Raw genomic sequence first — 144179 nt, 5'->3', positions numbered from 1 at the left:
CTATCCTAAACTCTGTTGCCCGACTAATCTACCTGTCCCCTCGCTATCCCCTGACCTCTCCTCTCTGTCAATCCTTTTACTGGCTCCAGTTCAAAACCGTAATCTTGACATGCAAAGCTATCCACAACCTGTCTCCTCCATACATCTGTGACCTAGTCTCCCGGTACTTACCTGCACACAACCTCCGATCCTCACAAGATCTCCTTCTCTATTCCCCTCTTATCTCCTCTTCCCACAATCGCATACAACATTTCTCTAGTGCATCCCCCCTTCTCTGGAACTCTCTACCTCACCATTTCTGACTCTCGCCTACTCTAGAAACCTTCAAAAAGCACCTGAAGACCCACCTCTGTTGCCCGACTAATCCACCTGTCCCCTCGCTATTCCCTGGCCTCTCTTCTCTGTCAATCCCTTCACTGGCTCAAGTTCAAAACCGTAACCTTGACATGCAAAGCTATCCACAACCTGTCTCCTCCATACATCTGTGACCTAGTCTCCCGGTACTTACGTGCACGCAACCTCCGATCCTCACAAGATCTCCTTTTCTACTCCGCTCTTATCTCCTCTACCCACAATCGCATACAACATTTCTCCGGTGCATCCCCCCTTCTCTGGAACTCTCTACCCCACCATTTCGGACTCTCGCCTACTGTTGAAACATTCAAAAAGCACCTGAAGACCCACCTCTTGCGACATGCATACAACCTGCAGTAACCCTCGCTCCACCATAGCGCTGCACGATCAGCTCTATCCTCACCTGCTGTATCCTCACCCATACGTTGCAGACTGTGAGCCCTCGCAGGCAGGGTCCTTTCCTCTCCTCTCCTGTACCAGTCACTGTCAAATTTTTGTTCAAAATTATTGTAATTGTTTTTGCGATGTATACCCCTTTTCACATGTAAAGCGCCATGGAATAAATGGTGATAAAGTAATAATAATAATGTGGTTCAGACTCACATCTACTGAGACTGGATCATGTGGAACACAAGGTGGTGGTGGTGGCAATTGACTGGAACCTTTATCTGCTATCCAACCTACAACCTTTTCACACTGCTCTGGCTTCAATAGTGGTGTTCCGCGGCCCCCTAGAAATTGGGACAGCAAGTTCGACATGACATGGGTGTATGTTGCGCTCCCTCAGCACAGTTTCATCTTGCTCATAGTCCTTTGTGTGAACTATCACCATCATCATAACGTCCACTTCCCCGTCCCTTGACACACACCTTGCCCATTTTAAATGGAGTTTAAGATTTGTCACGTTGCCAAAAATGTCTGCATTATTACCGCAGTAATATAGGATCACGTCTGATGAGATGACCACAGTTTTAGGCACTGCTCTGGGAGTCAGAGATGCTTCCTGGGGTCTTCTCTGTGTTCTTCCCATGTCACACACCACATGGCCAGATAAGTTAGTAAAATCTTAAAATGACATTTCCTGGTGAATGCATTTTTCACGGATGAAAGCAATGCAAAAGTGGAAAAACCCATCAAAAACGCTATGTGTGAACATAGCCCAAGATGTGGAGGAGCGTTTTTGTTTTTGGTTATTTATTTTACCTTATATACAAGTCATTACCCTGAAAAGGATGTTCCTTAACATATTTCCCAGGAAAATCCATTTTGGTTTAGTTTTTGCATGATTTATTGTGAGTCCGTAAAAGTGGCGTAATACCTCTGACAACATTGTTGACAGCAGTGACCTGAGAGTCAGAAATGCTTCCAGGGGTCTTCCCCATGCTGTTCCCATGTCATTTGAGCACTGTTCCCATTGATTTAGGCAATTTTTAGTCCCTCTGCAGACCACCGGGGGGAGTCGCCGGAAAAATGCTCGACTTACATTGGGCTCGTTACTTGGATCGAGCACTCGAGCATTCCAATTTGCTTGACTCGAGCAACGAGTACCCGAGTATTTTAGTGCTCGCTCATCACTAATAATTACCAAACACTACTGGACTAACACCAGTATTACCATCAATACTGGAATATGAGACAAATAATACCTCCAGACCACATCCACATGTTAAAAACACAAAGTTAGAGATAAGACCAACATAATGACCATTAACCAAAACTACTGTATTAAGACTTAAATTACAATCATACAGTGAACATATAATGCTAGATATTAGTTCTACACCAGTGCTCTGCAGATCATATAGTGTATATTCTGTAAAGATAACTCCAGTGACTCACAGGTCTTGTTCTTGCTGATTATAATCATTCAATTAACTTTTCTTTTCCTTTTGGCCCTGATCACAATGAACACTGCTTCCATCTATAACTCATTTTTGCAGAATATAATACATAGACATCTTTGGTTTATCGCTTTTTCAGCTCCCTCCTTATGTTCACCCAACTCTACACATTGTGTCTGTTTAAAAAAAATGCCACACATTGTGGCTCTGAATTGTAATAATACCCCATTGTACCTTATAATAATGGCCCACATTGTGCCTCTTTATAATAATTCCTCAATTTTACCTTCTTATAATTCCCAATTGTACTTTTTTATAATAATGCCCCCCATTGTGCCCCCTATAATAATGCCCCCAATTGTCCACCCTATAATAATGCCCCCCATTGCGCTTCCTTATGTTAATGCCCATATTGTATCCTCATATAATAATGTACTCCATGCCTCATTATTATAATAATAATGCACCGCTTTGAGCCTTAAAATAATAGCCCCATTGTGTCCTCTTCTTCCCTTATAGTAATATATCCTCAATGTATCTGTCAAAAAATAAAAATAATCTAATACTCACCTCACCCAGCTTCCACGCTTAATGATGATGCACTCCTTCTCACTGCAGTTTATGGGATGTGCTTCCACAAAGTAACAGCAGCCTATTTATGTCTCCTTATAATAATAATGCCCCCCTATGCCTCTTTATAATTATACAGCCTTTCTATAGTAGTAATGTTCCCCTGTGCCTCTTTCTTATAATATTCCCCCTGCTGTAACTTATAATAATGTTCTTCATTGTTCCTCCCTATAATAATGCCCCCCACTGTACCCTCTCATAATAATGCCACCTAGGGGCATACTGTCCATAGCAGAACCATGGCAGAAGCCAACGCAGCCGCAATGGGGCCTGTGAGTCGGGGGGGGGGGGGTGCCAGTCAGTACTTGGCTCCCTCTCCTTCCCCCATCATCACAATTTCAATAATACCCTCATCTCCAGGATGAGGATACTGTTGAATTGAATGGTAGATCAGGGAGCTGAAGGCCCTCATATTGACTAGAGAGCATTATACTGACAAGCCATCATGCTGTGTAGGGCTAATGATATTGTGTGCATGGGAGGGCTATGGGAATAGTCATAATGTAGGGAGGCACTTTAGGTGCATCATGCTGTGGGGGTATTATCCTTGTTGGTGGCACTGTGAAATCCACATTCTAAACTGTACTTGTGGGGCGAAATTGTGGAGGGGGGTATTCACTGTGGTGATACCATGCTCTATGTGTGTGTGAGTGGGACATTTTTGGGAGCAATTTAATCTTTAATGGCAATAAAAGGGATTTAATAGGGTTTAATAAAAGTTAGAAACAAAAGACTGTGTGTTTCAGTCTTTTGGTGGTGTGAACACTGTCCTACAGACTAGTTCACTGTGTGCATGGCCCATGTGTTTGTCTTTAATTTAATAAAAGTTAGTAGATATGACCCCACCAAATGTGGATTAGTGAAGGCACTGAATGACATGATGTCATTTATTTTACTTAGAAATTCAGTAATAAAGAACTTGCAATACTGTAGTAGATAGCTTTGATAATTGACAAATATTTACCTGTTCTGAAGATTTGTATATGCAGACGAAAAACATATAAGAGGAAAAAAACATCTAAGAGGAAAAAAAGTTGATACTGTGTAAATAATTAACATTTTTATAGGTCTCCATACACATTAGATAAAAATTGACTGACCATTTAATCTATATGGCGGCCTCCGAACTCTCTCCCAATGGATCAAGTTGTTGGAGAGAAAGATCCAGCTTGTTGAATTTTTATGGACAATCCTTGTGTTTGGAGTGGAGATAAAGCACTGTTAGAGAAGTCTGACATCGGCTCTTTCATAGAATAACACGTCAAGCATTCCTGTGTAAGGACGAATTAAGAGAGATAGATTTTTGGCCGACAACTATCCATTGTGCATGATGGCCAGCTTGAAGAAAATCATCAAGATCATCCATCATAAAGAAGTAGAAAAATAAATGTGCTTGGGACAAAAGTAAACAAAAAAAGGTCCAAGGTCTATGAAATTAAACTGTCTAGAAGCACATGACTGTAAGGCCACGTTCACACATTCAGTATCTGGTCAGTTTTTTACATCATTATTTGTAAGCCAAAATCAGGAGTGGGTGAAAAATGTAACAGCGGTACACGTAAAGTTTCTATTATACTTTTCTTCTGATTGTTCCTTTCCTGATTTTGGTTTACAAATACTGATGTTAACCCCTTAAGCCCCGAGGGTGGTTTGCATGTTAATGACCAGGCCAATTTTTACAATTCTGACCACTGTAATTACTCTGGAACGCTTCAACGGATCCCCCTGATTCTGAGATTGTTTTTTCGTGACATATTGTTCTTCATGATTGTGGTAAAATTTCTTCGATATCACTTGCGTTTATTTGTGAAAAAAACGGAAATTTTGCGAAAATTGCGAAAATTTTGCAATTTTCAAAATTTGAATTTTTATGCCCTTAAATCAGAGAGATATGTCACACAAAAGAGTTAATAAATAACATTTCCCACATGTCTACTTTACATCAGCACAATTTTGGAACCAACATTTTTTTTTGTTATGGAGCTATAAGGGTTAAAAGTTGACCAGCGATTTCTCATTTTTCCAACAAAATTTACAAAACCATTTTTTTAGGGACCACATCACATTTGAAGTCACTTTGAGAGGTCTTTATGACAGAAAATACCCAAAAGTGACATCATACTAAAAACTGCACCCCTCAAGGTGCTCAAAACCACATTCAAGAACTTTATTAACCCTTCAGGTGCTTCACAGGAATTTTTTGAATGTGGAAGAAAAAAATAAACATTTAACTTTTTTCACAAAAATGTTACTTTAGACCCAGTTTTTTTTATTTTCACAGGGGTAACAAGAAAAAATAGACCCCAAAATTTGTTGTGCAATTTCTCCTGGGCACGCAGATACCCAATATGTGAGGAAAAAACACTGTTTGGGCGCACGGCAGGGCTCGGAAGGGAAGGAGCGCCATTTGACTTTTTTATTGTAAAATTTGCTTGAATAATTAGCGGACACCATGTTGTGTTTGGAGAGCCCCTGTGTGCCCAAACATTGGAGCTCCCCCACAAGTGACCCCATTTTGGAAACTAGACCCCCCAAGGCACCTATCTAGATGCATAGTGAGCACTTGGAACCCCATAGGTGCTTCACAAATTGATTCGTAAAAATGAAAAAGTGTTTTTTTTTTCATTTTTTCATTTTTACGAATCAATTTGTGAAGCACCTGGGGGTTCCAAGTGCTCACTATGCATCTAGATAGGTGTCTTGGGGGGTCTAGTTTCCAAAATGGGGTCACTTGTGGGGGAGCTCCAATGTTTGGGCACACAGGGACTCTCCAAATGCAACATGGTATCCGCTAACAAATTGAATGGAAAATCGGCTCAAATTGTTAGCGGACACCATGTTGCGTTTGGAGAGCCCCTGTGTGCCCAAACTTTGGAGCTCCCCCACAAGTGACCCCATTTTGGAAACTAAACACCCCAAGGCACCTATCTAGATGCATAGTGAGCACTTGGAACCCCCAGGTGCTTCACAAATTGATTCGTAAAAATGAAAAAGTGATAAAAAAAAACCTTTTTCAAGGATTTTATTAAGGTGTATAGTGAACATTTTGAACCCAGAGGTACGACACAGAATTTGTTTACATTAGGTCATCATATTGAATAAGTTGTCATTAGTCTTGAGCGCAAGTGCTCGCTACTTGAGTTTGCATCGGGTACTCAGGTATGCACCATGTACAGCGTGTGCTCGAGTGACATGCTCGAGTCCCTGCTCCGCATGTTTCACGGTTATTAGACACCCAAAAAAAAACATGCGGGGATCGCTCGTGCATGGCAGGCCATCCCCGTAAAGTTTTTTTGGCGGTGAAGCATATGGGGCAGAGACTCGAGCATGTCACTCAAATACCCACGATACTCAATGCATACCAGAGCACCCGATGCAAACTCAAGTAGCGAGCACTTGCGCTCAATACTAGTCGCCATATCGTCATTTTTTTTTCTTACTTTTGAAAAAAATCCCAACCTCATCACAACCCTAACCCCAACCCTAACCCCAAACCCAGCCCTAACCCTAGCACAACCCTAACCCTAGCACAACCCTAACCCTAGCACAACCCTAATCCTAGCACAACCCTAACCCCAAACCCAGCCCTAACCCTAGCCCAATCCTAACCCAAGAGTTTATTTTTGACGCCGTTCCTCGTGCGGTATAAGTGATTAGACGACTTTATTCTTCGGGTCGGTGTGATTACAGCGATACCAGAATCATATGGGGTTTTTATGACTGACAGCTGTCACACACTAAAAGACGCATTTTTTTGTAAAATCTAGTTTTTGCATCGCCATATTTTGAGAGCTATAATTTTTCCAGATTTTGGCAGATAGTCATGTGATGGCTCGTTTTTGCGGGATGAGTTGACGTTGTTATTGGTGCCATTTTCAGGCACGTGACATTTTTTGATCGCTTTCTATTCCGATTTTTGGGAGGCAGAATAAACAAAAACCAACAATTCAGGAATTGTTTTTTTTGTTTTTTTTTATTCTGTTCCGCGTGTGGTAAAATTGATAAGGCAGCTTTATTCTTCAGGTCAGTATGTTTACAGCGGTACCACATTTATATCGTTTTTCTATGTTTTGCACTTTTACATAAAAGCAATTTTATGGAAAAAAATATTTTTTAGCATAGCTTTATTCTGAGAGCTATAACTTTTTTATTTTTCAGCTGATGGAGCTGTATGGTGGCTTGTTTTTTGCGGGACGAGATGACGTTTTCAGCGGTACCATTTTTATTTATATTTGTCTTTTTGATCGCGTGTTATTCCATTTTTTGTTTGGCGGTATGGTGATAAAGGATTGCTTTTTGCTTCGTTTTTTTTTTTTTTTTTTTTACCGTGTTCACTGAAGGGGTTAACTAGTGGGACAGTTTTATAGGTCATGTTGTTCCGGACGGATGTTGTTCTGGTTTTTTTTATAATAATATTTATTGATGGGTACATTATATTTTAATTTTTGGTGGATTATTTTTTTTATTTTTTTTTTTTATATATATATATATTTTTTTTTCACTTTCTGAAAGTTTATATACTTTATTACTTTGTCCCACTCTGGGACTTTCACTTTTTTTTCTCTGATCGCCTGCATGGCACAAGAATGCAGCACCATCCCTGTGTCATGCAGGCTGTCAGCGCCGGACAGGGAGAAGATTGTTTGGAGATGCACTGCGCATGTCCAAACAATCTTCCTGCTGTCTGGTGACCCGGATGTTGTCATGACGACATCGGGTCGTCATGGCAACACCCGGGAAGCCTTTGCAGACAGCGCTGGAAGCAGGAAGAGGAGGTGAGTATCTGCGATCACCTCCCCTTGCCCCCGCAATGCTGCGATCGACTTCGATCACAGCATCGCGGGGGTTAATGTGCTGGGAGCGGTGCAGGACCGCTCCCTGCACATAGTATCGGGTGTCAGCTGTGACAATCAGCTGACACCCGGCGGCGATCGCGCCCGCACAACCTGTGTGCGCGCGCGATCGCCATGACGTACTAATACGGGTCTGGCTCTTAAGTCCCAGGGCACAGATGCGTATTAGTATGTCAGATGTTGTTAAGGGGTTAAAGACTGACTAAATGCTGAATGAGTGAACATGGTCTAAGAAATAGGTGAAAAGAAGGAAATCCAGAAAGACTCAGATAATTTTGCAATGTGGCCATTCATTCACTTTGTATTAGAACAACTAAGCTACATGAGTACTATAAACCTGTGTAGTGCAGTACAGTAATAGCTAGCCAGCAGTTTCTTAACGCTTGCCTCATCTGTAATGCAAATGTGGTAACTGCTGATACACCCATTTGTACTGGGGATAGGCTGGTGTGATAACTGATGTGTCCAATTTGTTCTAGGGATTGGTAGAAGTCCCAGTGGCTGTGTATGCTTCATATGCATTACTCTCCCCCATTTAAGAAATCCTGCATACACATTTGCATATTTATTTATTTTTCTCTCTTACAGTGGAAAGCAAAAGTTTGGGCACCCCTGGTCAAAATTACTGTTATTGTGAGTAGTTAAGCAAGTTGAATATTAAATGAACTCTAAAAGGCCTAAAGTTAAAGATGACACATTTCCTTTGTATTTTAGGCAAAAAAAAGAATATTGTCACTTTTTACATTTTAAAAATTACAAAAAGGAAAATAGGCCGATGAAAAAGTTTGAGTAGATAACTTTCACCAATGTTCTGGCTCATTATTCTCCTGCTCAGATAACTTTCACCAAGGTTTCTCACCTTAATTAGCCTGTTAGGGTTATGGCTTGCTCATCTTTAGGAAAGACGATGTGATGCAAATCTCCCAGCTTTATAAAAACCCAGCTTCCTCTAACCTTGTGCCAAAAAACAGCAGCCATGGGTTCTTCTAAGCAGCTGCCTAGCTCTGTGAAAATGAAAATGGTGGAGGCCCACAAAGCAGGAGAAGGTTTTAAGGAGATAGCAAAGCGTTTTCAAGTTGCCCTTTCCTCAGTTTAAAATGTTATTAGGAATTGGAGTTAACAAGAACATTGGAGGTCAAGATAAGGTTTGGAAGACCAAGCAAAATTTCAGTGAAGTCTGCTCATAGGATTGCTAGAGAGGCAAATTAGAACCCCAACTTTACTGCAAAACAACTTTAGAAAGATTTAGCAAACTCTGGAGTTGTGGTACATTGTTCTACTGTTCAGAGACGCCTTCACAAATATGATCTTCATGGAAGAGTCATCAGAAGAAAATCTCTCCTCTGTCCTCACCATAAAATTCTGCATCAGAAGTATGCACAAGAACATCTAAACAATGCCTGATGCATTTTAGAATCAAGTCCTGTGGACCAATGAGGTTAAAATATAGGTTAAAATAGAACTCTTTGGCCAAAATGTTCAAAGGTATGTGTGGAGGAAAAAGGGCACAGAATTTCAGTGCATCAATCATGCTTTGGAGTTGGGTTGCAACCAATGGCACCAGGTACATTTCATGGGTAGAGTGAAGAATGGATTCAATAATATTTCAACAAATTCTTGATTCAAGCATAACCTCATCTGTAAAAAAAGTTGAAGTTGAAAAGAGGATGGCTTCTACAAAAAGATAATGATCCTAAACACATGTCAAAATCCACAATAGACTACCTTAAGAGGCGCAAGCTGAAGGTTTTACAATGGCCCTCATAGTTCCCTGATTTGAACATCATTGAAAATCTGTAGCTAAATCTCAAAATAGCAGTGCATACAAGATGACCATGGAATCTCACAGATCTGGAAGAATTTTCCAAGGAAGAATGAATGAAAATCCCTCAAACTAGAATTGAAAGGCTCTTGGCTGGCTACAAAAAGCATTTACAAGCTGCGATACTTGCAAAAGGGAGTGCTATTAGGTACTAAACATGCGGGGTGCCGAAACTTTTGCATCGGCCCAGTTTCCTTTCTCTAATTTTTAAAATGTAAAAGATGAAAATATGCATATATTTTTTTTCTAAAATACAAAGGAAATGTGTCATCTTTAACTTTAGGCCTTTTAATAATAATAGTAATATTTTTATTTATATAGCACCAACATATTCCGTAGCTCTTTACTACAGACATTATCAGCATTGTCCCCATTGGGGCTCACAAGCTACATTCCACATCAGTATGTCTTTAGAGTGTGAAGAGAAACTGGAGAACCTGGAGGAAACACAGGGAGAACATACAAACTCCTTGCAGATGTTGTCCTTGGTGAGATTTGAACCCAGGACCCCAGTGCTGTAAGGCTGCAGTGCTAACCACTGAGCCACCATGCTGCCTTTTAGAGATCATTTCATCTTCAACTTGCCTAATTGTTCACAGTAATTTCACATGTCCTGATATTTCTGGTACTAGAAAAAAACAGTAACGGTATTTTCCATGTCCATGTGCATTATCTGTATGTCATCCGTGTGTACCGTCCATGTGTCACATACTGGAATAGAACGCAGAATAGAAATGGCAGAAGATTAGGTGTTAAAGATGTGCAAAGATAAACATAGATAGATGTGCAAAGATAAAGATAGATAGATATGAGATAGATAGATAGATAGATAGATAGATATGAGATAGATAGATAGATAGATAGATAGATAGATAGATAGATAGATAGATAGATAGATAGATAGATAGATAGATAGATAGATAGAAAAATATATAATTAGAGCCGGATTGTGTAGTTTAGTGTACATATATTAAGCTAATAAATAATAAATGGAAAAAAGGGCGTGGGGTGCCCCCTATATTTTGATAACCATCAAAGGTAAATCAGACACTTTTAGGCTTATATTATCAGGCTGGGAAGGTCCCTGGTTATTGGGCCCTTCGCAGCCTAAAAATTTCAGCCCACAGCCGCCCCAGAATTGGCGCATCACATGATGTGAGCCAATTCTGGCACTTTGTTTCTCTCTTCCTCATTGCCCTGGTGCGGTAGCAATCGGGGTAATGGTGGTTGAGGTTGATATCAGTTGTGAATTGTCAAAGATCACAGCTGGCATCAAGCCCTGGGGTTAGTAATGGAGAGGTGTCTATCAGACAACCCCATTACTAACCCAGTAATCAAAAATAAAAATACACAAAAAATTGTTCATTTGAATAAAGACTCTCCCCACACTGTCCCATCAGATCTGCCATAATCCACCAAATCCAAAGTAGTCCAGAAAAGGATACCTGAAAAATATAAAAAGAGGGAAATAAAAACAAGAGTCTGTCCCTCGTTCACCAATTTATTTCTAAAAATGTTCCAATGCAGGTCCAATGTAATCCAGCGTTCCCTGAATCCGGCTCCAGTATCTGTGAATAGCAGTAAAGTTGCAGCTATTCACAGTCTCCAGGTACTGATGACAATGCTCATCAGAGTCACTGGCTCATGATGCGCTCAGAGAGACCCTGCAACGATAAGTGTCTCCAGTACGTGTAAAAACTGTCACCACACGTACCGGAAATACTGACTTGTGAAGGGGGACTTAGGTAGCATTATTAATTGGGGCTCATAATCTAAATTCCTTATCAGCATGCCTTTGTAGTGTGGGAGGAAACCAGAGAACCTGGAGGAAACCCATAAAAATTGAAATAATCTATAAAATCACTGTTTATATTTGTCTCTGTAAATAAAAATATTAAGAGCTAGTTTTTGTCTCACTTCACTTATAGTCTTACTGCATTACGCCGGGCTTATGTAAGAACAAAGGAAACTCCCAGGCTTATCCATCAACACAGGTTATTACATCAGTAAATGTTAAGCATTGATCCTTCTTCATGCAGTATAGACCCAATTTAACTCATGCGCAACATCGATAGACTGCTAATTATCTGACCCTCCATCTTACACATAACTTACAAGAATGTTGTGAATCCTTCAAATATAAAAAAGAGAGAATAACAAATACATATCAATTATTGAGTTCAAGGGTGAGTACATATATTCCCAGTAGTACAGACACACACATATATTTCATACATGCAGTAGATTGTATTCTTCATGGGCTCAATAAATAGTAAAAGAGTCTGTCCATTTCTACTTTCAGCCTATAGTTTTTACACATACAAGATTAATTAATTTTCTGCGTCATTACTTCCTCCAATAAGCAGAATATGACAATGAAAGTCTTCATTAGAGTGTAAAATATTTCCTTAGAAACCACCTGATTGCCCTGTTAATGGGAAAAATTATCTTTCACACGTGCATGAGGTCCTATAATTGAAATAGTCAGCCTGATAGCAGATTTTTCAAATTTTGCATAGGTATAGTATTGTGATTGTGCTTTACCATTTTTGAAGCAGCATCAGAAACAATAAGGCTGTGTGCACACAGAGGTTTTTTTGAGGCAGTGAATAAACTGTCAGGAAACTCTTTCTTTGGAGAGGTTTTGGGGTAGTTTTTAATTTCTAGAAGTGTTTCCAGAATCGGTTTTAAAGAGTTTTTATAGCATTTTGGAAGAGTTTTTTTTTTCTGAAGCATTTTTTTGAAGCTTTTTAATTGGACAGTGTATTGTTTGAAACAGATTCTATCAAGAGCTGCTTCAAAGTAGTGACAAGCGCTTTTTTTTCCCACCAGGCATTTTGTAAAACCAAAAGCAGAAAAGACACTCAAAAGACTGAACTTATGAACAGCAATAGAAATTAATAGCAAGCAGTTTTGAAGTGAAACTTTAGGCAGCTTTTTAAGTGGAACCACTCCAACAAAACTCTGTGTGCACACATCCTAAATATAAAACTGAGTACCACTCACTGACTATTACAGCTATACTGGCTATGTGTAAAAACAACATGAACCATAGTTATCTCTTCTACACCAGCTCTGTCTGCTTCTCCTGGAGTTTGTTAACATGGCTGCAGAAATTAAGTCACAACTGTAGCATGTGACCGCTGCATCCAATCAGTGGGCTCAGCAGTTATCCTCATGAAGTCAGCATAGAACCACTGAGCCCAGTGAATGGTTACACTTAGAGAACAGAGGGCGAGAGGGGCTGAAGGCAGCACTTAGGCCACGTTTACACATTCAGTATTTGGTCAGTTTTTTACATCGGTATTTGTAAGCCAAAACCAGGAGTGGGTGATAAATACAGAATTGGTGACGTGTTTCTATTATACTTTTCCTCTGATTGCTCCACTCCTGATTTTGACTTACAAATACCGATGTAAAATACTGACCAAATACTGAACGTCTGAACTTGGTCTTAGATACTGGGCATTGAAACTGTATCAAAGTCAAGAAGGACTTGATAAGGAAAATTCCAGCAGGTTAAAGAATGTGTCAATGTTACGGGTCCGGGGGGTGGAACCTCTGTGCTACGGTGCAAGGAGGGACCCAGAGGGGCGTAACTAAGTATCAAACCGGACCGACCCTGGTCGTATGGCGGCTAACGACTCCGTGACCAGGGAGGGACCAAGCCGAGGGACCATGTGCTACTCTGGGGACGACCTTGTAAGGGATCAGGTGACTCCCACGGTACAGATGGCAGGGACTGACTGGAATAGCAGGTAGGCACAGCAGGCAGGCTGGCGAGCGGAAGCCTCCAGGTAGGCTATCAGGTAGACACGGCAAATGACAGCTGGAGTCTCTAGGTGGGCTGGCAGGTGGTCACGGCAAGTGACGGCAGGAGTCTCTAGGTGGTCACGGCAAGTGACAGCAGGAGTCTCAAGGTGGTCACGGCAAGTGATCCCAGGTGAGCGGGCTGGCAGGCATGGCAGGTAACAGGCAGGCAACAGGCAAGTGCTCCCAGGTGAGCAGACTGGCAGGCATGGCAGGTAACAAGCAGGTAACAGGCAAGTGCTTCCAGGTGAGCGGGCTGGCAGGCACGGCAGGTAACAGGCAGGTAACAGGCAAGTGCTCCCAGGTGAGCGGGCTGGCAGGCACGGCAGGTAACAGGCAGGTAACAGGCAGGTAACAGGCTGGCGGGCAAGACTGGTAGTCAGGCAAGCAGCGGGACCTGAGGGCTGAAGCAGAGGTCAGAAACACTGTGCAACAACTTTTCTCGGGCCCCTCCATTTTGGAGGAGGTGCCTTATATATGGGAGGATCCTCGGCTATTGGCCGGGGATTCCTTAGGACGGCGCGCGCGGCTCCTTTAAGAGGGAGGGAGCGCGCGCACGCGCCCTAAGCACAGTGCCCGGGGAGCTGCGCGCGCCAGCAGCAGGAAGAGGAGCGCTGGAGAACGCAGAGCGGGGAGCGAGGAGGTGAGTGGGACTGCGTCTCTGCCTAGCAGGGGGCAGATATGCCGATGCTACAGTCAAAAAGTGCAAGTGTTGTTATACATACAAATTTTCTTCCGCTGTTCATGCTGTTTTCCTTTCTGAGATTGTCTGTAAACATCAAGAATGTTTGTGAGTAAATTTGTTCCTGATTTGTCCCCTGTGTACATTTGCATTCCTTCCTCACCAGAAAGGCCACTGTAGGACCTCTATTTAAAAGACACCACTACCTAAAATACCACCTCTAAGGGGCGTAACTACCGCAGCCGCAAAGATCGCCACCGCAACCGGGCCCGCTGATGTCAGCAAATACTTCAGTTGGATGTTTGACCCTCTGGGTCCGTGCACGGGAATATACACTGTTGGCCAATCAGAGGCCGGCAGCTGACGTCAGCGAGCACGTGACTGGGGAGGCAAGGCAATGATCTCATGTGCTCCCGGCGCTTGCACGCGGAAGTCAGCTGCCTGCTTCAGAAGAGGACGCAGCTCAGCTGGGGAGCGGAGGGAAGGTGAGAATAATGGCTTATTTTTTTCTATACAATAAAAAATCAGCATCAGAACGGGGGACATATACCAGGATGGGACCCAGGATTAGGGACATATATACCAAGATAGGGGATATATATACTATGATGGGGCTCAGGGTAAGGGACATATATACTAGGATAAGGCCAGGATGAGGGACATATAAACTAGGATGGGGGCCCCGGTTCAAATCTTACATCGGGGCCCATGATACTCTAGTTACGGCACTGCCACCACTCTTACAAGGGCTCAGCAGGCCTTGATTGCCCTGTTTTAGCAATCCTGAAAGAAGGAGATTTGTCGCTTTCTGGGTTGAAATTTAATCAGTTGTAAAAGCAGTTTATCTGTCAAGGTCAAGAAATCCAGGAAAGAGACAATATCACCTCAACTAATCAAATTCAAAATAAGCAGTGTTTTTAGAAGTTTGTTAAAATTACGGGGACATTTTCAAGTTTTCTCCAATTATATAGAAAAACAATAGTACAGTAGTATATTTTTGCTTATGTAGTAGATTTCCAACTAAATAGCAACATAGAACGCTGTAGGCCAAGCCATGCAGTAGATGCCATTTTCTCAGCTCCCGTATGTAGTAAGATAGTCAGCACTGTAGGATCACGTTACATTCTACAGCACTAACTGCCATACTGCATACAGACCCCTGTCTAGGAGACCGCAGAATGCATTGTCTCCTAGTGCATAGATACAGGATGAGCAGCCGCATCATGGACCACAGGGGGTCTATACAGGTATCTTGAGGCAGAATCTGCTATATATGTGATTGTCATTAACAATTGTGCACACTCCTGCAAATTAAAGGGTCTGTCCTGACATAAGTTACAAGTCTGCATTCATTTTATGTGACATACTGCTGTGAGCATTCTCTGGTGCGTGACTGTAAGTATGTGATTTGTATATATGTGGTCATGTGCTGACTAGATCGGTGCAGCCTCACCCAATGTAAGTATATTGCACAAAGCCAGATACAGTCTAGTCAGAATGTGGCTGAAAATATGCAAATTGCATACTTGCGGTCACATGACCACCCGCTCCTGGCGTCGGTGAATCCTTACATCGCGCAGTGTGCACAATGTGAGGAGTGACTGTAGACTTGAAACTTGGACTGTATTTTTTTTTTGTATAATTGCAATGCTCAGATTTGTAAATGTCTGGATTGCATGGAATTATGTTACACATTTTGCTAAGTATTTTCATTCATGTAAAATTAATTGGAAATGAAGCGGTAACTAGCTCCATATTCATCGTATAACAGAGGTTTTGAAAATCCTTACAAGAAATGTGAAACGGCTGTGATATCCCAATATTAAAGAAATTAATCCAAATGCTTTCCAGCATTATTAAGGCCCCCTTCACATGTACGTGTCTCCGGTAAATGTGGCATCCATTTTAAGACGTACCATAGACGTGTATCCACACCGTGTGTCTGTGTGATCCACACGTAGACATGTCTATATTTTACCAGAAGCCAGGATAACAAGGGCCAGTAAAAGACTATGGGTCCATGTAAACAGGTACAGCACATGGATGACATCCATGTGCCACGTACCGGAATAGAATAACAAATAGAAATTACTGATTTTTATGTGTTAAAGATGTGCAAAGATATACAGTAAACAGATTGATAAATAGAACAATTCTGAGAAAACCATGGAGCGTTACTGACTCAGATAAAAGCAGATTTTATTTAACAAAAGTTAAAAATACAAATGACACAATATGCAGAAAAAGACAAAGCGTGCGTTGCCCTGTTCCAATGATCTGCACTCCTTCAGGCGTCTTGTTCTGCCGCGTGCATGAGCAGGTGCAATGGTAACGCGTCCTGCTCCTGCGCATGCGCATTGGAAGTGACGCCGCCGGGGGACTGCTGGGTCATGGGGATTTGGGCGTGCATGCGCCAAAACGTTTTTATCTAAGTCAGTAACGCTCCATGGTTCTCTCTGAATTCTTCAATTCTTATATGGAGTTTGACGGTGGGCACTCATTTGGCACCTTCCATGTGAGTGTCTTGATAATGGCATTTTTGGGGTTTTGCCTGCTTAGATTGATAAATAGATAGATGATAGATAAATAGATATCCATCACATATATAATTTGGGCCTTGCATGTGTATCTTACTAAGCAATGTGAACTGAGGTCTAAGATGGTACACATGCAAGAAATAGGAGCATGTTCACACTAGCAAAAAGAAGCAAAACCTACAAAAGACAAAAAATATATCTCATATCCTACCATCATTATATATAAATGTAAAGCAAAGTTGCATATTAAATATAGGGTACTTAGTGAACTATTTTTGATCAAAAAAAGTATACAAGCCGTCCCACCAGCGACAAGGTGACCCTAAATTGGTATATGTGTATCTTACTGTACATGCATTAACCTAATAAATAAATTTAAAAAATTTTGTGGGGTCCCCCCATTTTTGGCAGCCAGCAAAAATAAAGCAGACAGCTGAGAGCTGATCTTAGGCTGGGAAGGTCCCTGGTTATTGTACCCTTCCCAGGCTAAAACTACCAGCTCACAGCTGCCCAAGAAGTGGGCTCCAATTCGGGTACTTCACCTTGGCTCTTCCTGATGCTCTGGTGCGTTGGCAATTAGGGTAATGGGGCTTGGGGTTGATGTGAGCTCTGAATGGTCCAAAAACACAGCTAACAACAAGCCCTGGTGTTAGTAATTGAGAGGTATCTATTAGACACCCCCATTGCTAACCAAAGAGAAACAAAACAGAAAAAAATACTTTATTTACTTTATTTAAATAATCACCCCCAACACTTTTACAGAAAACCACATGGATATTAAAAATGGAAAGTCTAACGCATATGTTTTTTTAAGTGGACGTGTGAAGGGGGCCTAAAACTGCTTAGTTTTTTTTATTTCTTCCAATAAAATGTTTTCAGTGTATCTAAAGAGACTCCGGCATGAGTTATCAGAACCATAGTCCTGTCATCCAATGAGTTTTGAATGCTCTTTGCATTTACACTCTGCAAGGTTTCTGCATCTCTTGGCAGCAAAAACGTTTTGCCTTATATTTGCCGTGTTTTTGGTGCATTTTTGCATGCGTTTCTTTTAGCGTTTTTGTACAGCAATGAATGCTTTTTGGAGCTAAATCAAGATATTTGAAAAAAAAACAAAACGTGGGACATCGCTTTAACCCTTGGATTACCATCGGACCTGGGGTGAGTATATTGAGTTAATTTAAATGATTAAAGAATGTGTCTGTTTTATTTGAAATAAAGTGTTTTATTCTCTGTGTATGTGTTTATTTAACACTTTATTTACAGGTTTAGTAATGAGGGTGTCTGGCTGACACTTCTTCATTACTAAAGGTAGGGCTTGGTGTCAGCGACACCTAATCCCATTATCCCTAATCCCATTACGCTTAATGCCGCACTTGTTTTGTCAGTACATGCGGATCCACCACATGTAATGACATTTCCACTCTGCTACAGAAATTGGCATGCTGCAGGTGAGTTTATGAAATAAAATGAAGAATTAAATTAAAAGAATGTTGTGGGCTCTGATGTCATTTTCAAACCAGGATAGGGAAAGTCAACCACTGGGGGCTGATATTACTAGCCGGGGAAGGGGCCATTAGCCAAAAATGTTCCATGGCTATTAATAACAGCCCACAGCTGTTTGCTTAGCATTTACTGGCTAGATTATAGGGGGACCCCTGAAAAAAATTGACATAGTGTCCCCCTATAAAATCTAACCAGCAAAGGCTAAACAGACAGCTGTGAGCTGATATTAATAGCCAGGAAAGCGGCCATGGATTCTGCAGCAGCAGCCATAGGCTGATAGGAGGAGTAGTCTCCCACTGGCAATTCTTTGTGTGTTTTTGCCGTGTTTTTGACCCATTGACTTCAATTGAGTCAATCAAATCCACAGCAAATCCGCAAATATTTTTATACCTGCATTTTTGCTGCGGATTTGACTGACTCAATTGAAGTCAATGGGTGAAAAACGTGGCAAAAACACACAAAGAATTGACACGCTGCAGATTTAAACGCAATGCAAATCCTGACAGGAAAATTCCTGATCATGTGCAGAGCACTTAAAGATTATTATTGCATTAGCTGGTAGAAGGATTCCCTAGCATCTTTGGCCCATTTCCGAGCAGGAAAAAACAATGCAAAAACGCACCAAAAACGAACAGTATGCACAGAGCCTTAGGGCTCGCTCAAACAAGTGTATATATCTGACTAGTGCAATCCGATTAGAAATCGGATAGCACTCGGACCAATGTTATACTTCGGGCAGTGCAGATCTGCGATTATTTTCTCATGTCAATTTGGCATGAGAAAACAATTGCAGCATACTGTGAATGCATCCGAGAGTCAGACCGCACTCACCCATATAAGTCTATGGGTGCTTGCGAAACATCGAACTGCACTCGGATGACATCCAAGTGCAGGCCGCTTACCGTGGTTGCCGGCAATGGAGAAATTTCTCCATCTCCTCGGCACCTGTGATTCTCTCATGCCAGAGAATTGGAGCACAGTGCACTGACACTCAGCTCAAACTCTGACAGAGTCAACTGCATAATTTTTACTTGCGTCTATGAGGAAATTCTGCACAGAAAACTTAGCATACCCACAAGAGAAATTGACATGCTGCGGATTTTACACATGTATCGCAGGTGAATTTACGCTGCATTAAAAAGAAGCACAATGGGCATGAGATTTCTATAAATCCCATCCACTTTGCTGAATCTGTAAGATGCTGTGTTTTTGATGCAGCAAAAATGTGAAGAGTCAAAAACGCACTAAAAACTCATTGTGGGAATGTAGCACATTCACGCTATCAGTATTTGGTCAGTATTTTACTTCAGTATTTGTAAGCCAAAATCAGGAAAGGAACAATCAGTGGAAAAGAATAATAGAAACACGTCCCCACGTTTGTATTTATCACCCACTCCTGGTTTTGGCTTACAAATACTGAGGTAAAATACAGACCAAATACTGAACATGTGAACGTGGCCTTAAAATGATACTGACTCTGCTGAAGGCCCATTTTGACCGGTCAATATGTTGGAACCAGTGGCATACCGCCAATGGAGGCAGGCCACATGACTGCTATGGGGCCCATGGGGCCCGGTGTCAGTGCCTGCACCATGCACCCCCCGCATCGGGCCCCCATTGCCCCTACATCGGGCCCCCCTCCTGCACCCCCACTCTGCATTCAACTGTATCAGCAGATGCCGATACAGTTGAAAGCAGGGCCGGTGTCAGCACCCAACCAGCGTACTCAGGCAAGTGCCGGGGCCCTAGACCATCAGGGGGGCCAACTCGCTGTTGGGGCCCAGGCCGCTCCCCCAGCATCTCCGCAGGACCGCCGGCGCTGCTTGATTGCTGGCACTTCACAAGACATGGCCGCGTGCTCTGCGTCTGTGTCTGGTAGTAATAACACTGCCGGGTTGGCACTGAACCTTTAATTGTGCTTGTATGTCGCCTCTGCCACGTCATTACTACCAGACCCAGCCACACAGCGCACTGCGCATGGTCATGTCTGGTGAAGTGCCGGCAATCAAGCAGCGCCAGCGGTCCTGAGGAGATGCTGGGAGAGCTCCCCAGGCCCCGACGGCGAGTGGGCCCCCCTGATGGTCCAGGGCCCCAGCACACCGGTGGCCATGTACAGCCAAATGAGGATCTGGACGAGACACAGGCCGGGGGCAGGTGAGTGAGGCTTGTTGCAATCTTCCCCAATCCCCATATTAAAAATAATTCTAATGTGTCTGTGTGTATGTCAGTGTGTATGACTGTATATATATATTTATGTCTGTTTTATGTGTTTTTAAGAATGTGTTCAAATATATACGTATGTCTATATGTGTATGTGTCTGCTTATTGTATGTGTGCATAACTGTGTACCATGTGCATGTGTGTGCATGTCTTCATACTGTGTGTGTGCGCATGTCTGCTTACCGTGTGCATGTGTGTGCGCATGTCTGCAGATTGTGTGTGTGTGCATGTCTGCATACTGTGTGTGCGTGTGCGCATGCCTGCGTACTGTGCGTGTGCGCATGCCTGCGTACTGTGTGTGTGCGCATGTCTGCATACTATGTGTGCGTGTGCGCATGCCTGCGTACTGTGCGTGTGCACATGCCTGCGTACTGTGCGTGTGTGCATGTGTGCATACTGTATATGTGTGCATGTTTGAATATGTGAAGGATAAGGGGGCAGCCTGGGACCTGTGTTGTATACTCATATTTCTCTGCCATATCTGTGCATCATGAATCGTGTTATGTGTTAAAGGGTCCCACTAAGACTTTTTCGCCCGGGGCCCATGAAAACCTGGAGCCAGCCCTGGTTGAAAGCAATGATGGAGGAGGGAGCATCATGTGACACTCCTTTTCCTATCATTCTTCCTCTGCGTCTGACACAGCGGTGTGATGACACGCCACGCTGTGTCAGACAGTGGAGCTGGCAGCTGCTGAGGTGATGAGAGAGACGCGATGGAGAGACTGAAGCAGCAGGGAACGGGGAGCGATAAATGTGTATTTATTTATTTTAAATCAGTGTGTACTGATAATACTGGAGGACTGGGGCTGCATTTTACACTATGGGGGGGAGCTGCATTTTTACCCTGAGGACCATGGGGAGTGCATTATACTGTGTTAAGCATCATGGAGAGTGCATTATACTGTGTGGAGGACCATGGCGAGTGCATTATACTGTGTGGAGTAACATGGTGAGTGTCTTACACTGTGTGGAGGACCATGGCGTGTGTCTTATACTGTGTCAAGGACTATGGCGAGTGTCTTATACTGTGTGGCGGACCATGGTGAGTGCATTATCCATTCGTTCCTCACCTCTTGCACCTTCGCTAGCAGTTTTTCTGGTATCACCAACCCCCCTTGATCGCAGTGAACCACCCTCCCTTGGCACCCTGAGATGTCCTCTGTAACGGGTCTGGGAGGTGGAACCTCTGAGCTACTATACAAAGGGGCAGTCCTTGTAAGGAAGCGGATGGCTACCAGGGAAGGCGGGCAGGTACTCACGGCAAGTTACAGGAATAGTCTCTGGGTAGAAGGGCAGGAGGTTACGGCAAGTGACGGGAACAGTCTCTTGACAGGCGGGTGGTCACGGCAAGTGACAGCAGGGTAAGAGTCTCTAGACAGGCAGGTGGTCACGGCAAGTGACGGCAGAGCCTCCAGGTAGACTAGCAGGCGGGTAGCAGGCGAGCGCTCCCAGGTGAGCGGGTAAGAGTCTCTCGGCTGGCTGGCAGGTGGTCACGGCAAGTGACAGCAGAGCCTCCAGGTAGGCTAGCTGGCGGGTAGCAGGTGAGCGCTCCCAGGTGAGCGGGTAAGAGTCACTCAGCTGGCAGGCAGGTGGTCACGGCAAATGACGGCTGAGCCTCCAGATAGGCTAGCTGGCGGGTAGCAGGTGAGCGCTCCAAGGTGAGCGGGTAAGAGTCTCACGGCTGGCTGGCAGGTGGTCTCAGGCAGGTATCAGGCAGGTATCAGGCAGGTATCAGGCAGGTATCAGACAGGTGCTTCCTGATCCGCCGGCGGACTGGTCCATAGACAGACTGGCGGATGCAGGTAGACAGACTGTCGGACCGCAGGAATGCAAGCAGGTAGACAGAGCTGGACAGCAGACTGGCAACGGGACCTGAGGGCTGAAGCAGAGGTGAAAGGCTTTGCAACAACTTTGCTCAGGCACCTCCATTTTGGAGGAGGTGCCTTATATATGGGAGCTCCACCGGCAATTGGCCGGGGACTCCTTAGGACGGCGCGCGCGGCCCCTTTAAGAGAGAGGGAGCGCGCGCGCGCCCTAAGCATAGTGCCCGGGAAACGGCGAGCGCTGCCAGTAGCGCAGGAAGAGGGCGCCGAGGACGGAGCAGGGAGGTGAGGGGAACGGCGTCTCTGCCTAGCAGGAGGCAGGGACGCAGACGCTACATCCTCTAGTGTATGACGTTAGTAACAGAAGAAAGTATTTTTTTAGTGTGGATGAGGCCTGTATAACATACGAGATATTCTCCAAACTATTCAAACTGAGATGTCCCCTGCTGTATAACGTTAGGAATAGTGTTGAGCAAATTTGTTCGGATAATGTTCGAAACTTTCAAATTCAGCACAACTATGGCATATTCGGATTAGTGATCGCAAAGGCGAGCAAATTTTCTTAAATTCTGAAAAGTTTGACAAATTTGCGCGGGACCGTAAATATAGGGCAACCACAGCGTATTGAACAGTTTTTATTAGTGCAAGTGTATGATGAGCAGTGACAGGTGAGTGTGGGGGCTGTGGAGAGCTTAGAACAGGTCAGAGGTCAGATCAGCAGCACACTGCTTTTGTTTTTTTTTTCCTGTGGGCGGTAACTTTAACTGAGGAAAGCGCAGCCAGCCAATCATAGCGCAGGAAGCATCTACACTGTCCAGACATAAGGGCTTCTGCAATTGGCTGCAGAAATCATATGTCCTCTTAATATAAAAGTGGCCATGTTCACTCAGCGCCATTATATCCATGTCACTGCTGGAGACAAACGCAGCTCAGTGTTCTCCTATGTAATTAGAGATATTAGCTAGATAGATGCGCACTTGTGTGGTAGTCAGATAGTGTAGATGATTCCTGGCCTGTGTACCTCTGCAACCGCTGGTGCAGCACATTTTTGGTGTTCTTGTGCAAGTGCTAAGATTCTGACAGAAACAGAGGGCCCATGCCATACAATAGTGCTGTGCACCGCTGGTATAGAGCTCCATGTCTCAGTATACCTTGAATCTTTTTTTGCACTTGCTAATGTGATCAAGCAAGCGCAGTGCACCTTTTCATTTAGTGGGGTTAAAATTGTGCTCTGCACAGTCTGCAGAGCTTCTTATTGCAGAGCACAAAAACTGATTTTTTCTGTTGCTATTGTGATATTGAAAGCTGTGTGCACTAAAGTTTTTTCAGTGTCAGATGCTATTTTAGTGGAGTTGAACTTCAGGTGGTTACAGAGTAAAAAAATACATTTTTTCTCTTGCTACGCCTAGTCCAAAAAATATATTTTCCTGTGCCAAAAGTCATACAGTGCTATAAACCAGCTACTATGTCAGTGGCGGTCAAATTCAGCTTGTACTCACAGTCAAACCTATGTATATTTTTGGTTGGCAGGCAGAGTCCACCAAAGGTTTTTTACTGTGGCAAAGTTGATCCAGTCTGCTAAAATGCAGATCCTATTTTAGTGGCATTGAACTTGTCCTAGTTTCACAGTAAAAAAAAAAAAAACTTCTCTTACTAGGCCCAGTCCAAAAAATATTTTTCCTGTGCCAAAAGTCATACAGTGCTATAAGCCAGCCACTACATCAGTGGCGGTCAAAGTCAGCTGGACGCAGAGCTTTTGCAGAGTAAACCAAAAATATTTTTTGCTCTGAGTAAAGTGATACAGCTGGCAAGATCTGAGTTTGAAATATTTTGGCGCATATATTCTATGTCATACTGGCCTCATCCACATTCAAAAAAAAATTTCTTCTGTTCCTAAAGTAATACAGCAGGGGACATCTCAGTTTGAAATTGTTTGGAGAATATCTTGTAGGTTTTATCAGCCTCATGCACACTAACAAATTTCTTTTGTCTGTTAGTAAAGTTATACGGCAGGCCATATCTAACTTTGTCATTTAGCGTCGCTGAAATTCAGGTGTGTGCTGAGCGATTGCACAGGAAAAATAACTATTTTTCTGACTAACATGAGTGGGAAAAAGAGAGGGCGTGGTGGAAGGGGTAATAGGCTTGGTGTTCAGAGTGTACATGGGATACGTGGTAATGTTAGTGAAAGCACTAGTGAACCAACACAAACAGGTTCTATCCAAAGACAACTGACAACTTATGTTAGTGGACGGCCTACTGCACTCCCTTCCTTTGGCAGCCGCACAGCGATGCGCCTTGTTGATAAGGTCCAGAAAGAGCAGGTGCTCCAGGGGATGGCAAGCTCTGCTTCCAGTGGTCTCTCCTCTTCTTCCTCCACCTCAACATCACATGCAGTACAGTACAGCTGCTCCAGTGGATGGCAAGCTCTGCTTCCAGTGGCCTCTCCTCTTCTTCCTCCACCTCAACATCACATTCAGTACAGTACAGGTGCTCCAGTGGATGGAAAGCTCTGCTTCCAGTGGCCTCTCCTCTTCTTCCTCCACCTCAACATCACATGCAGTACAGTCTACAGAGGTTGCACCCCAATTACCCATGCTTTCCCCCACGTCACAACTGGCCAACTGCCCAAATGACTGTAGCAAACCGCAAATGGGCAAGTCTGTAGAACTCTTCACCCATTTTACACCATGGGCATCAGAAGTGTACTCCAAACAGTCACAGAGACAAGGGGAGGAAAGCATCTGCACCGATGCCCAACATTTTTTAGCTTGGATTCGGGGCAGGACAAAGTAGGGTCCGAGCAGGTTCCTGACCCTCGTCACCAGACGTTAACCGCAGGGGAGGGAGGTGATCCCGATGAGACTCAGATACCTGAGGCTCATGCGGACTGTACTATGCTGTCAGGGCAATAAGAGGAGAGGGGTCACTCTGAAGGCAAGGAATGGGATAACACATTGGATGATGACGAGGTTGAAGGAAGATCCTACTTGGTGTGTACCCAGAGTCACACAGCCGAGTAGCTCATCTGAGGAGGTGGAGGAGGAAGACGAGAAGGTTACATTTCGCCCTACAGTGCAGACACGGAGTGATGAAAGCACGAGGAACACTGTATCCATAGCTGTGGCCAGCAGCGGTCATGGGTCTGCAGCTCGCAGGGGCAGCAAGGGTTGCCTAGCATGGGCCTTTTTTGTCACTGCAAAGGATGAACCAACTCCCGTTATCTGCAAACTTTGCGATTAAAACTCAGTAGAGGGAAAAACTGCAATAATTTGACTACTACATGCATAAACGTTCACATGCTCAAGCAACATTCTTTACGCTGGGAATCTTACCGCAATGAAATGCGGACCAGCGCACCTCAACAACCATCAGCTGCCCCATCAAACGCATCCGCTGCTTCTTCCTCCTCCTCCTCTGTTACCGTGCCAAGTAATGTCACGCAGGGCTCCCATCGCAGAAACTCCGGTTCTTTAGCCGCTCCAGTCAGGCTGAGTGACAGACTGTCAGCTGTAACAGAAGTGGACACGCCTGCTGTGTTTGTTTCACCGAGCACACCGCATGTTTCTCAATCCACCGTAACATCTGCACCTCAATCACGCTCCACAAGTTTTTCCGGTTCACCATACTCCGCCCTCTCTCAGCACCTTAGCCAGCCCTCGGTCGCGCAGTTGTGGTCATGTAAAAGATTGTTTCATCCTACGCATGACAAAGGTAAGAGTTTGAACTCCACCATCTCCAATCTGTTAGCCATGGAAATGCTGCCTTTCCCCCTGGTAGATACAGACGGTTTTTGAAAACTGATGTAGTCCCCCAGTACCAGTTGCCCAGTCACCATTACGTCTCTAAGAAAGCTGTGCCTGCGCTACATCAGCATATCACAGACAACATCCTCTAGGGCCTCCACCTGTGCACTCAACCTCTGCCTTACGAGAGACGCATTCCCAGGGTGCGGAGCAAATACATGCCACCTCCGTACTGCGCAGTCAGGGCTCACCGTAATCAGGTAGTCTTCAAATTAATATGCCTTGGAGATCGCAGTCATATAGGTGAGGAGTTGTGGGCAGTTCTCCTGGCTCAGTTTGAGCAATGACTGTCTCCACTGAACCTAAAGCCAGGGAAGGCCATGTGCGATAACGGTGCGAACCTGTTAGCAGCCCTAGGCCGAGACATGCTTGCACACGTGCCTTGCATGGCTCACGTCCTCAACCTGGTCGTTCAGCGATTTCTCCACCACTATCCCGGCCTGGATGAGCTGCTTCACAAAGTACGGAAGCTGTGTGCTCACTTCCGCCATTTGCACCCCTTATGTCATCGATTTGCATCGATACAGAGGTCTTTGTGCCAGTTAACAGGTTGATCTGCAATGTGCCAGAGTGGTGAAATTCCACTCTGCACATGTTGCAGCGACTGTGCCAGCAGCAACGAGCTCTGACGCAGTATGTCATGACTTATTGCTTGGGGCAACGCAGTACGGACTTGGGGCATATCACGTTTGTGGAGTGGGAACAGATTAAGGACCTCTGCACCCTTCTGCATGGTTTTGAAATGGCTACAACAAAACTGGTTAGTGCTGAAGATGCCGTCATCAGCATCAGTATTCCAGTCATATACATGCTGGAGCAAACTTTGAATAACCTGCAGCAGGAGGTGGTGGCCCCAGAAGGAGAGGAGGATGAGGAAGGGATACCAATGTCTCAAATTTCCAGACTGTCGTCACACAGGCGGATGCCAAGTGACGGTGGATTACAGCGATCGAGGGTGTTTGGTGATACCAGGGAAACTGTTAGTGAATGTGCAAGAGCCGAGGAACTAATAGAGGAGGAAGAGGTGATGGGTGAGCAGCTGTCAGAGGATTAAGAGGATAATCATCACCTCTCGTTTAAACGTGGTTGGCAGAAGGGTACGGAGGAAACAAGCATCAGCCCACAATACAGCCTGGCTTTGGACCTCCTGGAAGAGCCCGACAAATGAGTGCCTTCTTGATGCAACATGAACTGCGTATAGTTAGGATTCGAAATAATGCTGACTACTGTGTTGCCACTCTGTTAGATCCACGTTATAAAAGTCAATTTTGCCAGATGCTTCCCGCCCTGGAAAGGGACCCGCTTATGTTGGAGTATCGGAACAAGCTTTTAAGCAACCTTAATAGAGGTTTTCCCAAGATAACAGTGAGGCACGCAGTGTGCATCGCAGCTGTAGTCTTTCAACCTCCAGTACGTCAGTTCGTCAACGCCAAAACATTAGCAGCAGCAGAGTAAGTGGCAGAAGCAATTTCTGGGAGTCCTTTCACACATTTTTTGCACCAGCTCGTGCACCAGCATAACAGAGTACAAGTCTGACATGTGGTGAACGACTAGAGAGGATGGTGGAGGAGTATCTAGAGCTTAATATGAATACCATCAGGGAGGATTTTGACCCTTTTACATTTTGGTCTTCAAAAATGGATGAATGGCCTGAGCTCGCTTCTCATGCCTTGGAGGTTTTATCATGCCCAGCAGCCAGCGTTCTCTCTGAACGTGTCTTCAGCACTGCTGGTAGTGTCTTGACGGATAAGCGCACCCGGCTGTCCCCTGAAAGTGTAGACCACCTAACTTTCATCAAGATGAACAAGTCATGGATCTCCAATGACTTTTGCACCCCAATTGCAGACTGTACAGAGTAGGCGTTGTTGTCGTTTTGAGTGTGCTGCATTGATCTCTTGAAATTGCTGTCTGTGATATGGCTTCTGTGCATGCTCTTGCTGCTGCTGCAGGTTTTAGGCCCTAATTTGGGGAAATGTGGAGAATTCTGATTGTGTCTCCATCCATTGGGTTGGCTGTAGTGGGACAAGTTTGGGTCTGCATTAAACTACTTGTAGTCTGATGACATTGATGCCACTTCGGTGGTGCTAGGCCCTCATTTAGGGCAATGTGAACACTCCTGGTTAGGTCTCCATCTCCTGAGTTGGCTGTACTGGAAGAGGTGTGGGTCTTATTTACACTATTTCTACTGTAGTGAAATTGATTAGACATTGCTAGTGTCTGCCACAAATTTTTTGAAATGTGGAGAATCATGATTGTATCTCCATCTATTGGGTTGGCTGTAGAGGAACTGGTTTTGGCCTCCTTTGCAATACTTATACTCTAGTGAAATTGATGCCACTTCGGTGGTGTTAGGCCTTCATTTAGGGCAATGTGAACATTCCTGGTTAGGTCTCCATCTCCTGGGTTGACTGTACTGGAAGAGGTGTGGCTCTTATTTACAATATTTCTACAGTAGTGAAATTGATGCCCCTTTGCTGACGACGGCCACAAATTTTTTTAAATGTGGGGAATCCTTATTGGGCCTCCATCTATTGGGTTGGCTGTAGTGGAACCTTCCTGTTCTGCAGTCTTAGTTGTGTAAGGTTGCGTACCAGTCCTTGCAGCACTCCTGATACAGACTCTGCCTGCTGAACTCCTGATACAGACTCTGCCTGCTGCACTCCTGAAACAGACTCTGCCTGCTGCACTCCTGATACAGACTTGAAACATGGCCGCTCCTTATATAGAGAGGACATGTGATTTCAGCAGCCAATGGCAGAAGCCCTTGTGTCTGGACAGTATGGATGCTTCCTGCTCTCTGATTGGCTAGACACACTTTCCTCACTTAAAGTTACAGGGGAAAATAAAAAATATTACAAGTGCGCCGCTGCACTGACCTCTTCTGAGCTCTCACCAGCCCCTTAACTCATCTAACATGTCCCCCAGCTCATCATACACAAGCATTATTCTAGTCAAACTGTTAATAATGCTGTAGTTGCCCCGCAATCAAATTCTCGCACTTATTCGCCGAACGTTGCCGATTTTCGAGAATTTAAGTAAAAATGCTCGCCTTTTTCCGATCACGAATCGAATGTGACACATTTGTGCCAAATTTAACTTTTGAGATAGGATTTCGAACAAATTCGCTCATCACTACCCATAGATTTGAATGGGTCTGTGTGTGTCAGTGTCTCCAGTACATGTGGAAACTGTCACCACAAGTACTGGGCACACTGATGTGTGAAAGAGCCCTTAATCTGTACAAATAGCAAAGCATAAAACAACTATATAAATCTGGTATTGCTATAATCGTACCTACCCGACGAACAAATCGGTCTTATTACTTTTACCTCACAGTGAACGGCGAAAGAAATAAAAACAATAATTGAATTGCTGGTTTTTGTTCATTCTGTGTCTGAAAAATCTGAATAAAAAGCAATCAAAAATTGCTATGGGCCCCAAAATCTGCAACTTGTCCCGCAAATAATAAGCACTTATACAGCTCTGTTCACCAAAAAATAAAAAACTTACAGTGCTCAGAATATGGCAACGAAAAAAACTACTTTTTACAAAAAAGAATTTTACTCTAGGATAGCAACAAAACCTAAAAAAAAACAATATAAATCTGGTATTGCTGGAAACTCTCTGACTCCAAGAATAAATCCGCCTTATCACTTATACCGCACGGTGAAACACACAAAAATAAGGACTATTTTTGTACTGCTGTCTATATTTTCACTGTGCCTCCCAAAAATCTGAATAAGGTTCTGCTCAAATTTATTGTGCACTCTCTGCTGAGCGCTTACGTCAGGGATTCCCCAAAACCGCAATTCAGAAAAATTTGTCTGAATCACATTATTTTGTCTGAATCACATTATAGTAGGATTTACACGGAAACACCTGACATAAGTGCTCAGCGTAGAACACAAGATTGGGATCCCAACCTTATTCTTGAAGCGATCGAAAAATATTATGTGCCCCAAAATGTTACCAATAAAAACCCTAATTTATCCTGCACAAATCCAGCCCCCACTCAGGTCCATCATCTGTCACTGAAACTATGGGAGGTTCCCACATTGCGGGTAGAACAAAGACTCTAGAAAAGCGACAGCTCCCACCCCGTCAAATAAAATCCAGTGAATTATGCGTTCCCAAATCCAAATGTTCCCCTCCTTCTGAGCCCCACTGTGCCTAAACCACTGTAAGCGGCCACACATTTGGCATTATTGTAGTGGGGAGTGCGCTCTTAACAATTTATGGGTTGGTTATCACCAGAAGCACAAGCTAGGCATAATGTATGGAGCACTACAATATATGGTGCCACTGCACTGTATGGGGGCACAATGTATGGACACTAAACTGACAGATTTTCAATTCTCCAGAAAAAAAGCATTGCATGTAATGTTACAAAATAGTCACTGCAGCCATAGATGAATTCATTGAGATTTGCAATTTCTACAATGGGGTCACTTTTGGTGCTTTTCTGCTGTTCTGGCACCTTTGGTGTTCCGTAAATGTCGCCCGCAAACTATTCTAGCAAAATCTGTGCTCTAAAAGCCAAATAGCGCTCCTACAACATAAGTGGCATCACCGCGTTCAGGAGAAATTGCGCAATAAATGCTGAGGTCCAGTTTTACCTATTAACCCTTGTGTACCTGACAAATTTGCAGCAAATACAAAAATTAAATTTTTACCTCAAAAATGTCATAATTCCACATCCCAATGTTATAAAATTCTGTGTGATGAATTCCTTAGGCAGTGAAGTTTCCAATATTGGGTCACCTGGTGGTCACCTGGGGGGATTCTGCTGTTCTGGTACCTCATGGACTCGGCTAATGGAACCCACAATCTATTAAAACAGAATCTGCCTTCTAAAAGCCAAGCAGCACTCCTTCCCATTCGACCACTGCTGTGTGCTCAAACAGTAGGGTTCAACCACATATGGGGTGTTACTGTGTTTGGTAAAAATTTCATAAATTATGGAGTCCATTTTCTCCTATTACCCCTCGTATAAATTACAAATTTGGTGCTAAAACAATATTTTAGTGGAAAAAATTTAAATTTTTTGTTACCACCTGTAGGTTAAAAATGCTCAGTACACCACTAAATGAATTCCTTGAGGGGACTAGTTTCCAAAATGTGGTCGCTTGTTGGGGGTTTCTGCTGTTTTCGCATGTTAGGGGCTCTCCAAATGCGACATAACATTCACAATCTATTCCAGCCAAATAGCGCTTTGTCCTTTCCTAGCCCTTCCATGTGCCCAAACAGAAGTTTTTGACCTCATATGGGGTATCATCGCATTCAGGAGAAATTACATAACAAATTATGGGGTCTGTTTTATCCTATTATCTATTGTGAAAATTAAAAATTTGGGACTAAAACAGCCCCCCCTCACTCCATTACTTACAGCCCCCCCTCACTCCATCACTTACAGCCCCCCCCTCACTCCATCACTTGCAGTCCCCCTCCCTCACCTATTTAATTAATTTTAGAAAGAAAAATGAAAAAAAAAAGTTTGATCATACTTACCATCACCTGCAGGTGCAGCTCGGCTTGTGGTGTCCTGACAACGGCGCTGTGTGCTTTTTTTCCGGATCTCCGCAGCCACGCAGCTCCTGCTCCCTAATACATCTCCTGACTTATGGTCAGGTGACGGCGCGTATGTGCTGTCACCTGACCAGAAGTCCGGAGAAGTATGAGGGAGCTGCTGGAGCTGTGCAGCTGCGGAACTCCGGTAAGGCACTTAGCCCTGAGGTGTGTGCTGTCGAAGGCAGTGTCCCGGCGCTCGGCACTTTGTTACAGCATAGGGCCCGGTGAGCAGAAGAACAAGAGGGGGGCCCTGACTGGGACCGGGCCCTACCTCTGTACTGCTGCTCACCGGGCCCTATACAGCAGTAAGGACAGTAATGCCCTGATGGCGGCCCTGATGACACCCACAGACCATTCCATCAAAGTCTGCATTCCAAAACATCACTGCTTCCTTTCCAAGCCTTGCCGTGCACCCAAACAATAGTTTTCCCCTACATATGGGGTATCGCCGCACTCAAGAGCAATTGCACAATAGATTTTGGGGTCCATTTTCTCCTGTTACTCTTGTGAAAATAACAAATTTTGGGCTAAAATACACTTTTGAGGAAAAAAGTAAAATGATCATTTATTTCCTTCCACATTGCTTTAGTTCCTGTGAAGCACATGAAGGGTTAATAAACTTCTTGAATGTGGTTTTAAGCACCTTGAGGGGTGCAGTTTTTATAATGGTGTCAATTTGGGATATTTTCTGTCATGTATGCCCTCCAAAGTCACTTCAAATGTGATGTGGTCCCTAAAAAAATGTTTTTGTTAATTTTGTTGTAAAAATGAGAAATCACTGGTCAACTTTTAACCCTTATCCTTGTCCTTATTTGTTATCCTAACAAAAAAAAAAATTGCTTCAAAAATTGTGCTGATGTAAAGTAGACATGTGGGAAATATTATTTATTAACTATTTTGTGTGACATATCTCTCTGATTTAAGAACATAAGAGTTCAAAGTTTGAAAATTGCAAAATTTCCAAAAATTTTTACCAAATTTCCATTGTTTTCACAAATAAACGCCAGTCATATCAAAGAAATTGTACCATTATCATGAAGTACAATATGTCACGAAAAAACTATCTCAGAATCAGGGGGATCCGTTGAAGCGTTCCAGAGTAATTACCTCATAAAGTGACAGTGGTCAGAATTGTAAAATTTGGCCTGGTCATTAAGGACATAATTGGCTCGGTCACTAATATTACTAATTACATGTAAAAGACAAATGATATTAATGTTCTGCTCTGTTTTTGATAGTGGTATGGTGTGTTCACACTTGGCACTGGCACATACACTATGGATCCTGTACAGATTTGTGAGTGGACAGTCTGTATGTGAGTATTACAATAGAATTAAGTCGGACAAGATTTTATCCAATGTTGCTGGAAAGAATCCACAACACACGTAGATTTTGTTACAGATTTTCTTGTGTGTAAGCATACCTCAAGGACATGCTCACACATCGCATTTTGATGCATACAATACTGTATGTGAATTTTTTGTTGTGTTTTCATTTCAATGGGTGAAAAATGCTGTAAAGACATTGAAAAAGTTGACATGCTGCTTCTCGGCAAAAATGCAAAAGGGTTCAAAATACAACGCAGCAAAGGATTTCAGAAATCTTCTTGATTATGCTGCTACTGTACAATGGTTTGTACTCTATATACCAAATATGCTGCATAAAAAACGCCATGTATGAGCATACCCTAAAGTATTTTTTTATACAGTTTGTGGGGCAAATGCTAGGAGAACTTCTTAATGTGGGGGTTAATACATAGGAAAGATTCTGTTTTCCCAGTTTTGAAAACACTACTTCAAAAACTGTATCAATATAAGGCATTACAGTGGCACATGTGAAAGTATTCAAAGTGCTTGTGAAAATCTGGGTCAAAACTCAGATACCATGTTCATATATTTTCATTTTTTTTCAGTAAAGTTTAAAATGTGTATTTATTTGTCTGAGAGTGTAATAAAAATATGAGCAATCATTTCAAGAATTACCGTTTTTAGGTCTTAAAACATGGACTGTATTGACTTGCAAGACCGGGGCCGACCACTGGTCCCCTGACCTAAACTAACTGCCTCATATGTGCGTATTAGTGATGAACGAGCACCAAAATGCTCAGGTGCTCGTGGCTCGGGTCGAGCAAATCGTAATGCTCGGGTGCTCGACCCGAGCAACAAGCCCAATGTAAGTCAATGGGAAATGCCAGTATTTTTCCGGAGCCCCCTTCCCACTGGAGGTCTGCAGGGGGCCTAAAAATTGCCCTAATCGTTGGGAACAGTGCTCAAATGACATGGAAACAGCATGGGGAAGATGCCTGGAAGCATTTATGACTCCCAGGTCACTGCTGTGAACAACGTTGTCAGAGGTATTACGCCACTTTTACGGACTCGCAATAAAACATACAAAAACGAAACCAAAATGAATTTTCTTGGGAAAAACCTTAAGGAACATTGTTTCCAGGGTAATGACTTGAATATAAGGCAAAATAAATAATCCCCCCAAAAAATGCTCCTTCACACCTTGGGCTATGTTCACACGTAGCGTTGTTGATGCATTTTTGCACTTTGGCATTGCTTTCAACTGTGAAAAATACCTTCACCGGTAAATGTAATTTTAATATTTTACTACCTTATCTGGCCATGTGGTGTGTGAGACATGATCAGACACATCCTGTTTAATTTATGAAGGAGGGACTCTGAAAGTCACAAAGCCTATTTTTATAGGGCCATCAGATGGCCCTTACTATTGTTAGAGGGCCATCAGCTGGCTATGCTTTGTTGTTCCCATTATTAAGGAGCGGGTTCCCTATACTGTTATTGCATATGCAGTAACTGCAAGGCCTGCCCAAAATTTGGAAAAACCCCACAACCCCTTTGAAGACACAGAGGGACTGATTTAAAAAAAAAATCCCATTATTAAGGAGTGGGTCTCTTATAGTGGTAATGCCCATGCAATGACTACAAGGGCTTTCAAAAATGTGGACATGCTCCAATACCCTTTTGAAGAGACACAGAGGAGGGCCTCATTAAAAATATTGCTACCATTGTTAAGGAATGGGTCTCCTATACTGGTAATGCCAATGCTGTGACTGCAAGGGCTGCCAAAAAACTGGATGAACTCCAATACCCCTTTGAAGAGACGTAGAGGAGGTTCTCATTAAAAAATTGTTACAATTGTTAAGGAATTAATCTCCTCTATGGTGTGGTATAGCGACAAGCTCGGCTGTATTTAGAGGTAAAACACGGGATACTGTCTCTTTAAATTTTCAGGTTAGTTTATTTAGCAGTCATAAATAGTGTTGAGCCACCCCCGTAGTGTTCGAGTTCGGTTCGGTTCGTCGAACACCCGTGTGTTCGCCGAACTGTTCGTCGAACTGTTCGTCGAACACCTTCGAACACCGTTAAAACCAATGGCAGGCAAACAAAAACACATAGAAACACATAGAAAACACCTTCAAAGGTGTCCAAAAGCTGACAAACTGCTCAGAAAACACAACTAACACATGGAAAAGTGACAAGTACATATAGTCATGCGAAAAGAAAAGAGGTGGAGGAGTAAAAGGAGGGGGAGACACAGATATAGGCATGTCATGCCCTTCTAAAATCCAAAAAGTGAGAAGCCGAGACGGCCAGTCCGCTCCTGCCCGTGCCACCTCCGTGTCGCCGGGTTTGTGCCAGAGCCGCGGTGAACCCTGACGGCCAGCCCCCCTCTCCCAATACTGGTGCCTGTCCGCTGGTGGGTCGAGAGAGCCCCCCTGTGGTGGAGGCAGCTCTAAGCTTTTTAATTTAAATTGTCCCTCTAATTTGAATGAATACACTTTAAATCCATTTACAAGGATCTATTGGAGGGCAAGTCTCATGCCAGCAGCCGCGTAATTCCAGCTCCAGTAGCGTCCACTAAAGCTGCTGCAGTTAAAAAGCTTTTATAAGGATCGAGCTCGGCTGTCCACCCCAAGGCATCCTAGTGCCAGTCCCAGCCCCTATGCCTTGGGGTGCCTCCTGATGCTCTTCACTAAGTATCCCGTGGTCCCGAAGCATTTCCTTTGAAAAAATTAAGTGTCCAAACTACAGGTGGTGTAGCTTGCTTAACAGCCGGGATAATCCGCTGACTAGCAGACACTGCTACTAGGCACAAAGTATTTCCTGGGCTAGATGCAGTTAAAAATTTGTAAGTAGATACTCTCGTTGGATGCTGAGAAAGCATTCCATAGAGTCTCCTGGCACGCCATATATGATTCTCTTAAAAAGCTTGGGGTAGGGGTCTAGGGGACCCTTTTATAGCCAAAATCACGGCCCTGTATCACAATACGTCACCTAGGCTGAAGATAAATGGAACTGTAGCACCGAGGGCTCGGTTGCTACAGACGTATTGCACCTCACCCAGAGGTGTGATATCTCACTCTCAGATAAGGATGGAGTGTGGATCAGGACCCGACACCTGCATGCATTACACCACATTGCCGTGGGGCAGGGCGACCAATATGCCCCTGAGATGGGCACGACAGTCCCTGTCCCTGGCTGGAGTGGGGGGAGGGAACACTGAGGAAGGGGAACCCTGCAGTGCAGGAGCAGGGAGGAAGCAGTTCCTGGGTGCATTGAGAAGGGAGTATAAAAGGTGGGCACCATCTTAGTTCAGTGCAGAGAAGTCTGAGCAGAAGTGGCAGGGAGCAGGGGCTCTGCATGAGCTCTGCTCCGGAGGCAGGCCTAGTAACAGAGGCCCAGGCCTGCAAGAGGGAGAAGGAAGGAAGAGGAGCGGAGAAGGCTCCAGGAACGAGGAATGAAGGGATCCCAGGGGTGCGGACGGGCGAGTCGCCACCGCACGCCCGAATCCACCTGCGTGGAGGGGTCAGGCCAAAGGGGGAGACCGGTCCCCGAACTAGTGGAGGCAGGAAACGACTCTCAGCTAGAAACCGGAGGCTCTGACATTTTATGTGGCGCAGCCCCTTGCTCCACCCGCTAGGAAGGCACCACATAGGGTCAGGGAAACTGGCGCCAAGTTTACCAAGAGGAGGCCCGAGGCAGCCGGACAGAAGTGTTGGTAAGAAAGGCCAGACAAAGGACACACAAAGGGGGTCCTGTGAAGCGCTCCAAAGTTATCTGGGAGTTGTCTGAGCCCCTCACCTGGTGAGCACAGTACGACGTGGGCAGCCGTTACCTGCAGACGTGGTCTGGATAATAAGAACTGTGAGTAAAGGCCCTGAACTGCATCACTGACTCCGTGTCGTTACTGCTGCTGCCCTGCACCATCACCCCCATCCTCCGCATACACTGCCCTGAGGCTATACTCCTCCCGTGGGGAGTTATGCTACGCTCTGCTGCACCCACAACACCAGCCTTAGCGGTCTGCCCTGTAGCGGCGGTTCACTCTGACCGCAATCCACGGGTGGCGTAGTCGGACATTTAAACATCAAAACCACATAAATAGTTCCGCCACTGGTTTGACCGCCCTGAGCCACGGAACCGGATCGCCGCCACGAAGACTACAACCACCAGCATCCACCAAAAAGGGTCCGGCTCCGGGTGTCCCAAGGCCCAGGGGGTGCGTCAGAACATTTTCATCACCTTTCACAATCACCAATGGGACAAGGCAGGGATGTCCTCTGTCCCCTCTCTTATACATCCTAGTGACGGAGCACCTGCTCTCATCAATTCGCCATAACCCCAATATTAGGTGGATTGAGGTGGGAGGCACCGAGTACAAGTGCTCTCTATTTGCTGATGATGTCCTAGTATATATCACTCAATCACATATATCCATCCCTGCTGTTATGGCTGAAATAGATCACTTTGTTACATGGTAAAATTTTAAAATCAATGCAGCGAAGTCTGAGGCCCTCGATGTCTCCCTCCCTAAATCCATATAGGATTCCATCCAGTCCAACTTTCCCTTTGCCTGGCCCTCACAGGGTATCAAATACTTAGGAATTCCTATTCATAGAGACCTCTCCCATCTATGTTATCTTAATTTTGGGCCCTTTATTGAACAATTCCATACAGACCACGGTTGGCAAGTTAGAACTGTAAGATTCACTACGTGAACCACTGGTGTTTTGTGGAAAAGCACATGTACACCGCGTTCCAAATTATTATGCAAAAAGTGTTTAGGAGTGATAAGGGAAGAATTTGTTTGTTTGTCAGTTAAACTCATTGATGGTGATGTGTGTCAGGGCTCTTTATATCACTGTAAGCAATTGCAGACACCTGTGCTAATTAGTTTGGCAGGTGTGTCCAATGAAAGGCAAGACTACTTAAGAAGGCTCTCTCACATTATTAAGCAGCCTACATTTTCTGCCAAAATGGGAAAGAAAAAGGATGTGTCGGCTGCAGAGAAGCAACAAATTGTGGAGTGTTTAGGTCAAGGCATGACTACAATCAACATTGTGCGATGATCAGGATGAAGTGTCTTGGCAATCAAGAAGTATGTAGCTGATTCACAGTACACACGTGTGCGTGCTGATAAGGGCAAATTGAGGACTCTTTCCTACAGGCAATTACGTCAGGTTGAAACAGCAGCGGCAAAAAAGCCTTGTCATAGCAGCAGACAAGTTTTTGAAGCTGCTTGTGCCTCCAACGTCCCCCGAACAACAAGATGCAGGGTCCTTCAGAGGTTTGCAGCTGTGCATATGCCATCCTGTCGACCTCCTCTATCCACTTCACACAAGCAGAAACGGCTCCAGTGGGCCAAACATTACATGAAGACTGATTTCAAAACTGTTTTGTTCACGGATGAGTGCCGTGCAGCGCTCGATGGTCCAGATGAATGGAGTGGAGGATGGCTGGTTGATGGACACCCCACGCAAACACGGCTACAGCACCAACAAGGAGGAGGTGGAGTAATGTTTTGGGCTGGAATCATGGGGAGAGAGATTGTCGGCCCCTTTAGGATCCCTGAAGGCGCTAAAGATGAACTCCATAATGTATGTGGATTTTCTCAAACAGCACTTCCTGCCATGGTTTAAGAAGAAGAACCGTGTATTTCACAGCAAGATCATTTTTCTGCATGATAATGCACCATCTCATGCTGCACATAAAACATCTGCATCTCTGACTGATATGGGCATAAAAGGGGACAAACTTATGGTGTGACCCCCATGCTCCCCTGACCTCTACCCCATTCAGAACCTTTGGAGCATCATTAAAAGGAGTGTCTATGATGGCGGGAGGCAGTTCACATCTAAGCAACAGCTCTGGGAGGGTATTCTGTCCTCATGCAAAACAATTGAAGCAGAAACCATCCAAAACCTGACAAATTCAATGGACGAGAGAGTTCAGAAGCTCCTTTCGAACAAGGGGTCCTATGTAAAAATGTAACATCACCTAGAATAAAGTTTTGAGTTGAAAACTGTTTGATTTCAGTTTCTAACAACCTGCTAATGCTTATAATTTCAAAAATGACCATTTTTTTGGTCTTTATTAAAATGAAAAGGTTGATCGAAAAGTTTGGGGGATCTAAGAGTGTGGCAACCCAGTAGTCATGATTACTTCGAATTCTGACAATATGAGGGTCATGCTGCAGGTAGTGCAGCAAGAAGGCACTTATGTGTCTTGCGCATCTCGGAGCCCCAAAATTATTTTCCGGGCTAGATGCAGCTAAAAATTATTTTTAATTTTAAATCTGGTGAAGCTTATTATAGATGGCCTAATAGGATCAGTGCTGCACACTGCTACAAAGCCCAAATTATTTTCCAGTCAAGATGCAGATAAACATGATTAGTAATTTGAAAGCTTAAAACGGTTGGTAGGGTGATTTTAACCAATCATCAAGCTTTTACTCTCCCCAGGATGACACAGGGGTAGAAAAGTCGTTTCGGATCCATGATTTGTTCATCTTTATGAACGTGAGTCTGTCTACATTATCAGTGGAGAGCCGCGTGCGCTTATCTGTCAGCACACCACCAGCAGCGCTGAACACACGTTCAGACAGAACGCTGGCTGCGGGGCATGACAAGATCTCCAAGGCGTAAGTGGCTAGCTCCGGCCATTTATCCAGATTGGAAGCCCAAAAAGAGCAAGGGTCCAGTGACACAGTCGTGGCTTCAATGTTTACTTGGAGACACTCCTGTACCATCGTCTCTAGGCGTTGACTATGTGTCAGACTTCTTGTCTCCTGTGGCCTTGCAAAGGATGGGCTAAAAAAGTGGTGAAATGATTCCGCAAAATTGATGTTACCAGCAGATACTGTGGTTCTGTTACGGTTTGAGTGCTGAACACTTGATGGTCCCACGGTTGGCAAGTTGGAACTGTGAGATTCACTACGTGCCCCACTGGTATTTTGTGGAAAAGCACATGTAAGATTCTGCAACAGTCTCTGCTGATACTCCTGCATGCGTGCATCCCTTTCTATGGCAGGAATAATTTCTGCAAATTTACTTTTGTACCGGGGATCTAACAGTGTGGCAACCCAGTAGTCAGGATTATTTCTAATTCTCACAATTCGAGGGTCATGTTGCAGGTAGTGCAGCAAGAAGGCACTCATGTGTGTTGCGTATCCAGGAGCACCAAGTCCCTGTTGTGTTGGTGGCGAGGTAGCAATCATGCTTCCTTCCTCTGTCCTCTCCCCCCAACCTCGCACAACAGAAATGTGATCAAGGTCTCCCTCATCTGATGAGTCTTCCATCAGTTCGTCCTCCAATTCTTCCTGGGCTCCTGCACCTTCCTCACTAGTTTGGCTGCTACCATGCGCCCTGGTAAAATCATCTCCCCCACCCTCACATGCCTGCCGCCTTGGTGCTGCCGACCGTCTGGACCTTGCAGATGTTAGCCCTTCCGCATACAACTCCTCCTCCTCTACTTCCTCCACCTCCTCTTGTGCCACCACCTGACTCCGAATTCTGTTTAACATGTGCTCCAGCATGTAAATCACCGGAATAGTCATGCTGATAATGGCATCGTCAGCACTAAACATCTTCGTCGCCATTTCAAAACTGTGCAGAAGGGTGCATAGGTCCCTGATCTGAGACCACTCCTCCAGCGTGATTTGCCCCACCTCTGAATCTCATTGGCCCAGGCTATACGTCAGAACGTATTGCACCAGGGCTTGTCGGTGCTGCCACAGTCGCTGCAACATGTGCAGAGTTGAATTCCACCGGGTAGGCACATCGCATTTTAGCCGGTGAAGTGGCAGGCCCAACGACTTCTGTAGAGATGTAAGTCGCTGAGCTGCGGGATGCGAACGGCGGAAGTGAGCACACAGCGACCGTGCCCTCTGCAGAAGGCCATCTAGTCTGGGATAGTGGGCTAAAAATTGCTGGACAACCAGGTTCAACACGTGAGCCATACAAGGCACGTGTGTGACATTGCCCCGGCGAAGGGCCGCACCCAGGTTTGCAGCATTGTCGCACACGGCCTTCCCTGGTTTCAGGTCCAGTGGAGACAACCATTCATGAAATTGGTTCTCCAGAGCTGACCACAACTCCTCAGCTGTGTGACTCACATTTCCCAGACATTTCAATGTAAAAACCGCCTGATGACGTTGAGCCCTACTGCCAGCATAGTAAGGAGGTGTGCAGGATCCCTTCTGCGCAGTTAGAAAGCTTGTGGCATGACCAGACAGGCTTTGGGTGCAGGTGGAAGACCGAGAGGAGGTTGAGGAGGCAGAAGCAGTGGAGGAAAAATGACATAAAGAGGATTGACGCACAACTCGTGGGGACGGCAAGACTTGGACAGCAGCCCCTTGTCCTGCTGTCACCATAGTTACCCAGTGCCCAGTCAGCGACATGTAACGCCCCTGTCCATGCCTACTCGTCCAAGTATCTGTGGTGAAATGCACCCTGTCACACACAGAGATTCTCAAAGAAGCGGTGATGTTGTGTGCGACATGCTGGTGGAGCGCAGGCACACCTTTCTTTGAGAAGTAGTGCCGACTGGGCATCTGGTACTGGGGCACTGCGACGGACATAAGGTCTCGAAAATCCTCTGTGTCCACCAGGCGGAAAGGCAGCATTTCTGTAGCCAAGAGCTTGCAGATGGTGAAATTCAACCTCTTAGCTTTCTCATGGCTAGGAGGAAATGGTCTTTTACTTGTCCACATCTGAGGGACCGAGGGCTGGCTATTGTGCTTAGACGGGGTTGATAAGGGTGTCCCCGGCAAACTGACGGTCTGTGAGGAAGATGCAGGCGGACATGTTAGGTTGCCTTGATCCAAAGGTGGTGCTATCGATGTCGGACAGCGCTCAAGACCAGCTGGTGTTACCACCTCCAAAGAAAATGATGACCTGCCAATCACGCTGGCTGTTGCGGGTAAAGAGGTGGCAGGTCTGCGCCCCAAAACAGGTGTGACTGCTGTCCCCCCAGTCACAGAGGATGAAGAGGCCGCGGATGCACAAGATATGGCAGACGGTGGTTGGCCCGGCCGGCTAGACCGCATTGTAGCACACTGAGCTTCCCACTGCAACTTATGCTTCATGTCCATGTGCCGGTTCATGCATGAAGTACTCAAACTATGTATTTTTTGGCCTCTACTTAGCTTTTGCTGACAAATGTTACAGATAACACGAGTTGGGTCATCTTTATCGATCTGAAAAAATGCCCAGGCTATGCAAGGCTTAGCACCCATGCGACCTGAAGAGCCACCACGACTTGTGGTGAGAGGCAGAGTTGTGTTTGAGGATGCAGTTGTTGACGTGCTTCCAGTACTACGTCTCTGTCCAGGAAGGCGCAACCTGACCTCGTCGTCACTAGCATCTTCCTCCACCTCCTCTGCTGACCTCATCTCTTGGCTGACTGTGGGTTGACAGTAAGTGGGATCTCCGACCTCATCATCATCACCCTGTGCGTTATCACACCCGTCGTCCTCAGAGCCAACCTGTTCCTGCCCTGACAAAAAACTAAAGTTGTCACTCCAATCAGGTATTTGAGTCTTATCATCGTCTTCCTCATTGTCTCCACCAACAGGAGTTACAGTTTGGGAATGAGGGTCTACATTATGGTCAGAACCTTCTGCGTCTGGTCCTGGATCCGACTCATAAAGATTCTGGGCATCAGTGCAGATCATTTCCTCGTCTGGATTCACAGAAGCGCTGGAGTCGACCTCTGATTCCCAGGCTATAGTATGAGTAAACAGCTCTGCAGACTCAACCATCTGTTCTACCTCATACTCAGACGGGCAGCTGGAGATTTGGGAGCTGTGAGGAAGCAAGTGCGATTTGGGTGACACCTTTGAGGACTGGAGTATTTGTGATGTTGAAGTTGATGTGGAGGAGAGCCCACTTAAAGGAGCACTTGATATCCGTTGAAGCACCTGCTGTTTTTGTGCCTCATCTGGAATTTGTAGCGATTGGCGTGGCCGTAAGAAAGGGATCTTATCACATTGTCCGCTAAAAGAAGTAGACATTTTAGTTTGGCTGGAAGATGGTCTTTCTTCTGCACCTACCCCACGGACACAACCTTTTTTCCCCTTCCCAACACGCCTATTCCCCTTTCCACCAGCAGCAGGCCTTTTTCCACTCATTTTGGTGGTTAACTAATTCACAACTCTGGAGTTGTTTGCACAAAAAAACAATGGATGGTAACCGAGCAGAGCTGAGTGGCCAAACTGTGGTATTAGGCCAAAACTATTGGCTGGGTTAGATGCAGAAAAAAATTATTTTTAATTTGCAACCTGATGGAGGTCAGTATAGATGGACTAATAGACCAAGTCCCACACACCGCTAGAAGCCCAAATATTTTTTCAGAGCTAGATGCAGAAAATTTTTTTATTCAATTTGCAACCTGATGGAGGTCAGTATAGATGGACTAATAGACCAAGTCCCACACACTGCTAGAAGCCCAAATATTTTTTCAGAGCTAGATGCAGAAAAAAATTATTTTTAATTTGCAACCTGATGGAGGTCAGTATAGATGGACTAATAGACCAAGTCCCACACACTGCTAGAAGCCCAAATATTTTTTCAGAGCTAGATGCAGAAAAAAATTATTTTTAATTTGCAACCTGATGGAGGTCAGTATAGATGGACTAATAGAACAAGTCCCACACGCTGCTAGAAGCCCAAATATTTTTTCAGAGATAAATGAAGAAAAAAATTATTTTTAATTTGCAACCCGATGGAGGTCAGTATAGATGGACTAATAGACCAAGTCCCACACACTGCTAGAAGCCCAAATATTTTTTCAGAGCTAGATGCAGAAAAAAATTATTTTTAATTTGCAACCTGATGGAGGTCAGTATAGATGGACTAATAGACCAAGTCCCACACACTGCTAGAAGCCCAAATATTTTTTCAGAGCTAGATGCAGAAAAAAATTATATTCAGTTTGCAACCTGATGGAGGTCAGTATAGATGGACTAATAGAATGATGCTATGCCCAAAAGATTTTACTTCACTAGGTGCAGTAAAAAAATTGGTATTCTATACACAGGTGGTATATCTTGCAACACAGATAGGCTACTCCACTGACTAACACACTCTGCAATAGGCCAAAAAGGATTAGCTTTGCTAGATTCAGCCAAATGCTGTGAAAAAAACTTGCACAGCACTGGCACAGACCTGCCTGGCAAAAACTGATAGGAACTGATGTAACCTAGTCCTGAAAAGGACTCCAATTACAATTAGTCTTTACTCCCACAATCTATCTATTTAAGAGCACAGACCTGCCTGATAAAAGTCGTAGGAAATGCTGTAACCTAGTCCTTAAAAGGACTGCAATCACAACTATTCCCTACTCCCAAGCTATCTGTATATTTGTGCGAAAATTGGCTTGAAATTAACAAGGTATAGCGCACACAGCAACAGCGGTGCCGTCTAACACGCAGCTGCAGCAGTGAGAAAATGGTGGCGACGGGGAAAATGGCTTGGTCTTATAGGGCAAGGACATGTGACATACACTGCTAATCACACATGCCCTTGCTTGTGTGAAAAAAAGCACTTCGCTCCGTGTGTGCGCTGCTGATAGGCTGACAGATTGCACCTCCCCACTGCAAATGCGGGAAAGAGAAAAAAAAATGGAGATCTTCATTGTTCCTGCAGAGATCCATCCCCTGCCCCTCCCCCCGCCCCGCTGTACACTCAAACTGCGTATTAACATTAATTTTCATCATTACTGAGAAAAAATCCAGTTATGATTTTGGTGCACGAACAGTTATCGAACATAACCTCGAACAGCCGAATTTTTCTCAAATTGTTCGTGTTCGCCGACCGGCTCGAACACTGCCCAAAACAGCTCGAATTTGAGATTGGCGAACAGTTCGAGTAGAACAACGCTCATCTCTAGTCATAAACTACCCTGGAGTCCATAAAAAAACACAGCCCATTCGGCTAAGGAGACCAAACAAAACACAAAACTTGCAACACAGTCCATATCTCGGCAAAGGTCTGGCCACTCACAATTAGCCACCCACAGGTTCAGCACAGCCCGTGCTAGCTCCTTCCTGGAGCAAGATTTCCCCAGGTACTGAACACACCTGAGTGTCAGGGCTGGCTATTTAAAGCCCAGACACTCCCCTGATTGGGAGGGATGGTGGATAATGTCCCTTCCTACACTACTTTATCCACTGAAAACATTCCCTTGTAAATGTGGTTCTATTAACTCTCTCTGCACCTAATTGTGCAGGAGAACTTGCATATTTTCACATCACTGAGGCTAAGAGTCTCAGCGGCAAATACCTCCCTTCTGACACACTACCAGTGACTTTGTCAAAACGGGTAATGCCCATGCAGAAACTACAAGGGCTGCCCAAAAATTAGACGCACTCCAATACCTCTTTGAAGAGATTTAGAGGAGGTCCTCATTAAATAAGTTGTTACCATTGTTAAGGAATGGGTCTCCTATACTGGTAATGCCCATGCAGTGACTGCAAGGGCTGCCAAAAAATTGGACGCACTCCAATACCCCTTTGAAGAGACATAGAGGAGGTCCTCATTAAAAAAATTGTTACCATTGTTAAGGAATGGGACTCCTATACTGGTAATGCCCATGCACTAAGTGCATGGCCTGAAACATACTGTATAACATACAGAATGTTAGAGATAAGCCTCTAAAAAAATTCCCTACGGGCATTATAAACACTTACAAAAAAATTATATGGGTGTTGAATCACGGTCACACTGGTGATATGATGGTGGAGGATAACGGAAAATACAAAAAATCAGGAAGCGTATACCCATGTCTGGGTGTGAAGAGGTGCATGGGAATAGACCCCCCCAAAAAAGCCACTGGATTTGACTTTATGTTTCGCTGCTATGATCCGGTGGTGTTGAGAAGTCTGGCCCAATCCAGCCCATATTCATTTTTATATGAGTCAGCCTATCAGCATTTTCAGTTGACTGGCGGATGCGCCTATTAGTTTTAATGCCCCCGGCGGCACTAAAAACCCGTTTTAACAAAACGCTAGTGGCAGGGCAGACCAGGACCTCCAAGGCGTAGAGAGCCAGTTCTTGCCACATGTCCAGGCACAGAGGAATCAAGGATGATGTTGGTACTTTCAGAAAGTTACTCCTTCAGCATCTTCCAAAACTTTTCCCTCCTTGCCAGACTACCCCGTGCATCACGGCCTGTGTGCTGGGAGGGTCTGAGAAAACTGTCCCACACCTTTGACAGTGTTCCTCTACTTCTGCTGCATTGTATTTGTGTCTCCCTCACCTGTACTCCTTGGTTGTCCAAGCAACTGTGATCTCTGCCGTCAGCGTTTTCAGATGGGAATTTTTTTAAGAATTCCGCAACAAGGGCCTTTTGGTACTGCAGCATTTTACTACTCACCGCCACGGGAATGAGAGATAGAAAGTTCTCCTTGTAGTGTGGGTCTAGAAGTGTGACCAACCAGTAATTACTGTCGGCCAAAATGCGTACAATGTGAGGGTCACGGGAAAGGAAGAGGAAGATAAAATCTGCCATGTGTGCCAGACTGCCAACAGCCAATTCTTCCTTGTCCTGGCCAAGAGGATGAAACCAGGTCCTGTTCCTTCTCATCCTCTTCCTCCTCATTAGCACCCAATCCACGTTGGGATGAGATGAAGCTGAGATGTGTGGCATCACCCTGTATGGTTCCTTGCTCCATCTCATCGTGCTCCGCCTGCAATGCCTCCTTTTTAATTGTGAGCAGCGAGCGTTTCAGAAGACAGAGAAGTGGGATGGTGACGCTAATTATGGCATCATCGCCGCTCACCATATTGGTGGAGTTCTCAAAGTTTTGGAGGATGACACAGATGTCAGACATGCATGCCCCTCATCAGTTCTTATGTGCGGAGGCTGACCTGAATGCTGATGGGCATGTTGAAGATGGTACTCAACAACTTCCCTCTGCTAATCACAAATCCTTCCCAATATCTGCAAGGTTGAGTTCCAATGTGTGGTGACATCGCACACCAGTCGGAGAGCTGGAAACTGCAAATGATGCTGAAGCACGACGAGGGCAGCGGAAGCTATAGGTAACTTTTGAAAATGGGCACACATGCAGCTTACTTTGATAAGCATCTCAGGAAGATCTTGGTAGGTTTTGAGAAACCACTGAACCACTAAGTTGAGCACATGGGCCAGGAATGGTACGTGTGTGAGGTTGTCTAGCTTCAGAGCCGCCACCAGGTTCCGTCCATTGTCACACACGACCATGCATAGCTGTAGGTTCAGCGATAACAGCCGCAGAATTGTCTGCTCTGTTACAGCTGTCAACAACTCTTCAGAGGTGTGTGGTTTGTCCGCTAAGCATATTAGCTTCAGCAGCGCCTGTTGAAGCTTGGCAGAGGCAGTGCTGCAGTGCTTCCAGCTTCCGACTGATGTGGACATTTTGGAGATGAAGGCTGAGGAGGAGGAGGTGCAGGATCTGTAGAATATGAGGGCAAACCTGATTGACCCAGGACCCACAATCCTCGGCGTCGGCTAGGGACCGAGTACCGAGGGAAGGCCATCACCATCAGGTTGCAGAAAGATTCCGTCTCCATGAACCCAAAAGGCAACATTTCAAGTGCAAGCATTTGAGAAATGTGTGAGTTTAGTAGTGTGACCTGTGTGGCGTTGGCTGCGTATTTGCGCATGCATTCCAAGGACTTGGGTAGGGACAACTGAATGCTGTGCTGGGACAAGGACGTGGACGGTGATGGTTGGAAGTGTGCAACGACAGGTGCAGGGCAGGAGGCATCTTCGCCTGCGCCATAGACAGGGGATTGGCATGCATGCACAACAGTGGAAGAGGCAGTGGTGTCATCCGCAGACACTGTTTCTGGACCCTGGCGCTCGGCCCACCTAGTTGGGTGCTTTGCTGTCTTGTGCCTGAGCATGCTGGTGGTGGTCAGGCTGGTAGTTTTGCTGCCCCTGCTAATGCTGGCCTGGCAGATGTTGCAAATGGCCTTTTTGGGGTTATATGCAGATTCTTTAAAAAAGAGCCAGACTCTGGAAGACCTAACAGTTGTACTGGCAACTTCCGTCGTGTTGGTGTTCCGGCGAACAGTTGCCCGCTTTGTGTCTGTGGCCACCTCACTGCTTGTTCCTGCCTGTTGTGGTGCTATGCCTCCCTCCCCCTGGGTGCTGCTGTCCTTGCTATGCATGTCACCTTGCCAGGTTGGGTCAGTGGCATCATCATCCACCACCTCGTCTTCCATTTCCACACCGTGGTCCTCCTCCTGAGATTCTGGCAATTGTGTCTCATCATCATCCACCTCTTGCGACAGTAATTTCACTTTCCCACCATCACCTTTGTGTGACTGTGGCTGCTCAAATGTTTGGGCATCGCTTCATGCGATCTCCTCTTGCCCCACTTGAAGCTGGCCGGGCGAGAGGCCCGAATCTATAAATGGAAAAGTGCACAGCTCTTTGGAGTGTTCAAGTGTGGGATCCGTCGTCTCCGAGCACTCGGCATGGTGGGTGGAAGGAGGATCAGGGTAAGGAATATATGTGGTTCATACTCACGGCTACTGAGAATTGCCCGTGTGGAAGACAGGGTGGTTGTGGTGGTGGTGGCAAACTGACTGGAAGCATTATCTGCTATCCAACCAACAACCTTTTCACACTGCTCTGACTTCAAGAGTGGTGTTCCGCGTCCCCCTAGTAATTGGGACAGGAAGGTAGTTCAAAATGATATGAGTGTTTGTTGTGCTCGCTGTTATGCACACGCCCGGGCTAAGCGGCGTGTGCGTGTGATTGTAGTGATTCCACTGGACCGTGCCGGAGAGTGAATGCCTGGAGGGGCGTGACTAAGTATTCACCCGATCCGACCAGGGTCGCCCGACGGCATACGACGCCAGTGCACCAAGGAGGAACCGAGCAGAGGGACCAGGTGCTACTCCAGGACAGACCCCGGACACGGCTGTTGACCCACACAGGGGAATACAGGAACAGGCTGGTAGGCTGGCACACAGACTGGTGGGTATAGGCAGGCACGACTGGTATGCAGGCAGGCGGGTATGCAGGCAGGGGGGTAAAGGCAAGCACAGCTAGAGTGCAGACAGGGAGGCACTAGCAGGTAGGAACACAGGCGGGATAGGACCCAGTACACACCGGGACTCAGGAACAATACAGGCAGAGGGTTACAGGCAAGCACAGCTAGAGTGCAGACAAGGCTGAGCAGGGAGGACAGGGCTCTGTTCACACGGAACAGACAGGAAGGGAAAGACAGAGCCAGATACTCACACAGTACTTGCAGAGACAACAAGCAGGAGTTAGGTACGAGTTCAGACTCTGCAGAAAAAGGAAGGGAACGGACATAGAGGCAAAACAGGTAAAGGACAGGAGAGAGTTCAGACTGGAACTGAGTGTACGGAGGAGACCGACACTGCAGAGGGATACAGGAGCGGGTCTGGGAATACGGCCCCCAGAGAGGCGGAACGAACAGGCAAGGAGCGTGTTCAGACAGGACAGACCAGACACAGGAGCGGGTCTAGGAAATCGGCCACTAGAAGGCGAGAGGAACAGGCTAGGAGCGAGTTCAGACAGGTCAGACAAGATACAGGAACGGGTCTAGGTAATCGGCCCCTAGAAGGCAGGAGGAACAGGCTAGGAGCGTGTTCAGACAGGACAGACAAGAGAACACAGAAAGGACTCAGTTCAGACACGGGAGCTGATACCGCAAGGCAGGAGACAAACAGGACACAGTTCAGACACGGGAACTGATACAAAAAGCAGGAGACAAGAGACGGGACCTGGCACCTTCAGAGTGCAAGCACACACTGAAGGAAACACTATGCTCAGGCAGGGATAGAAGGGAGCTGCTGAGCTATATACCAAGTGACAGACAGCAATAGGCTGAGGACGCACAAGGGGTGTGACCCACAGCAGGTACAAAAGGCAGGAAGTGATCGGGCGCCGCCCTTAAGCAGCAGAAACAGACACAAACAGACAGCATGGAGGGAAGCCAGAGAGACATTCTGGACAGGAGATCAAGTGCGCCCTCTTGCACAGTGGGAGATGGACCACCATGCAAGGACGCCGCCAGGTATGTTACAGTACCTCCCCCCTTACGCCCCCTCTTCTTCAGGCCTGCCAGAATCTTCCGCAGGGAATTCGAGGGCCAGTCGTTCACTGGGTTGGAGGGGGACAGAGACTTAAGGGTAATCTCTGCTTCGAGGTACATCTTGTCAAGCTCACAGGAAGCAATAGACGGGTTATCAGGTACATAATGAGGAAAAGTCACTGTCTCTTTGTTATCTGGTGGTATCCCGGAGGATTCAGGAAACAACTGGAGGTCCTCCGCCGGGTCAGAAGAGTGCAGAGGCTCAGAGAAAACAACTGCTTCAGAGTACACTAGGTCGGACTCACTGGAGGAAGCAGGCGAGGTATCGGGTACCGAGTATAGGAAAGTCTCTGTCCATTCACCACCAGGTGGCACCCCGAAGGGTTCTGGAGACAGCTGGCGGTCCTCCGCCTGGTCAGAGGGGTGTAGAGACTCACGGGTAACCTCTGCTTCAGAGTACACTAGGTCGGACTCACTGGAGGAAGCAGGCGAGGTATCGGGTACCGAGTATAGGAAAGTCTCTGTCCATTCACCACCAGGTGGCACCCCGAAGGGTTCTGGAGACAGCTGGCGGTCCTCCGCCTGGTCAGAGGGGTGTAGAGACTCACGGGTAACCTCTGCTTCAGAGTACACTAGGTCGGACTCACTGGACGAAGCAAGCGAGGTATCAGATCCAGGATATAGGAAAGTCTCTGTCCATTCACCACCAGGTGGCACCCCGAAGGATTCTGAACACAACTGGAGGTCCTCCGCCTGGTCGGAGGGGTGTAGAGACTCAGGAGTAACCTCTGCTTCGGAGTACACTAAGTTGGACTCACTGGACGAAGCGAGCGAGGTATCAGGTACAGAGTATAGGAGAGTCTCTGTCCTTTCGCTACCAGGTAGCACCCCGAAGGGTTCAGGAGACAACTGGAGATCCTCCGCCTGGTCGGAGGGGTGTAGAGACTCGGAGGTAACTACCACTTTGGGGTACCCATTGTCAGGCTCACAGGACAAAGCGGACAAAGTATTGAGTACCGGGTGTAGAGAAGTCTCTCTCCATTTGTCATCGAGTGGTATCCCGGAGGGTTCAGGAGGCAACAGGGGATCCTCCGCCAGGTAGTAGAGGTGCACAGACTCTGAGGTAACCACAGCTTTGGAGCATCCTTGGACATGCACACCGGTTAAAGAGAAAGAAGCATCTGATGCCGGGTGCAGGAAGTTCTCCTGTGTGGAGTCTGGATGGGCAGAAGTCTCTTCGGCCAGGAGAACTGGTGCACTACCCACGCACATTACCCATTGGGGTTTCTCCGGGATACAGGGAAGTGAAGCTTCAGCAGGGGCTTCAGAGTTAGGGTCCTCGAAGACCATACGAAAGGCCACCAGGAAGGCCTGCAGGTCAAGGATGACAGGATCCCATGCTTCCCATAGGGGGGTGACCCATTTCAAGGCATCACCCGCTAGGTAGTCAATCATAAAGGCCACTTTAGCCCAATCGGAAGGAAAATAGAGAGGGTAGGCCTTAAAGTGTAGCATGCATTGCTCCACAAATGCACGACACTGTCTTGGATCCCCATAGTAACGTGGCGGATCCGCAGGAACGAGGGCTGATAGATCCATCTGGACGGGTGCGTAATTCGCCTGGAACTCAGCTAAAGGGGGAAAAAAAATTTATTTATTTTATTTTAATGCATGTATTCGCTGGAAAAACTTCTCAAAGAGCGAAGGCCGTGGGGCTCAACGGGAACCATGGCCTGAGCATGCTGTTATGCACACGCCCGGGCTAAGCGGCGTGTGCGTGTGATTGTAGTGATTCCACTGGACCGTGCCGGAGAGTGAATGCCTGGAGGGGCGTGACTAAGTATTCACCCGATCCGACCAGGGTCGCCCGACGGCATACGACGCCAGTGCACCAAGGAGGAACCGAGCAGAGGGACCAGGTGCTACTCCAGGACAGACCCCGGACACGGCTGTTGACCCACACAGGGGAATACAGGAACAGGCTGGTAGGCTGGCACACAGACTGGTGGGTATAGGCAGGCACGACTGGTATGCAGGCAGGCGGGTATGCAGGCAGGGGGGTAAAGGCAAGCACAGCTAGAGTGCAGACAGGGAGGCACTAGCAGGTAGGAACACAGGCGGGATAGGACCCAGTACACACCGGGACTCAGGAACAATACAGGCAGAGGGTTACAGGCAAGCACAGCTAGAGTGCAGACAAGGCTGAGCAGGGAGGACAGGGCTCTGTTCACACGGAACAGACAGGAAGGGAAAGACAGAGCCAGATACTCACACAGTACTTGCAGAGACAACAAGCAGGAGTTAGGTACGAGTTCAGACTCTGCAGAAAAAGGAAGGGAACGGACATAGAGGCAAAACAGGTAAAGGACAGGAGAGAGTTCAGACTGGAACTGAGTGTACGGAGGAGACCGACACTGCAGAGGGATACAGGAGCGGGTCTGGGAATACGGCCCCCAGAGAGGCGGAACGAACAGGCAAGGAGCGTGTTCAGACAGGACAGACCAGACACAGGAGCGGGTCTAGGAAATCGGCCACTAGAAGGCGAGAGGAACAGGCTAGGAGCGAGTTCAGACAGGTCAGACAAGATACAGGAACGGGTCTAGGTAATCGGCCCCTAGAAGGCAGGAGGAACAGGCTAGGAGCGTGTTCAAACAGGACAGACAAGAGAACACAGAAAGGACTCAGTTCAGACACGGGAGCTGATACCGCAAGGCAGGAGACAAACAGGACACAGTTCAGACACGGGAACTGATACAAAAAGCAGGAGACAAGAGACGGGACCTGGCACCTTCAGAGTGCAAGCACACACTGAAGGAAACACTATGCTCAGGCAGGGATAGAAGGGAGCTGCTGAGCTATATACCAAGTGACAGACAGCAATAGGCTGAGGACGCACAAGGGGTGTGACCCACAGCAGGTACAAAAGGCAGGAAGTGATCGGGCGCCGCCCTTAAGCAGCAGAAACAGACACAAACAGACAGCATGGAGGGAAGCCAGAGAGACATTCTGGACAGGAGATCAAGTGCGCCCTCTTGCACAGTGGGAGATGGACCACCATGCAAGGACGCCGCCAGGTATGTTACACTCCCTCAGCAGGCACAGTTTCATCTTGCCCATGGCCTCGGCCTCTGTGTGCACCATCACTATCACATCCACTTCCCCGTTCCTTGCCACGGGCCTTTACCATTTTAAATGGAGTGGAAAATTTGGCACGCTCTACAAAATGTTTGTATTATTACCTCAGTAATATGGGATCACGTGTGATGACCATGGTTTTAGGAAGTGGCCTTATAGATATGGAATTGCTCAGCAACCAAGTGTGAATAGGTTCAACAAAACACAGATGGCTGACTTTAAATGGAGTGGAATATTTGGCACGATCTACAAAATGTCTGTATTATTACCGCAATAATATGGGATCACGTGTGATGACCACGGTTTTAGAAAGTGGCCTTACAGATATGGTATTGGTCAGTGACCAAGTGTGAATAGGTTCAACAAAACACAGAACGCTGACTTTAAATGGAGTGGAATATTTGGCACGCTCCATAAAATGTATTATCAACGCAGTAATATGGGATCACGTATGATGAGGGAAAAGTTTCTCTGATTACACAATACAGCAATGTGAATAAAATAAAAAAAATCTGCCTGTGTTCTGCTAGTAAATGGAGCAGAAAAATTGAGTACTTTATTGTTTTTTAAGCAAATAATCAGGATTAAGAGCAAAAAAATAGCCCTGATATATAGGGCTATGGATATCTGTACCAGCAGCAGCAGACAGAACGTGCAATGGACCCTATTGTGCTGTATGTAGTGTCCACAAACCCTGCCTGCTATCCCCTGCTATCACCCTTACCAGTAATATATGCAGCTGGATTAGTCCTCAGAACGACTGTTAGTTTATATATGCTGTATGTATATATTGCTGTGGAATAACTGACTAAAACAAGCAACAATTCTCTCCTTTGCTCAGCAGCATCTCTCCCTACTCTGCCTGTTTCCGGGGTAAACTGTGACGAGCGTAGGGTCACCAGGTCTTATATAGATCTGATGACGCAGTGCGGCCAGCCAATCACTCTAATGCCACAACCAACATGGCTATGGCATTACAGTGAGTGGCAGACAATCCCTGCATGTTAATTGGCTATCTAAAGAGAGCCAAACATTCGGGGAGGGGACCTGAGCTCCCGCTCGAGCATCCCAGAAGTACTCGAGCAACGCTGAGCATTTCGAGCAGTGAGATGCTCGGGCGAGTACCAAGCAGTGATGAGCACACTCACTCATCACTAATGCCTATGCCATTTGAGTACAGTCCATGTTTGATGATCATACAAAATTAGCCTTATGGCCCTTATACACATTAGACTAAGGTTGGTAGAATCTGCTGATATTGACAGCTTTGGTAGATATACTGTACTAATGTCTAAAGGAGAAAATTAGAGGCACTCAATACCAGGTAAGTGTTAATCTATTTATTCCAGCCTAAATAGACAAAGCAGGGCAGACAGAGTCCCAGTTAGCCAACGCCGCTTCGCATGAACACACGTTTTCTCAAGTCCTCATGCTTTGTCTATCCAGACTGGAAAAAAAAGATTAGCACCTACGGTGTCGAGTGCCACTAATTTTCTCCTTTTGGATTATGGTTCACTGCTTTCTGTAACTGGCACTGTGCCACTTGCTGCCTGCACTGGAGGATGGTTCAATGGTCCATGGATCTTTTGGCTTTCCTTCATTCTATGTAGCTGCTGATACCTGGAGCTTGCAGTGCTTGTGAGCAATTCTTCATTTGTTCTTCAGACAATCTAATGTATATAGGGGCACCGGTGGACTGATCTGGAGATGTTGCTCGGTCTTGTCCTATTTTGGACTGCTGATCGAATTGTTCTGGAGATTAGCCGATGGCAGAGATGTCTCTTGGTGGCTTTCATATGGAAAACACAGGGGCGCTCGGCCATTTGAGAGTTCCTCTGTATGGGAAAGATGGCTATCGGCCAACAGCCATTTAGTGTTTATGGCCGGCTTTATTCACAGATGTATCTTCATGTACTGCTTATAACACAAAAACAAATTCCTGCAGTGTGTTTTACGAGGTTTCCTTATGTTGGCAGATGCCTCAGAATGAATGCAGTCTGTGGCCACTGTCAGATTTATACCTTATGACTACATATGCCTGACAATATTTACCTACTATATGCATTTTGGCTTTCACATGTAAAAGCACATGCTCAATAATTACATCACAACACATGGCAAATCGTATGCTATGTAACTTCAAAAAGGCAGTTTGGAAGAACATTAGGCAAATTTATCAATGGTGTCTGCTTCTTAGACAGTTCAATTTACACCAACTCTTCAGCCCGCTAAAGGATTGATCGGCCAACAGCTATTTCTTCCGACTCCTCCACAAACAAGTTATAAAAGATGGTTAACAAGCCCTACTCCCTTGGCTCCCTGCTCTCTTGGGGAAATTCACCATCACAATAGCAATAAATTCAACAACACGTATCCAAGGCACCAGAGATATTTATCAATTATCTTCTTTATTATTGAAATCATAAGGGACGAAATAGGGGATGTTTTGACAACATGCGGTCTTTGTCATGAGACTAGTTGAAAAATACAATCTCCCACAAACAAGACTTCCTGTTGTCCTAATAAGAGAGCAAATTGACAGGTGCATATCTCCAGGGAGAAGAGGAGGATTCTCCTTTGGAAATCCAAATTGCTACATCCTTTTCCCTCTCACCCACCCCTTCCATCCCGACATCATCTGTCGGGATATAGTCAGGAGGCAGCAATACACATTAGACTATCGGCTGATCATGCTGATATTGGCTGATTTGATTCCAACATATATGGGGGTCTTTAGCTGGGATAGTTTAAACCATTAATTTATACCCCAAAACTGGTGCATACCAGTGCTAAAAATGGGGCACTTTTAGACTTACAAAGTCTATGCCCTGCTTTTTAGATGCCTAGTGAGGAATATACTTTTTTTCTTTGCTGCAAACCAATAATGCATATACCTAAACTAATTTGTGCCAAAAATAGTTCAACAAATGTGACAAATTTTCAATAGGAAATGTGCCCTGTTGATGAATGTAATGCATGCTGTGCACAGAGAGATACAGATTTTATGTATTTTTTCTCCTAGTTCATTAAACTGTAGCAGTCAAAGGAGCATGGATTGGACAAAAAATGGCAAATGCAAACTAAAGCTGGCCACACTTATAGATAGCTGTCAGCCGAACAATGCTGACAGCCATCTCAGCCGATTCTCCCATACAAAGGGACGGTGATTCGGTGGAGCATTCTTGTGTTCTTAATGAGAAGATAATCGCATTGTTCTCCCGAAGATAAGCCTTTGGCCGATATGTTAGCTGGAGACTTTCTACAGCTACGGCCCCACTATCAGTATTTGGTCAGTATTCGGTCAGTATTTTTTCTCAGGAGTGAGAGCCAAAACTAGGAGTGGGTGATAAATGCAGAATTGGTGACTTGATTCTATTATACATTTTCTCTGATTGTTCCTCATCTGGTTTTGGCTCCCACTCCTGAGAAAAAATACTGACTAAATACTGATAGTGGGGCTGTGGCCTTATACAGCACACAGGAGCACACGACCGAACGACAGCCATCTCAGTCGCCTCTCCCATACATAGGATCGATTGTTCAGCCGAGCGCTCATTAATTCACTATGAGAACAATGCCAGCTGACATGTCGGCCATTGGCATATGTTCGGGAGAACAATGAGATCGGTGGTCCAAAATCAAACATGTGTGATTGACATCTCCTCTGGCCATTGGTCAGCCAGACCTCCATAAACTTTAGATCATTGGCTTAACCTGTTAATATCAGCTGGTTTCGGTGAGATCAGTTTAGTGTGTATGGGGACCTTAAGCATCAGCTCCTCATTGTCATCTCTACATATAAACATACAAAGTTACACTATTTTCAGATTCCCAAATACACTAAGAATCACTAAGAAGCAAATCTAACACCAAACTGGACAGTTCTGATAGAGTTTAGATACATTTTATCACATGTATATGATCTCCATAAAGCCCTGGCATAATATAGCACGGTGACTCAGTGGTTAGCACTGCAGTCTTGCAGTGCTGGGATCCTGGGTTCATTCTCACCAAGATACCATCTGCAAGAAGTTTGTCTGTTCTCCTCTCCCAATTAGTGTTGAGCCACCACCGTAGTGTTCGAGTTCGGTTTGGTTCGTCGAACACCCGTGTGTTCGCCGAACTGTTCGTCGAACTGTTCGTCGAACACCTTCGAACACCGTTAAAACCAATGGCAGGCAAACAAAAACACATAGAAACACATAGAAAACACCTTCAAAGGTGTCCAAAAGCTGACAAACTGCTCAGAAGACACAACTAACACATGGAAAAGTGACAAGTACATATAGTCATGCGAAAAGAAAAGAGGTGGAGCAGTAAAAGGAGGGGGAGACACAGATATAGGCATGTCATGCCCTTCTAAAATCCAAAAAGTGAGAAGCCGACACGTTCAGTCCGCTCCTGCCCGTGCCACCTCCGTGTCGCCGGGTTTGTGCCAGAGCCGCGGTGAACCCTGACGGCCAGCCCCCCTCTCCCAATACTGGTGCCTGTCCGCTGGTCGGTCGAGCGAGCCACCCTGTGGTGGAGGCAGCTCTAAGCTTTTAATTTAAATTGTCTCTCTAATTTGAATGAATACACTTTAAAGACATTTACAAGGATCTATTGGAGGGCAAGTCTCATGCCAGCAGCCGCGTAATTTCAGCTCCAGTAGCGTCCACCAAAGCTGCTGCAGTTAAAAAGCTTTTATAAGGATCGAGCTCGGCTGTCCACCGCAAGGCATCCTACTGCCAGTCCCAGCCCCTATGCCTTAGGGTGCCTCCTGATGCTCTTCACTGAGTATCCCGTGGTCCCGAAGCATTTCCTTTGAAAAAATTAAGTGTCCAAACTACAGGTGGTGTAGCTTGCTTAACAGCCGGGATAATCCGCTGACTAGCAGACACTGCTACTAGGCACAAAGTATTTCCTGGGCTAGATGCAGTTAAAAATTTGTAATTAGATACTCTCGTTGGATGCTGAGAAAGCATTCCATAGAGTCTCCTGGCACGCCATATATGATTCTCTTAAAAAGCTTGGGGTAGGGGTCTAGGGGACCCTTTTATAGCCAAAATCACGGCCCTGTATCACAATACGTCACCTAGGCTGAAGATAAATGGAACTGTAGCACCCTGAGGGCTCGGTTGCTACAGAGGTATTGCACCTCACCCAGAGGTGTGATATCTCACTCTCAGGTAAGGATGGAGTGTGGATCAGGACCCGACACCTGCATGCATTACACCACATTGCCGTGGGGCAGGGCGACCAATATGCCTCTGAGATGGGCACGACAGTCCATGTCCCTGGCTGGAGTGGGGGGAGGGAACACTGAGGAAGGGGAACCCTGTAGTGCAGGAGCAGGGAGGAAGCAGTTCCTGGGTGCATTGAGAAGGGAGTATAAAAGGTGGGCACCATCTTAGTTCAGTGCAGAGAAGTCTGAGCAGAAGTGGCAGGGAGCAGGGGCTCTGCATGAGCTCTGCTCCGGAGGCGGGCCTAGTAACAGAGGCCCAGGCCTGGAAGAGGGAGAAGGAAGGAAGAGGAGCGGAGAAGGCTCCAGGAACGAGGAATGAAGGGATCCCAGGGGTGCGGACGGGCGAGTCGCCACCGCATGCCCGAATCCACCTGCGTGGAGGGGTCAGGCCAAAGGGGGAGACCGGTCCCCGAAACTAGTGGAGGCAGGAAACGACCCTCAGCTAGAAACCGGAGGCTGTGACATTTTATGCGGCGCAGCCCCTCGCTACACCCGCTAGGAAGGCACCACATAGGGTCAGGGAAACTGGCGCCAAGTTTACCAAGAGGAGGCCCGAGGCAGCCGGACAGAAGGGTTGGTAAGAAAGGCCAGACAAAGGACACACAAAGGGGGTCCTGTGAAGCGCTCCAAAGTTATCTGGGAGTTGTCTGAGCCCCTCACCTGGTGAGCACAGTACGACATGGGCAGCCGTTACCTGCAGACGTGGTCTGGATAATAAGAACTGTGAGTAAAGGCCCTGGACTGCATCACTGACTCCGTGTCGTTACTGCTGCTGCCCTGCACCATCACCCCCATCCTCCGCATACACTGCCCTGAGGCTATACTCCTCCCGTGGGGAGTTATGCTACGCTCTGATGCACCCACATCACCAGCCTCAGCGATCTGCCCTGCAGCGGCGGTTCACTCTGACCGCAATCCACGGGTGGCGTAGTCGGACATTTAAACATCAAAACCACATAAATAGTTCCGCCACTGGTTTGACCACCCTGAGCCACGGAACCGGGTCGCCGCCACGAAGACTACAACCACCAGCATCCACCAAAAAGGGTCCGGCTCCGGGTGTCCAAAGGCCCAGGGGGTGCATCAGAACATTTTCATCACCTTTCACAATCACCAATGGGACAAGGCAGGGATGTCCTCTGTCCCCTCTCTTATACATCCTAGTGACGGAGCACCTGCTCTCATCAATTCGCCATAACCCCAATATTAGGTGGATTGAGGTGGGAAGCACCGAGTACAAGTGCTCTCTATTTGCTGATGATGTCCTAGTATATATCACTCAATCACATATATCCATCCATGCTGTTATGGCTGAAATAGATCACTTTGTTACATGGTCAAATTTTAAAATCAATGCAGCGAAGTCTGAGGCCCTCGATGTCTCCCTCCCCAAATCTATATAGGATTCCATCCAGTCCAACTTTCCCTTTGCCTGGCCCTCACAGGGTATCAAATACTTAGGAATTCCTATTCATAGAGACCTCTCCCATCTATGTTATCTTAATTTTGGGCCCTTTATTGAACAACTCCATACAGACCACGGTTGGCAAGTTAGAACTGTAAGATTCACTACGTGAACCACTGGTGTTTTGTGGAAAAGCACATGTACACTGTGTTCCAAATTATTATGCAAAAAGTGTTTAGGAGTGATAAGGGAAGAATTTGTTTGTTTGTCAGTTAAACTCATTGATGGTGATGTGTGTCAGGGCTCTTTATATCACTGTAAGCAATTGCAGACACCTGTGCTAATTAGTTTGGCAGGTGTGTCCAATGAAAGGCAAGACTACTTAAGAAGGCTGTCTCACATTATTAAGCAGCCTACATTTTCTGCCAAAATGGGAAAGAAAAAGGATGTGTCGGCTGCTGAGAAGCAACAAATTGTGGAGTGTTTAGGTCAAGGCATGACTACAATCAACATTGTGCGATGATCAGGATGAAGTGTCTTGGCAATCAAGAAGTATGTAGCTGATTCACAGTACACACGTGTGCATGCTGATAAGGGCAAATTGAGGACTCTTTCCTACAGGCAATTACGTCAGGTTAAAAGAGCAGCGGCAAAAAAGCCTTGTCATAGCAGCAGACAAGTTTTTGAAGCTGCTGGTGCCTCCAACGTCCCCCGAACAACAAGATGCAGGGTCCTTCAGAGGTTTGCAGCTGTGCATACGCCATCCTGTCGACCTCCTCTATCCACTTCACACAAGCAGAAACGGCTCCAGTGGGCCAAACATTACATGAAGACAGATTTCAAAACTGTTTTGTTCACGGATGAGTGCCGCGCAGCGCTCGATGGTCCAGATGGATAGAGTGGAGGATGGCTGGTTGATGGACACCCCACGCAAACACGGCTACAGCGCCAACAAGGAGGAGGTGGAGTAATGTTTTGGGCTGGAATCATGGGGAGAGAGATTGTCGGCCCCTTTAGGATCCCTGAAGGCGCTAAAGATGAACTCCATAATGTATGTGGATTTTCTCAAACAGCACTTCCTGCCATGGTTCAAGAAGAAGAACCGTGTATTTCACAGCAAGATCATTTTTTTGCATGATAATGCACCATCTCATGCTGCACATAAAACATCTGCATCTCTGGCTGATATGGGCATAAAAGGGGACAAACTTATGGTGTGACCCCCATGCTCCCCTGACCTCTACCCCATTCAGAACCTCTGGAGCATCATCAAAAGGAGTGTCTATGATGGCGGGAGGCAGTTCACATCTAAGCAACAGCTCTGGGAGGGTATTCTGTCCTCATGCAAAACAATTGAAGCAGAAACCATCCAAAACCTGACAAATTCAATGGACGAGAGAGTTCAGAAGCTCCTTTCGAACAAGGGGTCCTATGTGAAAATGTAACATCACCTAGAATAAAGTTTTGAGTTGAAAACTGTTTGATTTCAGTTTCTAATAACCTGCTAATGCTTATAATTTCAAAAATGACCATTTTTTTGGTCTTTATTAAAATGAAAAGGTTGATCGAAAAGTTTGGGGGATCTAAGAGTGTGGCAACCCAGTAGTCATGATTACTTCGAATTCTGACAATATGAGGGTCATGTTGCAGGTAGTGCAGCAAGAAGGCACTTATGTGTCTTGCGCATCTCGGAGCCCCAAAATTATTTTCCGGGCTAGATGCAGCTAAAAATTATTATTAATTTTAAATCTGGTGGAGCTTAGTATAGATGGCCTAATAGGATCAGTGCTGCACACTGCTACAAAGCCCAAATTATTTTCCAGTCAAGATACAGATAAACATGATTAGTAATTTTAAATCTGGTGGAGCTTATTATAGATGGCCTAATAGAATCAGTGCTGCACACTGCTACAAAGCCCAAATTATTTTCCAGCCAAGATACAGATAAACATGATTAGTAATTTGAAAGCTTAAAACGGTTGGTAGGGTGATTTTAACCAATCATCAAGCTTTTACTCTCCCCAGGATGACACAGGGGTAGAAAAGTCGTTTCGGATCCATGATTTGTTCATCTTTATGAACGTGTCTGTCTACATTATCAGTGGAGAGCCGCGTGCGCTTATCTGTCAGCACACCACCAGCAGCGCTGAACACACGTTCAGACAGAACGCTGGCTGCGGGGCATGACAAGATCTCCAAGGCATAAGTGGCTAGCTCCGGCCATTTATCCAGATTGGAAGCCCAAAAAGAGCAAGGGTCCAGTGACACAGTCATGGCTTCAATGTTTACTTGGAGATACTCCTGTACCATCGTCTCTAGGCGTTGACTATGTGTCAGACTTCTTGTCTCCTGTGGCCTTGCAAAGGATGGGCTAAAAAAGTGGTGAAATGATTCCGCAAAATTGATGTTACCAGCAGATACTGTGGTTCTGTTACGGTTTGAGTGCTGAACACTTGACGGTCCCATGGTTGGCAAGTTGGAACTGTGAGATTCAGTACGTGCACCACTGGTATTTTGTGGAAAAGCACATGTAAGATTCTGCAACAGTCTCTGCTGATACTCCTGCATGCGTGCATCCCTTTCTATGGCAGGAATAATTTCTGCAAATTTACTTTTGTACCGGGGATCTAACAGTGTGGCAACCAAGTAGTCAGGATTATTTCTAATTCTCACAATTCGAGGGTCATGTTGAAGGTAGTGCAGCAAGAAGGCACTCATGTGTGTTGCGCATCCAGGAGCACCAAGTCCCTGTTGTGTTGGTGGCGAGGTAACAATCATGCTTCCTTCCTCTGTCCTCTCCCCCCAACCTCGCACAACAGAAATGTGATCAAGGTCTCCCTCATCTGATGAGTCTTCCATCAGTTCATCCTCCACTTCTTCCTGGGCTCCTGCACCTTCCTCACTAGTTTGGCTGCAACCATGCGCCCTGGTAAAACCATCTCTCCCACCCTCACATGCCTACCCCCTTGGTGCTGCCGACCGTCTGGACCTTGCAGATGTTAGCCCTTCTGCATACAACTCCTCCTCCTCTACTTCCTCCACCTCCTCTTGTGCCACCACCTGACTCCGAATTCTGTTTAACATGTGCTCCAGCATGTAAATCACCGGAATAGTCATGCTGATAATGGCATCGTCAGCACTAAACATCTTCGTCGCCATTTCAAAACTGTGTAGAAGGGTGCATAGGTCCCTGATCTGAGACCACTCCTCCAGCGTGATTTGCCCCACCTCTGGATCTCGTTGGCCCAGACTATACGTCAGAACGTATTGCACCAGGGCTTGTCGGTGCTGCCACAGTCGCTGCAACATGTGCAGAGTTGAATTCCACCGGGTAGGCACATCGCATTTTAGCCGGTGAAGTGGCAGGCCCAACGACTTCTGTAGAGATGTAAGTCGCTGAGCTGCGGGATGCGAACGGCGGAAGTGAGCACACAGCGACCGTGCCCTCTGCAGAAGGCCATCTAGTCTGGGATAGTGGGCTAAAAATTGCTGGACAACCAGGTTCAACACGTGAGCCATACAAGGCACGTGTGTGACATTGCCCCGGCGAAGGGCCACCCAGGTTTGCAGCATTGTCGCACACGGCCTTCCCTGGTTTCAGGTCCAGTGGAGACAACCATTCATGAAACTGGTTCTCCAGAGCTGACCACAACTCCTCAGCTGTGTGACTCACATTTCCCAGACATTTCAAAGTAAAAACCGCCTGATGACGTTGAGCCCTACTGCCAGCATAGTAAGGAGGTGTGCAGGATCCCTTCTGCGCAGTTAGAAAGCTTGTGGCATGACCAGACAGGCTTTGGGTGCAGGTGGAAGACCGAGAGGAGGTTGAGGAGGCAGAAGCAGTGGAGGAACTTTGACATAAAGAGGATTGACGCACAACTCGTGGGGACGGCAAGACTTGGACAGCAGCCCCTTGTCCTGCTGTCACCATAGTTACCCAGTGCCCAGTCAGCGACATGTAACGCCCCTGTCCATGCCTACTCGTCCAAGTGTCTGTGGTGAAATGCACCCTGTCACACACAGAGTTTCTCAAAGAAGCGGTGATGTTGTGTGCGACATGCTGGTGGAGCGCAGGCATACCTTTCTTTGAGAAGTAGTGCCGAGTGGGCATCTGGTACTGGGGCACTGCGACGGACATAAGGTCTCGAAAATCCTCTGTGTCCACCAGGCGGAAAGGCAGCATTTCTGTAGCCAAGAGCTTGCAGATGGTGAAATTCAACCTCTTAGCTTTCTCATAGCTAGGAGGAAATGGTCTTTTACTTGTCCACATCTGAGAGACCGAGGGCTGGCTATTGTGCTTAGACGGGGTTGATAAGGGTGTCCCCGGCAAACTGCCGGTCTGTGAGGAAGATGCAGGCGGACATGTTAGGTTGCCTTGATCCAAATGTGGTGCTATCGATGTCGGACAGCGCTCAACACCAGCTGGTGTTACCACCTCCAAAGAAAATGATGACCTGCAATCACGCTGGCTGTTGCGGGTAAAGAGGTGGCAGGTCTGCGCCCCAAAACAGGTGTGACTGCTGTCCCCCCAGTCACAGAGGATGAAGAGGCCGCGGATGCACAAGATATGGCAGACGGTGGTTGGCCCGGCCGGCTAGGCCGCATTGTAGCACACTGAGCTTCCCACTGCAACTTATGCTTCATGTCCATGTGCCGGTTCATGCATGAAGTACTCAAACTATGTATTTTTTGGCCTCTACTTAGCTTTTGCTGACAAATGTTACAGATAACACGAGTTGGGTCATCTTTATCGATCTGAAAAAATGCCCAGGCTATGCAAGGCTTAGCACCCATGCGACCTGAAGAGCCACCACGACTTGTGGTGAGAGGCAGAGTTGTGTTTGAGGATGCAGTTGTTGACGTGCTTCCAGTACTACGTCTCTGTCCAGGAAGGCGCAACCTGACCTCGTCGTCACTAGCATCTTCCTCCACCTCCTCTGCTGACCTCATCGCTAGGCTGACTGTGGGTTGACAGTAAGTGGGATCTCCAACCTCATCATCATCACCCTGTGCGTTATCACACCCGTCGTCCTCAGAGCCAACCTGTTCCTGCCCTGACAAAAAACTAAAGTTGTCGCTCCAATCAGGTATTTGAGTCTCATCATCATCTTCCTCATTGTCTCCACCAACAGGAGTTACAGTTTGGGAATGAGGGTCTACATTATGGTCAGAACCTTCTGCGTCTGGTCCTGGATCCGACTCATAAAGATTCTGGGCATCAGTGCAGATCATTTCCTCGTCTGGATTCACAGAAGCGCTGGAGTCGACCTTTGATTCCCAGGCTATAGTATGAGTAAACAGCTCTGCAGACTCAACCATCTGTTCTACCTCATACTCAGACGGGCAGCTGGAGATTTGGGAGCTGTGAGGAAGCAAGTGCGATTGGGGTGACACCTTTGAGGACTGGAGTATTTGTGATGTTGAAGTTGATGTGGAGGAGAGCCCACTTAAAGGAGCACTTGATATCCGTTGATGCACCTGCTGTTTTTGTGCCTCATCTGGAATTTGTAGCGATTGGCGTGGCCGTAAGAAAGGGATCTTATCACATTGTCCGCTAAAAGAAGTAGACATTTTAGTTTGGCTGGAAGATGGTCTTTCTTCTGCAGATGTTACTGTTGCTTTAACACCTACCCCACGGACACAACCTTTTTTCCCCTTCCCAATACGCCTATTCCCCTTTCCACCAGCAGCAGGCCTTTTTCCACTCATTTTGGTGGTTAACTAATTCACAACTCTGGAGTTGTTTGCACAAAAAAAACAATGGATGGGAACCGAGCAGAGCTGAGTGGCCAAACTGTGGTATTAGGCCAAAACTATTGGCTGGGTTAGATGCAGAAAAAAATTATATTCAATTTGCAACCTGATGGAGGTCAGTATAGATGGACTAATAGAACAAATACCACACACAGCTAGAAGCCCAAATATTTTTTCAGAAGTAGATGCAGAAAAAAATTGTATTCAGTTTGCAACCTGATGGAGGTCAGTATAGATGGACTAATAGAACAAGTCCTACACACAGCTAGAAGCCCAAATATTTTTTCAGAGGTAGATGCAGAAAAAAATTATATTCAGTTTGCAACCTGATGGAGGTCAGTATAGATGGACTAATAGAGAAAGTCCCACACACTGCTAGAAGGCCAAATATTTTTTCAGAGGTAGATGCAGATAAAAATTATTTTTAATTTGCAGCCTGATGGAGGTCAGTATAGATGGACTAATAGAGAAAGTCCCACACACTGCTAGAAGGCCAAATATTTTTTCAGAGGTAGATGCAGATAAAAATTATTTTTAATTTGCAGCCTGATGGAGGTCAGTATAGATGGACTAATAGAGAAAGTCCCACACACTGCTAGAAGGCCAAATATTTTTTCAGAGCTAGATGCAGACAAAAAATTATTTTGAATTTGCAACCTGATGGAGGTCAGTATAGATGGACTAATAGAGAAAGTCCCACACACTGCTAGAAGGCCAAATATTTTTTCAGAGCTAGATGCAGAAAAAAATTATATTCAGTTTGCAACCTGATGGAGGTCAGTATAGATGGACTAATAGAACAAGTCCCACACACAGCTAGAAGCCCAAATATTTTTTCAGAGGTAGATGCAGATAAAAATTATTTTGAATTTGCAACCTGATGGAGGTCAGTATATATGGACTAATAGAGAAAGTCCCACACACTGCTAGAAGGCCAAATATTTTTTCAGAGCTAGATGCAGAAAAAAATTATATTCAGTTTGTAACCTGATGGAGGTCAGTATAGATGGACTAATAGAACAAGTCCCACACACTGCTAGAAGCCCAAATATTTTTTCAGAGCTAGATGCAGAAAAAAATTATATTCAATTTGCAACCTGATGGAGGTCTGTATAGATGGACTAATAGAATGATGCTATGCCCAAAAGATTTTACTTCACTAGGTGCAGTAAAAAAATTGGTATTCTATACACAGGTGGTATATCTTGCAACACAGATAGGCTACTCCACTGACTAACACACTCTGCAATAGGCCAAAAAGGATTAGCTTTGCTAGATTCAGCCAAATGCTGTGAAAAAAACTTGCACAGCACTGGCACAGACCTGCCTGGCAAAAACTGATAGGAACTGATGTAACCTAGTCCTGAAAAGGACTACAATTACAATTAGTCTTTACTCCCACAATCTATCTATTTAAGAGCACAGACCTGCCTGATAAAAGTCGTAGGAAATGCTGTAACCTAGTCCTTAAAAGGACTGCAATCACAACTATTCCCTACTCCCAAGCTATCTGTAGATTTGTGCGAAAATTGGCTTGAAATTAACAAGGTATAGCGCACACAGCAACAGCGGTGTCGTCTAACACGCAGCTGCAGCAGTGAGAAAATGGTGGCGACGGGGAAAATGGCTTGGTCTTATAGGGCAAGGACATGTGACATACACTGCCAATGACACATGCCCTTGCTTGTGTGAAAAAAAGCACTTTGCTCCGTGTGTGCGCTGCTGATAGGCTGACAGATTGCACCTCCCCACTGTAAATGCGGGAAAGAGAAAAAAAAATGGAGATCTTCATTATTTCTGCAGAGATCCATCCCCTGCCCCTCCCCCCACCCCGCTGTACACTCAAACTGCGTATTAACATTAATTTTCATCATTACTGAGAAAAAATCCAGTTATGATTTTGGTGCACGAACAGTTATCGAACATAACCTCGAACAGCCGAATTTTTCTCAAATCGTTCGTGTTCGCCGAACGGCTCGAACACCGCCCAAAACAGCTCGAATTTGAGATTGGCGAACAGTTCGAGTCGAACAACGCTCATCTCTACTCCCATTACTCCAACTTCCTTCCACACTCCAAGAACATACTGATAGGTAATCTAGATTGTGAGCCCTAATGGGGACAGTGCTGATAATATATGTAAAGTGCTGTGGAATTAATGGTGCTATATAAGTGAGTAAAATAAATAAATAATGTAGTAAATCATAGCAACTGGCAACATAAACAAAGGTTTAGGGCAAATGCCATTATTAATGCATTTTGTAATATTGATATAAAAGAAATAATTCTATCATATAAATATACATGAAAAGCTACACAACATTTTCGATACCTCAGGGTTGCCCTAATTTTCTTCTAAGTCGTTTTTTACTTTTCTAAAACATCTAAGTGAAAAATGATTCCCATTTATGTATAAATATTTTATAAAACCATGCTTCTAAATGATTCCAGGCATTTGCCTCTGCCTATTTAGTGGACACCCAGATTCTTTGTGAATAAAATCCATTGATTTGTACAATCCCTCTCTTTCCTGGGTGTGCCCTGAAGTGAGACGCAGTGTGACTGAATTTGAATGTCTCATTAATTGATATGCAGGAGAAGGAGACACCTTGCTTTTTCTTAACTGCATGGTGCTCCTGAATTTCAGATTAGTAGTGGAGTTGGATAGCAAAGGAAAGGATGGTCTGTAGCAGGTAAGATTCCATTCTGCTACTTTAAATCTTACATTTCACAGCTCAAATGGAACATTTTTTTTCCCTAAGATTAACTCTTTCTTTTCAATTGGTATAAGTATAAATCATTGTATATGTAATTATATTAACCCAAATCTAGGATTAGATCTAGCAGGAAATATAAGACCATCCTTTGTTTCTCATGACCTTTTGGATCCACCCCTGGCTTGTCTAAAAATAAAACTGTAAGGCTATGTGCCCACGATGCAGAAAATTTCCGCAGCGTTTCTGCATGTTCTTGGCAGTCAAAAACGCTTGTGGATTTTGCATGTGTTTTTGAAGTGTTTTTACATGCGGATTTGACTTGCGTTTTTCAAATGCATTGGGACCTCAAATCCGCATGCGGAAAGGTACAAATAATGGACATGCAGCGGAAAATTCCGCAGCATGGGCACAGAACATGTGGATTTTCATTGGGGATCATGGGGCATGGATTACCAAGCGTTTTTAAAGCATTTCTGCTGCGGAAATTCCGCATCAAAAACGCTTGAAAAACGCATAGTGGGCAGTATTTGTTCTCAGGAGTGGGTGATAAATGCAGAATTGGTGACTTGTTTCTATTATACCTTTTCTCTGATTGTTCCTCATCTGGTTTTTGCTCCCACTCCTGAGAAAAAATACTGACCAAATACTGATAGTGGGGCCATGGCCTAAATGTGATTCCAGTCCAAGGCCACATTTACACATCTGTTATACGTGTCTGAGACCGCATATTGACCCATAGTTTGTTTTTTTTTTCCCATGCACACATTAGTTTTAAAAAATGTCTCCAGCTCATGACACTCAGAGCATGTCCTATTCTCATTTTGTTTTGTGGCTCAAATTCATCCATTAAAGTATTTAGGGAAGCGTATAATATGGGTAAAAAAATAAAGGCCATGCTTTTTACTTCAGTTTTCCATTCATTTTTAATGGATCCATTGCTAAAAGTTTACCGCCTTCAGTTTTTAAAGAGCAAACAAAAGTAATATAGGTGCCACGTTTTACCCCGATGTAAAAATAGACCCGGATGTGTGAATGCAGCCCAAGAGTAGGTTTCGGTCATTTAGAATCGGTTTGTTTCTGGACAATGTAATGTGATTTTTACAAACCTCACTCACATACCCGGTGTACTCCATTTTGTTTTTTTTTTCTTCCCATGTAATGCCTTTTATGCAGGTTTTTACTGGTGTGGTGTGTGTTTTGTGTTTTTTTTTTTTGGAGGGGGGGGAGGTGCAGGAAAATATTTTCATAAAATTGTTGAATAAATAGAAATAGCATTTTCACAGGATTTCTGTAGCTCTTTGATCATATGCTAATGTGGTTTAGTATTGTATGATCAGGGATATTTGTGAAATGATCTTCACCAAAATGATTGGCTGGCCGCACAGCGTCATCAGGTCTATATCAGACCTGGCACAGCTGTGCTCGTCAGTCTACTCCGCAATCAGGCAGTGTAGGGAGAGATTTGGCTGTGTATTATGTAGTGTAGGGAGAAAAACAGTACATTACACATATCCATCTCAACAAACAGTCCTTCTGAGGACTAATCCATCAGAAGAGATATCAGGCAGGCAGTGTGTATAGCAGACTGCAGTAGTACAGGAGGCTCCATTCCATTTCTGCCTTCTACTGCTGTTGGATATTTCTAGACAAAGGCTCAGGTCTCAGGGGCCAAGAATAATTTTTTTGGGATCTTAATCCTCATTATTTGCTTTAAAAGCAATCCAGAGAACACCGTTTTTCTGCGCCATTTGCTTGTTTGCACTGCAGAATACAGCCAGGTCCTTTCCATATTACAGCACTAAAAATCCAGCTATTTAAAACTGTGGTCACACGGATCACATATAATTGCACTGAAAATACTGCCATTTTTGGCCTCCATTCAAATTTTTTTTCAGTGTGTCAGCGAACTTTTTGGCATTGGTTCGCTGTTCAAACTACTTACCTACAGGCCAGGTATTTAAAACTGTAGTTTCTACATCACATGGATTACATATAATTTCACTCCTAATTCAGCCATTTGTAGGGAGCGTGAAAGATATTGTCCTCCATTTAAAATGGGCAAGGCGCATAGCAAGGGATGGGGAACTGGACTTGATGGTGTATGCAGAGGCCAAGGCCGTGGGCAAGCTGAAATTGTGCCACAACAAACACCCACATCTTCTCGCTCGACCTTCCTGTCCCAATTCCTAGGGGACCGCAGCACAGCACTATTGAACCCAGGCAGTGTCAAAAGGTTGTTGGTTGGATAGCGGATAATGCTTCCAGTCACTTAGCCACCACCACCCTGTCTTCCACACTATCAAGTCTCAGTAGCCTTGAGTCTGGACCGCATATTCCTCACCTTGATCCTCCTTTCTCCCACCATGCTGAGTGCCCGGAGACAAATGATCCCACACTTGGACACTCTGAAGAGCTGTTCACTTTTCCATTTATAGATTCGGGTCTCTTGCCTGGTCCACTTGAAGCGGGGCAAGAGGAGATCGCATGTAGCGATGCCCAAATATTTGAGCAGCCACGGTTACACGATGGCGACGGTGGGAAAGTGTCACGAGGTGGACGATGATGAGACACAATTGCCAGAAAGTCAGGAGGAGGACCAGGGTGTGGAAGTGGAAGACGAGGTGGTGGACGATATAGTACCTTACCCCACCTGGCAGGAGGATATGCAGAGAGAGGACAGCAGCACACAGGGGGAGGGAGGCAGAGCACCCCAACAGGAAGGAAGAAGCAGTGTGGTGGCAGCAGACAGAAGCCAGGCATGGTCGTGTGTGACAATGGCCGGAACCTGGTGGCGGCTCTGAGGCGAGCTCATACACGTACCATGCCTGGCCCATGTGCTTAACCTCCTGGTTCAGCGGTTTCTCAAATTCTACCCGGAGCAGCCGTATCTGCTTGTTAACCCCTTCCCGACCCGTGTCACACCGTTTGTGACATGGAAATCAGTTCGTTCCCGACCCATGTCACAGCGTGCGGGGTCGCTCAGGCATCTGGACATCCTGAAGTTGACCCCACGGGGGGAGGATTAACACACCCCCCCCCCCCCCCGTGCCTGGGACCCCTCCGATTGGCAGTTTCAGTTTCACTTTTAGTGAAACTGCCAATCGGAATGAATTAAATATTTCACCAATGAAAATTGGTGAAATATTTAAATATGGGCATGGCCTGATGCTTATAGCATCAGCCATTGGCTAGGGGGAGTGTTACCTCTGTCCCCCCCCCCTCCCCCCCCCCATGTGACGCTAGCCCCCCAGATCTGATTGGGGGGCTAGCGTCACATGGATACTAGCCCCAATCGGATATGGAGGGATGGCTGAAATTCCCCAGCTCCTTCCCATCCCTGGACCCTCTGCTGCTGACCCGCAGCAGGTAGTATTGCCCCCCCCTCCACTTTCATACCTGCACCCCGACCTCCGCTCCCTCTCCCACGTCTTCATCCATCAGCTGCTGCTCTCCTTCTGACAGCCGGTGGACTGTGATCACAGGCAGCAGCAGGCTCAGTGTAAATGCCCTGCTCCTGTGATCAAACCCACCATCCCCCAGTTCCAGTGATATCACCCCCCCACCTCCCAATAATCACCCCCCTGCTCCTGCCAGCTCCTGCTCCCCTTTCTGCCCCAGTAATCACCCCCCTGATGCTGCTGGCCTCCTACCCCCCTTGCTGCTGCCGGCTCTTGCCCCAGTGATCACCCCCCTTGCTGCTGCTGCTGGCTCCTCCTTCTCCTCAGCCGCCCCCTACGCCTGACCGCCCCCACACATGACTGCAGAAGGTTACAACACACACACACACACACACACACACACACACACACTATAATAAAGTTTCGATTTTTTTTTTTATTTATTTATTTTTTGCACACAAAATGTCCCACCCGTCCCGCTCATCCCAGTCTAGGGCGTACTCAGCTGAGGAGGCTATGTCAGGTTGGTGTGTATGTGAGGGTGTGTACACTACAATATACCACACCGCACACCAACCTGACATACACTACACAATGGTGTCCGCTAACAAATTGGAACCATGTTGCGTTTGGAGAGTCCCTGTGTGCCCAAACATTGGAGCTCCCCCACAAGTAACCCCATTTTGGAAACTAGACCCCCCAAGGCACCTATCTAGATGCATAGTGAGCACTTGGACCCCCAGGTGCTTCACAAATTGATTCATAAAAATGAAAAAGTGGGAAAAAAAAAAGTACTTTTTTGTTTTCACAGATCAATTTGTGAAGCACCTGGGGGTTCCAAGTGCTCACTATGCATCTAGATAGGTGCCTTGGGGGGTCTAGTTTCCAAAATGGGGTCACTTGTGGGGGAGCTCCACTGTTTAGGCACATTAGGGGCTCTCCAAACGCGACATGGTGTCCGCTAACAAATTGAATGGAAAATCGGCTCAAATTGTTAGCGGACACCATGTTGCGTTTTGAGAGCCCCTAATGTGCCTAAACAGTGGAGCTCCCCCACAAGTGACCCCATTTTGGAAACTAGACCCCCAAGGCACCTATCTAGATGCATAGTGAGCACTTGGAACCCCCAGGTGCTTCACAAATTGATCTGTGAAAACAAAAAAGTACTTTTTTTTTTTTTTTTCGCAAAAATTTTTCTTTTAGCCTAAATTTTTTAATTTTCACATGGGTAACAGGATAAAATGCATCCTAAAATGTGTTGGTCAATTTCTCCTGAGTACACTGATACCTCATATGTGGTCATAAACCACTGTTTGGGCGCATGGCAGGGCTCAGAAGAGAAGGAGCGCAATTTGACTTTTGGAGCTAATTTTCCATTCAAAAAGTAAAATGGCGCTCCTTCCCTTCTGAGCCCTGCCGTGTGCCCAAACAGTGGTTTATGACCACATATGAGGTATCCGTGTACTCAGGAGAAATTGACCAACAAATTTTAGGATGCATTTTATCCTGTTACCCATGTGAAAATTAAAAAAATTAGGCTAAAAGAAAATTTTTGTTAGAAAAATTAAATTTTTTTTCTTCCATGTGGCTTTAGTTCCTGTGATGCACCTGAAGGGTTAATAATCTTCTTGAATGTAGTTTTGAGTAGCTTGAGGGGTGCAGTTTTTGGAATGGTGTCACTTTTGGGTGTTTTCTGTCATGCACACCCCTCAAAGGACTTCAAATGTGATGTGGTCCCTAAAAAAAAAAAAAAAAGTTTTTTTAAATTTTGCTGTAAAAAAGTTAAATTGCTGATGAACTTTGAACCCTTCAAACTTCCAACCAAAATTTTTTTTTTTTCCAAAATTGTGCTGATGTAAAGTAGACATGTGGGAAATGTTATTTATTAACTATTTTGTGTCACATCACTCTCTGGTTTAGTAGAATAAAAATTCAAAATTTTTCCCATATTTTTGATTTTTTCACAAATAAACGCAAATATTATCGACCTAAATTTAATACTAACATGAAGCCCAATATGTCACGAAAAAACAATCTCAGAATCGCTAGGATCCGTTGAAGTGTTAAAGAGTTTTTACTTCGTAAAGGGACACTGGTCAGAATTGACAAAAATGCCAAGGTCTTTAGGGTCAAAATAGGCTGGGTCCTGAAGGGGTTAAAGTATGCCGCCTGTGTGCCCATTTTAGAAAGTCACCTACAGCTTCCGCCACCCTTGCCGTGTTTCAGCAGCGTTTGCAGCTTCCGGCTCACAGACTGGTGTCATGTCCCCACGTGTTGGAACTCTACACTACAGATGTCAGGAAGGATTTGTGAGCAGAAGAGGGCAGTTGTTGACTACCAGCATCAACAAGGCAGTCGGTATTCAGTTCAGACTCCACACATAAGACCTCAGTAGTGGACTTGGATGTCAGACATATGTACCATCCTCCAAAACTGAGGACTCCACCAAGATGGTGAGTGGCGATGACGCCATAACTAGCGTCACCATCCCGCTTCTGTCTTCGGAAACGCTTTCTGCTCACAATCAACGAGGATGCATTGCAGGCGAAGCACGATGAGATGGAGCAAGGAACCATACAGGGTGATTACTCACAGCCCAGCCTCATCTCATGTCATGCGCTATAGACAGTACTGCACAGCTATCATACTGTCTGTTCAGCATGGATGGCCCGAGGACAGAGAGGAGGAGGAGGCGGCGAGCATGGTCACTCGTCCTCTTGGTGAGGACATGGAAGTCTTGCCTGTTAGCAGTCTGGCATGCATGGCTGAGTTTGTTAAGCTGCCTTTCTCGTGACCCTCGCATTCTCAAAATTTTGGTGACAGTCAATACTGGTTGGTGACACTTCTAGACCGATGCTACAAGGAGAACTTTAGATCTCTTATTCCTGAGGCGGACAGTTCTGCAAAAATGGGGCTGTACCAGAAGGCCCTTGTTGTGGAACTATTAAAAAAAATTCCCATCTGAAAACGCTGGCGGCAGAGGTCACACTTCGTTGGACAACCAAGGAGTACAGGCGAGAGAGACACAACTTCAATCCAGCAGAGGCAGGGGAACACTGTCAAAGTTCTGGGAGAATTTTCTGAGGCGCGGGGTACTCTCAAGGAGTGCAAAGTTTGGGAAGATGCTGAGGGAGTACCTTGCCGACCGTACCCCTACATCCTCTGTGATTCCTCTATGCCTTATAATTATTGGGTATCCAAGCTGGATATGTGGAATGAACTGGCTCTCTATGGCTTGGAGGTCCTGCCCTGCCGCTAGTGTTTTATCAGAGCGGGTTTTTAGTGCCGCTGGTGGAATTATAACTGATAAGCGAATCCGCCTATCAACTGAAAATGCTGACAGGCTGGATTGGGCCAGACTTCTCAACACCACCGAATGATGGCAGCGTAACAAACTCAAATCCAGTGTAATTTTTTTGGGAGGTGTATTCCCATGCACCTCTTCACACCCACACATGGGTATACGCTTCCTGATTTTGGCTATTTGCTCTTCTCCTTCTCCTCATCCTCTACCACCATATCACCAGGGTGACCGTGGTCCATGATGCAACACCCACATAAAAAAAATACTGTATAAAATTATTTATGTTCATGTATACCCCCCCAGGAGTAAATGTTTGTCAGCCCATACACTTAGTTTCCAATAGCCTTACATTGGGCTCGTTGCTCGGGTCGAGCACCCGAGTATTCCAATTTGCACGACCCGAGCATGGAGTACTCGAGCATTTTAGTGCTCGCTCATCACTAGTCCAATTTTAATCCGCGCATAGGAGCAAACTTTGCAATGCAAGTCTATGCATCCATGAAAAAATCGGACCGCGCTCGAATGACATAGATTGGTAGAAGGTGGGAAAAAAAAAATTCTCCCACGGTAGAGAATTTTATCAAACTTTGATCAATCTCTGATATCGGTCCGTTTTTCTCGTATGTGAGAGTCAAACGTCTGTGCCCTTACTCAGTCATGTGGTTTCTTATTTAAAACCTGTAGGATAATTTGTGTCCACGTGATGTATTACTTACAGCAGAGAAAGTTTTGTATAAATGTGATTAAACTTGTCACTTTTTTTTTTTTTTTTTTTTTTCTCTTAGCTGTTTCAATCAGACATTGTCATAGATACTAAGTGTGCCTCCTTATAAAATTCAAAGGCACAGCATAGGCCAAAAGCAGACTATGGGTGCTATATTTTATCGTGTCATACTATACCAATGCGTACGTAGTATGGCAGTGTGCAAATAGATTTCATAGGACAAACAGCTGACGCGCAAGACAAACTATTTTCATGCATCTCAAGTGGTTAAACAATATATTTAGCTTTTTTTTTTTCTGCATTCATGTAGGATGGCAAATTGATTTGCATGAGAAATAAATATCAATTTTTTTTCTCAATGTATAGATGCATGGATTTTTTTTTTTTTTTTTTTTTGCAAAAAAATGAAATAAACTAGGCCTATAAATCTTATCCAGTGCAAATTATTAGCAGGTAATTATAGTTGTATAGTCCAGTGAACTGAATACGGCACAGTAAAAGGCTTAATTAGTAGGCCTAAACAGGTCACTTCAGGAGGGTTGGTTTACTTAGTAGGTAACATTAATTAAAGCCCCGCAAGGCCACTTAGCTGTGTGGCCTTTGGGATTCAAAATAGCAAATTAATGTATTCAAATGCTTACCTTTAACACTTGAACAGGAGAGTTAATTAAATATGTTCTCTTTGTATTCTCCAGACTTTTTTATTACCTGGCTTTTCAGATCCTTATTGCCGGTCACTTGGGAATTGGTGAGTGTCTGCTGCGTACCAGAATGAATGTGTGATTTGACTTGAAATCACATTAAAGAAAATTGCCGGATGTCACACAAAGAAAAGGTTAAGTTGATGTCATCTACTATGACGCAAAAGCACATTGTACATTATAAACCCTCACAAAATCTTTCTCTACCTTGAGCATTTAAATATAGGGTGCTAAGCATTACCAATTTGTTAATTTGGGCTAAACAATTTATAATCATCCGCATAGCAAAACATCCATGTACATTTTAGGATTCAGTGTAAATTCTCCACATGTTTGTCCCCATGTTTTACTTGAATGGGAAATATGGAAACTGCAATCAATAAATTTTAGGGAATTTTTGCATTTGCCATAAGTAATTTTTGGAGCTCATTAGGGAAGGAAAAATATCTAACCCATTTTGTGAAACGTCCTATCTCTGTACTCTAGTTCCCTGTATCTGTTCTTCATTGCTCATGCTGCAAAAGTAGATCTGGGGCAGTAGTGGGAGGATGGCCAGAATAGGTAAAGTTATTACACCCTTCTTATGAGACTGAAGATTTAAAGAAGCAATCCCATGAAAATTTTTATGGCATAAATGTGTATGCGATGTAGATATATTAATATCTCACCGATTGCCATCTTTTCCGGTGTCCAGCACGTCTGGGTCCTCTTCTGGGTCACAGGGGGGGGGGGGGGGTTGGGTCTTTTCACTTGGCAGTTAAAGGGGTATTCCCATCTTCAGGACCCTATTCCAATATGCAGAGGGCATGTGTGTATTAAAAAAATTATATATATATTAATTAGTACGACAGCTAACTGCAGTAGATTAGATATCCATGGTTACAACCACTCATATAGTAATAATGCCCAGCACATAGGGTAGCCCTTTAACACTGGGCTCAGTATGTGAGTCGGAAGTCACTTTTACAATGTAAACAAATGGGGTGTCTAAATGAGACTCCATAGGCTTAAATTGTAAAAGCAACTTCAGGCTCACATGAGAACTGGAAAATCGGAGTAGTCATCGTAACCCAGAAAAGGACTGGAGTGGTGCTGGATACTGGAGAAGCTGCCATGGTTTGTTTCACTAGGTCTTCCTTTTCCATATTACTTTGTACAATTACCCCCTAACCGGTTTTGGCTAACCAATAACCAAACTGATATAATCAGCCAGGTCTAGGTCCTCTTGGAGGTCCCCTTTTTTCCAAAGACCCCACAGTAAAAGTATGGTCCACCTCTTTGACATAGATATTCACTTGCCATACCTTTTATTTTCTTTGTTTATAACTTTAACTTTTATCAGCACAAATATTTAAAAAAAAAAAAAAAGAGCAAATATTTCATTGTATAATATACAGTCTTATGATTGGAAACTGAATTCTAACCATTTGTATCAGTCATATTTTCCTACTTCATGTAGGGACTTATTTCAATGCCGTCTATAGTAACAATATAACATATAAAGTCAGCATTTAATAATACATTATGTGTTCCTGATGCCAGCATTTCAGAACGGAACAATGATCACGGCTAGGTCTGCACTGCTGTTAGAAACCTATTTAGAGAAGCCTGTGAGGGACACTAACCACACTGGGATTCGAAAGCACAAAAGCACTGGAGAGAAGATTCCCTTTATTGGGCTGACAAAAAGTAAGTCACGTTGCATCACTGTATGCCATTTATTTTTCATTGTCGCTTTTCCAAAAAGATTGTGTAAAACCTGTATCCACAGTGTTAAATGAAACCCCACAGACAAAGTCTTCTAGGTGAGGATGCTTCATTTTTACATGCTGCGCCAACTTGAACACGCTCAGAAATAAAATCTCACTCCTCTATTCCATTGCCTGAATGCCCACTCTTTGTCAGCTACTGAAGATATAAAATTATTTAAATTTTCTCCAATCCCCTCCACGACAGCACCACCTGGAGGTTGCCTCCCCATCCTAATTAGGCATAGGAAACACAAGAGGTTAAATAGCCCCTCCCCAATACTATCCCCAGTGTTTTCCTGACCCTATGGGATGAAGAGGTTTCTAAGGTAGCTGTGGCCGGCGAGCAGTGCCCTATTAACATACCTGAGCCGGGCTGCAGGGATTGAGCGCCTCTGGCCTTCCTCCCCTGTTAGCTCCTATTCCCTCCGGATCGGGACCTCCTCACTCTCCTGTGCCTTTGGGTAAAGCTGAGTGGGTGGAGGGCTGTGGGCCTCCTGTAGATTGATCCTCCGTCCTCCATGGCAGCGTCACTTCCGGTTTGCGTTCCACAGTGGAACGCATGGGGCCGCGGTGGGAAATTTGAAACAGCGCTTTTTCCCTAAAATGGAGGAAAACTTCCACCTGATTATAAAAGGTATAAAAGGCCCAGGTGAGAAGACACCGATAAGGTAGGACAGAAAATGTTTGTATCTATGAAAGGTGTTGCCTCGAAGCCTGCACCTGCAGAGCCTGGTGCGAACCCAGCCCTAGTAAGTACTCCTGGGATAGGTTATTCCCCACTCTCTTGAGCAGGATCCAAAAAGTTTAAATAAATCTCCCCTTTTAATTTTAGGGAGACAAGGATCCTGCACCAAAAGTGGGTGAAAGTACTACAATACCCAAATGTGCCATTTGAAGAAAAAAGCTTACCTCGGGCCATAAGAAACCCCTGTGCCAGAGCTGCACGGAGAATATTGTGAAAGAGGAACAGCCGTCCCTTATGGAAGAAGTTAGGGGACTGGTCTGGCAGGAAATACTGTCCTCACTAGCTTCCTTCTCACAGTACTTCCAGCAAGCGAGGGCTGAGGGTCCTCCCCCTGGCCAAAAAGAGGAAGTATCCAGTCAGGGATACTTCAGTCTCTGAGGTGAATATTTCTATGGAAGAGCTTGAAGAAGGTGACCTGAGTGCAGATCAGGTAAGTGAAGAGGACAAAAAGTACTATTTTTCCTCAGGAAAATATGGAAGAGTTGTTATTGCAAGTGAGGGACACTATGCAGGTGGAGGAAGAGAAGAAAACCTGTACAATCCAGGATGAGATGTTTGGGGGCTTGAAGTTGAAGAAAAAGGTAGTGTTCCGGGTGCACGACGATATCCGTAGTCTCATCATGGATGAATGGGAGTTCCCGGAAAAAAGGTTAAATATTGCAGGAGAAATGAAAGATTCTCTCTAGATGAGAGTATGACTAAAGCATGGTCCGAGATTCCAAAAGGAGATGTTCAAGTTGCAAAGATGGTGAAAAAGACGACCCTTCCATTCGAAGACTCCTCCCAACTAAAGGATCCAATGGAGAGGAAGATGGACAGCCTGTTGAAGACATGGGGAAACATCTGAGGCTTCCCTGAGGACAAATATCTCCTCGACTTGTGTAGCACGATCCATGTTCCTCTGGTTACAGCAATTAGAAGATCATCTCTCGAAAGGTACTCCTAGGGAGTACCTTCTTGCATCTCTTCCCCTACTGCAGAAGGCCACAGGGTTCTTAGCGGAAGCCTCTGCAGAGTCTGCTAGAATTGCAGCAAGATCGGCAGTACTATCCAATTCCACGAGAAGAGCTTTATGGCTGAAAATGTGGAGCGGAGATAATGTGTCAAAATCAAAATCAAAGCTTTGTTCCATCCAGTTTAAAGGAGAATATATGCTTTGGTTCGGCCTTGGATGAGCTATTAGAAAAAGCTACGGACAAGAAAAAATCTTTACCAGAGCCAAAAGTTCCAAAAACCTTTAGGAAGAGGCCATTTCTTCCATCTCCGCAACAGCAATCGTTTCACTATAGAGGCAAAGGAAAATCCGGTCGCTGGTCTTACCCCAAAGGTGGAAGAGGGAAGAATATTTTTGAAAACACAAGACAGACCGTGACGCCAGGAAGGTAGGAGGCAGGACTGCAAGTTTCCTTCCACAGTGGCTGCTAATATCAACAGACAGAAAGATACTGGAGATAGTAGAAACAGGAGTCAAAATCGACTTCGCTGCTTACCCACCAAGAAGAGTAGAGATAACAACTTTGTCTTCCTCAGATTTCAGAAAATCCTAATGTCTTCAGGATTTACAAAATGCAGGCGTAATATCAACAGTTCCTGGAAGAGAACGAGGAGAAGGTCGCTATTCCCGAATATTCCTGTTAAAAAAGGCATCAGGTGCCTACAGAATAATTCTCAATCTGAAACATCTCCATTTGTAAAATACAGAAGGTTCAAGATGGAATCTTTCAAGTCTACAATTCCACTGATTGGGGAAGATTTTGTGATGGAAACAATTGTACGCCTCTTGCAGGTCTATCCTGTGCCAATTCATCCTTCTTACAGCAAATCTGAGGAACTTCCTGTAAGTCAAAATCAAAGAATATATCATTTTCAGTTCAACGTGCTTCCCTTCGGGATTTTGTCAGCTCCCTGCTTGTTCACGGAGCTCATGGCGGAAGTGGTGGCTTTTGTAAGAAGATGGGATATCAGTATCGTCCCATATTTGGACGATTTTTTTTATTAACGGCTCCCTCAGTCCCAATATTGAAGGAGCACCTCCAGGTGACTCTTCATACTCTGGAATCATTGGTATGGCTGATAAATCGTGACCAGTCAGATCTACTTCCCTCCACAAGAAGACCTTTTTGGGGATTCTTCTAGATTCCCAGCAGCAGACCTTGTTTTTGCCAAGGCAAAAGCAAATTCAGCTGAGGTCGAAAGTCCGTGCACTATTGAACAAAGTCTCAATAAGATTTGCCTTGTCCGTCCTGGGGACCATGACCTCCTCTGTTCAAGCGGTACCTTGGGCTCAAGCACATACAATTGTTCTCCACAGCTTCATCCTTTCCCACTGGGACAGATCTCTAAGTTCCCTCACCAGCAGGATTCATCTACCAGAGCAGGTGAAACCATCTTTTAAGATGGTGGCTTTGTCCAAGAAATCTGGAGAAGGGAACAGTATGGTTTCAGCATCCGTTTGTGTCAGTCAAGACAGACGCCAGCAAGAGGGGATGGGGAGCCGTGGTCTCCCAGGTGGCCTTTCAGGGAATTTGGTAGCAAGAAATTGCGGATCAGTCCTCTAACTTAAGAGAATTGAAAGCAGTGGAAGAGACTCTTCTGGCAGCTGAGTTCCTACTCCAGGGGTCGCATGTCAGAATATACTCGGACAATATGAAAACGGTAGCCCACCTGAGACATCAGGGAAGCACAAGGAACAGAAACCTGCAATTAATCTCAACAAGGATCTTTCGCTGGGCAGAGCTTCATCTCCTATCCCTGTCATCTCTGCACCTGAAAGGCTCCGACAGTTATCGGGCAGCTTTATTAAGCAGAAGGGACATTCATCCGGGAGAATGGAGTCTGAACTGGAAGATATTCCATATGGTTGTACAGAAATGGGGAAATCCAGAAGTGGATTTGTAAGCAAACCACGAGAATGCGAAAGTAATAACCTTTTTCTCCTTCGACCCCCCCCCCCCCCCCCCCCCCCAAGGATCTGGCAGCCAGCAGGATAGACACGTTTGCTCATCCTTGGAATGTCAGACTCTCGTATGCATCCCCCACCCCACCCTTCCCCCAATTCCGTTGTTACCAAGGACTTTACAAAAAATCAGGGCCGAAAGAGTAAAAACAATCCTCATAGCTCCGATGTGGTCCAAAAGGGAATGGTTTGGAATTTTGAACAGTTTGAAGGTGGCAGATCCGTTGATTCTTCCTCAGATACACGATCTGCTGCATCAGGGTCCGATCTACCATCCGGCCCCTCAAACTCTCTCCTTAGCAGCCTGGCTTCTGACGCCACCATCCTAAAAGCCAGAGGCTTTTCAGAGGAGGTGATGTATACACTGCAGAAAAGCAGGAAGCGGGTCACGAACTCCATTTATGGAAAGATCTGAAAGACCTTCAAGCTGTGGTATGACCCTCATACACTAGATCCCTTTCAGTCGACTATATCTAAGATTCTGGATTTTTTTGCAAAACGGTATGTCTAAAGGATTAAGACCAAGCACTCTTAAGATCCAGATCTCAGCCCTAAGCTCTTAATTTGATACTGACTTGGCCCAAAACAGATGGATTAGGAGATTCATGACTGCTGCATCACGAATGAACCCGACGAGAGCAAGAAATGTTCCGCCTTGTGATCTCAATACGGTTTTTTAAAGGTCTTGCCATGCAACCTTTCGAGCCAATATCTGAATCTCAAATAGACAGGCTGTCAAGGAAAGCAGTGTTGTTGATATCCCTGACTACAACTAGGAGAGTGGGGGAAATTCAAGCACTTTCCATCGGAGAGCCTTACTTTCGAGTTCTGGAAGACAGAATCATGCTCCAGTTGTAGCCTTCATTTCTTCCCAAAGTCTCATCTGAATTCCAGATTTCTCAGCCTATAATCCTTCCATCCTTTTGTCAGAATCCAGCAAATAGCAGGGAAGAGGAGTTCCACTCGCTGGATATTAGGACTATCATCTTCTACTTAAGTCAGACTGAGTCCTGGAGAAGGGATCAGAGCCTCTTTGTACAATATGGAGGCCCCAACAAAGGGAAGAAAATCTCCAAAACACACGCTGGCAAATTGGATTAAAAAAGCGATTTGTGAGGCATACAAAAAATCAAAACTGACTTCCTCCAGAATCCTTGAAAGGTCATTCCACCAGAACTATGTCTCCTGGGCTGAAAAGGCTAGTGCATCCGTCGAGCAGATTTGCAGAGCAACTACATGGTCGGTCATCCATCCATACCTTTGCTAAACATTATAGATTGGATGTAATGTCAAATAGAGACCTAGCATTTGGAAGGAAAGTCCTTCAGGCGGTTGTCCCTCCCTAAAAATTCATTCTTTGGTATTGCTCCAGGTGGTGCTGTTGTGGAGGGCATTGGAGAAAATAGAATTGGTCTTACCGGTAATTCGGTTTCTAAGACCCTCCATGACAGCACGGGTAATTCCCGCCCTTTCTTGATTTATGAGACAAACTCATTAGTGTTAACAAAATATTATTGAAGCACTCATCTTGTGTGGTCATTTGAAAACACTGGTGATAGTATAGGGGAGGGGTTATTTAACCTTTTGTGTCCCCTGTCCCTAATTAGGATGGGTAGGCAACCTCCAGTTGGTGCTGTCGTGGAGGGTCTTAGAAACCAAATTACCGGTAAGACTAATTCTATTTTTTAATATCTTACAGGTGTTTAAAATGTCTTTTAGTGTCACCTTGTACATGTGATGTCATCTGCTATTACTTATTTATATAGCGCCATTGATTCCATAGTGCTGTTCATAAGAAGGGGGTTACATACCAAATAAAGATGTCACTTACAGTAAAGAAACTAACAGTGATAGAACGGTATGGAGGGAAGAGGACCCTGCCTTTGCGGGCTTACATTCTACAGGATGGTGGGGAAGGAGACCGTAGGTTGAGGGGTTGCAGTAGCTCTGGTATTGTTGAGGTGGCAGCAAGCAAGGTCATGGCAGGCTGTAAGCTTGTTTGAAGAGATGAGTTTTCAGGTTCCGTCTGAAAGATCCAAGTGTGGTGGATAATCGAAAGTGTTGAGGCACAGAATTCCAGAGGATGGGGGATATTCGGGAGAAGTCTTGGAGGCGAGTGGGTAAGGAACGAATAAGTGTGGAGGAGAGAAGGAGGTCTTGGGAGGACCGGAGACTAGGTAAGGGAATATATTGGGAGATTAGTTCAGAGATGTATGGAGGAGAAAGGTTATGGATGGCTTTGTAGGCCAGTGTTACTTTGAACTGGATACACTGGACAATTGGGAGCCAGTGTAGGGATTTGCAGAGGAGTAGTGAGGCGAGAGATGAACTAGTTGCGCAATCAAAGTAAAAGGAGCTGAATAAATTAGTTTTTTTCGGAAGAGATTTGCCAATTTTATATTTTATTCTTTAAAATGCCTGCTAATTTTTGGACTTAGCAGTCAGAGGGGAGGTTATAATCATCATCTGTTTATTTATGAACCTGTATATGGAAGGTTGTCCATCACTAACTAGCACCACTCTCTTGACTGCTAATCCCAAATGAAATTATGCTGAATCTTTACTACAAACCAAAATCACTAAAGAAGTAACCGCTCCCCGGACTGTAGACTTTATCCTTCAACAGGTTTATTCACCACATGCGCGAGGTTACGGCTCGCTGTACGTCATGATGAACTGGAACTTTAGCAAATGTGTTGACTAAACCCCTTGAAAAATACTGTGCTATTGCTTCTTTTGCAATATTGTATAAACTGCTCAGTTTTAATACTTTTATAGTTCTAGATTTATTTCATATTCATAAACATTTAAACATTATCAAAGTGGTGGTAGTTGCAGCATATCCATTACAATTGGGGGCAAGGCAGTTAAATTCCCACTTTAAATCCATAAGCAGAATCTATACTAGAGTTTCATACTTGGAGGCTAATAAAACCACTGCTTTAGAACTCCTTCACACGTCCGTATAATACTGGTAGCAGGGAAAAAAAAGTGTTTGCCATCTGTTTTTTTCTTAAGCCATACTGCAAAAAATAAACATGAATTCCAATGCTCATCCTATACTTTGCAATGTTTAAACACGTGCAGCACATGGATGTCATCTGTGCTCTGTACGTGTTTTACACGAACCCATATACTTGTATTGGCCCTGGTCATCCATGCTATTGGTTTAAAAAAAAAAAAACCAACAAAAAAAAAACGGACCTGTCTCTGCGGTTTGCACCGACACTCGGTTTGTGCAACCACACAGACATCTGTGCTGCACTATAGATTATAATCAGTACGTGTGGTATCCGTGAAGAAAACATATTTATTTTACTCGCTTATATAGTGCAATTAATTCCTCAGCACTTTACTGACATTATCGGCGTACCTAAAATACAGCCTCATCTGCCCCCCTCATTCCCCAGGTTTAGAGGGCAGGATAGTGGTTGCACCTAATGGTTTATAATCTTTGAGAAAATCTAATAGACGATTTCATTTAATTTTTCTGTTGCCAATTACTTCTAGAATGAAGTTTGTCTGCAGGTTTTTATGTAATCTGAGAACAGCATGAGGTAGGGATAGAGACCCGGATTCCAGTGATGTATCACTAAGTTTACTAAGTGCAGCAGCTGTGATAGAATCCGTCTTCTCTGCTGCAGATCTTGCAGAGCTCTGAATGTAGAGCAGTGTTTAACCCTGCCCAAGCCATTGATAGCAGCTTTCTTTGTACAATGTATAGTGACAGAAATCTGCTAATCACTGCCGTGGGCATGGTTGGTGTAGGAGGCTCAAGACAGTTTGTCCTGTAGTGATAATCACCTGCTCATAAAACAGTCACATATAGGATGGCAAAAAAAAAAAGTCATAGGTCCATAAAGTTCAAACTTTCTTTATCATTAGATTATTTATAACCAACAATATAACTTGTCAGAAAATCATCCAGACCTCTTTTAAATGCTGATATATTATCTGCCATCACTACCTCTTGCGGTAGGGCATTCCACAGTCTGACTGCTCTAACTGTAAAGAACCCTTTCCTATTTAGGTTCCGGAATTGCCTTTTTCACCTGTAATGAGTGCCCCCTGGTCCTTAGTATGGTCTTTGGAAGGAATAAGTCATGTGCTAGTCCTTTGTACTGATCACACATTTTATACAACCCCCTGGCAAAAATTATGGAATCACCGGGCTCTGAGGATGTTCATTCAGTTGTTTAATGTTGTTGAAAAAAAGCAGATCACAAACATGGCACAAAACTAAAGTCATTTCAAATGGCAACTTTAGGGCTTTAAGAAACACTAAAAGAAATCAAGATAAAAAATGTGGTACTCAGTAAGGGTAATTTTTTTTTCAGACCAAGCATAGGGAAAAAATTATGGAATCATAAAAAACAAACACACAAAAGAACACTCCAATAGATCACTAGTATTTTGTTGCACCACCTCTGGCTTTAATAAAAGCTTGCAGTCTCTGAGGCATGGACTTAATGAGTGACACACAGTACTCTTCATCAATTTGACTCCAACTTTCTCTGATTGCTGTTGCCAGATCAGCTTTGCAGGTTGGAGCCTTGTCATGGACCATTTTATTCAACTTCCGCCAGATCATGACATTGACCTTGTGTCTTCTTTCCAGGAATGTTTTCACAGTTTTTGCTCTATGGCAGGATACTTTATCTTGAAAAATGTCATCATCCCCAAACATCCTTTCAATTGATGGGATAAGAAAACGGTCCAAAATATCAATGTAAACTTGGGCATTTATTGTAGATGTAATGACAGCCATCTCCCCAGTGCCTTTACCTGACATGCAGCCCAATATCATCAATGACTGTGGAAATTTGCAGTCATCTTTATAATTCTTATTGGAACGGCACCAAACAAAAGTTCCAGCATCATCACCTTGCCCAATGCAGATTCACGATTCATCACTGAATATTACTTTCATCCAGTCATCCACAGTCCACGATTGCTTTTCCTTAGCCCATTGTAACCTTGTTTTTTTCTGTTTAGGTGTTAATGATGGCTTATGTTTAGCTTTTCTGTATGTAAATCCCATTTCCTTTAGGTGGCTACTTAGTTAGGTCACAGACATTGACTCCAGTTTCCTCCCATTCATTCCTAGTTTGTTTTGTTGTGCATTTCCTGTTTTGGAGACATATTGCTTTAAGTTTCCGGTCTTGACGCTTTGTCTTCCTTGGTCTACCAGTATGTTTGCCTTTAACAACCTTCCGATGTTGTTTGTATTTGGTCCAGATTTTAGACACAGCTGACTGTGAACAACCAATATCTTTTGCAACATTGCGTCATGATTTACCTTCTTTTAAGAGTTTGATAATCCTCTCCTTTTGTTTCAATTGACATCTCTCATGTTGGAGCCATGATTCATGTCAGTCCACTTGGTGCAACAGCTCTCCAAGGTGTGATCACTCCTTTTTAGATGCAGATCTAATTTGATGCAGGTGTTAGTTTTGGAAATGAAAATGTACAGGGTGATTCCATAATTCTTTTTTTTTCCCTCTGCTTGGTCTGAAAAAAAATTACCCTTACGAAGTACCACATTTTAAATCTTGATTTCTTTTAGTGTTTCTTAAAGCCCTAAAGTTGCGATTTGAAATGACTTTAGTTTTGTGCCATGTTTGTGATCTATTTTTTTTCAACAACATTAAGCAACTGAATGAACATCCTCCGAGCCCGGTGATTCCATAATTTTTGCCTTTTGAATCTGAGACCCTGCGAGGTCATGGTGACCTGATATAGTCATGATGAAATCCGGGTCACCAGAGCTAGCAAAGTTGACAGATCACAAGCAGTGCATGATCTAGCAACTTTGTGTGTCAGTGCAGAACTGACAGTTTGTATAGGAATGCTCCTATATCCCAGTAATATACAAGTGATCAGCCTGCAATTAGTGAAAGTCCCATAGTGGGACAAAGTGTAAAAAAAAAAAAAAAAAAGTGAAAACATTTTTTTTTTAAAAAATATACTGTACCTATAAATAAATATTTTTAGGAAAAAATTACATATTTGGTATCACCACGTCTGGAACGACCTGAACTTTAAAACTGCCCCACAAGTTAACTCCTTCAGTGAACACCATAAAAAAACAACAAAGAAAGATGCTTTATCGTGATACCGCCGAACAAAAAGTAGAATAAAACGCAATCAAAAATATGAATGTAAATAAAAATTAAACTGCTGAAATCATCATCTTGATATATACCAGCAGATATAGAAAAGTTTTATAGCTCTCAGAATAAAGTGAGGCAAAAATAATATTTTTTTTCTATAAAAGTTTGTGTAAAAGCTCCAAAACATAAAAAAAATATAAATGTTGTATCGTAATCATACTGATCCAAGGAATAAAGCTGCCTTATCAATTTTACCACATGCAGAACGACATAAAAATCACCCCAAAAAAAACATTTCCTGAATTGCTGTTTGTTTGTTTTTTTGCCTCCCAAAAATCTGAACAGAAAGTGATCGAAAAATGTTATGTGGCTGAAAATGGTACCAATAAAAAAACGACAACTCGTCCGTCAAAAAACAAGCCCTTACCTGACTGTCGGCCGAAATATGGAAACATTATAGCTCTCAAAATATGGCGATGCAAAAAAATAGTTTTTTGCAATAACAATCGTCTTTTTACTGTGACAGCTGCCAAACATAAAAACCCGATATAAATCTGGTATCGCTGTAATAGCACCGACCCAAAGAATAAAGTCATCTAATCAATTGTACCGCACCAGGAATGGCGTAAAAAATAAATACCAATTCTTTACCTGCTGATGATTTGTTCATTCTGCCTCCCAAAGATTGCAGTATGGCTCTGTGCACATTTATCCTGCTCTCTCGGGTTTTAGTGTAAATCTGTGAAATATGTGATTCAGACGCAGAATCCCCAGTGGAAGATTCCCTATGATGAGGTAGATGGAGGCATTGTGGACGCCGTCTGGCCTATGATCTGTTGGTGTCCATCTTTTTATTAGGCGTGTATGAAAGTGCATTGGTCCACAGTTTTGTGCACTTCTGAAAAATACAACGCTGAACAGAGGCCAGACTGAATCCAGAGTAACTCTGCTTCCTCATTATAGTGAATGAATCCCTTGTGGGGGGGGGGGGGTGTTATCTGAAACGTGTCACTCTGAGATTTAGATGGAAACACCGATATAAGTGCTCATCGTAAAGTGCAGGATAAATGTGATTCCAAATGTTCCCAACAAAAGCTTCAACTCAATCCACAAAAAAAATCCCCACTCAGGTCCGTCATCTCTTATAGGAAATAGAGGGGCTTCCACATTACTGGTAGCACAAAGGCTCTGGAAAAGCGCCATGGCTAATTCTGTACTCCCAAATCCCTTCTGATCTCCAATGTGTACCAAAAGAGCAGTTAGCGCCCACATGTTTGGCATTTCTGTATCAATGAGAGCTAGCTTAATTTACTAGTGCGTTTCTCCAGAAGCATGATCAGGGCACAATGTACTGGTCACTACAACGGCAGTTTGCAATTTTCACTCAGCAACATCTGCTGCTGCTGCTTGCTTCTGGAAAAGACCCATGGAGTCCAAATCATCACTACACCTGTAGATAAATTCCCAAAGGGGTATAATTTCCAAAATGGATTCACTTGAGGGCAGATTCTGCTATTCTAGCACTAGGTGCTCTGTATACGGATTCCACATACTATTCTAGAATAATCTGCTCTCCAGGAGGCAAATAGCGCTCCGTCCCTCCAGAGACTCACCGTATGGCTAAGCAGTACTGTACAGCCACATATGGGGTATTGCCACGTTCAGCAGAAATTGTGGGACACATTTTTGTGCCATTTTTTTCCCAGTGTGAAAATGTAAAATCTGGGGTTAAAAATGTTTTTTTTCTCTTCACTGGCCAATGGTATAAAATTCTGTGACGTCAATATGCTCACTGCACCCCTAGATGAATTCCTTGATGTGTAGTTTGTAAAATGGGGTCTCTTATGAAGGGTCTGCTGTTCTGGCACCTCAGGGGCTCTGCCAATGTGACATGGCACCCTCAAACCAGTCAAGCAAAATCTGAACTCCAGTATGGTGCTTCTTCCCTTCTGAGCTTTGTACTGTGTATAAAAAGTAGTTTTTGACCACATATGACATATTGGTGTCAGGAGAAATTGCACAACAAATTTTGGGGTCCTTTTTCTCCTGCCATCCTTGTAAAAATTAAAACAATTTTGGGGTAAAACAACATTTTTTGGGGAGGGAAAATATATATCATTTTTTTTTTTTTTTTTTTTTTCATTTTTAAAGATCCATGTTGTAAAATTCTGTGAAGTACTTGTGAGTTCAAGGTGCTCACCACACATCTAAATAAATTCTTTGAGGGGTTTAGTTTCTAAAATGCGGTCATTTGTGGGGTTTTTCTACTGTTTAGCCACATCAGGGGCTCTCCAAACATGATATGACAGCATATGGGGTATCTGCGTACTCAGAAATTGCACAACAAATTTTGGAGGCCATTTTCTCCTGTTACCCCTGTGAAGAAAAAAAAAAGAGGCTAAAAAAAATTTTGCGGGGAAAAATGGGATTTTTTTTTTTCTTACGGCTGTTATAAACTTCTGTGAAGCACCTTGGGGTTCAAGGTGCTCATCCCACTTCTAGATAAGTTGCCTGAGGGGTCTAGATTCCAAAATGGTGTCACTTGTAGGGGGTTTCCACATCAGGGGCTCTCTAAACACGACATGGCGTCCGCTAATTATACTAACAAATTTTACATTCCAAAAGTCAAATGGCGCTCTTTCTCTTCCGAGCCCTGCCAATGCGCCAAAACAGTGGTTTTTCCCCACATATGGGGTATCTGTTTACTCAGGAGAAATTGCACAACAAATCTTGGGGTCCATTTTTTTTCTCCTGTTCCCCTTGCAAAAATAAAAATAATTTTGGGTCTAAAGTAAAATTTGTAAACAAAACAAAAAAAAAAAATAAAAATCACCAGTCATGAAGGTGAAAACGGGCTCGAGAGTGAAGGGGTTAATACATCCTAAAATCTTGTTTGCTTTTGCAGCTGCTGCTTGATATTGAGTGCTGCTGCTCGGCTTACTTTTAACGAGAGTACCCAAGTCCTTCTCCTGTTCTGTAGTTTCGAATATACTCCCATTTAATCTATATGCAGCAATAGGATTACGCCAATTCTATCCAAAAAAAAAAAAAAAAAGTCGTTACCACTTCCAATATTGTGTAAACAGAATTATAAATTTTATTAACTAGCTAGACATACAATTCTAAAAAATAGAACAAACATAGTAGTAGTGTTCCAAAACAGGGAAATTTCCCAGAGGTACACAGTGAGGTTTAGCATGATGAGCTCAAAGAAAAATCCGAATAAGATGATATGGGTTTCAGAGGGAGATAGATGTGTGTGTGTATATTTCATAATGTGGTGCTGTCCCAAACCCATCAGTGTGAGGTCCCTATGTATAGTAGTATGTGAACATTAATATGTATATTTTCCACAGGGCTACACACATAAGATAAGATTGGTAAGAATCAGGCAGAACACACACCTAGATATTATGGTAGATATATCTAAGATAACAACATTAGTAGTAGGTAAACCACTCACCCATGACCCCTGGACGCCGCGACCCCCGCCCAAAAGAAGAAATATCTAAACATGCATTGGGGCGCAGTGTCCAGGGATCATCAGCCATATTACCAACATTCAGATTTGCACTTACCTCCTCATAGAAACTCGGCATGTTGGTTAGACACGACTTTAGAACAACTGACAACCAGCACGGGTCCATGACAGGAATTATTCTCTGCAATATTTTTTTGTAGGTTATCTCTTATAATGCTTTCAAAATTCTTGCACACCACCAATGTCAGATTTACCAGATGGTAATTGCTACCACTGATGTCAGACTTATCGGACGGCAGTTGCCTGGATCCACTTTCTAACTTTTCTTAAATATCGGTACCACATGAGCTATTCCCCAATCTTGTTGTACCAGCCCTGTTACAAGAGAGTCGAAGAAGATGAAATACAGTGGTCTGTCAATTAGTGAACTCAACACTGATTGCGTTGAAACGGAAAAGCACAGCCTAGTAAGTGACACATCACTGTAATTAGGGTCTCTGTCCCTACTCTCAGATTACATAGCAAAAACTTGCTGACAGATTGCATTTTAATGCAATTTTCACACCTTCGAAACATATGTATTTTTATTTCCAGCAAGTTCACTGGACAAGCATTGCTGTCAGAATGGAGGGACCTGCATGCTAGGCAGCTTCTGTGCCTGCCCTACGCATTTCACAGGAAGACATTGTGAGTTTGATTTGCGGAACAGGTACGTGTTATGCAAGTAAACCATACACCAGGCATTAAATTTATCTTTTCAAGACTGAATTGATCTTTTATCTGCTTTATTTTTTTCATGAAGGCATTGTGGTTCTGTAGCTCACAATCACTGGCTGCCCAAGAAGTGTGCTTTATGCAGATGCGTCTATGGAGTTATGTACTGCTTTCCATCTGGGGCCTGTGGTAAGTCTAAGTATAGATGCTTTCCAGTTTAATCAATGGAAAATGATTGACTCTCCGGGTTACAATAGATTTTATGTAACAAAGGCATAGTTTTACAGTGCGGCCATTTATACACACATAAAAATAACAAAGTGTACAAATCAGTGGACGTTTCTTGGGAAGCTGTAACAATAAGCTGCTGGAATTATATTGTGCCTACGGCAATCTCCACTGCTTAACAGAAAATGATTGCCTTCTGTTTTTGCCATTTCAGAAAATCCAAGCAATCCAAAGAGTATTTAGCGGGAGCATGTTAGCCTTTGATAAGCAACACAAACACGCAAAACATACATGCACGGTTTACAAGAGCGGGGAAACAAAAGTAAATGCATCTCATGTCACGGCTGCAGTGTTGCCAGTATATGGTTTCGTATATATTGACGTAATTAACAAAAGTTATTGAATTATTACTAAGATCTTTAGCTTAACTTTCATAACCTGTCATTTCATTAAGAAAAAAATATATATATTCTTATGAAATGGCAGTGACTCCTTGAGGAGTCCCTTCAAAATGTTAATCTTTTCCCATCCCTCTACTTTTTTTTTTTGGCCCCTCGCCTCTCCTGTAGTTTTTTTTTTTTTTTTGTAAATTACAACACGAGAAATAGACCATAGTGACAGGCTTATAATGGGGATGTTCACTTCAGCTTATAGTATTATGCCATGTTCAGTTCCTATTAGATGTATTATGTAGTACCCCAACAGAGCATTCATCCCAAGTACAAATAATCATGCCATTCAGTGCCGAAATAAGGTGGTTGCAAACAGCAGTCTAAATAACACAGCCAAATTTAGAGCTGGAACTTCAAGGCAGGTTTATCACATTTTAGTCACTCATCAGTGGCTTTGTCGGGGCTTAAAGGAGTATTCACATGTCCAAGATTCTATCCTAATATGTAGTCGGTGTAGTAAAAACAGCAAATACTTCCAATTAGAAATGTAGTACAGTTTTTCTGATTCACTATGTCTCTCTCCTCATGTGCAGACATCACAGAACCTTAGGTATCCATGGTTACGACCACTAGCAACTAGCTGTTACTAGATCAGTGGTCGTAACCATGGATAACTAAGGTCCTGCAATGCCTGCACATGAGAAAACAGACATAATGAATCGGAAAAACTATACTACATTTCTAATTGGAGGTATTTGCTAATATTACACATATTGGGATAGGATCTTGAAGATGGGAATACCCCTAGAAGTCCAAAGCCTGGCCTGACTAGGCCATTGACATCAATGATGCTGTCAGAGTCGCTGTGTGCTCTGTCAGACGTAATTTTGGGCAGTATCCACCTATTTAAAGTGGACACCAAAGTCGGTCAATGGCCCCTTAAGTGCAAATGTCAGAGTTCCAATTTTCAGGGCTTTAGACGTAAACCCTGATGGATGACACGTGATGTGAACAAAACTTCTGAGCCCTGGTGTAATCTGAAACAGGTTTCATCCCCTACCATGTGCAATTTATAACATGGTGTTTTCTTTAGTGGCCCTTAAGGCTCCCTGACTTTCTGTCTTTATCACACTCTTGGCCCAAGCGATAACCAAAAGACTGCAATTGTATCCTACATTGAGTTTAGGTCAATAGATACAGTGGCCAAATAAACGATCGATAAGATAATCCCTAGATGCCTTATCCATCAGGGCCAATGGAAGTCCATCATCAATGGCCACATGTAATGCACTCCGGGCTAGTAATTGTCATTTCTTCTTAATTATACGGTAATATATCCTTGTTTGCATGTTGCAGCCTTGGATATAGGTTGTCAACAAGCTATACCAAATTCCTAACACAAGCTGTAATGCAGTGGGCATGGGGAGTTGGTATTGGGATTGACAAAAAATACAGGTATAGTATACCGAAATTTTAACAGTGCCTCCAAAGAGGATATCTCAAAGACCTATATTTACATTTTTCCATATAATTTTTACATAGAAATAGTTTTTACTGAATTACAATTATCACTACAGAGGGTAGAAACTGTGACATTGGCCTCTCAGGAATTTTGCAAGCAATAAAAAATCAGACGGCGATGAGCTGTCCGGAATTCCATTAGTCTCCTAGCAGATTGGGTTAAAATGGACAGATAAACTAGATTATGTGAGAAAATAGGAGCATATGGAGGCAATCACTGCTGTCAAGCATTTTATGCCCTTTTCATAGAAAGAAAATGACAAGGCACGGGTTGTCTTATCAAAAGTCCTTTATGACTACAAAGGGAGCTGGAGAAATCAGTGGCAGACATTTAACACCTTTTACCTCCCATAAAGGGCCCATGTCTCCTGCAAATGTTTAAGGAAAGAAAAACTACAGATCATCCTGTTTCTTCTCATGGCAGAAAGGATTTCTTCTTTGATTTTCTATTGACCATTGTTGCCTACGTTACCATGCACACTACTAATCCTACATCTCATTATTCAGGTATTCAGAGCATAGGGTTGGTGATCTATGCAAATAGCTTCCACTTTTCTCCATACCATGTCTGAAGTGCTATTTGTGTTTTTTTTTTTTTTTTTCCCTGGTGATTTCCATGTAATTGAATGGTCTGGACTACAATGTGTGTTTGTTTATAAATAATATATAATATATTTTTATTTTTCACAGAATCAAATGAATATAAAGAAGAAATTCGAATGGTGCAGTCCAAAGGAAGGGCGAAGTCGTCTTGTCCTATTGCGATGCTTATCCTTACTATGGTTAGCATAGGACTAATGATGTTGCCTATAGAAGCCACTTTACCAAATTTTTAATTTATCGCTGCAATTGAAATATGCAGCACTTTTTTATTAAAGAGATTTTATTTTTCAAAGATTTATAGAAAATTGTAATCATTATAAACTTTTTGGTTTTAAATGCTGTCTGGTTTAATGCTAAGCTTGCTGAAAATTCTGAAGTTCAGAATAAAGCAGTTCATTATTACGTCTTCTTGATTTCATCTAGTGGTTGAGGATCACGAGTCGGTTATCCTATAATACAATTTTTAATCGTATGAAAATTAGGATAATATGAGTGCATTTTTGGATATGTGATGCAAGTTTGGGTCACTAATAGAGATGAGCAAACTGATTTCTTCTTACTATTCCGTGACCACTGGATTGGAGTCCTGCAAACCACCTGTTATATGCTGGAATCTCCAGTTTTTCTTCTGATTTGTAGGCCCGATGCGATGTCCCATTGTGGCGTGAGGCATGCAGGACGTTGCACGCCTGGACTACTAACTAGAAGAGATGCTAGCGGGTAGGAGGTAGATTGTAGAGACCATGGGATACTAACATGACTGCTGGACCAGTGTCTTGTGAATCAGTTTCGCTCTTCACTAGTTATTACTAGTGTTGAGCGAGTATATTCTGTCCGACTATGCTCAGGCCGAGCTCCAAGTATTTACAGCTGCTCGGTGATATGGTTGAATCGCTCCCGTGTGCATGATTTACAACTGTTTGACAGCTTTATTACATGTGAGGAATGTGTAAGAAATAGACATTCCTCCCATGTAATAAAGATGTCAAACAGTCACAAATCATGCACACGGGAGCTATTCAACCATATCACCGAGCAGCTATAAATACTCGGAGCTCGGCCCGAGCATACTCGCCGAAAGGGTTAATAGAACATACTCGCTCAACACTAGTTATTACACCTTTTGAGGTTGGGTATGGCCACTGAAATATGTTTGTGAAACCAGCCTATCCGACAGTGATAGTGGGAACTGGGTCAATTAGCCCCATAAATCCTGAGCAGCGCATTTCACCATAGCACTCAGTTGAAAACATTTTTGCATTTTTATTCAACAGTAGGTATTAAACAGAAGTATAGAAGTCCTTACTTTTTGAAACCATTAAAGGTTTTAACTAACGCAAATACTGTAAATTGTAAAATGTTTCTGTGATTTGATAATTTTTGGCTTTTTTTTTCAAATACAATTTTCTTACTGGAGATAAAAACAAATACAGTTCCTTTTGTCAGCTTTGCTGTGTATACTGGGACAGAGAAAACAAAGGCTGGAGATTAAAAGTGGTTGGACAGGAGTAGAAAAAAACAATGGCTACTTTTTATCGCTGCTCAGTTGAATTCACGCTAATACTACACAAAGTATGGGCCGGTGAGCAGTAGCTTTTAGAAGAAAGAAAGAAGCCATGTTTTTATAAAATTGTACAAATTACTTACCTGTCTGTTGTACACACGGACAGGGGTGGATTAAGAGTAGCAAGGGCCCCGGGCAGTTTAGAAGGCGCGGGCCACCCCCCCACACACCTGATTTATCACGTGACATGTCACATGATCCCCTGTGATAGATCATGTGATAGTTCACGGGAAATTAATTTGGCACAATATTAATTGTGCTGCCCCATCTGAGAGCAGCACAATATAGGGGCAGATACCCTGATTCCAGCGATGTGTCACTTTTTCAGCTGCTTGTTGTCATTTTGAGAAAATCACCGTTTTATCTGCTGCAGATCTGGCAGCTCTCTGAATGCTGCGCTCTGTATAGCCCCGCCCACACCACTGATTGGCAGCTTTCTGCCCATGCTCAGTGTACACAGAAATCTACTGATCAGTGATGGGGGTGGGGTCCTACAGAACTTACTAGTCATCTAGTGATAATTACTTTCTGACAAATCAATGATTTTATCAAAACAACACTAAGCAGCCCAGTAAGTGACACATTACTGGAATCAGTGCCTCTAACCCTACATTATGCTGCTCTCAGATTAGGTAGCAAAAACCTGATGACAGATTCCCTTTAAAGGAGCTGTAAACACAAAAAGGTTTGTATTAAAAAAAAATACAAGCTATTTGTGAAATGAACTTTTTTTCATTGTTAATTCACATTAGACTGTATCTTCAACACTTTTGTCAGCAGGTCTTATTACAGACTCTGAATAGGGCAGCTCTCTCCCTCTCCCTCAGCAGAAAGTCACAGCATGGTTAAAAAACGGAATCTTTTATGATTTTCTCATAATAAATAAAAAAGGACATGCAAGTCCTCCAAACTATTTTCCGTTTCTCTATAGGGGAGGTCCTAAATCTTTCTTGTTCTTTAGTTGATCACATGTCAAAAAGGCAAAGCATTTACTATGAACTCGCCTAAAAAAATATACACTGGGAGAGTAATATCATCATCTGCATGTAAATATTCCTTGACTCTAAGGACTCGCTCACACTGTCGTATAACAAGGCCGAATGCTATGTGATGTTTTATCGGATAGGACTCGGCCTTATGTTATACTATGGGACAGTGCGATTATTGGCATGAGAAAATAATCTCATTCGATATTCGGACCATGTGCACCCATACAAGTCTATGGGTGCATGTAAAACATTAGACTGCACTCGGATGTCATCCAAGTGCAGTCCGATGAACACTCACAGACTATGGAGAAGATGGAGAAAGTAAGTTCTCCATCTTCTCCATATCTGTGCTGCGAGAGAATCGGATCACACTCAGTTGAAGCTCTGAGTTTGAGCCGAGTGTCATTAGCATAATTGGCCCTATTCTCTTGCATGAGAGAATATATGGCTTAGTGAGTGGACCCTAAAACTGAATAGTAGTGACGGACAGGCACCTCACAAGCGGGATCCATGTAGCTCTCAGATGTCATGGACGTAGGGCTTCATTCCATGGGGTAGGGCTTAATTTCAAGGTATATAAAAAAAAAAATGGACTTCAAATAAAAATTAAATGAACACAAAAAGCACTAATTGAATTATTTTTTTCGTATTTATGTTTGCAGCCCCTTTTAAAAACCCTTTGAGGACCAAGGCACATATATGTCCCATAGTTTTAAACTGGAAAAAAAATTGAATAAAATTTAAGGTCCTCGAAGGTTTAAGTAGGTCATAAATTCATATGAATACTTGCTCATACAATTTCACATGCCAAAAGATGAAGAAGAACAGAATCAAAAATATGACATTAAGTGGAACACTTACTGGTATTCAAGGTGAAAGAGACCAGCAAAGGCATCGTCTCGAATGACAGTAAATGAGTTAGAATTCAGCAAGCTGACAATGAAGACAGCAGGTTAGAAGCGAACCAGACTTTATGGTGCTCAGAATTAGTCAAGCAGAATTTATTGACTGCTCTTGCAAAGCACTGAGACTCCCGCTGTGTATAGATGGCGCCGTGCGGCCTCCCGCTGTGTATAGATGGCGCCGTGTGGCCTCCCGCTGTGTATAGGTGGCGCCGTGCGGCCTCCCGCTGTGTATAGGTGGCGCCGTGCGGCCTCCCGCTGTGTATAGGTGGCGCCGTGCGGCCTCCCGCTGTGTATAGGTGGCGCCGTGCGGCGGCCTGCTGAGTATACGTGTATAGATGGCGCCGTGCGGCCTCCTGCTGAGTATACGTGTATAGATGGCCACGTGCGGCCTCCTGCTGAGTATAGATGCCACACGGCGCTCCCCCCAGAGACAGCGGGAGACCGCACGTAGCCATCTATACACAGCAGGAGGCCGCACGGCGCCCCCCCCCAGAGACAGCAGGAGGCCGCACAGCGCAATCTATACACAGCGGGAGGCCACACGTAGCCATCTATACACAGCGGGAGGCCGCACGGCGCCATCTATACTCAGCGGGAGGCCGCACGGCGCCATCTATACACGGCGGGGGGCCGCACGGCGCCATCTATACACGGCGGGGGGCCGCACGGCGCCATCTATACACAGCGGGGGGCCGAATGTAGCCATCTATACACAGCGGGGGGCAGCACGGCGCCCCCCCCCCAGATACAGCAGGAGGCCGCACGCAGTCACGCACACACACAAACATATATACATACACGCATAAACACATTTGAAACACAAAAATACATATAAACAGACATGACACAATATCTGCCCACACACACACATAGACATCAAACAATGACCTCTGCCCACACACACACACACACACACACCACACAATGACATCTGCCTACACACACGCACACACAAACAGACATCACACAATGACATCTGCCTACACACACACACAGACATCACACAATGACATCTGCCCACACACACAGACATCACACAATGACATCTGCCCACACACACAGACATCACACAATGACATCTGCCCACACACAGACATCACACAATGACATCTGCCCACACACACAGACATCACACAATGACATCTGCCCACACACACAGACATCACACAATGACATCTGTCCCCCCCCCACACACAAACAGACATCACACAATGACATCTGCCCCCCCCACACACAAACAGACATCACACAATGACATCTGCCTACACACACACACAAACCGACGTCACACAATGACATCTGCCCACACACACACACAGACATCACACAATGACATCTACCCCCCCCACACACATACAAACAGACATCACACAATGACATCTGCCCACACACACACACAGACATCACGCAATGACATCTACCCCCCCCACACACAAACAGACATCACTCAATGACATCTGCCTACATACACATCACTCAATGACATCTGCCCACACACACACACACACAGACATTACACAATGACATCTGCACACACACACACACACACACACACACACACTCACCATCCCCCGGCTCGGCTCCAGTCCTCCTGGCTCCTGCTCCTCTCCCGTGGTAAGTAGCAGTGCAGGCCGGGCGCGCACTGCGTGACGTCACAGCTAGGAGACACGGCCGCGCACAGGGCCGTGTCTCCTAGCAGTGACGTGGCCGGGCCAGCACAGGGAAGTTAACTGCTGCAGTGCTGGCCCGGCCGATGAAGAAGTAGCGGCGGCTGCTGCTGGGGGAGCGGTACGGGGCCCATCCTCCCGCCACTGCTACCGGTATGTGCCGCGGCGGCCCGCATATATAATGAGGGCAATCCGGCATTAGACACCCCGCCCGGAGCCGCGGGCCCTCTGGAGGCTCGGGGCCCCGGGCGGTCGCCCGGATTGCCCTCATTATAATACGCCTATGCACACGGATATGGCATTCCCTTGCCTCTCAGAAAGGAGGTTGTACTCAGTTTTCTGGCAATTTTATTAATTCTTGACACTTCTGCCAATTATTGGGATATTCTAGTCACATAAGTCATCTTGTTACTTAATGGAAATATAAAAAATATAATTTTACAGTATTTAGAGCTGCTCTGACATCTCTCTACCACAAGGTGCATAGAATTGCTTGCTTGACTTGGTTGACATAGATTATACTTTACGATCCTATTTCTTATGGTGGTCAGGCATGCTCAATTAACCATTTTTTTTCGGTACCACTGTTTCTTGCATGTTCAAAATATAGATTATAAGGCTGCAAATAGTAAGGATCATTTCCTGATCTTTGCATACCTCCCAACTTGTACAGAGGAACAAACCATGCCACACACATTTACCATTTCTTTCTACCCTGGCAGGAGGAGATATCCGAGGTGGTGATGGTAGTGATTGACATTCAGCAGACACCTCAGACTGCAGCGTATAGAGCGAAATCTAGGACTGTCTCTCTGTATCCATGATTGGGACCAGAGATGAACAGATTGGTTCACGGGACTCTGGTCCAGTGTCCAGGTCATTGGTGGCTGGATGGAAGGTTTGCAAATCTCTTGCCTTCCGGCATCACTGACGCAGCTTTTGATTAGCCAGGGTTGGTGCAATGTCATCTGTGCATCATGCCCATCTCTAGTTGAGACCTATAAGTTTTTTGTTTGTTTACTCAGTCGCGCAGCCAGAACTTTCTTGTTTTTATATAAGCTTTGCTATAGGATGCCTTGCTTTTATGTATTTGGAAGTCCATGTTCACACGTTGCATAAATACTGTTTTTTTTTGGTGCAGACACCGGAAAAACAAACTACTCAATGACCATCTTCTCTTTATTACATTTTTTCATGCCTTTTCCATCTTATTTGATGCTTTTTTTTATGCAAATTTGAAGCAGTGTTATTAATGTTGTGTTTATAGTACAGAAATGTTTTCATTCTGCACTCAAAGTATCTGCAGTTTTTTACATGCATTTTTATATGCACTGCAGGTCGGGTAAAAAATCTCTAAAACTGTAATTCTTTAGCTCACAGCGTTTAGCATGTCATAAAATCACATCTACTTTACTCAGGTTTTTTTTTTTTTTTTTTAAAGCGCATGAAAAATGACTTTTGCAATTGAGTTTCATTCTTTAAGAAAAAAAAATCTTTTTAAATTACTTATTTTCTCTAGAATAGATTTATATAGCAGTGTATTTCTATATACATATGATTTAGTACAATTTGCCTGTCTGAGTTCTGAGCCTACAATGCATTTTCAAGTATACTCCCTTTCAGTCAGTACAGGCTGTTGGAGACTATGGGTTCAGTTCTCAAGGAGCCCTGATTCCAAGAAAAGAGGAGAACTATTTATTTAATTAATGTAAATGTGTGCAATGAATAGATTTTTGTCCCGCCCCCGAAGAAGAGGCGTGATGAAGACACTGAGAGGAGACTTCCTGCTGAGCGAACATGAATAGAAGTTGAAACAAAGCCCTACCCTTTGGGAACAGAGGGATTGCCTCTTCAAGTTGGGTCAATCTCGCTGAATCCAGGCCAGGTGGAAGCTGAGCTATTGTGTGGCTGAGAGGGGAGCGGCAACACACCTAAGGACATGTAGTATAGAGGTGGCTGCTCCAGTCATATAAACACAAGAGGGCTGCACATTTTCAGTGCCAGTGAGTGAAACGATCAGAAACTATTGGGAGCTTACCTCAAAAAATTTTTTAAGGATTGGACAAAGATTGCTTTGTTCATTCATTATTGGTCCAGGGGGAATCTGATGTTTTTTGGTGGTCAAGAAATCTTGTGAAATCTTCTTCCATTGAGGGGTACCCATCCTGCTGTACTACGGAACTAAACTTGGGCTGCATGTACATCTGCTGCCCGTGACATTTAAATGGCCATTGAAAGGCTACATCCAAGCCTATTGTCAGCCTTTTAGTGCTCTTTTTAGGCAGACCAATCACATTTCCATGCACACAGAATGGCTGTCAATAAATTCGCACAAAAGATTGTGTTATCATCGGCAGCACATCGTCTGCTTACATAGTTTGATGTGCTGCTGAGGACCATGAATTTTAAGCCATTTTAAAAATAATTTCACCCGATGATTGAGCATTTTGTTCATTTACCGGGTGCTTGCTGATCTATTTCGAAAGGCTGATAATTGGGAATGCTTATTCTTGATTATCAGTTAGTGTAAATGGGGTCCTACAGTCAGCAGAAATAATCATGTGAATGAATTTAACCCTTTCCCAGGAGAACTGGGAAAGATTTGTGTATAAAAAGATTTACCCACGCACTTTTACTTGATGAGAATTACAGCAACTACAGGGTAAGCTGAGAGTTCATGACAACCCTTGTCACTCTCAAAACTTATATTGGTCTTATCTTCTTCATTATGAGCTTTACTAGTTTATTATTATACTTCTATTTTCTTCTACTGGGGAACACTATAACATATATGTAAAATGATCTACATAAGAAAGCAGATCTTGGAAATCATTAATTTAAAACAAGGCAAACCAGGAAACAGGTTGGATGCTGACATTCCTGGCTTTCCTGTCACTTACAGGGTTTTATTTATCACAAGACCAAAGATAACAATTGAGTGTCTAACTCTGAGGTCAGCTCTGTCTTGTCTTTCTTATATCATCAACGTTGCTGATCCAATTGCATTGCTTTTCTTATCTTGACATTTATTGATCAGTCACTCAGATTCAGTGCAAATTGCTTTGGAAGAGCCTGGAGCCTTCAGTGACATGACACAAGTACACTTCCCAGAGCCTGTTTATCAAAGTCTGCCTGCAATTAGTGCCTGCTAAAATATTCTAATAGATCTTTGCATCTGTGTGAGAGCTTCATTGGGTCTAAAGCTATACCACAGGGTCATTTTGAAATCTTAATTACCAACCTTGTTTCTTTCTATCAAATTTCAATTATCTTACCGACCTTTGATGCAATTATGTGTGACCTCCAACCCATAGATTATTCAAAAATGTATTCATTGATCAAACATAACTTAAATGAGGTTTGCATAAATAGAGGATTTTTCTAAACAAAAAAGATGGACACTAGAAATGAGCAGATCGATCCACGGAGGATTAAGTTCTAGTCGAACTCCCTGAAGTTTGCGGTTTCACGTAAATTGGAACATTTTAAGATTCAATTTGCAGTTTGCAAAAAAAATAAAATAAAATGTGGCCTAACACCATTTCCCAGACTGCTAAAGCATCAGAGAATGGGCTAACAAGCCACCTAAGACCATCAGTTCCCAGTGGAGCATAGGTTATTTCACCCAGAACTAAAGAATCTGACATGCCGTATTGTTATCTCATCCTACATCATTTCAGGAGAGCGTCTTTATGCCTCTATACACATTAACTTTGGCTGAGTCCGCTAATATACAGTGGTGGCCAAAAGTATTGGCACCCCTGCAATTCTCTCAGTTTCTTCCTGAAAATGATTGCAATCACAAATTCTTTGGTATTATTCTCTTCATTTAATTTGCTTGCAAGGAAAAAACACAAAAGTGAATGAAGCAAAAATCAAATCATTGATCATTTCACACAAAACTCCAAAAAGGGGCCAGACAAAAGTATTGGCACCCTCAGCTTAATACTTGGTTGCACAACCTTTAGCCAAAATAACTGCGAACAACCGCTTCCGGTAACCATCAATGAGTTTCTTACAATGCTCTGATATTTGAAGGGTGCCTTCTCCAAACTGCCATTTTGAGATCTCTCCACAGGTGTTCTATGGGATTCAGGTATGTACTCATTGCTGGCCACCTTAGAAGTCTCCAGTGCTTTCTCTCAAACCATTTTATAGTGCTTTAGGAAGTGTGTTTTGGGTCATTGTCCTGCTGGAAGACCCATGACCTCAGAGGGAGATCCAACTTTCTCACACTGGGCCCTACATTATGCTGCAAAATTTGTTGGTAGTCTTCAGACTTCATAATGCCATGCACATGGTCAAGCAGTCCAGTGCCAGAGGCAGTAAAGCAACCCCAAAAGATCAGGGAACCTCCGCCATGTTTGACTGTAGGGACCGTGTTCTTTTCTTTGAATGCCTCTTTTTTTTTCCTGTACACTCTATGTTGATGCTTTTTCCCAAAAAGCTCTACTTTTGTCTCATCTGACCAGAGAACATTCTTCCAAAACGTTTTAGGCTTTGTCAGGTAAGTTTTGGCAAACTCCAGCCTGGCTTTTTTATGTCTCGGGGTAAGAAGTGGGGTCTTCCTGGGTATCCTACCATTCATTCCGACGCCGACGGATAGTACGGGTTGCCCCTGTTGTACCCTCGGACTGCAGGGCAGCTTGAACTTGTTTGGATGTTAGTCGAGGTTCTTTATCCACCATCCGCACAATCTTGCGTTGAAATCTCTCGTCAATTTTTCTTTTCCGTCCACATCTAGGGAGGTTAGCCACAGTGCCATGGGCTTTAAACTTCTTGATGACACTGCGCACGGAAGACACAGGAATATTCAGGTCTTTGGAGATGGACTTGTAGCCTTGAGATTGCTCATGCTTCCTCACAATTTGGTTTCTCAAGTCCTCAGACAGTTCTTTGGTCTTCTTTCTTTTCTCCATGCTCAATGTGGTACACACAAGGACCCAGGACAGAGGTTGAGTCAACTTTAATCCATGTTAACTGGCTGCAAGTGTGATTTAGTTATTGCCAACACCTGTTAGGTGCCACAGGTAAGTTACAGGTGCTGTTAATTACACGAATTAGAGAAGCATCACATGATTTTTCAAACAGTGCCAATACTTTTGTCCACCCCCTTTTTTAGGTTTGGTGTGGAATTATATCCAATTTGGCTTTAGGACAATTCTTTTTGTGCTTTTTCATTGAAGACAAATTAAGTGAAGATAATAATACCAAAGAATTTGTGATTGCATTCATTTTCAGGAAGAAACTGAATATTGTCTGACAGAATTGAAGGGGTGCCAATACTTTTGGCCACCACTGTAGGTAGGCTCAGCTACAAATCTAATCTAATGTGTTTGGGGACCTTTAGATATTCGCAGAACAAGCCCACATGCCAGGGGCGTACATAGGAATCATGGGGCCCCATAGCAGAAGCTCTAATTGGGCCCCCCCGCCCCCTCCCCCAAAAAAATGTAAATAATTGTCGGGGTCACCAAAGATCAGATCTCACAACTTTCCATCCTTTACATAGTAATTTTCCTCCTGCTGACATCCTAGATCTCTCTTTCATTGCCCCATAAGGTGTGATGCCAATAAAAGGGCCCCGCAAACACAGTATGAAACCCCCATGGTGAATTCCTCCACATGCACAGTATAATGACCCTACTGTACCTCACCTCAACTCCCAGGGTAAAGTATGCTGACCCCAACACAGTATGATCCCCCAACTGTGAGCCGCTAGAGAGGATGGTACATAATAAGGGACGGCGCTATACATAATAAAAGAGGAAACTATATAACTAAGGATGGCGCTATACATAATAAGTGAGTACACTATATACTAAGGGACTGTGCTATACATAATAAGGCTACATTCCTGCATCTGTGTGCAGTGTCAGTGTGCTGCTCTGTTTTACTGACGCATTGAGCATGTCCTATTCTAATCCTCAAAATCGGATCAGAACAGAACATTCTCTGACCCTCTTAGAACTCATTCTCAGATATGTGATTTTCATGGATATGTGAATGGATCTATAAAACTGTACGAGTCCGTGGACCATCCGATAAAAAGATCTGGCAGCACACGGACATTTCACACAAATGTGAGAATGTGGCCTAAGGGATTTTACAGATAACATTATCACTTCAAGTCACACAGTGCAGATACAGAATAATATTTACATCCAGGCACTTACCACTGACGTCTCATCTGATCAGAGTCGATTTCTGCTGCTTCTTCTCCATCTGGTCAGACCTTCATGTCGACATCTCCCAGCCACTACTCGTCTTGTCACGATGATCTCCAGCCTAGAAAATAACAAGGTCATACATTGTATGCATACATGTGTCTCCCCCATACTGCGTCCTTGAATACAGATATGTAACCCCCCCCATTAATATACTATTAACCAATTAGTAATCAAAATATAAAGTGATAAGCAGCACTGTGCCCCCCATTAACTATAATCTGCACCGGCCAATAATATAAATTATTCAGTCTCTGTGACTCTCCCCAATTAACTGTAAGGCTATGTGCACACGGAAAACATACAAGGCTTCACACTACAAGCAAAGTGAAACCCCCATAATTGCTCTCTCCCAGCACCCCCATCATTGCTCTCTTCCAGCACCCTCGTCATTGCTCTCTCCCAGCACCCCCGTCATTGCTCTCTCTCAGCACCCCCATCATTACTCTCTCCCAGCACCCCCGTCATTGCTCTGTCCCAGCACCCCCATCATTGCTCTCTCCCAGCACCCCCATCATTGCTCTCTCTCAGCACCCGCATCATTGCTCTGTACCGCCACTCCATCATTGCTCTCTCCCAGCCCCCATCATTGCTCTGTCCCACCACCCCTCTATCATTGTTTTGTCCCAGCACCTCCATCAATGCTCTCTCCCAGCCCTCCCATCATTGCTCTCTCCCAGCCCTCCCATCATTGCTCTCTCCCAGCACCCCCATCATTGCGCTCTCCCAGCACCCCCATCATTGCGCTCTCCCAGCACCCCCATCATTACTCTGTCCCAGCACCCCCATCATTACTCTGTCCCAGCACCTCCATCATTGCTCTCTCCCAGCCCCACATAATTGCTCTCTCCCAGCCCCCCACCATTGCTTTGTCCCAGCACCCACATCATTGCGCGCTCCCAGCACCCCATCATTTCTTTCTCCCAGCAACACGTCATTGCTCTCCCCTTCCCCACCAGCCCCATCATTCCTCTCCCCAGCCTCATCAGCCCCATTATTGCTCTTCCCAGCCCCATCATTGCTCTTTCCAGCCCCATCATTCCTCTCCCTAGCCCCATCAGCCCCATTATTGCTCTCACCAGCCCCATCATCCCATGATTCCTCTCCCCAGCTCCATCATCCCATCATTCCTCTCCCCAGCCCCATCAACTACATTATTCCTCTCCCCAGCCCCATCAGCCCCATTATTGCTCACCCCAGCCCCACCATCCCCATCATTGCTCTCCCAAGCCCCATCATTCCTCTCCCCAGCTGCATCATTGCTCTCCCTAGCCCCACCATCCCATTATTCCTCTCCCCAGCCCCATCAACCCCATCATTCCTCTCCCCAGCCCCATTATTGCTCTTCCCAGCCCCATTAGTCCCATTATTCCTATCCCAAGCCCCATCACTCCTCTCCCCAGCCCCATTATTCCTCTCCCCAGCCCCATCAACCCCGTTATTCCTCTCCCCAGCCCCATCAACCCGATTATTGCTCTCCCCAGCCCCATCAACCCCATTATTCCTCTCCCCAGCCCCATTATTGCTCTTCCCTGCCCCATCATTCCTCTTCCCTGCCCCATCATTCCTCTCCCCAGGCCCACCATCCCACCATTGCTCTCCCCCCACCTCCCCTCCCCAGCATTTCAGTAAAAAACAAACAAAAAAAAAAACAACAACTTACCTCAGCTCGCTCCCCTGCAGCAGCAACCTCCTGGTTGCCGGCAGCTTTCTTCCTGACCCAGGCGCATGCTGCATGATGACGTCATCAAGCTGCGCGTGCCTGGGTCAGGGAGGAAGCTGAGGACGAACCCTCCAGCTCCGCTGCTATTCTCCTCCTGACAGCAGCGGAGCTGCAGGAATCGCTCCCTGACCGCCATGTGCAGGGAGCAGCTGCACCTTGCGGGCCCCTTGGTGCAGCTGCATGGTGGGGACCCGGCGCAGCTGCACCGGCGGCAGTATGTCCACCCCTGGACTTCTATAGGCCCCCCCCCGGCTCACGGGCCCCATAGCAGCGCGTGGTCTGCCGCCATTGGCGGTAAGCCACTGCCGCATGCTCATTTCTGCTGTGCCTAAAATTTGCTGTCATAGGAGATTGGACACTTCCATACACAGTAGATCCTTCTTCCAAAATATGTCAATATCAATTGATAAAACTACATCCCATTCTAAGAAAAGCGGCACTCACCCAATAAAAATACCTTTCTTTATTAAAGTCCTTTAAAACATGTAGGCAGGGAGAGGAGGATCAGATGCGGCTTCGGCTAGTCAGACGATGGTGGTTTCGTGTTCAAACTCGTAGAATAATCTTCAAACCCAAAATGGCTTTCTGTTCTTCCTCTCACTGCCTACATGTTTTAAAGGACTGTAATAGTACGCACAGGCTGTAATCCCCCGGTTCAGTGAGGGCTCCGGCGGTGAGCCCGCACTGAACCGAGCACATGTCAGCTGATTATTACTGCTGACATGTGCCCGCAACAGCCGCGGGTGGATTCGCGATCCACCCACGGCGGTTAACATGTTATATGCCGCTGTCAATCTCAGACAGCGGCACTTAACTCGCGCTTCCGGGAAGCGTGTCTTAAGCCCCACCCATCGGTGACCCCCGTCACGTGATCGCGGGTCACCGATGGGTGGGCATGACAACCCAGGGACTGCAGCAGACGCCTGTGGTTGTCATGAGCTGGTCGCTATGAGCGCCACCTTATGGTTGGCGCTCATAGCACAGGAGCATTTCTGCTGCATACAGGGGATCTACTCGTCCCCTGTATGTAGCAGAGGCAATCGGAAAGTTGCTGCTTCTAGTCTCCTATGGAGACTATAGAAGCATGCAAAAAGTGAAAAAAAAAGTTTTTAAAAATAAAAAAAAATAAGTTTAAATCACCCCCCTTTCGCCCCATTCAAAATAAAATAATAAAAAAAAACAACTACATACACATATTTGGTATCTCCGTGTTCAGAATCACCTGATCTATCAACATCAAAAAAGAATTAATTCGATCGGTAAACGGCGTAATGAGAAAAAAATTCTAAACGCCAGAATTACGTTTTTTGGTCACCACAAAATTGCAATAAAATGCAATAGCGGGCGATCAAAACATTGGATCAACCAAAAAATGGTATTAATAAAAACATCAGCTCGGTGCGCAAAAAATAAGCCCTCACCCAGCCCCAGATCCTGAAAAATGGAGACGCTACAGATCTTAGAAAATGGCGCTATTTTTTTTTTTTACCAAATTTTGGAATTTTTTTTCACCACTTAAATAAAAAAGAACCTATACATGTTTGGTGTCTACAAACTCGTAATGACCTGGAGAATAATAATGGCAGGTCAGTTTTAGCATTCAGTGAACGTGGTAAAAACAATAAAAAACAACTGTGGTGTTGCACTTCTTTTGCAATTTCACCGCACTTTGAATTTTTTTTCCCATTTTCCTGTACACGATATGGTAAAACTAGTAATGGCGTTGAAAAGTAGAACTCGTCCCGCAAAAAATAAGCTCTCACACGGCCATATTGTCCAAAAAATAAAAACGCAATGGCTCTGGGAACAAGGGGAGCAAAAAACGAAAAAGCAAAACGCAAAATCCCAGGGTTGCGAAAGGGTTAATAAAGAGCGTATTTTTATTGGGTGAGTGCTGCTTTTCTCTTTCTATTGAACTTCACGTTGTCTCCTCCCACCCTATAAAGCTGAGCACCACCACACAACCCCCTCCTTTGTTGGCCATTGATCATAGATGGAAAATACAGCCCATAGTACTCCACCCATGTGCAATTGATAGTGCCGTATTGTTTTTTCATTTTTCTTTGCTTGATACATCCTATCCTGAGCCTCTACCATAGAGGCAGACTGTGGCCTAGCCTTTTTTGTACATAGAGCAAACCAGTGATAGTGATTTTCAGGGCCCACCATAGACCTGCACAATATCAATAACCCGGAAGTGGAACACAAAATGCACAATGTTATTAAGCTCCCAATTCTGATCATTGCACGGCAGTAAATAGGAGTGACATTTGGGGTTATGAGCTCCCTCAATTATGGAAAGCTAAATGTGTTTTGCATATGGTGCTCAGCTTCTCTTGCTGCGCAATACTGATCATAGAGATAAGTGTCAGGCAGGAGATGATTGTGCAAATAAGACCATCTGGAAAGTACCCTAAATAATCACTTCACTAGCTCTCTGCCCAATCATTATGGAAATAATCAGGGCAATGCTGTGACCCCCACCACCTCCAAACATGAGCTATAAGGTGCACAGACTTTTAAACAAACAATATTTATTTTCATAGTAAAAACTGTGTCTTATAGCCCTAAAAATACAGTGTTGTGAAAAAGTGTTTGCCCCCTTCCAGGTTTCTTATTCTTTTGCATTTTTGTCACATTTAAATGTTTCAGATAAGAAAACAAATTTAAATATTAGACAAAGATAACACAATTAAACACAAAATGCAGTTTTTAAATGAAGGTCTTTATTATTAAGGGAAAAAGAAATCCAAACCGACACGGCTGTATGTGAAAAAGTGATTTCCCCCTAAACCTAATAACTGGTTGGGCCACCCTTAGCAGCAACAACTGCAATCAATCAATACTCTGGAGGAATTTTGTCCCACTCATCTTTGCAAAATTGTTTTAATTCTGTCACACTGGAGGGTTTCTGTGCATGAATCCCCTTTTTAAGGTCATGCCACAGCATCTCAATCGTATTAAGGTAAGGACTTTGACTAGGCCACTTCAAAGTTTTAATTGTTTTTCTTAAGCCATTCAGTGGTGGACTTGCTGGTGTGTTTTGGATCGTTGTCCTGCTGCATAACTCAAGTGCGCTTTAGCTTGAGGTCACAAACGGATGGCCGAACATTTTTCTTCATGATTTTTTGGTAGACAGCAGAATTCATGGTTCCATTTACCACAGGACATCATCCAGGTCCTGAAGCAGCAAAACAGCCCCAGACATCACACTACCACCACCATATTTTACTGTTGGTATGATGTTCCTTTTTCTGAAATGCTGTGTTACTTCTACGCCAGATGTAATGGGACATACACTTTCCAAAAAGTTCAACTTTTGTCTCATCAGTCCACAGATTATTCTTCCACAAGCCTTGGCAATCATCAAGATGTTTTCTGGCAAAACTGAGACGAGCCTTTATGTTCTTTTTGCTCAGCAGTGGTTTTCGTCTTGGAACTCTGCCATGCATGGCATTTTTTCCCAGTCTCTTTCCCAGGCAAGTGAGGCCTGCAATTCTTTTGGATGTTGTTGTGGGATTTTTTGTGACCTCTTTGATGAGTCGTTGCTGTGCTCTTGGGGTAATTTTGGTGGGTCAGCTACTACTGGGAAGGTTCACCACTGTTCCATGGTTTTGCCATTTGTGGATAATGGTCTCACTGTGGTTTGCTGGAATCCCAAATCTTTTTGAAATGTTTTTATATGTTTCCAGACTTGTAGATCTCAATTACTTTGTTTCTCATTTGTTTCTGAATTTCTTTGGATTGCAGAATGATGTCTAGCTTTGGAGGGTCTTTTGGTCTACTTCACTTTGACAGGCAAGTCCTAATTAAGTGATTTCTTGATTTAAAACAGGTGTGGCTGTAATCAGGCCTGTGTGTGGCTAGGGAAATTTAACTCCGCTTCCCAAAGATGTGATAACCCACAGTTAATTTATGTTTTAAGGAGGGGGGCAATCACTTTTTCACACAGGACCCTCTAGGTTTGGAATTCTTTTTCCTTTACTAATAGACCTTAATTTTAAAAACTTCATTTTTTGTTTACTTGTGTTAGCCTTGTCTAATATTTAAATTTGTTTTGTGATCTGAAACATTTAAGTGTGACAAAAATGCAAAAGAATAGGAAATTAGGAAGGGAGAAAACACTTTTTCACACCACTGTATAGAAAAAACTTTAATGAATGTGATGTACATAGGCATTAATATATACTCCAACTTCTAGCACAGTTCCAGTGCTGTGTCTCAGTTGTTGCTGTTTTTCATTGGTTGCAGATGGCACAACCTAGATACTCTTTGTGTATTTTCAGCTTGTCAATGGTACACAGCTCGAGACCCTGAGACCAGTGATTGCTTGCAGATTGGCTGCAGAATTACACTCTCTGTAAATGATTCCACATGGTACATAGGACAGCAGTGAGGCATTTACTGTCAGGTTCTTTTAGGAGCCAGTACTTCCATCTTCTCTCTCGGGTGCAGCCTCCCTTTGCCTTGGGGCCCGACTGCTGAGCTCTCTTGCTGTAATCTCAAGATAGAAGGCAGCAGGCACAGAGCAATAATATATAGAGCAAAAGAAGCAGAAAACAGTGGCCATATTATAAAGCAACCACTCTGATGAAGTTCAGATCCTCCTCTCCTCTGATCTTACAGAGCAGATACCAAGTTATCTTATGTGCTACCTGATATACAGTGCTACCTGATATACTGCGCAACCATGGCACTGGTGGTTCCTTCTTCTGACTCAGGGCCCACCAGAGATTTCTCTGGCTATTTGAGGGTCTCGACTGAGCCTTACTATCTTGAACTGCATCTGCCTAATAACGGTGAAGATACTGTTGAAATTGTGATGGAGAGGGGGGATTAGAGCCCAATGCCATTCAGCACTAGGAACCCAGATTCACGGGCCACAAAATGGCTGCGTGGTCTGCTTCTCTGGATGTTATGCCTCTGTCTTTGCAGGAGAGTCGGTAGACCCCCAGTGCACTTTAGACTGTTGGCTTATTCTGCTGATATCACTGGGTTCAATCAACTTTAGTCTAAAGCAGGGATGTCAAACTCAAATACACATGGGGCCAAAATCAAAAACTTGGACTAAGTCATGGGTCAGCCATTATACAGTATAATGGGCCCCACATGGTCCTCCATGCAGAATAATGGACCCCACATCGTCCTCCATGCAGAATAATGGACCCCACATGGTCCTCCATGCAGAATAATGGGCCCCACATGGCTCTGCATGCAGAATAATGGACCCCACATGGTCCTCCTTGCAGAATAATGGGCCCCACATGGTCCTCCATGCAGAATAATGGGCCCTAAATGGTCCTCTATGCAGAATAATAGGCCCCACATGGTCCTCCATGCAGAATAATGGGCCCCACATGGTCTTCTATATAGAATAATGGACCCCACATGGTCCTCTATACAGAATATTGGGCCCCACATCGTCCTCCATGCAGAATAATTGGCCCCACATGGTCCTCCGTGCAGAATAATGGGCCCCACATGGTCCTCCGTGCAGAATAATGGGCCCCACATGGTCCTCCGTGCAGAATAATGGCCCCACATGGTCCTCCGTGCAGAATAATGGGCCCCACATGGTCCTCCATGCAGAATAATAGGCCCCACATGGTCCTCCATTCAGAATAATGGGGCCAACATAGGGATGGTGGTTCTGGTGTCAGGTGAGCAGATAAAACCACCCTGCGGGCCAGATTTGGCCCACAGGCCAGAGTTTGACTTGTATGATCTAAAAAGTATGAGGGCCTTTAGGTGAATTAACCCAGTGATCTTGTAAAGAATGTTGATTATAATCACCAAATAACAAAACTGGGCATCATGAATTTATAATTAAAGGTTGAACTTGATGGACTTAGGTCTTTTTTCAACCTATGTAACTATGATGAGCCCACTATTTGCTTAGTGTCCTTTCTCTTTTCTGTATTCCATAGCTGATGGAAAAGGTAACTTCTAAGTTTGGAATGTTGTTTGGATAGGACCTGAGAAATACTTCTCTCTCTACAAAGCATAAGAGACGTAATATAAAAAGTTATGATTGCAACTTTTCCTTTTATCTCTATCAACTGCATGTCGCCATTTCTTTTAAAAATCCGGCATCCTCTATCATACCTACAGCTCATGCCCACTGCTATATTATGTCTCAGTTTACTATTCAGCAATATTATGGCTGTTATTGTAGTCCTTGAGCTCTTTATTGTAACTTCATATGCCTTTAACTAGATTCTAAGTCTGTTTAGATTTGTTTTGGCTTTGTTTTGCTTGTTCTTTCTAGAAAATGGTGTCATATTTGTAAGAAAGTTCCTTCTCTTGTACACACTATTGATTGACTGACAATACGTGCATCTTTATTAAAAAAAAATGTAAAATAGTAACTGATGATTATACAATACTGTGCCCCTCCAGAACATCAAAGTACATACTTAGCTTAACATCTTCTGAAATGCAAAAGTGAATTATATGCTGTGGGGGAAATAAGTGTTTGATACACTGCCAGTTTTGCAAGTTTTCCCACCTACAATAAATGGAGAGGTCTGTAATTTTTATCGTAGGTACACTTCAACTGTGAGGGACAGAATCTAAAAATAAAAACCAGAAAATCACATTGTATGATTTTTAAATAATTAAATTGCATTTTACAGCACGAAATAAGTAGTTGATCACCTACCAACAGCAAGACCTCTGGTTCTCACAGACCTTTTAGTTTTTCTTTAAGAAGCCCTCCTTCTCTGCACTCATTACCTGTGTTAATTTCACCTGTTTGAACTTGTTGTCTGGATAAAAGACACCTGTCCACACACTCAATCAATCACAATCCAACCTCTCCACCATGGCCAAGACCAAAGAGCTGTCTAAGGACTCCAGTGACAAAATTGTAGACCTGCACAAGGCTGGGGTGGGCTACAGGACAATAAGCAAGCAGCTTGGTGAGAAGGCAACAACTGTTGGCACTATTATTACAAAATGGAAGAAACACAAGATGACTGTCAATCCTCCTCGGTCTGTGGCTCCATGCAAGGTCTCGCCTTGTGGGGTAAGGACCATTCTGAGAAAGGTCAAGAATCAGCCCAGAACTACATGGGAGGATCTGGTCAATGACCTGAAGAGAGCTGGGACCACAGTCTCAAACATTACCATTAGTAACACACTATGCTGTCATGGATTAAAATTCTGCAGGGCACGAAAGGTCCCCCTGTTCACGCCAGCACATGTCCATGTCCATTTGAAGTTTGCCAATGACGGTCTAGATTATTCAAATGGGAGAAGGTCATGTGGTCAGATGAGACCAAAATAGAACTTTTTGATATGAACTACACTCAGCGTGTTTGGAGGAAGAAGAATGAGTACAACTCCAAGAACACCATCCCAACCGTGAAGCACAATGGGGGAACCATCATACTTTGAGGGTGCTTTTCTGCAAAGGGGATAGGATGACTGCACTGTATTGAAGGGAAGATGGATGGGATCATGTATCGCAAGATTTTGGCCACAAACCTCCTCTTTCCCTCACGAAAAGCATTTCAATAACCTTAAACACACAGAAAGGGCTATTAAGGAGTGGCTCCGTAAAGAGGATTTCAAGGTCCTGGAGTGGGCTAGTCAGTCTCCAGACCTGAACCCAATAGAAAATCTTTGGAGGGAGCTGAAACTCAATGTTTCCCAGCAACGGCCCAGAAACCTGAAAGATCTGGAGAAGATCTGTATGGAGGAGTGGGCCAAAATCCCTGCTGCAGTGTGTGCAAACTTGGTCAAGAACTACAGGAAACGTCTGACCTCTGTATTTGTAAACAAAGGTTTCTGTACCAAATATTAAGTTTTTTGTTTTTCTATTGTGTCAAATACTTATTTCATGCAATAAAATGCTAATTAATTAGGTAAAAATCATACAATGAGATTTTCTGTTTTTTATTTGTAGATTCTGTCTCTCACAGTTGAAGTGTACCTACGATAAAAATTACAGACCTCTCCATTCTTTGTAGGTGGGAAAACCTGCAAAATTGGCAGAGTATCAAATACATACAGTATTTTCTCCATTGTATACTCCTCAACATTAAAATTGAAACACTAAGAAAAAATGTCATGGACTCATGGAAACTACACGATCGATATATTGTACATGTTATTGCAAATGATAAGGAAAAAACATTTTCAAAACATATTCAGCATTGAGTGTTTAAAAACCATCTCCTGGGATGCTTCATATTCCTTTGTAAAGGCTTTTTAATGGGGTTGCCCACAAAGTCTCCAGACCAATATCCAGCTATCATTGTATCCAGGACAAAAACGTTACTCATCGCTGAAGAAGATCTCCATTCCAGCCTCCATTGTCATCTTGCTCTTCACTATGATAGCCTTTGAGAGCAGTGGCATGCTGTCAATGGAACAACTTTAGCTGGGCATCTGTCTCGTAACCCAATGTTGTACAAATGCCTTTTGATGGTTTGTGTAGACATTAATGTCTTAAGCTTAGTATGTGACATCACATTTCGCTTGCAGTACAGAATGGATCAATACACACCATTCTTCTAATATAAGATCACATGGGTAATACTATGAATAGTCAATACAAGCAAAATAGGGAGGGCACCACTATAAAAATATGTAAGGATCAGCCCACCACATACAGTTAAGTTAATAACACAAAAGAGAAAGAAAGACTGTATGCAAAGGCAGGGATCACTATAAATCAATATTTATTAAGCAACAACCATGTAAGCAAACCACAAAATGTTAAAAACACTTAAAAACAAGAATGTTTCATTATGTGTCAATACCATAGCAAGTCATGATATGGCAAACCCTCATATATGCAAGCCAAAAACAAGGTATTAGGAGATCTGTTATAACGACACCTTAAAGTGTCATTGATAGAAAAAAAAAGTGGTAAGGCAGCACAAGAAACTAAAATAAATTATATAAAAATATGCTGCTGACACAAGGAATTATTTAAGGAGCATGAGTACCATGATGAAATGTGGCAGAGCTACTGATAAAATAAAACATCAGTAGGTGGTCAGAAAATGATATGTCTGAGCCAAAAGGTGAGCCATAAGCTATACCTGAGAGGGTAGAGAAACAACCAAAAGCCCCACGCATATCGCCGCTACACAAGCATCTTCATCAGGGGAGGTGATTGTGGCTGGTTTGCCTCCTGGCCTTTCATCTGCCTCAAATTGATATTTAACATAATCAGCATCAGCTGTGGAAGGCGTGTTTTCATAGGCCGGTCACCTGGTCAGAAAGCGGGCCGACAGCCCATGTTAAATATCCGGGGCGAGTTGCAAGGTGTAAGAGCGCGATCGCGCTTTTGACCCGGAAGCGGAAGTAAGAACTTACAGCGTGGGGCGCACGCAAAAGTAATGCGCAGGTGCACATGTGACCAATCAGGTCGTCACCAGTGCGAAGGCGCAAAGTGCGCCCCCGGTTAGGGCACGCCCGGCATGTATCAAGTATGTGCGGGCCACACACAACAGCGGTGCGCACGCGCATCTCAAGATTGACAAATACGGTGCCGCATCGTTGTTGATAAGGGAACAAGACCAAAGTAGTAAATTTCAAGGTGGCTGAACCAAAGGATAATGGGGGAATATTCAAAGACAACATTCAAAAACAACATTCAAAAACAACAAGTCAATAAAGGTATGGAAAGGATTGGGGAAAGACAATAATTAATGTAGTGTAAAAAAACGAAATACAAAATACCAGAGGCTTTTTTCTTTTTTTCTTTTCCTTTCTTCCCTCCCTCTATTTTCCTTTCCCTATATCTTTCCCCTTCCCTCCTCCCCTTTGGGTTATAGCATCACTGATACATACAAATACATGCAAACATACATGCTGATGCGGCCGCATCAATCAAGACATGCACCCACCAACAAACAGAACTTGAATACACATAGCATAGATTTGTACAAAAATTCTTTATTAGTCAAAAACATAATGCGATTAGAGTATACATGTCCTTTGGTGGCGTAAAATGTAGAACTATTAAATATTCAATATTATGTGCCCAAAAATAACGGCACATTCAGCCCTGTAGAGTCTGAGCCACTTAGGTGGATAAGTCAATTACATTGCAAGTCGAGTAAAATCCAATTTGTAAAATTTGAGGAAATTTGTATGAGCAGTAAGATAGTTTAATCGTGGGAGGATTAGTACCAGTCATGTCAGTGACATGAGAATTAAAGCGCAGCTTGGCAAAAACCGTTGTTTCAGCAGCATAGTAAGGATAAAGAATTAAAAAAAAAAGAGAAAGCAAAAAGTTTTTCTATGTATCAACTCTATGGATGAGAGCATATGGAACAGGAATCCTCGCATATTCTAGGTCCTAGATTTTCCAATGGCAACCGTAGAGGATACATCCAAAGATGCAGGCCTATATGGACGGAGAAAAAATAGGGATAAATAATGGATCATTAAATAGTCTTGTAAAAGCCAGTAAAAAGAAGATCCTCGTTCAACCCCCTAGGGGAATGACTATCCAGCTTAAATATCCATTTGGACTCTAGGCGTAAAAGTTCCTGAACCACATCCCTATTTCGGATGTCTGTCTGGATCCTTTCCAGACCGATTATACGTATCCCTGTGCAATCACCGTTGTGTGTATCCAAAAAGTGCATAGCTACTGAAGTGAGAGTCTTACCTTTTTCCTTGTCTCTTTTAGCCGTATTGATGCTAGACAGGTGCTGTTGAATCCTGCGTTTTAACTCCTGAGTTGTTTGTCCCACATACATTTTTGGACACCCACATACTAGGGCATATACAAGATTCTTTGTTTTGCAATTGCAATAATCGCGCAAAGGAATCTGTTTGGGAAAGAGAGGGAGGTCAATGTTGTTATCAGATAACATCAAATGCACACCGTGCAGGCACTACAGGGGTATGTACCCTTCAATCTGAAGCCCCTATTAAGACGTTGCGTGGGCGTTTGTAATGACTCACAACCAAATGATCTTTAAGGTTGCGCGCCCTTCTTGCAATCACCTTCAGCTGTGGAGAAATAAATTTATGTAGTCTTGCTTCACTCAAGAGGATGTCCCAATTCTTATTCAGAATGCGGTACATGTCTCCCCACTGGTTATGGTAGGAGGTATGGTAGCTGATATACAGACAGGCAGGCACAGCTGATGCACAGACAGGCAGGTATACTAGAATATGAAAGCTAATAAGCGTGTAAGAAACAGACTTACAACATTGCACAGGCACCTCAATGGAGGTGGAGATGCCTTAAATAGTAATTGTCTCCCATCTACTGGATGGGGACCCTTTAGGACGGCGTACACGGTCCCCTTTTAAGAAGGAGGGAGCACGCGCACCCTAAGCACAGTGCCTGGATCTGCGCTCAGTGCGTGTACCTCGGACATCAGCAGCTGAAGAAGGAGCAGGAAGTGCAGGACGGGGGCCGCAGCGGTGAGTGAGTCGGTATCTCTGCCGGGGGAGGGACGCAGAAGGCAGAGACGCAGACGCTACACATTACACTGGTCCTATTCCCAAGATTACGGTGTGGGATGGCACAGTAGCCAGACTCCTCTAGTCTCCATTTACAGCTCAGCGTTGCATTGATTTGTTGTGGAGCCAGTAGTACATCCATTTCTCTAAAGAGTCCCAGGAGCCATTTTTCAACACAACAACAGACCGCATGTTGCTCGTACTACTGTGAGCAGCTTATGTGGCCTAAACATGTTACAATGGTCTGCAGTATCTCAGACTTGTCTCCCATCAAGCAATCAAGCCCATCTGAGATGTCAGTGGTTGTCAATCTCAAAGAGTGCTGCCAGCAGCAGATCTTGATGATTTCCCTACCCAAATGCACACAGCGTGGCAGAACATTTCATTAACAACCTCGATAGGAGCCAATGCATGTAAGTGTGTGTATTTATTTATTTCGGGTGCTCATACTCAATACTGAGTAAATCAAGATATTTTGAAAATTTTATTTCCATTTTTTCATCATGTGCATAACCACTACCATGTCTATCCATCCTGCGATTTTCCTAATTTCACAACTTTTCCTTCTCCGTGTTTCAATTTCATTGTTGAGGAATGTTTTATGAGCTAGCAGATTATGCTGTGTTAATTCATGTATCTCATCGTTCTTGACCTCCATTGCTGTCTGAAATATTCCACCATCTTTCATTGCTTGAGTGATTAATTATATTACTTTTCAACATACTATTCCATTTCACTAACTTTATAATAGTTTGTTATAAAGACAAAAAAAATTGACTGAACTGTACAAAGACACTCAAGGAAAAGAAGCAATTGAAACATCACTGTAAATATATTCTGAAAGCGACAATAAATGTTGATGTATGAGGTGATGAGTTAATCCATCCCAAAACAATCCATTGGAAACCTTGCAAGGGGGACCAAAATCCATATTTCTCCAAATTGTTTTGTTAATTGAAATAGATTTCAGATTTTCTGAGATACTTTAGCGTCTTGATTTACTCATAGGTGTAATATAGGGCTGGATGCAATATAGCGAGTTTGACCTGTTACCGTGGATATTGATTAATTGGAAATTCTACTTATTAGTATTGCAGTGCTGTTCAATCAAGTGTTCCTTTAAGTCTTTATAAGTGCATCTGCTGGACTACTCTGTGAATTGCTGCATTATTTCTTTTTTATTACTAGATGTTTCTATTACAGTGGATTAGGCAACAGTTACTGGGAGAAAGAAACTTGAATGCATTTTCATAGGATTTAGATGAACATCTATACATCAAATTATATTTGTTGTCTGTTATTTCTCCAGCGCTAATTGGTTCTGCAGGACTTTATTCACTTTTGTTCCCTGTCCAGAATGTGTCCATACAAATACTCTATATGGTTAGTTCACAGGCAGCAAATTAATCTTATTACATGCAGGAAACCAATGCAAATATAGAGCATACATGTTATGTACATTGCCCTACTTGTATTTGAACTATGTTACCAGTGCTTCATGGCCACTGTGCCAACCGCTCGCAAAGACCACAATGCAATGCAACAGCAAGCTTTATACTCTTACCTGACTGTGTAGATGGTAGAAAAAAAAATCATGTAGTGTTTTTGGTGATAGTACTTAAAGGAGTTGTCTGGTCACATTAAAGTGATGACCTATATGTTTTATTAGGAGTTGTCCTGCAGTACCGGCAGTGACCACTACACATTGAATAAGGCACCACCACGGTGGCTCATTGTTTACCACTGCAGCCTTGCAGCACTGAGGTTCTGGGTTCAAATCCCAACAAGACAACATCTACAAGGAGTTTTTATGATCTTCCCGTGTTTGTGTGGGTTTCCTCCGGGTTCTCTGGTTTCCTCCCACACTCTAAAGACATACTGATAGGGAATGTAGATTGGGAGCCCTAGTGGGGACAGTGGCGATAATGTCTGTAAAGCGCTGTAGAATTAATGGTGCTGTTTAAGTGAGTAAAATAAATAAATAAATTAGAGATGAGCTGTACAGATCAGTTTTTTGGCCCAAATTCATCAAGACTATCAGTTTTCACCCTGGTCTTGATGAGGAGGCATGCTAGAGTTAGACGTTCCTAATTAAGAGGCCTGTTAACAGGTACGAGGATGCACCAGGGCAGACAATGGGAGAACAGTGGTAATTAGCAAACAACTATTTATTTAGCTAACACAATAGAAATATAAGCATGATATCAAGGATAAAAGTAAACAATGAAATTATTGCACAATAAGGTACAATCAGAACACAGTAATACAATGAAACAGCATATCTATACAATGATATATACAGTGGTGTGAAAAAGTGTTTGCCCCCTTCCTGATTTCTTATTCTTTTGCATGTTTCTCACGCTTAAATGTCTCAGATCACAAAACAAATGTAAATATTAGACAAAGATAACACAGGTAAACACAAAATGCAGTCTTTATTGTTAAGGCAAAAAGAAATCCAAACCTACAGGGCCCTGTGTGAAAAATTGATTGCCCTCCCCCCCTTTAAAACATAAATTAACTGTGGATTATCACATCTTTGGGAAGGTGAGTTCAATTTCCCTAGCCACATACAGGCCTGATTATTGCCACACTTACCTGACAAAGTAAAGTAGACCAAAAGATACTCAAAAGCTAGACATCTGGTATGATTCAAAAAATTCAGGAACAAATGAGAAACAAAGTAATTGAGATCTATCAGTCTGGAAAAGGTTATAAAGCCATCATACTACCACCACCATATTTTACTATTGATATGATGTTCCTTTTGTGAAATGCTGTGTTACTTCTACACCAGACGTAATGGGAGATACACTTTCCAAAAAGTTCAACTTTTGTCTCGTCAGTCCGAGTATTCTCCCAAAAGTCTTGGAGAACCTCAAGATGTTTTCTAGCTAAATTGAGATGAGTCTTTATGTTCTTTTTGCTCAGTCAGCAGTGGTTTTCGTCTTGGAACTCTGCCATGCATGCCATTTTTGCCCAGTCTCTTTATTATGGTGGAGTCATGAACACTGACCTTAAATGAGGCAAAATAGGTCTGCAGTTCTTTTGATGTTGTTGTGGGGTCTTTTGTGACCACTTGAATGAGTCATTGCTGTGCTCTTGGAGTAATTTTGGTCGGCCGGCCACTCCTGGAAAGGTTCATTACTGTTCCGTGTTTCCACTATGTGTGGATAATGGCTCTCACTGTGGTTCTCTGGAGTCTCAAAGCGTTAGAAATTACTTTATAATCTTTTCCAGACTGACAGATCTCAATTATTTTGTCTCTCATTTGTTCCTGAATTTCTTTGGATCGCAGCATGATGTCTAGCTTTTGAGGATCTTTAGGTCTACTTCACTTTGTCAGGCAGGTCCTATTTGAGTGATTTCTTGATTAAGAACAGGTGTGGCAGTAATCAGGCCTGTGTGTGGCTAGGGACATTTAACTCAGCTTCCCAAAGATATGATAAACCACAGTTAATTTATGTTTTAAGGGGGGGGGGGGGTAATCACTTTTTCACACAGGGCCCTGTAGGTTTAGATTTCTTTTTCCCTTAATGATAAAGACCTTCATTTAAAAGCTGCATTTTGTGTTATCTTTGTCTAATATTTAAATTTTGTTTTGTGATCTGAAACATTTAAGTGTGACAAACATGCAAAATATTTAGAAATCAGTAAGGAGGCAAACACTTTTTTTACACCACTGTATAGGTGCACACTGTTCTTTATGTTTACAGTTAAGGAACTGTTATCGTAAGTCTTGTCTAGTCCTAAAGCCCCAACCTAATGGATCTCACTCTCACTACTGGGCCCATAATCTCTGTCTTTCCTCTAGATGGCTCAAATCATCACATAGGCCCTAACAGGGGTCAACGTTACTGCCTGCTAGGCCGCAAGTCTCAGGCCGCCTTCGTTCCCTGAAGCACGTTCCCCACTCTGTACTGTACGTCTATGCTGAAAGTAACTGCTAATATGAAGGTCCTTCCTCTGCGGCCAAGTCTCTCTCAGCCCTGGCTCAGCTCACTCGGCTCAGATCTCCTGGATCTGGTATCTCGTCTTTTACCTCGGCTCGGCCCACTCCACTTGGATCTCCCAGATCTGGTCTCTCGTCTCTGGCCTCTGATCACTTGGATTTAGTCTCTTAGTTCTCCACTCGCATCTGACTACTCGGGTAGGGTCTTTACTCGCATCTTGTTTCTCATAATGGAAGCTATAAGCCAGCCCGCTGTACTGCACATCAGTCCTGTTACAGGTTTTGGCGCCAACTCCTCCCCTTCACTGCCCTCTTGGGCTTTTTATAATTGCTGAGCCACTGGTTTCATCCGTCCTGGTGTCTTCTGCAATCTCTTCCCCGAGGGAACATGCACTTCACTCTTGGGTTCCTACTAATGCAATTCTTTCTGCTTTAACTTTCTCTATTGACTTTAATTGGCAGATGGCAATGTTTACTTAAAGATACTCAACGTAAGCATTATCATGTGTGTCTCTTCATTCCTTCATCCCCTTACAGGCGCATGCCTCTTAATGAATCTGGCACATCTGGAAAGTGGCATGCACACAAATTTTTCTCCATTCATTGAGTTGTGGCAAATCTTTACAACTTTTCAAACCTTTGTCTGAATTTTATGCCTGGCGTAAAAACCTTGATGCATCTGGCCCTATGTGTTTAAAGAAGGCAGCAACCAGAGTGAATAACAGCTAATTGTGGGGGTCCAATACCTGGCTCCCTCATCAATCAGCTGCTATTTGCAATCATATTGATTTTCATTTTCATCATGAACATTTATGGTATCTATCTATCTATCTATCTATCTATCTATCTATCTATCTATCTATCTATCTATCTATATGCCATAAATACTTGATAGATGCTATATATATATATATATATATATATATATATATATATATATATTATCCAATATTTGTATCAAAAGGGAAACTAAACAAGCATGCTTGGGTGTTTCTGAAAGTCCAACTTTTATGGGTAAGGGCCCAGAGGAGGAACCGACTTTAATTAAAAATACTTATGGGATATAAATGTCTACAGTAAGCATACCTCTTTAAGGCAAGAGCAGTGCCTACATGACCGTGTACGGCCAACCCGGGTTCTATAGTTCCGTAAGACCCCTCCCCATCTTACCGGCCTCAAGTACCTTAACAAATAAAAACACTGCACCTGTAATTTCTTTGGATAAATTTGGCCACAGCGGCCACTTTATTAACAAACAACATTAACATATAAACATTATTATTCAAATAAATAAGAAGGGAGGGTTCTTGGAGTTAAAAATTACATCTGGCATAACTAAACCGAAAACGAACCACCGTATTACCCTCAGCCGTCCATCACCAGCTCGAGGGCACCAAAAGCTCCCAGGGTAAAACCCCGTCCAGAGCCCCAAAAAACCAAATGCCAGATCACCCCGCTTAATCAAGCCACTGCCTGTAAATTTCCAATAACTTTCCCACCGACACTTCTGTGCCAACTCCAAGAACCCCACCCCCCGCCAAGCCACTGCGACATACCTTCTTACACGACTTTACATAACAATTTTAATATAACCCAGTATAATGCACAACATCAAATACCCCATTAATTCTTTCACGATAAACAACCACCCTTTTACCATTAATCACAAAATATACCAATGGAAAACAAAAAAAGAGGGTGGGTGGGTGGGAACTTCTCTCAATGACTTCTTCCCTGGACTGCCCGTTTTCCCGCACTTTTCCCTATTATACCTCTCCCCCCCTTTACCCCACCCCCATCCAAATGCCAGCCCCTCCAAGCCTATACCCAATCCCGACCATTGGGATTTAAAAATTGCACCCTCCTGGCCAATCCCGGTCATGTGGGGCTTCCATCTAGGTTCCCATGCCTCCAGCCCCCTTCTTGACCGTGTACAGCCAACCCGGGTTCCATAGTTCCGTAAGACCCCTCCCCATCTTACCGACCTCAAGTACCTTATCAAATAAAAACACTGCACCTGTAATTTCTTTGGATAAATTTGGCCACAGCGGCCACTTTATTAACAAACAACATTAACATATAAACATTATTATTCAAATAAATAAGAAGGGAGGGTTCTTGGAGTTAAAAATTAGATCTGGCATAACTAAACCGAAATCGAACCACCGTATTACCCTCAGCCGTCCATCACCAGCTCGAGGGCACCAAAAGCTCCCAGGGTAAAACCCCGTCCAGAGCCCCAAAAAACCAAATGCCAGATCACCCCGCTTAATCAAGCCACTGCCTGTAAATTTCCAATAACTTTCCCACTGACACTTCTGTGCCAACTCCAAGAACCCCACCCCCCGCCACAAACGAACAGCCCTGACCACCTCAGGCTCGTGAGCGCCCCAACACTGCCAAAGCCCTCTCAATCCCCTCCTGTATAGATAATGCCCATAAATCAATCCCAATATCGTTCAGCTGCACACCATCCTTCGCCCAAAAATCACCAACCCCTGCCTCAAGATCAAGATGCCGAACACTTACACCCCCATTTCTACCAACAAAAGCTGCTATGGCTCTATTCAACTTTACTCGTGCCCTATTAATGCCCTTCACTGATCTGACCTCCCTCCAATTTTTTCTCGGCACAATGTCAGACCAAACCGTCAACACCCCAGGAAAAGATGTCCATAACCTTAAAAAATCAATTCGAATATCCCTCATCAATTCCCTAACCGGCCGAACCCCCAAATCATTCCCCCCCATATGCACCACCAAAATGTCCGGCGCCCGGTCCAAACGAGCCGCCTTATGGAATTCAGGCAGCACCCTTCTCCATACCATCCCTCTAAAACCCAGCCACCGGACCACCACTTGCTCTCTGCTAAAACCCAATTGCCTACCGTTTGGCCTCACATCCGCCCGCAGCGCCCCCCAATGAACGAAAGAGTGTCCAAGAATCCAGACTAATAACGGGACGTCACCTGCAATAAGACAACCAAAAAGGGGGGTATTCACTTCTGGACAAAATAAAAACCACCATTCCGCATACCTAATGCCGTACATAGGACAGATAACGATCTGAACTCCACCTCCCGATGCGTTTTATCACATCCTTTCCTAAACCCAAACCGTCCGTTTCTCACGCCGCAACGATTCTGAAAGAATGCGACCCGTACACCTCAGGACTAAGGCCCAACTCCCTTTTTTAAATACTGCAATAAATTGAAAACGGGACAAAAACTCTCCGTTTTTATGACACAATAATGGGCCCTTACGTCCCGACCAAACCTGCCAGTAAGCTATTAAACATCTCCTAGGACAAATAAAAGATCCATTAACCTCCCCCAATACCACTCGCTTGCCTCTGCCCAATTGATCCGTCTTCCCCCTCCTAATCCAAAATTCGATGCCCCCTTTCCGACCGTTCACATCCTCAGCAAACAAACCCCCAACCTTATTCCTACTTGGTGCCACCAACTCACCTAATCTTAGTGCGCCAAAGAACGCCAATGAAAAAGCCAATCTAAACAGTGTGGCTTCAAAAACCGAACAACAGATCTTATCCAACACTAAACCCAACCGCTCTAAAATACTAAAAGTCACTGGTCTTCGTCTATCCAACACCTTACCGCCTCTCCTAAAGCCCCTAAGTGCTTGCTTAACTAAAAAGGACTTTGTAACATCTTTTATTCCCTGCAATTTAAAAGCGAATGCCAATCCTGCTACAAATTTACTAACTTTTGACACAGACCATCCAATCTCTGCTGCCCTTCCCACAAGAAACAACACCGCCATCTCTCTATCTCCTTCACTTTCCACCACACCCCACTCCAGAATCCAACTTTGCCATACTCGCCACGATGCCTCGTATGATGTCCAGGTCTGCCTTGTAATGGACTCCCTTATTAACCGTCCGGCTCCTCCATAACCAGTTGCCACAAATGCGAAGGGCATTCTTGACCCACGTCCCCTGCCTCTGGTGCTAGCGCCCGAAAACGGTCCCACTGAAAACGAGATAAGGCATCTGCTATGGAATTTTGTACACCTGGAACATGGACTGCTGTAATCCAAGCGTTCAAATTGAGACAACAAAGAACTAGTTCCCTGAGCAGCCTAATAACCGGTGGGGACGAGGCCGACAAGCTGTTGATGACAGACACCACTCCCATGTTATCACAATGAAACCGAATTCTCCTGTTGGCAAAACACTCCCCCCAAATAGTAACCGCAACAACAATAGGGAACAATTCCAAAAACGCCAGGTTCCTCGCAAGTCCCCTCTCCGTCCACCCAATTGGCCATGCCCCAACACTCCACCGCCCTTTCCAGTAGGCCCCATAACCAGCACTTCCTGCAGCATCTGTAAATATCTCACAATCAAAACTGCTTACAAACTCCTGCTGGATTAACGACCTGCCATTATAGCTTTCCAAAAACAACTTCCAAACCTTCAGGTCCTCCTTGTGTTCCTTATTTAGGCGGATAAAATGATGAGCCGCACGCACTCCTGCTGTGGCGCCTGACAACCTGCGACAAAAAATTCTGCCCATTGGCATAATCCTGCATGCAAAATTTAAGCGCCCCAACAGCGATTGTAGCTCCCTCAGGGTCACCTTGCGCAACCTCCCGACTCTATCGACCTCCTGCTTGAGCAGACACAATTTATCTTCAGGTAATCGACACTCCATCCTTTCCGTATCAATAACAATGCCCAAAAAACTTAGGATTGTGCAAGGGCCTTCCGTCTTTTCTTTTGCCAATGGTACGCCAAAATGCTCCGCTACCCACACCATAGTACCTAACAAATTCCTACACAATAACGATTGCGGAGGGCCTATAAACAAAAAATCATCCAAATAATGAATGACTGAATTAACTGATGCCAGGTCCTTCACCACCCATTCCAAAAAGGTACTAAACGTTTCAAACAAAGAACACGAAATTGCACAACCCATTGGCAAACACCTATCCATGTAATATGCCCCATTCCAAAAACAACCTAACAACGGGATACTATCCGGATGAACTGGCAGCAACCGAAAAGCAGACTCGATATCCGTCTTGGCTAGCAACGATCCTGACCCATATTGCTGTACCCATCGCACCGCCACATCAAATGATGTATATTCAACTGAACATAATTCCTGTGCAATGCCATCATTCACCGAGAGCCCCTTCGGGTACGACAAATGCTGAATCAAACGAAACTTATTCAGCTCTTTTTTGGGCACAACCCCCAACGGCGAAATAATCACCCTGCTGCTAGGTAATACCCGAAACGGTCCCGCCATCCTGCCCAATTCCACCTCCTTAGCCAACTTCACGCTAACCACATCCGGATGAAGGGAAGCCGACGTCAAATTTTTTACTGAAAAGGGGACCTCGTGCTCAGGAGGAGGGATTCTAAAACCTTCCAAAAACCCATCCGAAATGACCTGAGCCTTCAACTGATCCGGATACCTACTTAGAAAGGGGGCCATCGCGTGCACCCTCACCGGAGTCATCCCTTTGACCGGTACCCACTGTCGGCTTTCCCTTACCCTTCTTAAAGCATTTTGATGCTCCGTGTGAGCTTCCATTACAATGGGAGCACACATGTTTAAATTTACAGGAGCTCCCGTACTTGCATTGGCCGTCATTAAATTGCCAGCAAGTTCCCACTTCCTTCTTAGTGCTTTGTGCCCTCTGACTACTTCCCCCGTGTCCTGCTGATTGGTTACCACTACTGCTGCTCCCGTGAAAGGACTGCCCATACCTCACTGGGGCCATAACCTTCAGCCACAAACCAATGTCCTTTTGATCACATCTGATCTCAGGGCGGACTGCCTTCCTCTGCCAAAATTGCTCATCATATCGTAACCACGCCTGACCCCCGTAAGTCCTATGAGCCTCCCCAATAGCATCAAGGTAGCAAAACAAACCCGAAAAATTATCAGGAGCTTTTTCTCCAATAATGCTAGCAATTATTGCAAAAGCCTGTAACCAATTGACAAACGTCTGTGGAATCAACCTCCACCTACGCTTCTCCTCCTCCTCTTTTTTACTGTCTTCCTTTTTTCCCTTATCCAGGTTAAACTTTTCCAACGGAAGAAGGGAAAAAATTTCGACATACTCGTCCCGCCAAATTTTTTCTTTAACCTCTTTTTTTAAATGCGCCCCCAACGGCCCCTCAAAGCACACATATATCTCCCCTTTCGCCCTATCATCCAGTTTTATAGTATCCGCATTTTCCTTTTCTGTCTGCACACAAACCGATACCCCAGAAGGTGTCCCAGCTGTACACCCCGCCGACCTGGCCGACTCACTCCCCACCTGCAACAACGCCGGTTGACTAGGTAGCCAAGCCCCCGCCGGTGACAACCCCCTTTGAATGGCTCCCCCGCCGTCTATTCTCGCCAAAATGCTAACCAACAAATCCCTAAACCCGCTTACATCTGACCCACTACCTCCCCTAACATTTTCCCTGCTGGGCCCAGACACCTGCCTATCGCCTACCCCATCCGCTACAGACCCCGCGGGCGACAAACCATACATAGACGCATACTCACGAAGCTGCGCAGGTGCTGTGTCCCCGCCAGCCATACTCCCCGAGTCCTGATGAGTCCTTGGTTCGTCTTGTTCTTCTCCATAATCCAGTCCGACCGACCCCTGCCGCTCAAGGCCCGCGCCCCTGGCCTCCTCGTCACCAGGGAGGACCCGAGCCCGTGCCGACCTCCCCGCCGTTCGTCCTCCGCTCATCCCTGCTCCAGTCCTCACCGCCGACCGTGCACATCCGCGATTTTTAGACCCGGACTCACCAGCCCGATCCGTGTTGGTCCGTGGATAACTGCCAGGCAACTCCGTGCTGCTGCCCGCCGCTCCATCCCTCTGCCTGGAGAAACTTGAGCCAGGCAGCAGGTCCTGGAATTGTTGCTGCCTGCCCGTGTAGCTCCGCTGCTGTCTGCGCCCTCTGGTCTGTCTGGCAGGCACCCCAACAGGAACGTCGCCAGGTGTGCCTGCCGCGCTGGTGGTCCCTCCGTTCCCCGCTGCAGGATTGCCGCCCTTTTTTCTTTTGAATAACCGGCGTCTTGAATCGCCGCTGGATCTTGGAGCGGGGGGGCGTGTCCCTGCACCCGCCGCTCTTTGGCTGTGCGTCCCTTTCATCTGACTCCGGGGCCGGAAGTGATGTAGTCCCCATTTCCGGTGAGGCCCCGCCCCCCGGATGACGCGTCTGCGGCCCGGGCCTTGCTTCCGGCGCGGCCTGGGCTCTAGTACTGCGGCGCGCCGACGGGGGAGGCCACACCACGACGGACCGGGGAACTTCAGTCGCGGACCGCGACCCGATGCAGGGGGAGCCCGCAGACCAGCTGGGCGGATTCCTGCCGCGGCGGGCACGCCGGCAGGGGATTCCGCCGGCATGCTCCCCGGACACAGGGTCCCCTGAGGGGCTCCGCAGCCTGCGCCTGCTGCCCGTACCGACCATCTCCAGGGAAAGCCTCTCGGGGGGCCGCATCCTCCTGGCAATTCTTCCCAAACCCGACGGGGATTCTTCCTCTCCGGCATTCCCCAGAAGTCCGGCCAGCTGGGCCTCAAGCCACCCTCCTTGCCTGGATCTGGCAGTCTCCCTCAGCCTGGTGATAAGGGACTCCACGGACTCCATAATAGCGAGAAGAGTGTCCAAGCAATTAGAAAGGTAAAAATATTATTATTTTTTTTTTTTTTTATCAGTGCTCCAGAACTTCTCTCAATGACTTCTTCCCTGGACTGCCCGTTTTCCCGCACTTTTCCCTATTATACCTCTCCCCCCCTTTACCCCACCCCCATCCAAATGCCAGCCCCTCCAAGCCTATACCCAATCCCGACCATTGGGATTTAAAAATTGCACCCTCCTGGCCAATCCCGGTCATGTGGGGCTTCCATCTAGGTTCCCATGCCTCCAGCCCCCTTCTTTAATCCCAACCAGTCTCTTTTCATTGACCCCAATTGTAATATATACAGTTGTATAGAATACATCAGAAGTAGATAAAGAATAACTATTAAATTTGCTTGTGAAAACATAATGTATTGAAAATAAAGCAGATCAGAGCCAAGATTGTGTTGGCAGGAACAGTAAATTACAAGTATCTGTGGATGGTGGGTGCAATATTTCCTTTTGTATTTGAGGACTTGACTGAGGACATGCAGTGCGGGAAATGAGCAATGCTAATAATATTATATTTCCTAGGATTAGTGTTTTGACAGTATTGAGTCAATCTTGGAATATTTCGGTGGCATACTGTTTTAGGTATTTGTTTTGCCTGATATAACAGAATGTTAAATGATGGTTATTTCCTACTCTCTTATCTTTATTGGCTCTCTAATAAAGACAGAATGGCAACTGGAAATGGAAAGCTGCAGACATAAGTCTAAATAGCAGCAGGAACCGTGATATCTGCTGCTACATTTAGTAGGATACAGATTGCTCAGCAGTCACTTGAAAGTATTTATATATACCTGCTTGCTTGGGGAATAAAATTGCATCAATATAGATATATACTATTTCTGTTCTCTTCAATATAGGAGACAAAATACCATAATTGTTGAATGTGTTACTAGAGAAAAAGACAATGGGAAACTTGTGAAAAATATGTCTTAATGAGTCGCTGATAAATATTGGCGCAAATTTTACCAAATTTGTCTCATAGATGGATGTGAATTTAGGGCTAGGTTATAGAGCAGTTAAAAATTAAAGCATGGTCAATGGAATTAAAAATGTAGAAACTTTTTTTTAGTTGTATACATGGTGTTATGCCACATGTGTCCCAATGGGTACGAGGGCAGTACTAAAAATACTATAATGGCACATTCATTTGGGACATTAATTCACAACTAATTATGGACAAACATAAAATTCTGCGTTGCATACTATTTGTGTGAACGTACCCTATGAGGGACAAACTGCACACAATTTGTTGCAAATTGCGCCAAATTTATAAACAAGACACATGCTACAATATAGGTGGTTGTCCAGGATAAACAAAACATGGCTTCCTTTCCCCCAAAAGAGCGTCATCCCTATCTACAGGTTGTGCATAGTATTGCAGGTCAGCTCTATTGAAGTGATTTGTGCAGGGATTCACTACCACAAACTACCTGTAGGCACAGATGAGGAAGTTTTTGTAAGAATAAAGCAAGGTTTTTCCAATCATGGACAATCCATTTAAGTCACCACTTGATTGTCAAAACAGGAAGAAGTTTAGAATAAATTTGGCGCAGCCATTGTGCATTTTTACATACATTTTTTGTCAAATGTGCCATGTATATTGTCGAACAAGTGTGAAGGTGGCGTACATCAATTGCACAATTTTTCCCGATGCATGTTACACAATATTTCATTTAATATTTTCAATGAATTAATACACCTAAAAAACAGCATGTTATTGAACCTATCGGCCTAAGCATTATACATTTATGATTCTGGAAGCCTACAGTGAGGGACCAACACCGGAAATGTATGGTGGCATAGTGAGTGATGACTCAGGCACATTATTTTGGATCAAATGACTACATCCAGGAACATGTTTATATGTTTAATTTTAATTGTGCCCGCTTGTTTGCATTTTATTCATAGGCAGTACTGCAGGATTTCACATTTGGAATATAGTGCAATATTTGTACAATATAGATAGAAGAGTGAATGTTTACACACCAGGCCTAATAAATATCACTGATTAATTTTTCTTTAATTAATTGATTTTGATAAGACATTAATTTATATATATATATAGTTCTTTGAATGATGCAGAGTTGTTAGGGTTGTGGATAAAAATCTCTTAAAGGTTATTGCTAAAAGACAAGTCATCCCCTATCCAAGGTGTTGGAATAGTGATTATTATTGTATGTATTGCATCAACTACTTACTATTGTTTAATAGTGCATGAGTTTGTGCCTCCAACAATAGTGTTATATTGCCAGAAATACATTGTTAAAAAAACAGGAAGTTCCTGTTCACTGTGTGTGTAGCTGGAGCACATTTTACTTTCACTTTACAAGCTGACAGACAAAATGCTAAGATCCTATGCTATAAGAAATACCAGTTGTAAGCTGTGTTATCTTTGTTCCTGAACAAATATATATTCACTCTTTAACGGCTGAACAGTACAGAGATTAATCCACTGCCAACAGGTTATGGGCCCAGAAATCCAAAGACAACAGCCCAAAGGAGAGAGAGAACAACAGTGTGCTAAAAAGAAGAATCAAAGATGGCCACCAGCAGCAACTCTGTGAAGTTCACAGTGCTAAATCTGAACAGCTTGACAGTACAAAGATTAATCCACTGCCAAGACAAGGAATAGAGGATAATTTGCTGATAAATGTGGGTCTGACTTATCGCATCCCTCTCAATCCCAAGATCGGGGTTCTAGAACCACAAGAATGCGACTCTGCAGCCCCCTCTTGAATGGAGTAGAGGTGTGCAATACTCCACCTCCACTCTACTTATGGTCTATGCGACTGGCACTGTTCTTGGTTGTCCCATAGACAATTAGACAATGAATGGAGTGCAATCCATGCATGCAAACATCCAATCTATTCAGGACGGGGCTGCAGTCCTATTTGCGAGGTTCCAGTGCCCTGCAATCAGCAAGTCATCCCCTATCATTTGGGTAGGGAATACAGTTTTTTTTTTTTTGGAGAGGGGAACAATAACCATTTAATTTGTGGTCTATTGTATCCTTAAACAGTAAGAGAATGTGTAGCAATTTCTTTAAGAATATTCTGTTTTCATTTTTTTTCATATAATGTGTATGATATATACCAGTTAATCAATTCTATTTAGGGATTTTTAACACTATTCTTTGTGAATCCCTTGCCCTATAAGCATGGGGAACATATTTTATCTACTAAGAATACAAATTAATAATTCTATGAGAATGTAGTGTGAATTAATCAAGTCACTTCAATGAACTTACTATTGGACTTTCCAATACATAAAATAGGTTCAGAAAAAAAGAGGTTCTCTAAGACTAATATCAGGTCAAACAGCCCACCAGGGTCCCCACTACAGACATCATAACCAGTCTATGTTAGCCCAGGCAATAACCTGGCAGGTATTATGTCAGCATTATACACCTCCGGATGCTGACATAACTTTTTTATACACTTTGCTGCTCTTCACACCTGGTAAATAAGCCAGTTAAATCATTTAGTTAACTTATGCATTTATGTTTATAAGAGAAATGACTAGACAAAAGAGCTCACTTTACCCTGAGGAAGCTCCTAATTTTACAGATTCCTTTGTTTCTCATATCTATTATGCTACCTTTCTTTTTTTTTCATTCTGATGGTTATTTGAGCTGGCAACACATCATTCTAATTGATATTATTATTTGTGGAATATTTGGTTGCATAATTTCACTTATATTTATTGGGTTTGACACTGTGGTACTGATTTCAGATTTATCATTTTTATCATCACCTTATGTCGTACAACTTATCTATCTTTGTCATTGCCTATGCTAATCTATTATGTCAGGTATCTTGGCAGATGAAGATAGGCGGTTGCTTTATTGTGGGCACGCCTAATTTTATATATATAGCCTGTTGGTATTTTTAATTATTTTTATACTTGTATGGTGTACTTTTATTTTTTCAGATCAATAATAAAAATATATATTTCATAGTTGATCCCTATGCATAGTCATACTTATTTTTCTTGTGCTTTTGATATTGCTTTGAAAAGTCACAAAGAGTTTTCGTAACTTGGAGTTGAGCAAAATTTTTGCGACTTTTGGTATTTTCACACAGCCAAAATGGGCGGACCTGTGTCAGGAGGGGTGAATGGTAGGGGTGTGATGCCACAGCTCGTCTACTTAATGACAATTTATGGCGTTCCTTACCTGGCAAATGGGAATTTCAAATCACTCATGGTGAGAAAATTGATTGATACAATTAGCGGAAACATAAAGGTGGCCACATCTGTATTCTAAAAACCATACATTACTTGTACTGATGACTGAGTGGAAGACTAGCATGACTTCAATTCAAACAGAGTTTATCGTCCAGAGGTTAATGGTAGAGAAATGGTAGATATTGCTAATGTTACCTATTTTTTTTTACTCACTTATATAGTGCCACAGCGTTTTACAGACATTATCATCACTGTTCCCATTGGAGCACACAATCTAGATTCTCTATCAGTATATCTTTGGAGTGCGGCAGGAATCCCATGCAAATTCCTTGCAAATGTTGTCCTTGGTAGGAATCAAACCCAGGACCCAAGCGCTGAAAAATAACAGTGTTGGCCTCTGAGCCGTTACAGGTATTACTGCAAATGGTAATTAATACATTTCCAAAATATTTATAAGAATTTCACTTCCTGCATTGCCGGCATTCATTAGGGGGACTTATATATAATTATATTCTACCCTTCCCAAAATACTGTAACTACAGATCTTATACAGTATATGGGAAACTATATATATTATTCATCAGGACTACTCCATTGTGCGGAGGTGGTTAGGCACCATCTAATACCACATTCTTTGTAGTTATAGATTCCTCCTTTGCAGCATGACTACTGAGATACAGCAAGAGTGACATTTCAGTATGAATCCTGGCAGAATCTGCTAGAGTCAGCGATACAGTAGTCAGTCTGACTCCAATAGTAGAGGGAGAGAGGGGGAGATGGATAGATGGAGAAAGTCGTGACAAGGAGCTGGAACAGCACTGAACAGTGGCAAGCATCTGAAGGTCAGAGTGATGAGTGAAGTCATGACCTTAGTGTCAGTAACCGGTGGAGTGGCATGAATATCTGCACAGCTATATAATAGACCTTGTATAAGTCTTCATTCCTGCACTTTACATATAAATACATCTATTATTACAGGCACTATATAGCAAGGATTATTTTTTTTCTAAAACCATTCAATTGAAACACAATAGCAGATTTATATTTTGGATGAGTTTGCACATCTGCTAAAGTGATAAATCTGCTTACCTACAGTTTATGGATTTGTTTTTCAAAGAAAAATGCTTAAATAAGTGTGATGCATTGAAATTAGCGAACGGCTTCTGGTATCCCCTCCACAGAAGTCTAAATATTGGCTCCAGCCCTTGCTGTGCACAGCAGGAAAGTCCATGGACCAGTGAAGCCAAGAAGTTACTCAGGAGAAGCTTCACTGTTCAGGATGACTCATAATCCTGAATCTGTTCTTCTGAACTTATTAACAGGATAAGTATGTGCTTTGGAGAAAAAAGACCAGAATTAACTCGGGATTTGGTTCTATATCAAACTTGGTATTAAGTAAAAAAAATAATACATTTAATAAATTATTGATCCCATCTTGTATGAATTTAAAGGACATCTTGTTTTATTTAGATTATTTTACACATAGGGTACCATATACAAAGAAAAAGCAAAAATGTAGATACGTTACAGAAAGAATCTGTAGTTGTAGCTGACAGTAGCATATTTTGAGGCCATAGCTCTCTCCTAGACAGTTATGTGCAGGGCAATGTAGTCAGCTAGATCCCATGTCCACCATTCATGATCCAAGAACTGTCCACGATGCCCAGATCAGCCTTTGGTCTCCTGAGCTGTACTCAGCAATCTCATAAATGCCTAGGAGAATATTGAGATTGGTTGGGTCAGAAGTTCGAACATCTGATGCGTCAATGTCAGACAGACAGGTGAAACTGTTCTAAGCCTGGAAGATTCAATGACTGTCCAAAGAATAGGGGATGTAATTAGGGTTCCTTTATTGGTAAGACATTCAAGCTAAACTTTTGATACCTAATTGGTATCTTCATCTAGCTAAATACCTGCTTGCTTGACGAAGATACCAATTCAGTATCGAAACACAAAGTCTGAATGTCTTACCAATAAAGAGACCTTAACTATATCCTCCATTCTTTGGTCGGTCATTATCAGCAGTGCACATATCCTGTATTTTCTTCTATATTGTTGTGTATCCACCATCACTCTGAAAAAGAGCAGCAGCTGATAGACCATAATTCTATAAGCCTCTACCTTAGTCATGGCTGCACTTGCACAACCCCAAGAGGTGAGCACATCCCTCAATAATCCACCTATATCTCCATCTGATATTGTTTTTTTGCGCTAGGAGGCTCTGTGCCTGATTTTTATCTCTTGTAGTAACTATTATTGTTAGATTAGAAATCACGCAGACCTTTTCCTGCATGTCAGCACAAGGGAATTAGCACCATCCTTGGCAGGAATAACTTGATCAAGACATATTTGGTCATATTTATCAAGCTAAATAAAAATAGCAGCCCCAGACAGCTGATAGGTAACCACCACCGATTGGCTTCTATGTAAATAAGAAAGGGAGGAGAAGGGAGAAGCTCTGTGTCATGGGTTTACCACGTCAGAGAGGGGACAGAAGACTGCAGTGTCTGATTTCAAGTACTCCTGTACAGATCAGAAGCACTTCTCCTTCATATTAAATGGTGCAGGTGTCTGTTAGCAGTGCAGGGGTTAAACTGTTCAGCTTAGAGTCTCTGAAGCTTCCCAGCTTGGATGATCTCAGCTGTTCAGTAATAGCCACCTCCCTCTCCTATATATACTCACCTCTAGCAAGGATCGCCAGTGTTAAATCTTGTAATGCCTGGTGAGGAATGGAAGAGTCAGTTGTTGGTAGAGGCATTCAGAGTGTTTATCTGTGACTGTTTCTAGGTGTTTCGGCTGTATGCAAATCCTCATCCTGTCCTATTTAGTTTCCCTTCCTTTTCTCCCCAGTGTTCATCTCTGTTGTCTGTGAGTGCATATATGTATGATTAGTATTTTAATTTACCCCTGTACATCCTTCCTTGTTTGTCTGGTTTGTGTGTCTACATACACTATTAGGGTATGTGCCCAAGATGCGTTTTTCAAGCGTTTTTGCTGCGGAATTTTTGCAGCGTAAACGCTTGGGAAAAGCATGGTAAGCCTTCTCTCATGGTCCCCTATGTAATTCCGCAATTGCAATGCCCATGAATTTTCCTTAGCATTTTTGATGTGCGGAAAATTCCGCAGCATGTCCATTCTTTGTGCGTTTACGCATGCGGACTTGCCATCTACAATGCACTAGAAAACGCAAGGCAATTCCGCATGTGCAAAACGGGCAAAAAACGCGCAAAAAACGCATGTCAAATTCGGCATGCGTTTTTCCGGGCAAGGACATGCAGAAGTGAAGCGGAAATTTTCCGCTTCATTTCTGCATCGTGGGCACATACCCCTACTCCCCACTTCCCTGGGTGGGTGGGGGAAGATATAGGGATGATTCAGGAGTTCAGCAAGGTACGTGGCCCCGGCATCTTCACCACCAAAAGTAATCTCGGGAGTAGGGATAGCTAGGGTGCCCCTAGCATTAAGGCAGGGAAGAAGCCCCTGGCCCCTGGTAATCTGACAACATAATCTTGACGCTCTGTTTCTAGAGCCTCCCTCCATCTATCTACATATAATTTCAACATTAGCAGAAGCCATCTCCTGTCTCAGTAATGGGAAAGTCTGTCTTCACTGAAAACAGATTTTACCTCAGAATTGAGAATTTTGATAATGACATCAATTTTGGCAAATGAAGCTGATTTCTCTGATAAGATATATTATAAAGTTGCTTATTTTCACGTGTACTATTGATTTATGAAAAAAATACGGTTACTCTTTAAGTTTACACCATCTATTAGTGCACCATACCACATAGGCTATCACCACAGCAGGATAGGTGGTTGTGTTGCAAAAACAATAATTTTTCAACTGTTTAACAGATAGTATTAAGAACTCTGCCCCCTTGCTTTCTCATGAGTAAAACAAGTTCAGTGATAATGATAACTGTATCACAGGGATGATGTGTCCTCATTAAAGTAACATAGTCCAATGGATGCAATGGGACATTTCATTCCTATGGACAAAACATCATTGTGGGAGACATCTCAACAGTCACTGCCTGTAATCACTAAGCCACCCACATGATACATTGAGATAACACTAATTCTCATTTTCACTATATATATTTGTTTTTCTCTTTTTTCATTTACTTTCTCCTTATACTAGGGAAATCATCAGTAGGATCAAACCTCCTAACTGTCTATATGGGCATGTAGGTCATATAATGTTGAATGAAATGATACTTTGTTATCTGCATTCTGATGTTCCATAAAAATCCACGTTTTTCTTAAGATGCAAATGAGCTGTTGAGATCTATGGGCAGGACAAAGATCTCCTGAGAATCTGCCTCCAGAGCTTATTTTAAATGACAGATGGTGTTACTATTGTGAGACATGTAATGACAGTCTGTCTCACACTGATAAACTCCCCTTTGCATTTAAAATAAACTGTGGAGGCAGATTTTCAGAAGATCTGTATTCGGCCTATAGCCCTGAACAGCTCATTTAAATATTAAGAAAAATGTTGATTTCTCGGTAATAAAACTTCAGATCGCAGATATCAATGTATCATTTTGTTCAACTTTATATGACCTATATGTCCATACAGAAGGCTTAGAAAGGTTGATACTACTGACAGATTCCCTTTAAACTTTATAATGAAAATTTGGAGCTTTGTATAATATTGAAGTTGCTTAAACCCTCCATAAAGGTATATGATGCAATGTTGAGTTGAACTTCTGTGTATCCTCCCAAATGCTCTGTACAGCCAGTCTTCCCTTCAGACAACCTCATTTATTCATCCATACTGCTGCAAACAATGAAAGCAAAATCCTCCTCGTTCGCTTATCAACATGTATATTTCTTTCTTGATTTTGCACTTTATTATACTTTAAAAAATGCAACTAGTCCCACAAAGATAATTCCACATATGGAATAAAGACACAAAACAGTTAAAATGGCTTCATTCTAATAAACCTGAAGCAAAAGGGAGCCAAGGGATACTCTTTTTACATCTATAATATAATCGTAGATGCTTCCCTCTGACGGAATCGGCGCATGCGCATAGAGCTCTATCCTGCGCCATTTAACTGAAGACACATTTTCAGTGTGTCTTCAGCAAAATGGCGCCGGACAGCGTGGTATGGGCATGCGTGTACTCTGGCACCACACTCCTCCACCGGCCTCCGGAAGAACAGGACGCAGCGCTGGAGCACAGGGAAGAGAGATGAGTATAAGTGTTTATTTTTTTGTTTATGTGCAGCGTGATAGGGATGAGGGGGTACCATGCATACCAGGATTTATATGAGAGGTGCCATGCATACCAGTATTGGGATGAGGGGTGCCATGCATGCCAGGATTGGTGATGAGGGGGCCATGCATACCAGGATTGGGGATGAGGGGTGCCATGCATGCCAGGATTGGAGATGAGGGTGTACCATGCATACGAGGATTGGGGATGAGGGGGTACTATGCATACCAGGATAGGGATGAGGGGGTACCATACATACCAGGATAGGGATGATGGGGTACCATGCATACCAGGATAGGGATGAGGGATGGGGTACCATGCATACCAGGATGGGGATGAGGGATGGGGTGCCATGCATACCAGGATGAGGGGTACCATACATACCAAGATAAGGATGAAAGATGAGGAATCGGGTACCATGCATACCAGGATAGGGATAAGCGGTACCATACATAACAGAATGAGGGATTGGGTGCCATGCATACCAGGATTAGGGGATGAGGAGTGCCATGAATACCAGGATGGGGATGAGGGGCCCATGCATACCAGGATAAGGCTTAGTGGGCCATACATACCAGGATTGGGGATGAGGGAGCCATGCTTACCAGGATGAAGGATGGGGTGCCATACATACCAGGATTGAGATGAGGGGTGCCATTTAGTGTTGAGCGAGCATGCTCGACACTGCTCGGTACTCGCCCGAGCATCTCGCTACTCGGGATGTTCGGCAAGTACCGAGCATTTCCGGGTTACTCGGGCAGGAGCTCGGGTCTCCGCCCTGCACGTTTGGCGCTCTTTACAGAGCCAATGAACATGCAGGGATTGCCAGCCAGTCACTGTAATGCCGCAGCCATGTTGTTTGTGGGCATTACAGTGATTGGCTGGCCGCACAGCGTTACCTCGAGTATTTAAAACCGGGCGCCGCCATCTTGGACACAGTCGCCCGGGATCAGACAGTGTAGGGAGAGTGCTGCTGAGTTAGGGAGAGATATATAGTGCAAAATAGTTAGTGTAGGGTCTCTAAAGGCTGCCAAATCAAACAAACAGTCCTTCTCAGGACTAATATCCATCCCAGATATCAGGCAGGCAGGCTGTATAGGAGACGCAGTGGTTATACCAACAAACAGTGCATTACAGTCCTGTGTGCTCCTGCTGGTCAAATTGCTAGACTTATCCCCCGGTCTCAGGGGCCAGGAAAAATCCTTTTCTTTTCATCTAAATCCTGTATTTTTTTTTTCCTCAGTCAGACTGTACAAACACGCATCTTATTAACCTTTTGATATTCCCCCCACAAAAAAAAAAAAAATTGAGTGTCTCCCTGACTGTTCAGACACAAGTATATCTGTTTAAAATATTGTGGTGTAGGCCAGATAACTAGAAGTTTGGTTTTGCAGTTCCATGGTTCAAATCTCTGTATTATCCAGCTTTTGGCCTTTTTTCCGTGAAAAAAACAGTAATAGTGTCTCCCTGACTGTTCAGACACAAATATATCTGTTTAAAATATTCTGGTGTAGGCCAGATAACTAGAAGTTTGGTTTTGCAGTTCCAATGTTCAAATCTCTGTATTATCCAGCTTTTGACCTTTTTTCCATAAAAAAAAACAGTAATAGTGTCTCCCTGACTGTTCAGACACAAATATATCTGTTTAAAATATTCTGGTGTAGGCCAGATAACTAGAAGTTTGGTTTTGCAGTTCCACGGTTCAAATCTCAGTATTATCCAGCTTTTGGCCTTTTTTCCGTAGAAAAAACAGTAATAGTGTCTCCCTGACTGTTCAGACACAAATAAATCTGTTTAAAATATTCTGGTGTAGGCCAGATAACTAGAAGCTTCGTTCTGCAGTTCCCCAGTTCAAATCTCTGTATTATCCAGCTTTTGGCCTATTTTACATAAAAAAAACAGTAATATTGTCTCACTGACTGTTCAGACACAAATATATCTGTTTAAAATATTCTGGTGTAGGCCAGATAACTAGAAGTTTGGTTTTGCAGTTCCACGGTTCAAATCTCAGTATTATCCAGCTTTTGGCCTTTTTTCCGTAGAAAAAACAGTAATAGTGTCTCACTGACTGTTCAGACACAAATAAATCTGTTTAAAATATTCTGGTGTAGGCCAGATAACTAGAAGTTTCGTTCTGCAGTTCCCCGGTTCAAATCTCTGTATTATCCAGCTTTTGGCCTATTTTACATAAAAAAACAGTAATATTGTCTCACTGACTGTTCAGACACAAATATATCTGTTTAAAATATTCTGGTGTAGGCCAGATAACTAGAAGTTTGGTTTTGCAGTTCCACGGTTCAAATCTCTGTATTATCCAGCTTTCGACCTTTTTTACATTAAAAAAAAACAGTAATAGTGTCTCCCTGACTGTTCAGACACAAATATATCTGTTTAAAATATTCTGGTGTATGCCAGATAACTAGAAGTTTGGTTTTGCAGTTCCACGGTTCAAATCTCTGTATTATCCAGCTTTTGGCCTATTTTACATAAAAAAAAACAGTAATATTGTCTCACTGACTGTTCAGACACAAATATATCTGTTTAAAATATTCCGGTGTAGGCCAGATAACTAGAAGTTTGGTTTTGCAGTTCCATTGTTCAAATCTCTGTATTATCCAGCTTTTGGCCTTTTTTACATAAAAAAAAACAGTTTGAGTGTCTCGCTCAGTGTTCAGACACAAATATATCTGTTTAAAAGATTCTGGTGTAGGCCAGAGAAATAGAACTGTGGTTTTCCTCTTCCACGGTTCTAATCTTTTTATTACCCTTTTTCCATTGATAGTGCGAGTGTAAGCTATTTTACTTCATTTACAATGGGCAAGGCGCGTGGCAAGGGACGTGGAACTGGATGTTCTGGTGATGATGCATGTAGATGACGCGGCCGTGGCCAAGGTGAAAATGTGCCACAACCAACAGCCACATCTTCTCGCTCCCACTTCTTGACCGAATTACTAGGGAAGCACACTGTAACACCAGTATTGCGAACTGATCAGTGTACAGGTTATTAATTGGATAGCAGATAATACTTCCAGTTACCTGGGCACCACCACCTCCGGTCTGTCTTCCACATGGTCAAGTTTTAGTAGCCGTGAGTCTCGACCGCATACTCCTCCTCACCCTGATGCTCCTTCCTCCCACCATGCCGAGTGTCGTCAGACAGCAACTGATCCCACACTTGGACACTCTGAAGAGCTGTTCACTGGTTCATTTCCATATTTGTGCCCCTTGCCTGCTCCTCTTGAAGTGGTGGAAGAGAAGATCCCAAGTAGCGATGCCCAAATTTTTGAACAGCCACGGCCAGAGGAAGTAGACGCTGGCAATTTGTCACAAGAGGTGGACGATGACAAGACACAATTGCCAGGAAGTGAGGAGGAGGATCGTGGTGTGAAAGTGGAAGAGGAGGAGGTGGTGGATGATCTAGTAACTGACCCAACGTGGCAGGAGTACACGCAGAGTGAGGCCAGCAGCACACAGGGGGAGGGAGACAGAGTACCCCAACAGGCAGGAAGAAGCAGTGTGGTGGCCGCACACAGAAGGCGGGCAACCACTCCCCGTAACACCAACACGAAGGACATTGCCAGTACAACCGGTAGGTCTTCCAGAGTCTGGAATTTTTTTAAAGACTCTGCTGATAACCTCAAAAAGGCCATTTGTACCACCTGCCATGCCAGCATCAGCAGGGGTGACAAAACTACCAGCCTGACCACCACCAGCATGATCAGGCACATGTCAGCAAAGCACCCGACTTTGTGGGACGAACCCCATGGTCCACGACCAGTGTCAGCGGGTGTCACCACTGCTTCTCCCGCTTTTGTGCGTGTAAGAGAACTCCCTGTTGTGCGTGTAAGGCAATCCCCTGTCCATACTTCATGCAAAGATGCCCCCTCCTCTCAGTCTTCACTTGTTATTGCAGTTTCTCAAGAAACAGCATCAACGTCCACATCCCACCGCAGCG

The 144179-nt window shown here is 44.1% G+C and overlaps 1 protein-coding gene across 1 annotated transcript; it reads left to right on the top strand.

Annotated features, from left to right (window-relative positions):
• Positions 1-31521: 31521 nt before the first annotated feature.
• On the top strand, positions 31522-94911 carry LOC141201433 (cryptic protein-like). Its single transcript, XM_073663686.1, has 6 exons — positions 31522-31594; positions 76132-76221; positions 77717-77863; positions 91815-91929; positions 92023-92123; positions 94766-94911. Exons 1-6 carry the CDS (start codon positions 31522-31524, stop codon positions 94909-94911), a joined length of 672 nt encoding a protein of 223 aa, XP_073519787.1.
• Positions 94912-144179: the final 49268 nt, after the last annotated feature.

Source organism: Phyllobates terribilis, unplaced genomic scaffold, assembly GCF_046119375.1.
Source record: "Phyllobates terribilis strain yellow unplaced genomic scaffold, ASM4611937v1 Scaffold_1__5_contigs__length_1240528914, whole genome shotgun sequence".
Taxonomy (NCBI): domain Eukaryota; kingdom Metazoa; phylum Chordata; class Amphibia; order Anura; family Dendrobatidae; genus Phyllobates; species Phyllobates terribilis.
Note: the sequence above shows the minus strand (reverse complement) of the source record. Positions and strands in the feature narration are given on the sequence as shown.

Coding starts and splice junctions, on each gene's coding strand:
- LOC141201433 (XM_073663686.1), top strand. CDS start 31,522: ATGTGCTGTCACCTGACCAGAAGTCCGGAGAAGTATGAGGGAGCTGCT. Junction 91,930..92,022: donor GAGTTTGATTTGCGGAACAG/GTACGTGTTATG, acceptor TTTTTCATGAAG/GCATTGTGGTTCTGTAGCTC. Junction 92,124..94,765: donor CTTTCCATCTGGGGCCTGTG/GTAAGTCTAAGT, acceptor TATTTTTCACAG/AATCAAATGAATATAAAGAA.